At 40.6% G+C, this 144,179-nt stretch overlaps 4 protein-coding genes across 5 annotated transcripts in view; 1 reads left to right on the top strand and 3 right to left on the bottom strand.

Moving 5' to 3' along the window:
* The window catches only part of rbpjb (recombination signal binding protein for immunoglobulin kappa J region b), a 59,011-nt gene extending 10,912 nt beyond the window's left edge, over positions 1 to 48,099 (bottom strand). Inside the window, exons 1-6 of the mRNA XM_042341145.1 lie at positions 48,022 to 48,099; positions 22,155 to 22,193; positions 20,399 to 20,494; positions 13,676 to 13,841; positions 2,825 to 2,999; positions 1,686 to 1,823 (exon numbers count right to left, since the gene is read on the bottom strand). Coding sequence (XP_042197079.1) covers positions 1,686 to 1,823; positions 2,825 to 2,999; positions 13,676 to 13,841; positions 20,399 to 20,494; positions 22,155 to 22,193; positions 48,022 to 48,041 — 634 coding nt within the window. The 5' untranslated portion in view covers positions 48,042 to 48,099. The remainder of the gene's footprint in view (positions 1 to 1,685; positions 1,824 to 2,824; positions 3,000 to 13,675; positions 13,842 to 20,398; positions 20,495 to 22,154; positions 22,194 to 48,021) is intronic.
* A 24,016-nt stretch (positions 48,100 to 72,115) lies between these two features.
* smim20 (small integral membrane protein 20) lies at positions 72,116 to 76,605 on the bottom strand. Its single transcript, XM_007889066.2, has 3 exons — positions 76,476 to 76,605; positions 73,243 to 73,299; positions 72,116 to 72,475 (listed from the first exon to the last, which is right to left on the bottom strand). Exons 1-3 carry the CDS (start codon positions 76,582 to 76,584, stop codon positions 72,438 to 72,440), a joined length of 204 nt encoding a protein of 67 aa, XP_007887257.1. The 5' UTR covers positions 76,585 to 76,605; the 3' UTR covers positions 72,116 to 72,437.
* A 2,911-nt stretch (positions 76,606 to 79,516) lies between these two features.
* Positions 79,517 to 118,642, top strand: LOC103175834 (protein sel-1 homolog 3). Its single transcript, XM_007889065.2, has 24 exons — positions 79,517 to 79,829; positions 83,064 to 83,625; positions 87,344 to 87,470; positions 87,920 to 88,041; positions 88,336 to 88,451; positions 91,583 to 91,641; positions 93,209 to 93,341; positions 94,429 to 94,564; positions 95,808 to 95,966; positions 99,149 to 99,360; positions 100,702 to 100,881; positions 101,870 to 101,989; positions 103,292 to 103,432; positions 106,071 to 106,133; positions 106,742 to 106,918; positions 108,198 to 108,325; positions 108,479 to 108,562; positions 110,453 to 110,543; positions 110,645 to 110,729; positions 110,827 to 110,936; positions 111,032 to 111,159; positions 112,564 to 112,666; positions 113,255 to 113,327; positions 116,158 to 118,642. Exons 1-24 carry the CDS (start codon positions 79,743 to 79,745, stop codon positions 116,310 to 116,312), a joined length of 3,351 nt encoding a protein of 1,116 aa, XP_007887256.2. The 5' UTR covers positions 79,517 to 79,742; the 3' UTR covers positions 116,313 to 118,642.
* A 3,939-nt stretch (positions 118,643 to 122,581) lies between these two features.
* slc34a2b (solute carrier family 34 member 2b) lies at positions 122,582 to 137,833 on the bottom strand. Of its 2 annotated transcripts, none has more exons than XM_042341127.1 (13): positions 137,779 to 137,833; positions 137,212 to 137,284; positions 136,757 to 136,885; positions 136,516 to 136,644; positions 136,137 to 136,280; positions 135,747 to 135,858; positions 134,072 to 134,267; positions 129,801 to 129,896; positions 129,056 to 129,176; positions 127,856 to 128,023; positions 127,136 to 127,252; positions 126,904 to 127,028; positions 122,582 to 125,474 (listed from the first exon to the last, which is right to left on the bottom strand). In XM_042341127.1, the coding sequence occupies exons 2-13, from the start codon at positions 137,279 to 137,281 to the stop codon at positions 124,923 to 124,925; spliced, it is 1,959 nt and encodes a 652-aa protein (XP_042197061.1). In that variant the 5' UTR covers positions 137,282 to 137,284; positions 137,779 to 137,833; the 3' UTR covers positions 122,582 to 124,922. The 2 variants fall into 2 exon arrangements, with proteins under 2 accessions (XP_042197061.1, XP_042197065.1); XM_042341131.1 differs by lacking the exon at positions 137,779 to 137,833 and adding an exon at positions 137,426 to 137,518.
* Positions 137,834 to 144,179: the final 6,346 nt, after the last annotated feature.

Below are 144,179 nucleotides of genomic sequence, written 5' to 3'. Positions count from 1 at the left end.
TAAGATTAAATTCAAGAAAAGATTCTGAATTTTGCAAACTTTTCGCTCGGTATTTGGCTAAAAGTAAAAAGTGTGTATATAATGTAATGCTGTAGATTCTTTACAGAGTAGCTGAACATTAAGACTTTGAATGGATGTGAAAAACTGAATTCCCATCTACATTTCAAATTAGGCCAATCTTATGCTAGTGACAGTTTACATGATGTGTGAACAGACCAAAACTGGTACAAATGAATCTTAACCATACCTAAATCTTAGATATTTACAGCACAAAATATAGGTATCTGGCCCATCCCATCTTTTTTAAAGACCAATCCTGTAGTTTTATCCGAACATATTTGCTTTGAAAAATAAGCATCAATGTATTTAAGAGATGCATATATGAGGGAGAAGGAAATAGAGGGCTGTAGGTTAGCGGAATAGGAGGGGTAAGGGCTTGTGTGTAGTATAAACACTGGCACAGACTACTTAGGACGAATAGCCGTTTTTGGCTATCTTCCTCTATGTAAATGCTTCATTTAACACGTCTTGCTCAAAATGAAATTTAACCAATCTCAAAATGATCAGAACCAGATTGAGAATGACCTTATGGTTAACCCTTTCAGCAGGTTTTAAATGAGATTGATTCTGCTTCATAAATGGTGAGTACGAGATGAATTATAATTTTGTACTCCAATGCTAGAGGAACTTCTCATTCTACAAGCATCAATCTTCAGCATTCAGGACAGATTCTACTTTACAAATGATCATCTAGCTCTCTGATATTTGTTTCATTGTCAAAATGACTAACCAAAACAAGATTGTTTTTTTTCCTATATCCACAGGCACAATAATGAGTATCAAAAAAAACAATTGCAACACACGTTGCAATACTGATCCTTGCTCAGACCTGGGAAAAATTCTACTCAGCTACAAATACTTTATTCAGTTGCACATTCTTGCAGCCTGCTGAAAGATCCCAAAACCCTATCCCAGCAAATAATAGCAAACTGTTTAGTTGAATTTTTCCACACAAGAGGCAGAATATCAAATCAAAAACTGTAACTAAAAGAATGATCCACAGTCAGGAGGTTCTGTTTGGAAAAGCTTGGCCTCCGTTAATGAAACAAAGGTTTTGTATTGATTACAGAACATTGAGGCACAGCTGCACATGATCTTAAATTCATAACCACAAATATGTTTTATTTAAAAACCTATTAATTTATTTGTTCAGTATAAATGTGGATTAAGCTCGTTTGGCACTGCTCCAGTAGTAATATTGCAAACGATTAACACCATTACAAGAGATAAACCTGCACATATATAGGTTTTGAAGAACACTTGGATGGTAGAGGTTTTATTTCTCCTCATTTGTGGATCTCAGTGAATTCCAAAAATTCCAAATTCCAAAAATGAGCATAGATACCTGTGATCATCCTATATTATGCAATAATAAATGAAAATTTTAAAGTATGAAACAAATTTAGCTAGTTTAATCAGAGCACTTCTTTTAGCATTTGTTTAAAATCAACCAGTTTTATACCAAAGACTTCAGATATTTTCAAGGAAATATCTTTAAAAATGTGTTTATATGAATTGTTTTTTCCCAAAAAACTACACTTCATATAAACACAAAGTATAAACCAGAAATGGCCGGTGAAGAGATCTTTGCGGTGCATACAAAAATGTTCCTTGCAGATACTAACATAGATGGATGTAAAACGCTCCCCACTGTTGTGAACTGGCATGGAAGTTCCCTCCTTCTACATGTAAATACCGTGTGCTGACAGTCTGTGAACGAAGTCGGTTAAATAATGCCACCTTTGTTCCTGATGCAATACACACTAAAACAAAAAAAAATCATTAGTAAATATTATTAATAAACAAATCAAGCTAAATTAAAAACAAATGACAAATCTATTTTACAACCAAATTACTTTTTTGAAGAAGCAGAAACCGGTTCTACAATTATACAGTACTTTGGTGTGTGGATAAGCTATTGAGGAAGTTGGCGTGAAGAGAACAGAAGCATACTGCTCTCTTTCTAGTCCAAATGCCAAAATTACCATGCGACTCAGAAAATATTTTGTGTAACAGTTCATTCAATCTCTTCCTCTTTATTTTCTTTACATTTGCTGCCTTTCCTTTTCATTTGCACTTGATTGCTTAATCTCCTTTATTATTTCTACATTTTTTAAGCACTCTTATAACAGGCTCTATATCTTTGTCTCCCATTTTTTTAGCACACTTTCCTAGTACATTTAAACACAAAATCCAAGGAAACAATTAACATTCCTGGGTTTCTACCTATGGAACTCTATAAGCAGCCACTGTGAGATGCTCAAAAGTAGAACTGAAAGCATGCCCTGTTCGTCTGTTATATTGCACTTAATGCACCAGAATTAATTTTATTGACAAAGTAACTGAGGTTTGCCAAAGTAACCTTCGTATTGTTCCATTGTGAACCACAAGCATGGTGTTCGTGATTGCCCAACATGGTGAATTTACACGAACCTAACAACCTTAAAGGTGAAATTTCAAACTATGACAGTAAAACAATTATATCTATTTACTCCGTATATAACTTCTTGGTCTGCAAAGTTAATTATCTACAGCCAAACAAAAATGTTAATTATTCACCATTGTAATTTTGTAACCCTTGGAAGTGACAAAAAAAATTTTTTTCCAGAAAATAGCCGACAGAATATAAATTAAATTCAAGCTGCTACAAACTTCAGTGTGAAAAGTTATGTACACAATAAGGTATACTTCTAAAGCTTGAAAGTGAAACTTTTTTATTTGATGGAATATTTCAGATTGGGCAGCAAAATATGTATATACTTACAGTCAGCATTTTTCAAGGACTGTTTCTTTTTAGAAGGTTTGGAGATTACTTTGATCCGTTTGCTGTAAAAGACACCAATGTCGTCGCTATTACCATAAAACATTTTTACTGATAACATGAAGTGCTTTCTCTTGTCGGAGTCAGATATGTACAATGTTTTGGCTGTGCAATAGTTCTGTGGAAATAAAAAAAGGACAAAAAAAGACTTTGTACAATAAAGAAGAGAAAAATGGACAACATTGCTGATATGAACAACATGATAAAATGAGGCTTTATGGAACTGGTTCAATTGCAATTTAAGCAATTTTATGAACATAATTACACCTTTTTTAGAAAAGCGGCCAGTAATGTTTTGGGGAGCCTGCCCTTTAAGAGCTCATTACATCAAACAACTTTCCCTTCCAACACACCAAACTATCCCATTGCTGTCTTGTGCCAGCTTTCTTTCTTCCTGTCAAGGCTAAATTGTAAGGGTTTGTGAACAAGGATATTTTGTTAAATTTAGTATTAATCTATACTTCTTTGACGATTCAAATATTAAACTGTGTAACCAGCTGATGATTATGAAGTCCTTTTAGAGTCATTATTGTACTATACTTTTGTGCTTTTATTTTAACTAAATAATTCAGGAATAAAGGTCATTTTGCTTATCCAAATTAGGGTTAAGAAGAATTTGATTGTCATAGCATTTTGTTTTTGAAAAATTAAAATTGTGATAAGCAATGGAGAAATATTTCCCAACTCATTCTCTTTCGCACACAAGACAATCTCTCCAAAATCCTCAAGTTAAACAGAGAGGATCTGACAAGGAATTACAGCAAAAGCCAAAGAATAATTCTGCTAAATGTCATATTGTTATCTGGAAGCAACAATGGAAACCAGTCACACATCAATTCTTTCTGACATGTCGACGCAATGCCCTGTCCGAACAGGACAGAGTCGATTGTGTTTCATAATCCCAACTACATAATAACTGAGTGGGATCCGTACATCCACATACAATTTGTTTCAAATGTGTTAGCACACAACAGCACAAATAAGTTATTTCCTGTATCCTAGATAACTCTAATACTCTCTCTGGTAGCAAATTAAAACATGATCTGAGCCCTGTACAATTCATGGCAACTGTCAGCTTTGAGTAACCCAGAACAATACTTTTACAATGCATCAAGACAGTAGAATGTAGATTTAGATTTGCAAAAGGCAATTTCAGGATAGATACCAAAACATTGTTATTTACTCGGGAGGGCTGAGACTGGATTCATTTAAAAAGTAGTTTGATGCTGTGATGGGAGAAGAGTAGGGTGGGTATTCTGGAGGGATGAAATTAAATGTGTCGAAGAGCCTTCTTCATCCAAACCCCAATCTTATGATCTTGAGAACAGAATTTAAGGATTTTTCATCAGGGATCAGTCCGAGAACTAGCCCAAGAAGCAATCAGGACAATCTAGGTTACATATTCCTTTGGAAGCCTGGTGGGGGGTAGATTGAAATAAAGTGGGAATCCAAGGAAGAATTCTTCAGAGGCTAGAGACCCAGCATCAGGCACAACAAATTCATATATTTTCTGTTGTACTATTGATAAATGCTTCTGCAAATAGTCCATTTTGGAATTGAAGCCCATTAACCCACAGGAATTGGTTTACTTAATCTCTGGATTTTTTTTGGGTGAGCTGGATGTCTGACACATGCGGAAACCCATCACCATGCTTAAGAATATCCAAACCAAGCTGAGATTTCCATGCATCCCACCTACACATGGAAATCCCAGAGATAGATAGACTGTTGGAACGGAATGCGCACTCTCTCCCTGGAGGGACACAGCCTGCTTACCTAACTCCAGAAACTATTAGGCGCAGATTGGTAAGTGCCAAGGCTTGGGAACCCCAGAGTGTACGTTGGGGTACTGCTGGAGTCTAACCAGCTAAAACCGCATTGCTTGCCATTGATATTGATACTTTCCTGCTGCTTGTCCAGTTAAGACTACCCTACCCGTTAGGGCTTTGGCTTGCAGGGTTTAACAGGAACTGAATGGGATGACTCCCTGCCCCCAGTGACTCGTCTGCCTTTCCCGTTCCTGCCGATGAGCCAGTGTTGTCATCAGCAGTGCCCTGGAAAACTGCAGACTCGTCTGGCTCAGGAACCGGACAACTGAGACCACCACAGAGGGTGGGCTTGATTCCGACATTCCATTTCCAGGCAAGTCATTGGAGCCAGTTCAGCTCCAAAGAGCTGCCACTTAACTCCCCCTACCCCCCCCACCACCTGGAGGATAGTCACTAGTTGATCGTTCGCCATCCGACAAGTATAGGTTTGAGCCGTCACTTGTGGATGGTAGGTACAAGGAACTTCCTGGTGGGCAACACATCTCAGCATGAAATGGGTGATAGTATTGCCATCAACTTTCAGTCCGCAGCTTGGGCACATGTCCCTCCACATTGAGCAATGGAGGTGCGGAAGCAGCAGAATTGTCAGTGATCTTCCCTCACAATAGACCAAATGTTAAATTATTTTTCTTGGTGGCTGCTAAACCAGGACTCACCGGGAGTCACAAATTATTTTTGGTAAATGTATTTTCTCTTCCCTTTCATATGAAAAAAGACTTAACCTAGAATTAATAGCAAAGAGCCTGATTTTTTTAAGTTTAGACAGATAATAGACATGTATTTAATCTTTATAATTTATTTACATTTTTTAAGCAAACTTTTATTAGTAAATTAAATTAGTAAATTAGCTGAATTCTGGGTCATAAAGTTATCATGGACATCACTTCCTGCTTATTGTGCATGCGTGCAGGCTGCACATCTAAAATCAGTTTTTACTTTTTGCACAGGTTTAATTTACAGATTAAAATCAAAAACTGGAAAGGCTAACACCAAAATAATTATGCAAATTTGTTTTAGTAAACAAATATAGATAATTTCTTCCATTATAGAACTTGACGTTAAGAACCTTCTTCAAATGATGTAATTATTCCAAGTAGCTTCTTCTGTTGAACCCCGAACCCGAGCCAGAAAGTTCTGTTTTTAATATAATTGGGTCCACTCATCATAAAGCCCTCACATATTATAAAACAAACCGTTTTAGTCAATCATTTAACATTAAATGATGTTGACACTATTTATAAATCTGTTTTTCGCTAAATTTCAATTCCCTTTAAACCTCATTTTCTTGAAAAAGTGAACAAACAGATATCCTTTTTCCATTTTGTTAGTTCTAAAAGTATTCCAATGCAAAGAACAAAGGTTAAGATTCAAAATAAGGCTCACAAAAACTGCTGGTTCGTGATAAGGATTTTCCCCATATTAGAGGACAGGAAGTAGAATTTTACCAAATGACTCATATGAAGATAACTTTACTAACAAACTAACAAAGTAGAAAGAGATTGAAACCTCCCTGGGCAGAGACAAGCCTACCACCACTGAAAGACACTCAATGGAAAACCTGGAGATTGAGCAGCTTGTACCAAGTTAGAAAATATCAAAAATTTAATTTTTTCTTTTTGCCACTCCACAAGAACAAAATGGAAGTCATATTTTATGACAGGTGCAGTCTTCAAATTACCAGGATAATAGTGAAAAAGTGCATTTTCAGAATTTTTTCAGTTTTCTTAGACCTTACGTTGTTGGAAATAAAATTGGTAGAAATTGTATTTGATTTCCTGCACTTCGGTTACTGGCTGTGCGGGCTTCAAGCAAAACAAATCAGAACTATGGTTGAACCAATAAAAACGCAATGAAGTTTTTGTCTCACGCTCTAAGCTTAATTTGAAACAAGACAGTCAGGGAAAGTGAAATACACCCAGAAAAGTCACAGATTGTTTTATTTTGGTTTCATATGGCTAGGCAAGGTGCAAGGGCAATCTCCGATTCACTACAACATTCATGTCCCAAATGAAAATATCAAGAGCCACAGTGAACTAAAAAGTAAAACTAACGCTAAATGAGTCGCTGGGAATCATTGCAGTGCTACTCTTGACTTCAAATCAGTCTACAGCATTCGTTCCTAAACTGGGATCCACAGGTCGATAGCGGGAAAAGGGAAAAGCAAACGAAGCACCAGACATTAACTGGAGCACCGTTCCCAGCAGATCCAGCTTGTACTCCCTGTGGAGCAATCCCAGCTCCCCCTCACACACCAATCACTGCACTGCTCCCTTTGGACCAATCGTAGCCCTTGCTCCCGATCATGGCTCCGCCCTCACTGACCAATCACAGCCCCGCAGGTCAGGGAGCTGTCCGTTATTGGCTGGAATCTGAACGCTCAGGTCAGACAGTGCTAATGTGGGGAGGGAGGCTCTCCCTGACACTGGTCAGACAGTGCTAATGTGGGGAGGGAGGCTCTCCCTGACACTGGTCAGACAGTGCTAATGTGGGGAGGGAGGCTCTCCCTGACACTGGTCAGACAGTGCTAATGTGGGGAGGGAGGCTCTCCCTGACACTGGTCAGACAGTGCTAATGTGGGGAGGGAGGCTCTCCCTGACACTGGTCAGACAGTGCTAATGTGGGGAGGGAGGCTCTCCCTGACACTGGTCAGACAGTGCTAATGTGGGGAGGGAGGCTCTCCCTGACACTGGTCAGACAGTGCTAATGTGGGGAGGGAGGCTCTCCCTGACACTGGTCAGACAGTGCTAATGTGGGGAGGGAGGCTCTCCCTGACACTGGTCAGACAGGGCTAATGTGGGGAGGGAGGCTCTCCCTGACACTGGTCAGACAGCATGAGGGAGAACTCCAAAACACATGAGCAACTGAGTAGCATTGGCAAAGCATTTGGATCAGATTGTTTACATTCATTATCGAGACAGAATATTTTAGATACTTCTGCACAGATTTTAAATATAGAAGCTTCAACTTTCAACGATGTAAAGAGTAGTAATATCTCCCCAGTAGAATCCCCTTTATCGTTCTCCCTCATAGACAAATAATTCAAGAAAGTCACACCTGCTATGTCATTAATAATTTAATATGCAAATATTTAAATATTCTGCAATTGACAAAACATTTGTTTTCTATAGCAATTTTTAGACTTAATAATGAATTATGTGTCGTACTTTGTTGCCATTCTGCATTTCGATGTTTTAATAACTGGAATTATGTTTGCCAAAAGGCATATGGATATATGGATTTCTGTCCCAGGTTAAGAAGGTGAAGTTGCTTTGTAGGAAATTGAACTTCAAGGTTTTTATATCTCAGCTCATGGTGGATACTTTCAACATATGATCTTATTTAAATGTATTTTTTTTACTTAAAAAAGCTCAGCAAGTCAGATATTATAATCCTCTTAGAACTGACATTCAGTGTTTCCATATCTTAATAATAATAATCCTTGCATTTGATATAGCGCTTTTCACGTCTTCTAGACGTCCCAAAGCGCTTCACAGAATATACTGTAAAGTGAATTGACTGAATATTTGTGGGCGAACGCGGCAGCCAATTGTGCACAGCAATGTCCCACAAACAGTCATGGAGTGAAAATGACCAATTTATTACTGTTTTTTTTGGAGGGATTTTTATTAGGCGTGTGGAGTAAGGAAACTTGCCTAAGGTTTCGCCTCATCCTCACCTACAAGGCCATCCACGGCCTTGCTCCCTCCTACCTCTCTGACCTACTATCCCCCTATCTACCTGCCCGTACCCTCCGTTCCTCTGGCTCCGGTCTGCTCCACGTCCCCCACCCCAACCGCCCTACCATCGGTGGTCGGGCCTTCAGCCTCTCAGTCCCTAGGCTCTGGAACTTTATCCCCCAGTGCCTTCGCCGCCTCCTCCCTTTCCTCCTTCAAGGCCGGTCTCAAGACCTTTCTCTTTGACTGTGCCTTCAGCTCCCCTCTCGACTCTCTATCCCCTCCTCGCCCCCTCCCTTCCCGCCCCTCACCCTGACCATTTCCCCCCTGCTCGGGTCCTGACCCAACTGTACAGCGCCTTGGGACGTCCTCCCGACGTGAAAGGCGCTCTATAAATGGAATCTTGTTGTTGTTGTTGCCTGGAATTGAACTCAGGTCTCTCACTTGCAAAGCGAGTGCTCTAACCACTGAGCTACAGGACTCCATCTTCAATGATACCTGCACACTATAGACCTTAGGAAATCCCACTAACAGGACTTCACTTCTCGTTGTTCTGCTTTCTTTGCAAAATGGGTAAAGAATATTGTTATGGTCATGAGTAATAAGTGGAAAATAGGTTACATGCCCACCCTTTTCTGTGCATTCATACCAGATTTAAAACTCATTCACGTATTACTTTTTATCTATAATAGAGCTCAATCTTTCTACTCCAAGTTCACTTCTTGCTTCTGACTCTTCCCAAAGCTTCTTATCTCTTCTCTCAAAAGCATTCCTGCCAATGTAATCCCCCCCTTACAGCAGAGAAGTAAAGTATGTATATTATATACAGGTATTCAGAACTCAAAAAAGGCTAAAATATCTGCCTCTCAATAGCATTCCCTGAATTGCTGTTACTGTGAATGCAGGATGGAGCTCTACGATTTCATGTTTCTTGGAGGAGTATTATAGCAAATGCCTGAGGCAGTGCTGGCACCTACAAATACCAGGCTCCATTCTGAAAATATATCACCATAACACTCCTATTCACAATTAATAGAGCCAAACGTCAGGCCACTCCAAATGTATTAATTTGGAAGTATTTTTAAGATTCAATGTCTATTAAACTGCAACCAAAGGCTTCTTTAGAACAAAATCACAGCTTCACAAATGTTTGTTGTTGTTCAAATTATTTGACACAGTTCTCTGATTACACAAGTCACTTTTCAGACACAATAATGAACTTTTTAAAATATTTTGTAAAAGTCTGAAGGATCTATTAAGATTTCAAGTGTCCCATTTTGAGTTTGAATCCTCATCTCCACGAATAATCCTAACCTCAACAGATAAATAAATGATTATTGTCATCTCAGAGACAAAAACACTTGACAATATAAATAAATCCCTTTCCTTATGATCTTATGAAATGCTCCCCGCACACAATCGTGGTTTTGAGGTCAGTCTCGGGTCTTCGTAGGCGGAATCACGATCCCAAGACCATTGTAATGAACATGCTATAACAACAAATTGCATTTACGTAGCGCCTTTCATGTCGGGAGGGGATCCCAAGGCTCTGGACAATTGTGGATTTGTACCAGAGCTGGGAGTTGGATTCAGGAAACTTGGGGGCCAAGGAGGGTGGGAGATGGAGTGGGGAGGGAAGATGAATGTAGAGGCAGTCAAAGAGGAAAATCTTGAAACAGATCTTGAAGTGGTAAGACGAAGGAACTCCACGATGGAGTTGCAGACAGTTGGGGCAGAAAAACTGAAGGCCCAACCACTGAATGTGAGCAGGCACGTGGGAGGAGTGAAGCAGGTTGGTGCCTGCTGAGCAAAGGAAGCGGACCGTTTGGTAAGGTTTTTGAAGGTCACAGAGGGAGGGTGGGGCAAGATCATGGAGGAATTTAAAAGTGAGGAGGATTTTGAACTCAATCCTTTGCGGGATGGGGAGCCAGTACAGCCAGGATGGGGGTGATCGGCTGATGGAGCCTAGTGCAGGAAAGAATTCGCAAAGCTCTGGATAATCTGCAGTTTGTGGAGGAAAGCGTTGATAGGCTCAGAGAGCAGAGTTAGGGTAGTCAAGCCTGAACGTGATAAAAGCATGAATATAGGTCGAGACAGCCCGAGGGGAGAGGTAGTGTGGATGTGGGCAATGTTGTGGAGGTGGTGGAAGGCTGAACAGGTCAGAGCACAGGATTTCAAGCGTAGTCGAGAGTCAAACAAGGCACTGAGGTTCCACACTGGCTCCATGAGGTGGAGTGTGTATTGATATAGATTGATGTTGTCAGAGCCTGAAGCATTAAGGCGCTGACAGGAGCAGGAGAAAGCTCTCATCCAGGACTTGATTCTGACAGGCAATCGGTCAGATCAACAGTGGACCTGGAATCAAGGGTGGAGGCGGAGAGACAGAGTTGGAAGTCATAATCAAACAAAAAAAAACTCCAAGATTAGACAAAATGATTAGGTGGAGAGGTAGAGGGTAAGCAGGGAGAGAACCTTGTATGAGGAAACTGAACTTTCAAAGATTGAGGAAGAACATACTGAGGCTATGTAATCTACCACTCTTCCTCATTTCTTTCAAACTCCATCACAAATGCGTGCAACAGAAAAGAGTAAAACAGAAATTAATGGAGATTTATGAATTGCTGCACTTGCTTTTCAAGCAAAATGAATGCGCATGGCAAAACAAAGTACTTTCCAGTTTACTGTTTTACAGAGAATCTAAAGAAGAAACCTGAATAATATTGGCAAAGCAGCCAATGCTGAGTAGATTAATTGATCTTGATGGGTCCTGATTTGCATGGGAGTTACACGCCACTACCCAGTTTAGTTTGTTTATTTTAGAAATTGTTAAATCAATCAGCTGCCTAGATTAAAGTGCCTTCAGCCTATGGTTTAATAAATTTAGTATCTTATGTGCATCAACTAAGCAATTTTTGTAAACAGAAAAATTGTGAGGTGGAGGATATACCTTTAGCACCTTAATTTATTATGACTAGTGAAACAATCCTTGCAAAAGAAATTGGAAACTGCAAACTGCCGCACCCCCATTCTGGAATAAAAGATCTAGCAATATTGTGTACAAAGCAATAGACATTTGAAACAAGACTTAGGGCTACTAAAGTAGGTCTCATTGTGCCTAAAATTATTGGCCAGGACACCAACAGAAACTTCTCAGCTAACTTCTCTTTTCAAATCATTTTATGGGTTTCTTCGGGCAGGAGGATAGAGAAGGGTCACGAGAAATGACTAGTTTGTGATTATGAAATGTCAAGCAGATTCATAATAGCTTCTTTTCTGCAATGTTAGCTCCACAATCCCAAACATTTTCATCCATGTTCCCCAGATAAATCCTTACCACTTTACAAAGGAAGTCTTGGTCCTGAGGTTTCTGATAGTGGAGAAGGCCGCAATTGCTTTTTGAGCAAGATTTCTACTACTTGACCACAACAAAGATTTGCATTTATATATAGCCTGTCACATAGTGTCACGTCTCAGACCACACAGCCAAATGTGCCTCACAAACTTCTTTCTGAAGTTCTAATAATAATAATAATCCTTGCACTTGATATAGCGCTTTTCACGTCGGGAGGATGTCCCAAAGCGCTTCACAGAACACACTGTAAAGTGAATTGACTGTATATTTGTGGGCGAACGCGGCAGCCAATTGTGCACAGCAATGTCCACAAACAGTCGTAGATTGAAAATGAACAATTTATTATTGTTTTATTTTGGAGGGATTATTATTAGGCGTGTGGAGTAAGGAAACTCGCCCAAGGTTTCGCCCTCTGCCTGGAATTGAACTCAGGTCTCTCGCTTGCAAAGCGAGCGCTCTAACCACTGACCTACAGGATTTAGCACCTCATCGCATCTTCAAGACATCTCAAGACTCTTCATAAAATACACGATAAAGTGAATTGACTAAATATTTTGTAGGCGAAAGTATTAATTGGTCCAACTATTCTTTCCCTGACAGAGGTATACCAGATTTACCAACCAGTGAATGAGTTGACTGACATGAAAAGATGGGTGAAGATTGAAATGATAAAATGCTCCAGGTCACACAATGATTTGTGTTGCTATGTCTGGGTTTGAAAGGTGGGGGTAGGAAACTACTGTCCATGGAGATTAAGAAGCCAGGTTTGAATAGTCAAAATATGGAACAAAAAATTTTCTGGACTTATTGCTTGAATTACCTTTGAAGTTCTCTATCTGTGCAGAATGTTCCCCCTGGTGATAAAAGAGTGGGTGCAGTGAAACCCATGATATTGTCTTATGTTAATTTAGAAGAAAATTGGGCTTAAGGGTCAAATAGCCATTTGGACAAAACTTTTTTCTAAAAGGTTTGAAACTTATTGTAGAGATATCTTACTTCCTGTTAACCCTTCCTTCCTGTGGAGAAAGATAGAGGTGTGAATCAACTCACAGAAAGTTATAAAAAAAAATCTGGTGTCGAAAACAAATCTGCTGCAAACAGGGTAAAAACAGCAAGACTCCAACGAAGCTACACACACGAACCAAAATAGGGGAAGGTTATCTGAATACTTAACAGTAGGAATTGGGTACAAGGAAGTGTCCCTACTTCTATGGCAAGATTGACAGAATGTTGAAGGATCTTAAAATCAATTTGAATTAAGTGCTCCCCAATCTGCATTTCAAATAAACATTCTCTTCTCAAATGCTGTTCTTTTATTTTGAGCATCCTATTCTTCACAATTTCTGCACATATATGCATCAAGCAACTGTTTTGATTTTTCTTTCTTCCTCAGTTATTTTGCCAAACAAATCTGATTTTAGACTCTTTAAAACTGCAAGTTTTTTTTATGTTTATAAGCCTGGCTTTTAGTATTATTTAAAACAAAACAGAACAGTACACAATCTTAAACATTAATCAATGAACACAAAATGTATTTAAAATAATAATAAAAATAATAATGCTATTTAATGTACAGAATTAAACTTCTTAATTATGATTATATTGTTAAGCATCCCAAAATCTGGGATGGGTTTAGGTTAAGACCTCAAAGATCTTATGATCTGCTGAAATGCAGATTAATCCACTCACCCAAGATTATATTTGCACTGTAGAAGGGTTAAGTTCTGATACTTTACATTTCACCTGCTTCAAGTTTATTATCAGTTCTAAAGTAAAAAATACCTTGAAAAACATTACCATAATTCTAAACTTCATCCAGATGTAAAAAGTTTTCAGTATGCTCATCATGAAGGAGTATCTCTAAACATTTCTAAAACCAATCATAATCAGAATCCAGCCACACCCCATTTCAGATAATAATAGCACACTGCCCCCCTACCTTTCCTTCCAAGTTAAGCTGTTGCATTTCTTGATCACTATTTCCAATCCCAATAAATGCACATGGCTGTGATTCTTGTTCATTGCAACCATCTCGTTCCATTTGATCTTTCTTTTTCTTCCATCCACTGCCCATTAGGTACACACATGGAGGAGGGCAGAAAAACCTATAACACAAGAGTGCTTTTCAGAACTTTTAATTCACCAACATGGAGCATCAGTCTTAAACCAAGTATCCTATTGTTTATCAGATCATCTCATTGTTTGACTGAGTTATTCATTTAGGTTCTGTCTCCCTTATGATTCCAACAAACATTGTTATTTTAAAATAATGTGATATCTTTCTCACTGTTATCCTGTTTTATATGCTCTTTATTCAAATTTACCTCAAATTCAAGTTAATTCCCAACTTAATTTAATGTTGCTTATGGTGCAGATTAGCTACTACATACAATTTTCACATGAGCACAATTAGACAAGCTAGTGCTCTTTCATCATGAAATACATCTTAAGAGAGGACTTCATATAAAATTTTAATGAGATTGAAATGGTAAACCTAGAACAAAAGTTTAGGATGCATCAAAACAGTAGAACCAGAGGACATAAGTTTAAAGTTGCTAAGGAAAATTTCAGGACAGAAACCAAGAGGTTTTTCTTTACCCAGAGGGTAATTAACGACTGGAACAGGTTGACAAGAAGGGTGGTTGAGGCCAGGACATTGGACTCATTTTTAAAAAAAAGCTCCATGGCGCGATGGGAAGAGGGTGAAATATGTATTCTGGAAGGATGAGGAAAAAAAGGGCCTTCTTCATTCGGACCAAAAGGCATTTCTTCATCCAAACTAATCTTATGACTTCTATTCCATTATAAGTTGCAAAGCATTCTGAGGCACTTACATTGCACCATTTATATGCAAGTTATTATTTACTCCTGCAATTAGAAACAAAATCCCACATTATATTAATATTAAAACTATTTACGTTATAAGGAAGTAATACTAAACCTGTACAGATTATTATTGGTTGGCCCCCAGTTGTATCTAGTTTTGGACATCCCTTTTAGAAGAATGTCAAGGCTAAGGTGAGGATACAGAGAAGATATCCGTGAATATCAAAGTCAAGAGGCTTTAGTGCTAAGGAGAGGCTAGAGCAACGTTTCACAAGAATACAGAAGATTTAGTGGAGAATTACCAAGGAACGAACATCCTGCCATTCACTCCAAAAATGTGGTGACATTTCTTTTTACCAAACATTATAATTTTATCAGGCTACTTGCCTTGAGATTTCCCCCATTTTAGTAACATACAATTTCCATATTAATGACAAAATTCTCCCTGCAACCGCAAGAATATTAATTATTCTAATTCTATTACAAGTTATTGAGACTTAAACAGTATCTGCTTAATCAATACAAAATAGCAATATAAAGGTTATAGGGCATGGGAATAGATAGGCATATTATCGCCACTGGAATCCTGGACTGTATCATTTTAACTTGAAAGATTTATTTATATCCACCCACATAATAAGGTTTATATTAATATTCCAAAGCTTCTCATTTTACTGGTCTGTGGTCAGAAAACAAAGGATGCCAAGGCAAGCTGTTGCTGGTTTCAGATTCTGATCAAATTACACTCGATTCTTAGAACTTAAAACTAGGTTTGTGGTCACAATTTCCTCTAAAGTGAAGTGCAAGACATCACTAAGGTTCCACTTCCATGCACTGAACATGCTTTTGATACAGAGAAGAACTAGATACGTGTGTAATGTACAAATAAGAAACTGACTGGTGTTATATGCAATTATCTTTATCTTCACATTGCTTCACCAAACTTAAATGTCTTAGCGTTTTGATCATAATAATCCTGGCATTCGGTACAGCGCCTTTCACATAAGAACCACATCCCAAAGCATTTCACAGGATATAATGTGAAGTGGAATGACAGTGTATTTGAGACAAACACAGCAACCAATCTGCATGCAACAATGTCCGACAAACAGTGATAACATAAAAGCTATTAACAGACAAGCAAATACTGCAATGATGGATCCTTCCTCGTTCAATAACTAATGAAAACAAATTCTAGCTTTCCATTGCAGTAAGGCATCAATTAGCAATTTATTTGTATAAATACTTTTTTTATTTTTTATAATACATTTACATTTTTAAAAAAATATATTTTTTATTAGTCAGCAAGTTAGATTTTATTTAAAAGCATAGGACTTGTGCATCGTAATAAGAGTCTACAGTGGTAAAAAATATATAATTGTGCACCTATGGTTAGTTCTTCACTGACACTTAATAATCCACACTGCGCTTATAGGATATGAAGCATGTAAGAAAGGTAGAATTATCACTCAGATTCTGGAGTTTTTTTATTTGTACCTGCATTCAGCAATTGCAGTCTCAATTGGCAATCATTGTATGCAATCCGCACATGGTTGTGTGCAAAACAATGAGTTGATTAAGTGCATGTACAATCGACCTGCATGTGAATATGCAGTCTGCGCCAAACACTAAACAGCTTTCAATCACTCCAAACCTTAAAATGATTCCTTGAAAATTTGTATTACCTATAGTATTTCATGGACTGCAATATAGTATACTGGTTGGTAATACAGGTTCTTACTTTGATTAGAAAGTGTAATGGATACATCTTTTCCTCTTCAGTAAACATTGGCAGAATGGGGTATTTAGTATAAGCGCATATAAAGGAAGATGTCACGTTCATAAACACAATTATTCCCCAATAAACCATTTTAAATGAATGCATCAATTTATCGCCTTCTTGCCTTAGAGGACAAAAGTTGAAATTATTGTGGAGTTGCATCACCCTACCATTAGGGCTTGACTTGCAGGGTTAACGGGAGCTCAGTGGGAAGAGTGCCCGCCCTCAGTGACTGGTCTGCCCTTCCAAGTCCTGCTGATGAGCTGGTCTGGCTGACTGTTTGTCAGCAGTGCCCTGGAATACTGTGGCCCTGCCCAGACTACTGAGACAGCTGCAGAGGGTGGACTCGATTCTGACGTTCCATTGCTAAACAAGTCTCGGAGTCAGTTCAGTTAGCCCAAGGTAGTTGATAATTGATGATTTGACATCCAACAAGTGTCAAGATGGATGGCAGGTACCAGCAACTCCCTGCGAGCTTGCCCTGCGGGCAACATAGCTTAGTACGAAATGTGTAAGAGCATTACCACCGTCTTCCTGCCCACAGCTCGGACACACATCCCTTCCCATTGAGCAATAGTTCCACCAGTTGGAAGGGCAGAGTTTAAGCAGCAGCTGCTTATCTCTGCAAACCAATCAAGGTGGACAACTGCCTTCAGCACGGTGGGACCTTTAGAGGATACTTGTGACGTGCCAACCAGCTTGATGTTCTTGAGATCCAAGTCCAATTCCGCATGCCGCATCAGCTGTCTAATCCAGATCCTTACGCGAGGGTCTTTAACAAACAGACAAGTCCACTGTGAAGCTGACTCTGCCTCCAGGTGCTCAGCGACAGGTCAGGCTGGAGCCTTCCCTCCTGCAGCCACTTCCTGTGTTTGCTACAAATCCACTTCACGGTTTGATCCTGGATTTTGCAAATGGGCCGGAGGAAGTCTTTCCGCTGCATCCCCAAGAAATCATATAAATGAAGGAGGACTGTTTGTACACAGGTCTTAAATGCCGCAAACTTGTCCTATTTTGGGATCTTGATATCCTTGAAGAGACGAGCATGACCAGAGTGCTCTTCACCCCTTATCTGTGCAGTCTTTGAACTGTGCAGGCAAAAGTTGGGTGTTCACCACAACCTCCAGGTACTTTTAAGAATCAACACTTAGTGCTCCTCATCACGGCAGAGATGAAATCTACTTACAGCAAATACAGCTGGAAGGAGTAAAGATTGAACTGCAATAATAAATAGTTTCCCCGAACAAATTCCCCAAATTAATTTAGTTTCCAAAGTGACTCAGTCTTATCAGCTTTTAAATACAGGAAGTATGTGAGCACTTTATGCTTCTTGCACAAATTCACAGTTTGTATGTAATTAATATATCGTGGTTTTCATCGGGACTATTACTGTCCTATTTCACTAGCAATTTCACTCTAAGAAATGAATACCTGCATGATTGCTTTCTGTAAACATATATTTGGGTAATCTACTTGCCTTAAAATTATAGTTTTGGACAAGGGGTAGCAAGATAACTGGATTCTCCAAGGGAAGGAGTTGACTCAGGGTTCATGTCACTAATACTGCATTAAGGATGTGAAAGTAGACAGTTAATTGATACAGTAACCTATTTAGAATGCCATAGTGGAAGAAAATAACAGCTCAGCTATATATAGTTTCTGTATTAATTTTCCTTTGTCTTTACAGTCTGTATTTAAAAAACAAAAAAACCCATAGCCCCTGTCACATATCTCAACCACTTCAAAGAAAACTGCATTGCAGTAATTGTTGAAGAGCAGGCTTAAAGATGAAAACTGAATCATTTAGTCCAGCTCAGCATTAGCACTCTCGCCTCCGCATTGCATCATCAGAAGACGGTGGGCTCCATCCCCTAGTTGGGATTTGAAGTCAAGTCAAGTCTGAGCTGACACTCTAATGCAATGCAATGCAGTGCTGGGGAGTTTCTCCCTGTGTCCTGGCCAAAAATCCCCCAAATAAAATGAGTCATTCATGTCAGAGCTGTTTGTGGGACATTGCTGTGCGCAAACTGGCTGTTGTGTTCGCCTACTCCCACTGTTTGGGATGTCCTCCAGGCATGAAAGGTGCTGTATCAAATGCAAGGATTATTATCAACCAATAATTTAAATCACTTGTTTTTATTCACCATAAAGTTGGTTACAAAACACTCCTTGCTCAAATTATTTTGTGTAATTTAAAATTATTATTGTCTTACTATAAGTTGAAGAAAAAACATTCTTTATTTCATCTACTACAGTGGATTTAACTAGATTTCAACTTGATTGTTCTACATTAATTGCAATCTGACATTACATCAATCAGCATGGATTTGTGAAGGGCAGCCGTGTTTGACTAATTTAACAGAGTTTTATGAGGTAGTAACTAAAAGTGTAGACAAATGCAAAGTTGATTATTTGGATTTCCAGATGTTTGATAAGGCGCCGAAGACTAGTAGGGAAACACAGGATGCATGGAAGAGGCGGAAATATAGTGGTTCGGATAAAAAGATTGTTGAAGGATAGGAAGCAACAACAACAAGATTGCATTTATAGAGCGCCTTTCACGTCGGGAGGACGTCCCAAGGCATCTCCTTTCATCGGGTTGGGTCGGGACCCGAGCAGGGGGGAAATGGTCAGGGTGAGGGGAGGGAGGGAGCGAGGAGGGGGTAGAGAGTCGAGAGGGGAGCTGAGAGTAGGGCTAAAAGAATGTTTTCCCGGTTGATGGAAAGTAAGTAGTGGCATGCTGCACGGGGCTGTACTGCGGCTCTTTTTCCATATATATTACTGGCCTCAACTTAGATATTAGGGAGTACGGTATCAAATTTGTGGAAGATACCAAGCTAGATATCATGTTCAATTTAAAAAAAGTAATTTGATCGCTTGATCATCACAACCAACAATAACAATAACTTGCAGTTATATAGCACCCTTCATAAAGGGTAACATCTCCATCTTCCAGGCCTATACAATCTGACATCCTTTTTGTACGTCCTACTTTGAACATGGGAGGAAATACTGGTATTGAACTTCTTAAGGGAAATATACTCTGCATTAGGAATGAAATCATTTTGTTTTCCTTCTAATAACTGTTCTGTTCTCAATGTCTTTTTCTCACTCAGGAATAAAATTCAGGCATATCTTCAATAAGCTTTTGAATAATCTGAACCAATCTGAAACGGAATAAAACAAAACAACCTCTCCTGGCTGAGATGGACTTGGTAAATTGCTCTATGAAGCATTTAACTTCAATGCAATTTTGCATGCAATCTGCAAGATAGTTGGAATAAGAGGTTAGGATTCTGCCCCAAAGCCACCCACAAGTTATGCTCAATGGAAAGAATGTCAACACTCGATCTTACAAGGATCATTACAAGCTCTGGCCACTATTCTACAAAACTCAAAACTTGGTAGTTAAAATTTAGTATCACAGAGAAACAACAGTCTTAAAGCACTAATTTTGCTGCAGGTTAAAAGTTTGTCGTGCTGATGTCTGGGAAAGGTTTGGTTCCATTATCACCACTGGTACCTTTTTCTTGTAGCTTGGATTTTTTATGAATGTTTTTCCAAAGCCACTATAATTAATGCAGATTTGAACCCCGCGGAAGAATATTTTGGCAGATACATCTCCTTACTCGGGTTTCCTGACTCATTTCCTTCCTGCCTGTCTGACCTCATGCTTGTTGTGCATAATCTGACAGGGAGCAGCAGTTTTACCAAATCTGGACTTGAAACAGTTAGCATTCAGCTTCATTTTTTTTTTTTGGGGGGGGGCAGAGAGAGAGAGGAGAAAGGAGAAAAACTAATGATGACCTTTTGTTACAAGAAGCACCTTACCACAATCAATGCAGATTTTTTAATCAAGATCTCAACTTTTTTTTAATACTTCCATCTGAAAGTACTTCACACAATAAGCTACTTTACCACTGAACATTATTAAATAGGCAAATGCAGAAACAATATCCCAAACAGCTAAAAGTTAAATGACCAAATTTAACTATTGTAGCAAATCTAAATATTATGAGCAATAAAGCAGCTCAAACTGTAGCTTAAGAAACTTACCTTTTTTCATTTCCATAGGATTTTTGTGCTACCTTGGCATGTAGAATTAGTACAGTTTGATCACCACGCTCCTTAAGGTAATTTCGCATTGCTTCTCTGCATGATAAAAAGGGGGGAAAAAGCATCAGAACCTTGCAAGACATGAATGGACCCCAGTTATAACACTGTTTGAGATACATTTATAATGAGGTGCGTAAACAGGTTTGACTGCAGCTAACTCACTCTGCACGCACTGGCCAGGTCCTGGAATTCATAATAATAATCCTTCCACTTGATATAGCACCTTATCACGTCTTTGAGACGTCTTAAAGTGATTCACAGAATATACTGTAAAGTGAATTGATTGCACATTTTGTTGGTGCGTGGCATCCAATTGTGCACAGCAATGTTCCAGCAGTGTTCCACAAACAGCCGTGGATTAAGTGGATTAATTTTTTTTGAAGAAATTATTACCTTCGGAAAAGTGATCCGCCAATCAACTAACGACCAGGTTCTTACTTACTGCTAGATAAACCGAAACATGTGGAACAAAGAAACTTGTCCAGCGTTTCGCTCTGCCGGGATTCAAATGCAGGTCTCTCGCTTGCAAGAGGTTATTTAGAGTGTGAGTGCTCTAACCACTGAGCTACAGGACTTCACTTAAAGAAAAATGGACAATGGGTTTCCAAATCATCAGGTCCCTGCCAACAACAATTTGTTTGCTGTATATGCGCAACGCTGGAAGAGACTTTGTGGCGATATAATGACTATAATGTCGCCTTTTTAAAAAAAAAAGCTAAAATAGCTAACTTTCGGATCAATAGGTCACTTCACACATGTGCAGCAAAGCAGGAAGTGATGTTAATGGAGACCTAGTGACCCGGAAGGTAGCTATTTTAGAATGAAAAGCCAGCCAACATGGGAAGCGAGAGAGCTTGCTTTGTGCACACAAAGTGAATAGGGTCCACAGTCTAACTGCTTTATGAGTGAATATACACTATTGTAAAGTTGGTTATAATTGGCTGCACTGTAGTATGTTTGCATGAGCGACATTGTCACCAAGGTTTCAACAACTTACAAACCTGAGTGTGTGAATCACTTGTCACACTATGAAAATTCTGAATACAACTGTTCTACTTTTTTTTAAAATGACACAGTTTTTTCAAAATAAAATCTACCCTCAACAGATCATTGGTCAATATATCATTCTACAGGATATGAAAGAAAAAAATTAAACCAGTGCAGCTGGTCTGTCAGTTTACTTGAATAAATTGATTCATTTGGGTCCATTGATAAGCTTTGAAACACTCTGAAGTGGAATCATGAACATATTTTTAAGGCCCAAATCCATTCAAAAAGTATGAAGACGGTCCACTTTGTACAGATATGCAGATACTTTATGGAGTGCATCAAATATGGACATAAGATAACTTGCTAAATATAGTGTTAAATACCCACTCTGGACTTTTCACACAGCATGCACTGTTGCAGAAAATGTGGATAATTGGCCCATCTGTTAAGTTGATCAGAGCGCCACGTTTAGTCTCGAGTATAGAGTCCCTGCTGCTAAACAACTCAAAGTCATCCTAATAGCCACTTCCAGTGTTTTTACATGCCAACAGCTGCTCAATATTCTGAAGCAACAAGATAGTCTTTGAGTGAATCATAATTAGCGCCATAAATCTTAAGACTAGTCCCAGCTGAATTGAACAGTGTGGCTTATTTCATACACATCTATGAAGTAGAAAGCATCAGATGGTAGATAAATGAATCTTACCTGGTAAGGCGTTTGGGTTGAGGTTGCTCCCCAAACTTCCTGCAAAGCAAAGCAAAGAAACTTGAGTTCTGAATTTCAATTACTAACGTTTCAAATTTTGCCTTTCCCCTTTTTTTCCCCAAATTATGAACAGTACTTTTGGTTGTCGGCCTGGCTCAATTGGTAGCATTCTCACCTGTGAGTCAGCAGGTTGTGGGTTCAAGCCCCATTTCGGGACTCATAGAGTCTAAACTGACACTCCAACACAGCGTTGGGGGAGCGCTGCTTTGTTGGAGGTGCCACCCTTTGGATGATACGTTAAACTGAGGCACCATCTGCCTGATCTGTTGGAAAATACCATGGCACTATTCAAAAATAGAAGGGAGTTTCTCTTGGTGTCCTGACCAACAATCCCCCCAAATAAAAAAATGGTCATTCACTTCTTGGCTGTTTGTGGGCCACTGTTGTGCATAAAATTGACTGACGTGTTTGCCTACAAAATGCATCACTGCCATTTACAGTAAGTCCTGTGAAGTGTTTTCAGACATCATCCTAACGTGAAAGACGCTGTCACAAATATGTTTTACATTGCACGCACCTTGGAGACCAACCAAACCAAAACACCTAATTTTCTGTCAGTTTGCATCTCTCTTCATTTGTCAAAAGTAAAAGCTGTCCATTCTCAGCAAGTACTAAAATAAACCGCATCGCCAAGTCAAATCACTGTATTAGGAGGCTAAAATGAGCAACAAACTAGTTTTACTGCAGTTTAGTTTTGTATCCATGGGTTCCAAATCTATTTTCCACCCCCCCTATTCTTGTTCCTTTGTCAGAGGTGAAACCAGAGTGGATGGATCAGGGCTGAAGGCAGGTCCTGGTGATCGTCACCACCATTAAAGTTGCAACACTTTTTAATAATAAGGCAATTTAGTACTTCCTCTAAGATGTCTATTTCTCTTTCAGACCTTTTTAAGAGGGGACTTTCTTTGCCCTTTTGTTGAATCTCATGCATTACTTTGAATGTTTGCTGATAGTTAGTTTCAGAACTTTTTAGTGAATTACAATTGGGAATCCTGCATCCCAGATTAATATTCTAAGGTAAAATTAACTACTCTGTGATACTTAATACTGAAAAGTCCAGCCACAGGATAAATTAAACCACATAATCACAAGTAATTAACATTGGATCCTTACTGATGAGATCACTTCAATGAAGGTGGTGGATTTAGCAAGACAACAATTTGCATCTCTGAAGCATAAATGTAAGTGTTGTGAATCATTTGATCTCGGGACAAAATAGATCCCTTAAAGCTTTCTTGGAAGTCATTTTACTTGTATTAAAGAGTCACATAAGATTTGAGCAAAAACTTAGTTGTTTATGTCCATTACTTTCCTCGGCCTCAGGAGAGAGCAGATAGAATTAAGTAGAATAAATTATACTCCTTGTTCTAAATTGTTAGTTACACTGCTGGAAGTTGCACTACATGGATTCCAGCAATAGAATTCACCCTCCTCAATCTTTGTCTACTGTCTACTTCAATCCAGTACAGTAAACCGCTCTTATGAAGTGCCTTCCACATAAAAATACTCAAAAGAACTTAATTTGCATTTGTTTTGTAAAATTATGCACAGATTGACATTTTATTTGGATACCAGGCAGGATCGAGGAGGAGCCCAGAATGGGTGCAAACGTGTTAGCTCTTGTGGGAATGTCTCAAGACAGCGAAGAGCAATATCGGAGCTGCAGTTTGGTGATAGTTAGTCCAGCTGTTGCTACGTTGAAAGTGAAAAGACAGGCAGCAACACAAGCCTGAACTCAGACTGCAGGATTAAACCCAACACACAAAATAAACTAAAGAAGCATGACACAGGGTTATTGGGAACCATCCAGTCAAGGAGCTAGAAGTCAAACAGATCCCTTGTGATATCAACTGAATGCCTTGATTTAAGTATTGCCTTTTCTAATCCACTACTATTTCAACTGGTGTGATCAATTCCAGTTAGTGAATAGTACCAGCAAATGTACCAAAATATTTAAGATCCTCAGTGTACTTATCTTTAGGAACAGTACTTTGTAACTTGAATTGCTGTCATTCATAAGGCTGCAAAATAAGTCAGAGGCTGCATAAAAATCTCCTGTCCCAATGTTCCAACAGTATTTACACCAAATCTAATAGAAACCCAGTAGCAGAGAAAGAGATGAAGATTCCTAAAACTGAACATTCACAACTACAGTCTTACTTTTTGACGTGATCCAAACCTACAACAACAAATTACATATGTATAGTGCCTTTCACAACTGGAGGACGTCCCATGGCGCTGGTCAGTTAGGGATCCGCATTCAAGCTGGTGGCTGGGATCAGGAGGGGTGGAGGGCGGGGAGGGTAGGGGTAGGAGGGTGACCGAAGGCACGGTCAAAGGAGTGTCTTGAGATGAGTCTTGAAGAAGTCAAGAGAGGGGGCAAGGAGCAGGGACTGTGGGATGGAGTTCCAGAGGGTGGGGGCAGAGAGGCTGAAGGCCCGCCCGCTAATGGTGGACAGGCAAGGCGGGGGACGTGAAGCAGGCTGGAGCAGAGGGAACTGGTAGCTCAGAAGTAGGGAGCCTCTGAGCTGCCTTGCTCCTCCCTACCTCTGGTAGCTCAGAGGTAGGGAGGAGCAAGGCAGCGTAGGGCTTTGAAGGGAGGACCAGGATCTTGAATGTATCCTCTGAGTAATGGGGAGGCAGTGGAGCTGGGCGAGGATGGGAGTCATTGAGTCGCGGAGCCTGGTGCAGGAGAGGACATGGGCTGCAGAGTGATATACATTCCCTAAAGACCACCAGCAGTGTGGATCAATATGAAACACCTTTCACACTGTACTAATTTTTCTTTTCCTCCTCTCGCCACTGCAAGAAAAACAAAAGAAGCCACTAATTTGTCCTTTTCCTGTCCAATGAGAAAGGCAATGGGAGGGAATAAACTTCAGTTAACCTCAGATGCCGCTAAAGACGGACAAAAGGGCTGGCCCCGAGGTGTCCAGCTTATGCGGCTTCCACTGTATTCAATGAGTTCAAGGCAGTATCTACACCGTAGGAGGAATAGAATTCCTGGGGATGAACAATCACAATTAAAGTGAAAGTTGCATCGAAATTAACAGCAGCGAAAACATGCAAAAATACATATTTTAGAAAAAGTCAAATGAATACAGAAAAAACTAAAATATATCAGATAAACACTTAACGCAATCACGAGTATGCAAATAAATACTCAAGAAAATTAAATGGCACCTAGAAAAGCATTTTCTAAAATAAATGAATAGTTCAAATATAATGGAAATAAATAAAACACACACCTTGGACAAAAAAGGAAAAGGGAAAAGAACTCTGGAGGATAAAGGAATTTCCTAGTACATATTAAAGGGGATATTAAAAGAGCAAAAGTGACCCTAGAGATGAGTAAATTCCAGTTAAAGATGCCAAAGATAGGAAACAATTTCTTCAATATCATACTAGTAAAAGAGCAGTTAGGGAAAGTTGGAACTCTGAATGTAAAGTGAGTGAAGTTAAAGATAAATATTATATATTAATATTTTATAGAAGTATTTACAAAGGATATTTGGTTGCCATCAAATTTCAGCAATACACCCATCATTGTATAATAGTTTGAAGTTAGTTAACATGGGGGCAGGGGGGGGAACATAGTTTACCATATTACCATATTTCATATAATATTTCGTATTACCACTTTACCTGCAGAGATCAGCCCCTTGTGCAGGTAACCAGTTATGAAGAGTTGACAAGTTTGCTAATGCTGCATCTATTTGAAACACTCTGAAAGGTGGATCACCCACTCACTTAAGGATGGTGATGGGATTCTCGAGTGTCAAAAAAAGGACCAAGCTTGGAACAGTAGCTGTCCAGTAAGCTACACAGTAATAACAACCAATATGAATTTAGAAGAGGAAGATCATGCCAAATAAACATCTTGACATTTTGACAATACCTGCATTGTATTATTATTATTGTTGTAGCGAGTTGTAGTATACAACACCACTCCTCAGGAATTCATCGACATTCACAAAGCTTTTGACAAGCTGGACACAAATACTTCTATCCAAACTAAGCCACAAGAATTCAGTGCAGAATTGCAAAAGAATACGAAACCAGGCAAACAATAGGAAACAGAAAGTAGTTAATGGAGGTGCGCTGCATTTCTGGAAATTCTTATTTCTTACGTAACAAAAGTGTGAAATTCCTTGAATCCAGAAAACATATTGAAAGGCTACAAGATACAGTAGGAATTATTAGAGATCTTCATTAATTTAATTTCAGCATCAGCTTAACACAGGCTCGTGTAACATTGGTCACTTAAGAACAGTAACCTGCTGCGTGAGTGACACTGCTTCATCAGTCTCATGTATTAGAGGTTTGAAATACTGTACCTCTGATTATCTGTAAAGCTCTACTTCTTACAATTTGCCAGAAAATAATGGAACTGGCACTTAAAAGGTGCCCTCAAACAACTAGGAGCTTTGTTTTAGAAAGTACGAGCAATTGTTACATGGATAGTTGCTATAATGTTGATGTGCAGCCACTATTTGTGGGAGAATACAAAATTCAAGAAAAGTGTTTTTTAGTGGAGATAACAAGCCAAATTGTAGATATGAAGGCATCATTTTTTTCATTTAAGGATGGTTTATTGTTTTAAGGGCATCCACAGTAATTTATGGTTTAATGATTGCTATGTTTCTTGTTTCAGTACTTAGAAAACCATTGGTCTATGTTGCAATCTCTGGTATATAAGAATTATGGTAGCATGGTTCAAGTCTACACCAATATAAAGCAAAACTAAAAAGAAACTCCAAATATTACAGTATTTGGTACTGATATCACACTGGTGCAGTATCACACTGGTAGAGGCAGAGAGTGCAAGTACAACTTCAGTGGGAGTCTCAGAAGGGAGTGATGCTAAATGCGACAAAAACTGAAAGAAACTTCAGAAGACAGGACTATGAGAGAGATGGCAGACCAAATTTTATACAGAAAAGTGAGAGGTTATACATTTTGGAAGGAAAAAGCAACACAATTATTTGCAAAATAGCAAAATTTTAGATCTAAATTGAGCAGACAGAAGAACAGGGAGGGGATTAAATACATATTACAGTATTTTATTTGTCAATTTGGTTTCACAAAAAAGGATTTAAAGAGGCACAATTCCTTGCCAAAGTCCTGGAACACATTATTTCAAGGTCAACTTTGGTCACACCTCTCCCTCCACTCCCTCCTCGAGCCCCTGCAGTCTGGTTTTCGCGCTGCCCACAGCACAGAGACAGCGCTTGTCAAAGTCTCAAACGACATTCTCTCTATCTGTGACCAGAGGCTCCCTCTACCTCCTCGTCCTCCTGGATCTCTCTGCCGCGTTCAACACAGTCAACCAGGCCATCCTCCTCCACCGCCTCTCCTCCCTCATCTACCTTAGTGGGACCGCACTCGCATGGTTCGAGTCCTACTTAACCAACCGCCTCCATTTCATCTCAGCAAATGGTTTCTCTTCCGCCCCCGCCCGGTCACCCCCAGGGTACCCCAGGCCTCCATCCTTGTCCTCTTCTTTTCCTTATCTATATGCTCCCTCTGGGTGATGTCATCCGCAGACACGGGGTAAACTTCCACATATATGCAGATGTCACACAAATCTACTTTGCCTCTTCCAGTACCAAATCCAGGTCCAACAATGTTCTCTCAGCTTGTCTGTCAGACAACAAGGCCTGGATGAGTGTAAACGTCCTGCAGCTGAATATGGTCAAGACAGAAGCCATACTCCTTGGCTCCCATCAACATCTTCATTCCTGCAGATCTAAACTCTTCAACCTCCCTGGGCTCTCCCTCAGACTCACCGAACCAGTGCACAATCTAGGCATCCAGTTCGTCCCCCAACTGTACTTCCTTCCCCACATCCGGTCCCTGACCAGGTCCACCTCCGCCACATTGCTTACCTGCGACCGTACCTTACCCCAAATGCAGCCTAAACCCTCATGCGCAATTGGCTGCCGCGTTTTGCCCACAAATATACAGTCGATTCACTTTGTAGTATATTCTGCGAAGCGCTTTGCGACTTCTGGAAGACGTGAAAAGTTCTATATCAAATGCAAGGATTATTATTAATATTATTTACTGCAGGGTGAAAATTAGTTTACATTACTTCTATAAAGTGTCTGTGAAAATGTTTTGTAGCAACATTCCGAAGTTTGAATTTTAATCGGATCGTGACAGACACGATGATAGCCTCCCTTCTTACAGTTTAGTTATCCCTGACCGACACAATGATAATAATAATCCTTCCATGTGATATAGTGGTTTATCACGTTTGTCACCTCCTGCCTGAATTACTCGAACACACTCCTCGCTGGTCTCCCCAGCTCCACCATTCACACGATATCCAGCTCATTCAAACCTCTGCCACCCTCATACTGACCCAGACCAGACGCTGACCCACATCTCACCAGCTCTGGCCAGGCGTCACTGGCTCCCCATCACTGAATAACTTCCAAGACCCTCACACCCGTGTTCAAATCCATTCACTCCCTGGCACCTCCCTACCTCTCCGACTTCCTCACTCCCCAAACCACTACCCAGCACCTCCGCTCGACTGGCACCAGCCTCCTGCTCATCCCTCGCACCCACTGCCCCACCATCAGAGGTCGCGCTTTCAGCCGCTACGCCTCAAAACTCTGGAACATTCTCCCTCAATCCCTCTGCCTTGCCCCCTCCTCTCCCCTCGTTCAAATCCCGCCTGACATCTTTTCTCTTCGACCGTTAAGCACCACTGTTAAGCGTTCTGAGATGCCTCCCTGCGTGTAGGGCACTATATAAGTGCACGTTGTTGTTGTTCTAAATAACAACTGCACTTCAGAGTTCTTTACTGGAAGTGCTGTAACTCAGTAGTTAGAGCATTCGCCTCACAAGTGAGAGACCTGGGTTTGATTCCCGGCAGGGCGAAACCTTGGCCAAGTTTCCTTACTCCACACGCCTGATAATAATACCTCAAGAAAAAAAATTAATTGGTCACTTCAATCCACGACTGTTTGTGCGCAATTGGCTGCCGCGTTTCGCCCACAAATATAGTCGATTCACTTTACAGTACATTCTGTGAAGCGCTTTGAGACGTCTAGAAGACGTAAAAAACACTATATAAAATGCAAGGATTATTATTATTATTATTTACTGCAGGGTGAAAATTAGTTTACATTACTTCTATGAAGTATCTGTGAAAATGTCTTATAGCAACATTCTGAAGTTTGAATTTTAATCTGATCCATATGGAGTGTATGATAGCCTCTCTTCTTACAGTCTAGTCATGCCTGACAGACACAATGATAATAATAATGCTTCCATTTGAATAGTGGTTTATCACATCTTCGAGACGTCTCAAAGCCCTTCACAGAATATACTGCATAGTAAAAAGACTTTATATTTTGTTGGTGAAATGCAGCAACCAATTGTGCATAGCAGTGTCCCACAAACAATTGTGGATTGAGTGACCAAATAATTATTATTATTATTTTTGGAGGGATTATTATTCGCAGAAAAGTCATCTGTTAACTGACTAACCACCAAGTTCTTACTTAATGCTAGGTAAACAGAGGCATGTGGAATCCAGAAACTTGTCTAAGGTTTTGCCCTGCCCAGGAATCGAGCCAGATTCCTCGCGCTTGGAAGGTGAGCATAGTAACCAATAAGTCTCCAAGGAGTACACTTGTTTGTCAGTTCTCTTTCCACTTTGGTACCTAAAAAATGTCAAGAGACTGGCCTTTCTAGGTATTGCCTCGCTGAAAAGTCATCATTTAAAGATTACTTAGAATCATTAAAATCCTTTCCAAACTTTCTCGCACCTGCAATACGGACAGTCAGAAGGAACAGAAAGATGGGGTGAGGTGACTTTAAAAAATAAGGTATACAAAACAATGTATAGATAATAAAAAATAAATTATAGGAAGAAAAACAGTTAAATACATTTAAAGTTAAATACATTTGAACTCAAATTTCAGTGTTCTAATTCACTTGTACTTTAGTATTTATTTTAGTTTAGGTATTAATCTAGTAGTAATGCTCACATCTGAATAACTATTATCATATGAATTCATTTTAGTGTTGCAGCCTACAAGCTAAATGGCCTAAGACTAGTCAGCTGAAAGACAGATTTCATTGGACATACCAGCAGTGTAAAGGGTTAAAATACAATGTATTTAATACAGTATAAGTAGCCTTGCATCAGTTCAAATTGTGAGTTCTGCTCCTGAAAGGTGAAATCAAAGCCAGTTTTGTTTGACAGATCAATGCTTTTTTGTCCTCTTGAGGGGTTTTCAGGAATCGATGGTAGCTGCAGTATTAATCTAGCTTATCTCAGTCAATTATGAGGTACTGTACTGTTAAACTGAAGCTTTAAATATTATGAAAGAGAGGGTCAAGTGATTCGCTTGTTAAAATTTAAAAATCCTCAGTTTGACGTGAGTTCGCTGTTAGCTCTCTGCTGGCACTAGTTAGTGGTTAGCTCTTTGCTAAGAGAAAGATGTAGTGAAGAGTATAAATCTGGTGCCCTGATCCAAATCGCTTCCAACAGTATAAAAGGGCATTCGACCTATTGAACAAAACTGCCTTTGAATCCACCTACTATTTCCACTAAAAAAAGAACCTACCAAAACATAACACAATGCAATGCAAATTATACCTCTGAAAAACTACAAAGCTGCATCTCCAGCAAGAAACGTCTTACTCAATGCTCATTCTTCCCAATCCATTAAAAAAAGTGATTATAAAAGTTAATGCAAGATGCAATATGTATGTGCAAGTACACTACACAATGTTTCAGAAATATGTTAAAACTTGAATTCTATTCTTTACACAGTATTTTGCTTGCATTCTAATAAATATCAATAACATGGTAATATAATAATTTGTTTTTAGTGCTCATCACCATAATCTGCTTTACTTTTAGACCGCATTAAATAACTTGCTGCTTGGTCTCCAATTCAGCATAAGAACTGAATTTCAACAGTAAATTATCCATTCCAATTGACTGCTGAATAGTTATCAGCTAAAACTCCTACAAAGATCAAACAATAATATTTAAAACTATAAATAATCTCAAAAAGGATGACAGTATCGGGTCAAATATATGAAATTACAATTTAATTGAGGAAGTGGGAATCCTTACTTGAACTAACACAATCATGTGTTGCAGCTTTGTCCATATTAATGCTAGTAATCCCTGCATTTGATATAGCGCCTTTCACATCGGAAGGACAACTAAAGTAGAAAGGAAGCACTCTACCATTACAATTAGTGGAGTGCTCATCAAAAAATAACTCTAATTCAGTACTCTACACTGTGCCAATTAATTCTCTCCTCACATGTAATGTATTTGAAAATCTAAAATACCTGACTCAACGTGCACAGCTGTAATAGCTCAACTTCTGCTGTATTTCCATACTGAATGTAAATCAGGAGACATTACAGCACCCAGTGGCATAGATATCACACAAAAAGGTGGAACTTCAGAGCAGAAAACTGTAGTTTGGGAAAGTTGTGGTAGTGGGGAGAGGAGAAAAAAAAGTAATGAAGCAACTTATTGAATGTCCAACAAAATGATCAGTGAATAAGTAGGCCACATGAAGAATCACACAAATGATTCTTAAACATTTAAGCATCCATTTGCAATCTATAAGACGACAACAACAAATTAAGATTTGTATAGCGCCTTTCATGTCAGGAGAACATCCCAAAACACTGGACAGTCAGGGATCCGCACCCGAGCTGGTGGTTGGGATCAGGAGGGGTGAAGGGCGGGGGTAGGAGGGTGACCAAAGGGCATGGTCGAAGAGGAGGGTCTTAAGATGGGTCTTGAAGGAGGCAAGAGAGGGGGCGAGGTGGAGGGACTGTGAGATGGAGTTCCATAGGATGGGGCAGAGAGGCTGAAGGCCTGTCCACCAACGGTGGAGTGGGCAAGGCGGGGGCCGTGAAGCAGGCCAGAGCCCACTGAGAGGAGGGAGCGGACAGGTTGATAGGGGGTTAGGCGCAATACAATCAGATTTTCCCCTTCCACCACCCCATCAAGTTACTAACCACTCTGCATCATCTCCCAGGATTGTAGTCGAGATGATTTAGCAGCATAAAAACTGCAATAGGCCTCCCCTAGATGGCAACCAGTACTGTTATGACAGACTTCTCTTTGCTCTGGGTTCAGTGCAAATGTAGCAGAGCTCTCGTTATATGTGCATCTAAGATGCTCATCCTCAATGCAAGTTGCTGTTTAACATTGAATAGTGTTATTATTGAAGTAAAAAGACCTTGTCTTTAATGATTTTAAAGCCACTCCACCGGCTTACTCAGAAACATTAGGGTCCCTTTGTGTCAGTTGCAATCACAGTCTAATTACGATATAGCTGACGCAACAACAACTTGCATTTATATTGTCCCCTTCACACAAAGAGCATCTCAGAGTGCTCAATGTGGTTTAGAGCTGCGCTAGAAATAGAAGGCAGGATAACCGAAGGCATTGTCAAAAAGGAGAGCATTTAATTTGAAGTCATTGTAATTTGAAGTCATTGTGATTTGAAGTCATTGTGATTCGAAGACAGGCAAAGAGAGGAAAAGACGGAGGGATAGACGCAAACCTAATCGGGTAAGAGGCTCACGTATATGGACTCACACCACTTGTCTAAATACAGCTCCTGAGGGTGAAAATGGGTTACATTGAAGGATCTGTTAATCCATGTGAAAAACAAACTACATTGTAAGAAATTATGAAGCACAACTCCAATAAAAAGAATGTTAGTGTTATTATTCTTGTGTTAAATATTCAACATTTTAGCTCATTGTCTAGATGAGATTAACGATTTGTGCTCCATATTTAGCACTGATATCCAAATGACCATTGAGTGGCACAATAAATATTTTGGAACCCCTTAGTACAGAAAAAACCTCCTCATCTCAGAGAATAAAGGAGAATGGAGTTAACCAAAATATTTTCATGCATTTCTTTGTGGCTGGTAAAAGTGTCATTTTTTTTCACAAATTGCAGTTAACCTTGTGAACATAATAATCTTTGCATTTGATTTTTTTTGATACAGGGTCTTATCACCTCTTCGAGATGTCTCAAAGCGCTTCATAGATTATACTGTAAAATGAATTGACTTTTGTTGGCGAAACGCAGCAGTCAATTGCACACAGCAGTGTCCCACATACAGTCATAGATTGAGTAGCCAAATTATAATTCATACTTTTTTTAAGGGATTATTACTCCCAGAAAAGCGATCCACCAATCGACTAACAACCAGGTTCCTATTTACTGATAGGTAAACGGAGGTGTGTGGAGTAAGGAAACTTGCCTATGGTTTCGTCCCACCTGGGAATCAAACCTGGATCTTCTTGTTTGTAAGACAAGTGCTCTAACCATTAAGCTATAGGACTCCACTAAAACCGCTTTGCAATTTGTTGAGGGTAAATGAGACAACACTGCTGACTCCAGAAAGTCCAAGACAAAGTTTCCTTGGGAGCATTTCCCACCCATTAGGGAACGTATGGCAGACCAAAAGGAAGATCCAAACCACAACAGTGAGATGTGTTTTTCTGTTCATCTGTGGCTAATGCCTTATATGTAAACAAAGGGATTTCTGTAGCATGAGACCTTGAGGCAATATTACATAACTGCTGCATAAAATAACAAATTAAAAACATAAATAAAAGGATCAATAATAATATTCTGTTCCTTTAAATTAGTTGCCACCATCCTTTGGTCAAGAGTCTGGGTGACCCGTTCCTGGCCTCGTCTCTAATAATGTAACCGGCCACAAAGAAGTGACTTTCAACTTCCTGTACCAAAGGAAAAGGATCTTCTTTGGGACATGACAAGCATTTACCCAGATCTTACCACATTCATCGCACCACTGAGCCACCCAAGGAGTTTCAAATCCTGTATAAATACCACATTAAAAAGCTTTTATGAACAAGTCAGCAATTGGAAGCCTAACATCTTGCTTTAACATAACATTGGCCAGAAGCAGCTTACTATTGCCTTAAGAATTCAAAAACTGCATTTTGTAATAGAAATATAGCCAGACAGATGCCAAACACAAAGAAACATGGAAGAAAGTACTACAATCTAGTTTGGATTGAATTAGAATTAGGTTTAATTTGGCATCTGTCTGGCTATATTTCTATTACAATTAGGTTTAATTCTAGGATACACAACGAAAACATTGTTTTACATTAAATAAGACCAGGAATGTGATGCATAGCTAATGGCAGTGTTTTGTCAGTAAATAGCCTTGACTATTTTATTTTCACAATTTGAATATAATAATCCTTGCATTTGATACAGCACCTTATCATGTCATTGAAATGTCCGAAAACACATCAAAAGGGTTTTACTGTGACATGTAGTATCTGTGTATTCTGTAGGCAAACACAACAGCCAAATTTGCACACAACAATGTTCCGCAAACATCCATGAGGTTAATGACCAAATGTATCTGGGGGAATTGTCGGCCACCACCCCGAGAGAAACTCCCTTCTCTTTTAGAATAATACCATAGGATCGTTAACATTTATCTGAACAGGTAGACAGACAGGACCTCAATTTAAAATCTCATCCAAAGGCAATGCAGCACACACCCAGTACTGCACTGGAACATCAGCCTGGACTGATTTCAAAGTCTCGACATGGACCTTGAAACCCACAGCCTTCTGACTAAGAAGTGAATGCTACCAGCTGACATCCTTGTGGTGAATCAGTTAAAAATGGAAATAAAATGCGAGGATATACAGTGAGCTCCAGATAACTTGTCACTCCAAGGGAAAGGGGCTGAGCAACAAGTTATCTAGCGGGTGATGAGTTTGGCATGGGTCCTCTTGGGCCACAAGGTGGTGTTGCAGCCGGTAAGGGTGTCGGCGGAGATTAGGTGCGCAAACTCAGATGCATTGCAGACACCTCATCTGCAGGCAGACCAGAAGCCTCGCAACAGGATAGGGCAGGAGGCCATGCTGCAGTCCTCTAATAGACCGGCTATGCAGGATGAACAATTTTACATTGTAAGTACTCACAAGAATTTCTAATTCGATTGGCTACGTGTTCAGCAGAGTGACAAGTAAAGCAAGGTCCCTTATTAATATTTTGCTTGGGAAGGGTTCAGGATATTGATGGCATGGCAAGTTAAGTGGTAGTGACAATTAAGCCAGGGTTGAGTTATGCAGAGTTTACTGATAGAGTAGTAGCAGTTAAAATAGAGTCCAAGTCTTTGAAGGTTATGCTGGCAATTTACAAATTATTGGCCAGACACCACTTGGGGGTAATATGTCGGCTCAGTTCATAGGACTCACGCCAAAAGTTGAAGGTTCAACTCAGGATTTTTATTTAATAGCTGCTCATGAGGCTTGTTACATGCAAATTAGTTACATTCACCTACAAACACGGTCACCCAACCTGATAGAATTACATGTAAAGCCCTTGAAGACATTTCAGTATTTTAGGTCCTACAGTGGAGTCCCAGTATTTGGAATCAGATTTCATCAAAAAAGGACCAATTACCATCAGTATTAATAAGCTCCTTATTATAATAATCTTTGCATTTGATATAATGCGTACCATGTCATCCAGACCGCTGAAAGCGCTTCACAGGATATACTGATGTAACCTGGTTTATATTCCTTCCTCTTCCAAATTCTCCCCCCCCACACCCAAATCAAATTAATTCACTACAGTAAAACTCACACAAGTCACATCAACAACAACAAATTACATTTGTATAGCACCTTTCACGTCAGGAGGACCATAACATTTAAAATGACTTCCACGAACTATGAGTTACGGGCAAACCTGCACAAGTCATATAAAATCTGAATCAATCAATAATCTATCCTGCGCGTGTCCACTTCGATGCTTACTTCAATGCAGTCGGCAAGTACACATGCGGTGATGAGTCAGAACTTCATTTCGGGATTACGAATTACATGATTTCACAAAATAAGGCTAGCGCAAAGAAATCTAAGTGGTTACTTTTCCCCAAACTACATAAGGCAAAAAAGAGTTCATCTATACTGCAAACATCTAGTTAAACAGTCACTAAGCTTTTCAGAATATCCTATCAAGTGCTTTGAGACATTCTTCCAACGATTATAATAATAATCCTTGCATTAGATAAAGCGTCTTATCACGTCTTCTAGATATCTCAAAGGAATCACAGAATATACTCCAAAGTAATTGATTGTATATTTGTATATCAATTTGTGTGTCAAATCTTGCTCAGTTGGTAAAAAAAAATCCTTACATTTGGTGTAGCGTCTTTCACGTCAAAAGGATATTGCAAAGGTGCTACAGAGGATGTACTGCATATTTTAGGGAAACTGAGCAGCCAATTTGCAAAAAACAATGTCCCACTATAGAAATTAAGTGAATGACAAATTTTATTTGGGAGATTATTGACCAGGAGATCAGGAAAAACTTCCTTCTCTTTTCGAATCGTGCCATGGGATCTTTACTGATTTTTTTTATATGACCCAAAGATTAAGTACTGAAAACATTTCTTCCTACAAAAGAATGAAACCTAATTCTATCCACACTAGATTATAGGACTTTCCTCCATGTTTCTTTATTTCTGCCTCATTTTGTCCTTCTGACCCACTATTACATATTGTGGTCACAGGCATCTCAGTTACAATTCAGAGTTTTAAGCACTCCGACACGCTACTCCACATGAAGGGCGCTATACTAAATGCAGGTTGTTGTTTTTGGTGGTGGTGGTATTGATCACAACATTAGGCATCCTTCATCATTTGCCTTATACCTGTACCTAATTTTCACCATTTAATGTGCAATGCAATGCTGGGGGAGCTGTCTGAGGTGCCATCCTTCAAATGAGACATTAAATCAAAATTCTTTCCGCCAGTTCAGTTGAATGTTAAAAGATCCCATGGCTCTATTTAAAAAGAAAATGGAGTTGTCGGTGTCCTAGCCAACAATCCTCCAGATAAAACTGGTTACTTACTTCATGTTTGCTTGTAGAACATCACAACAACAACAACATTACATTTATAGAGCGCCTTTCACATCGGGAGGATGTCCCAAGGTGCTGGACAGTCAGGGGTCAGGACCCAAGCAATGGAGGAGGGGTGGGGTAGGGGTGAGGGAAGGCAGAGAGGTGGGAGGGCGACTGAATGCACGATCAAAGAGGGTCTTGAGATTGGCCTTGAAGGAGGCAAGGGAGGAAGCGAGGGGAAGGGACTGTGGGATGGAGTTCCAGAGTGTGGGGGCAGAGAGGCTGAAAGCCCGGTCACCGATGGTAGGGCAGATCAGACCGGAGACATGGAGCAGGCCGGAGCCCACTGAAGGTTGAGGTGGGAGGAGAGGCGGTGGAGGAGGATTGAGTGGTCCACAGTATCAAAGGCAACAACAACAACAACAAGATTCCATTTATAGAGCGCCTTTCACGTCAGGAGGACGTCCCAAGGCGCTGCACAGTTGGGTCATGAGGCAGCGGAGAGGTCGAGGAGGACGAGGAGGCAGAGGGAGCCCTGGTCACACATGGTCAGGATGTCATTTGTGACCTTGACCAGAACAGTTTCCGTGCTGTGGGCAGCATGGAATCCCGATTGGAGGGGCTCATGGAGAGAGAGGGAGGAGAGGAAAGAGCGAAGCTGGGAGGTGACGGCTCTCTCAAGGACCTTAGACAGAAAAGGGAGGTGGGAGATGGGCCGGTAGCTGGATAGCTGTGATGGGTCAAGGGAAGGTTTCTTCAAAGTGGAGGTGATAGTGGCTGTTTTGAAGGGGGTAGGAACAGTGCCAGATGACAGGGAGAGGTTGATGATGTCGGTGAGTAGTGGGGCAAGGAGGTGGAGCTGGGATTTAAGGAGAGGGGTTGGGGATGGGGTCCAGGGAGCAGGTGGTGGACTTCATGGAGGATATGGTGGTGATGACAGAGGAGGGGTGACAGGTTCAAAGGTGTGTAAGGAGGGATGGGTAGTGGGGGGGTTGGTAGGGAAGGGGTGGAAGTTGGGAGGGCAGTGGCAGCTGCGCAGATTCCCTCGATTTTGGACTCAAGAAAGTCCAGCATTTCCTCGCAGTGGGAGTCACATACTTCACGGTATGCAAATTGGCTTCCACATTAGCCTTCAAAAATACTGTCACTACACTTTACAATTAATCCCGTGAAGCACTTTGTGACGTCCTCCTGATGTGAACGTCGTTAATCAAATGAAAGGATTATTGTTATTTGAAGACAGACTTCTTTTGAAGGATTTGGGCTTCTCCAGTAGAATATGCTCAATTGACATCAGGGATTTGGTTCCATCTGGAGCAGGTCTGTGTGTTGCCACAGAGTATTTCATTGTCAGAGTACATACTCTTGGCACATATACAATAATCGCAAACGAGTTCCAGGAGAATATCAGAAGAATTCACTTATTTCAGTTTTCAAAAAGATCTGGCTTTTTACAATAGCTTTTATTTGATAGATAAAAGTTCTTTCCCCAAAAACTAATACGGTGTAGACAAGTGCTTTGCATTGACAGTAATTTGTAGAGCATCTCTCTCCAGAACTAATGCAGGCTTTTCGCCAAAACTCCTACAACAGTATGTGGTTAGTCTTTATCATACATATCATAAGGATAGAGAGGCAATTAGACAGTTTTCAACAATGAACAACAGCAAAGAGAATGGGAAATAATACGCGTACACATAAACTTGAATCAATGCTAGCTGTTCTTCAGCACCACTACCCAGCACCTGACTAAAGAAGGACATTACCAGAGGCTATGGAGAAGATGGCAGCTTGACCAGAAAATTATACATGATGGCAGAAGCTAAAAGGAGATTGCAAATTTACAACTCTTCCTTCTTCAATAACTCTTTTCTTCACAATATCATGAATACACACTATCTACAGCAAAATTAAATTGCTTAGCTATTTATTAGCTATTTATCAAGAGTAATCTATTATAAAGCACTTCTTCAGATAACCTCATAAGCATTTAAAATTCAAATCTCGATCCTACCCATTGTAAAATCTTTAATCTCGTATTGCAACATTTTATCTATTGATAAATACCAATGAAGAAGACTTGCAGTATTTTCTAAATACGTATTAGTGGTTAGGATATTCAATCAGTGCCTTCCAAATTAGTTCTTTTCATCATTAGAAAATGTTAAAATTAAAATTGTGCTAATTCACTGTGACACCATAATCTGGCATTATTAGAGATTACTGTAGCATTAAATACTAATACTAAGAATCTTTACATTTGACCTTTCACCTTTCACCTTTCACGTCAGGAGAACGTCTCAAAACGCAAAGAACTTACTATAAAGTGTAATAACTGTATTTTGCAGCTGAACATAACAGACAATTTGGTACAGCAATGTCCCACAAACAGCCATGAAGTGTATGACAATTTTTTTGGGGGGACTGGGAGAAACTACCTTCTCTTTTCGAATAGTGCCATTGAATCTTAACATCCACCTAATCAGGCAGTCAGGACCTCGATTTAACATCTCATCAAAAGGTTAGCACCAGTATTGCATTGGATGTCAGCCTGGACTATATGAGCTCCAAGTCTCGATTTGGGCTTGAACCCAGAATGGTCTGACTCAGACACAAGTGCTGAGCCAGGCTAACAGACAGATCTCAAGTAAGGAATTTATCTGATGTTTCAAACTCTGATTACCATGATCGGAATGAATTGCACATTCTTCACTTTTATTTCATTTATGTTTATATTTCATATAATGGATACCAAAGTACATTTTTAAATATAACAGAATATTGTAAATGTGAAAACCATGACAAGTTGGAAGATTGTCAAAACTGGAAGAATGGCAAACAGAACTACAATAGCATTAAAATACAGTTGAAAATCTATTTTGTTTTAATGATGTAAACAAGTTTCAATGAACTTTAAAAAAGGCTTCCAGCTTTACGAAATTTAAATAATCTAGTTGTACTTTTTTTTACTGTTTGTTGTAACAGGTCAAATTGCAGTTTCATCTTCCAGTTGCTATATTATCCTTTATTTCCTTATTGCAGAGATCTAGTACATTTGATCACCTCTGATCTTATACTGGAGCTCTGCATCATTCTAACTGCAAAAGCCCCATAAATTGCTAACACAAGTTACAGCTTAGGGCATCTGACAAGGACAGTTACTTTTCCCCTACAAGCAAATATTAACTTCAAGCATTACAGCAACTTGAAGCAGGATTTATATTTCCCACAACACAAGTTGTATTAGCCAGGTGCTGAGAAGTTTGAAATAGTTGCAAGTTAGTACTAAACACCTCTAACCAATACCAATGACTGTTTTTGTTTATCATTAAAGAGCAGAAAGTATGACCAGCTCTTTACCAACATTAAAAATGATCATCACAAGTTCTTCAGTTGTCTATTCAACTGCTAAAGAATTTTTAAGTGGCCATGTTTGAACAGACATATGTGAGAACTGACTCCAGGAGACGTACCCGTCAGAGACAGGGAGGTTTGTATTACTCCAAGGCAATCTTGAAGGTATAGGTACATTCTTAACAACGCCCAAAGCCCTGGCGGTTACGATGATCAAACCTCAATAAGTATTGTGCTGAACATTTATCAAAATCGCTTGTGAAATTAATCATAGCTGTCATTGATGAGTAATGCTATTTACTGAGAAAATGCATTATTTATGTAACAGATAGAATTAAACGCAATAACTTCCTAAACAAATGTTTACGGGTTAGACTGTTGCACAGAATCAACATAATGGGCTCAAGATGATGTGTAACTGACAACAAAAATATAAGAATATTTATCAATCTCATCTCTATTTGTAGTTATTCTTCCTATTCTTTGTAATAATCTATGCAAATGTGAACTTTGTGGGGGCAGTTTATTGCATTTCTGGCAAGTAGATTTGCTGCATCAGAAAACAGTTTAATGAGTAAGAATTTGATTAATTAATGAGTACGCAATTACTACGCAAGTTCCCTTGTCGGCCACCCCAACTCCTCCCTCCATCGGCTGCAGATCATCCAGAACTGTGCCTCCCATGTCCTCTCCTGCATCAGGTTCCACCACCCTATCACCCCCATCCTCACCCAACACCACTGGCTTCCCATCAACTTCCTAACCCCCTACCATCCTGCTCGTTCCCTCCACTCAGCGGGCTCCGACTTCATATCCGCCGCCTCGTCTGCCCCACCATTGGCGGGTGAGCCTTCTGCCACTCTGTTCCCACCCTCTGGAACTCCATCCCGCAGTCTCCCCACCTCACCCACTCCCTCGTCTCCTTCAAGACCCATCTCAAGACCCTCCTCTTCGATTGTGCCTTCGGTCACCCTCCTTCCCGTCACTGCCCTCCACCCTCCCCGATACCGACCCCCAGCTGGGTCCAAACATTAATTATCCAGCACCTTGGGAGGCGTGAAAGGCGCTATACAAATGTGCTTTCCTTAGTTCTTAAGACAGTGATAGACAACAAGCTCCCAGAAAACAACCACGTTCTTTAACCATATACAGTACAATTCTGAAATTGATTCAACAAATTACAAATTAACATCCTTCATATGTATTATGACACGTGTAACAAATGAAGGGCAACACTGTTAAAAACAGAGGAAAATTGTCAATGGTTATAAATTCTATGTTGTAACAAAAATATAACTAACACAGAATTCACCACTTGGGTGGAACACATTTGGAATATTCATATATCTGCTTTGAAAACTGCGATGAAACTACAGATTGATATGCGGTAAAGCACAATCTGTTCATTATCCTGAATTCCAAATCTATTAGACCCACTGTATTCAAACTGTAAAACCCAATGCACCAGGAGACAAGAAATCAGTTGGAGATCAGACAGACTCCAGACTCTGTGTGAAACATAAAGGCAAATGTTAAGACGGGGGAAAAGAACACCACTTCAGTCTTCTTTCACAACAGAATTGTTTTTGTGGGGAGACAGGTGCTTGGAACAAGAAGTTGTCTTTTAAGCAGCAATATAGATGCAGCTGCTTCACCCCCTCGCTCCTGTCTGGCCCCCTCTCCTCTGACTTTAAAGCTTCCCTTAAGACCTATTTTTGACTTTCGATCATCTTTCCCCTCCCCACTCCAAATTAGCTGTGCGAAGCGCTTTTGAGACAATCTCTGGATATGAAAGACACAACACAATTACAAATTGTTATTGTTGTAGCAGCAGAAATTAATTAAGTTGATAAGGTTTTGAAACAAATAAAACAGTAAAATTCTTAAAACTCAAGGCACTATAGACGATAGTTACAGGGAAAGGTTTTCAGCTTTGAGCCTATTATTTCACATCCACAAGTTCAAATGTTATCTGGATTAGCACAAAGTGAAGGAGATGTATTTTCCAACAGCAATCATCCTTGCATTTGATATAGCGCTTTTCACGTCTTCTAGATGTCTCAAAGTGCTTCACAGAACAGACTGTAAAGTGAATTTACAGTTAGAGAAGGCTGAATCACCCTTGACTGCCTCTCTCACCTCATGTTTATTACAGATGAAGGACTGCGTGAGAACAGATTGTTCATTAGCCCTTCCCATCAGTGAATAGTAAAATATGTGCCATCCTGTCTCCAATTTAAATGAGCTATTTCTCCGAAAAAAACTAAACAGTAAGATTTACGTTGGCACGCTTGTAAACTTTTAAACCTGCAACCACCCCGGCAGTATTGTGCTTCTTTTACTGCTCTCTGAGCCCATCGGGATGTTTAAAATAAACAAATATACAAATAAACAAATATATAACAACATTACTGTGTGTATCTGCCGAAGCATTTGTTAGAAATTCTAGAGATCGAGGGCACCCATTAGTCTGAATAGTCTATACCACCACAGTCTGAATATTCTTATGTCACACTCATCTTCCTTACCTGACAAGTTTCTCCCAGTACAAATTCATAATTTCTGATTAATCCACAGAACCACAAAACTCTAGAATTTGAATTCAGCTACTCCAATGAAGAGAAACTTCTTCCTCTGATGCACTTGTTCTAACTAATGCCTACAGCTCCTTCTGGAGTATCGCCACATGTATGGAGGTCATAACAAAGAAATGCGGAACAGATACTGAAGCCTCATCAACATTTGAAACAGCATTTACATGTCCACAAAACTGAAATTCAAAAAACAATATAAAATTGCACTAATTACCATGTATTATAGAATTAATTTTACATATGATTGTCAATTCAGACACTTGAGTTACTTGCAAATTTACAGTTCTTTCACACCACAACCAGTTCAATGACTGTCATCTAACATTGGTGTAACATTTTCACACAATACTTATCACACCCTGGATTAAAATACTCGATACCCCGAACACTGGGTAATCAGAAATGAAAAAAATTGTATTGTTACTGTTCAATCCTACAAATACATAACTTCATACAACCATAAAAACAATGTATATGAAGTTGTACCATATGAATGTTGCATTGAATATTACAACTTATGGAAAGAGTAAAACATCAACTGGAGCAGTCCAAACTATCATTAGTTTAGAGTTTAGTTGCTTGAGAGAGGACTCAAATCTGAATCACAAATTGGGATTGTTATGAGATGTACCATAGAGAGAGATTAGCTTTAAGAGTGAAAGCAAGCATATCCTTATAACACAATTGGAAACAAGTGGATTTAGTTACTTAAGATTCAAATGCACATAGGAAAAATATTCTAAAGGCAGAACATGTTCCTAGCAGCACAAAAGTATCATCTTATCCAAAATTTTAAATCCATAGTAGTGATTACAGAATATAATAAAGTACATTATTCACTTTATCCTGGAGTGTGCACAGATAATTCAGTCTGTATACTAATGATTAGTAAATACTGATGCATCTCATAGTGCGTGTTCAGCTGCAATCACAGTACTTATTTGAGCTTTGCAATCAAGTGTCATTGATGAGATTCATTCGCCCATAAAATATGCAGTCATTATACTTCACAGTATATCCTATGAAACACTTTTACAGACATCCCCAGATGCGAAAGGAGCTACATCAAATGGAAGGATTAATTATGGTCATGATCAACATGTACTTTGCAAGTTTTTTCATCTCCTTTGAACCAGTTCAGTCCCAGGGAAACTCCTCTTTTACGCTTAACTTTGTTCACCCTTCCCACATGCAAGGCATTTTTGGATAATTTTTTTTAACTTTACACGCCTTTGCTGATATGAGCCACTACAAAATTTCCCATTTTAGTCACACAGTTGAGAAGGCTACACACAGCACTGAACAGAACTTTTGCCTCAGCAATTTAATCATCTCAAAAATAATTTGATCTCATAACTTTCCAGGTCCATTCTAGGTTTGATCTATAACTAACTGAGCTACCAAGGCTGCCTATTCAACCTTGACAAGTTTATCAGATCTTAAGTGTCAGTTATATAAAAATGACAAACTGCAAAAAAAAGTTTTGGCATGATATAACATCTGTACTATGATGCCTACATTACATCCACTGCACACTTCAATACATCAAGTTTATGAATCTTCATTTCTTCAAAGTCAATAACTTAAAAACATCTGATAGTGTTGGCCAACAACAGGAGTGACATTATTAATCAAAATAAGTTTATGCAATATTTCATACACGATTGAAAAAAAACAAAGTATCCAATTCATAAACTCTGCAGATTATGAAAATTGCAAAATATTCCACAACATTATTTTACTTTATCGGGAGGGCAACAAAAAGCCAGGAGAGCAGAAACAGTTGTGCAGCAATTCCCTACTGATACCCTGATGGAGACAAGCATGCTTGTTTTCCTACAGGCAGTAGGTTGATGCGTTTGGTTTGGGTAATGAGTAGCCAGATGTGCCTTTCCTCCAAAAGGGGCCCCGTTTTGCTGTGTTGCTTAAAGCAGTGCCGACCGGGGCCGTAAAGCAAAACAGGAAAAAGTGATAGTTTTGGAAGGAGAGTGAGGGGGCGGAGGAGAGGGGGGCGGGGAGTGGGGGCGGGACGGGGTGGGGGGGCGGAGAGCGCGGGGGGCGGAGAGCGCGGGGGCGGTGGGGGGAGAGCGAGGGGAGCGGTGGGGGTGAGAGTGAGGGGAGCGGTGGGGGGGAGAGTGAGGGGAGCGGTTGGGGGAGAGCGAGGGGAGCGGTTGGGGGGAGAGTGAGGGGAGCGGTGTGGGGGAGTGAGGGGAGCGGTGGGGGGGAGAGCGAGGGGAGCGGTGGGCGTGAGAGTGAGGGAGCGGTGGGGGGGAGCGAGGGAGCGGTGGGGGGAGAGCGAGGGGAGCGGTTGGGGGGGGAGAGGAGGGGAGCGGTGGGGGAGAGCGAGGGGAGCGGTGGGGGAGTGAGGGGAGCGGTGGGGGGAGAGCGAGGGGAGCGGGGGGGGAGAGTGAGGGGAGCGGTGTGGGGGGGTGGGGGTGAGAGTGAGGGAGCGGTGTGGGGGAGCGAGGGGAGCGGTGGGGGGAGAGTGAGGGGGCGGTGGGGGCGTGGGTGAGAGTGAGGGAGCGGTGTGGGGAGCGGTGGGGGTGAGAGTGAGGGAGCGGTGGGGGTGAGAGTGAGGGGAGGGTGGGGGGAGCGAGGGAGCGGTGGGGGGAGAGCGAGGGAGCGGTGGGCGGGAGAGTGAGGGGAGCGGTGTGGGGGAGCGAGGGGAGCAGGCCGGACTGGGCAGAGAGAGGGGAACAGGGGGTGGCAGGCAGAGTGAGGGGAGCAGGGAGGGTGGGCACAGCGAAGGGGTGAATAAAGGGAGGGGAGCGGGGAGGCGGACATCGGGAGGGAAGTGATGGGGAGGCAGAGAGGGGAGCAGGGGGGAGGGGGGAGAGCGGGGGGGGGGGGGAGGGAGGAGCCGTGGGGGTGTGGGGGGAGAGGGAGAGAGCCGGGGTGAGAGACCCGGGGGGACGGGGGGAGCGGCGGGGGTGGGGGAAGAGAGAGCTGGGGGAGAGAGCCAGGGGGAGGGGCGGGGAAGAGACCTGTGGGGGGCGGGCGGGGGTGAGACCGGGGGTAGGGGGTGAGACGGGGGTAGGGGGAGAGACCTGGGGCGGGCGGTGGTGAGACCCGGAGTGGAGAGTGGGGAGAGACGGGGGGGGGGGGAGACCTGGGGACGGGCGGGGAGAGACTCGGGGGGCGGCGGTGGTGATACCCGGGTGGGGAGAGACCCGGGTGGCGGGATGGGGGTGCGGGAATGGGTGGGGGTGAGCAGGAGTGGGGGGGTGTGAGAGTGGGGGCGGGGGAGTGGGGGGAGCTGGAGTGTGGTGGAGGGGGGAGTGAGGGAGAGAGTAAGTGGTGGAGTGGGAGTGGGAGAGTGGGGGTGAGGGTGGGCGAGAGTGGGAAGGGGGGAGTGAGTGTGGGGGGAGTGTGGGAGTGAGTGTGAGTGAATGTGGGGGAGTGTGGGAGTGAGTGTAAGTGGGGAGTGTGGGGAGTGTGGGAGTGAGTGTAAGTGGGGAGTGTGGGGAGTGTGGGAGTGAGTGTGTGGGGGAGTGTGGGGAGAGTGGGGAGTGTGGGAGTGAGTGTAAGTGAGTGGGGGAGTGTGGGAGTGAGTGTGGGGGAGTGGGGGGGGGGAGTGTGAGAGTGAGTGTAAGTGGGGAGTGTGGGGAGTGTGGGAGTGAGTGTGAGTGAGTGGGGGAGTGTGGGAGTGAGTGTAAGTGAGTGGGGGAGTGTGGGAGTGAGTGTGAGAGTGAGTGTGAGTGGGGGAGTGTGGGGAGTGTGGGAGTGGGGGGGAGTGGGGAGTGTGGGAGTGAGTGTAAGTGAGTGTGGGAGTGAGTGTGGGGAGTGGGGGAGTGTGGGAGTGAGTGGGAGTGGGGAGTGGGGGAGTGTGGGAGTGAGTGTGAGTGAGTGTGGGGGGAGTGTGTGAGTGAGTGTGTGGGGAGTGTGTGAGTGAGTGTGAGTGAGTGTGGGGGAGTGTGTGAGTGAGTGTGAGTGGGGGAGTGTGGGGTGTGGGAGTGGGGGGGGAGTGGGGAGTGTGGGAGTGAGTGTAAGTGAGTGTGGGAGTGAGTGTAAGTGGGGAGTGTGGGGAGTGTGGGAGTGAGTGGGAGTGAGTGTGGGGGGGAGTGTGGGAGTGAGTGTGAGTGAGTGTGGGGGAGTGTGTGAGTGAGTGTGAGGAGTGTGTGGGGAGTGTGTGAGTGTGAGTGAGTGTGGGGGGAGTGTGTGAGTGAGTGTGTGGGGGGAGTGTGTGAGTGAGTGTGAGTGAGTGTGGGGGGAGTGTGTGAGTGAGTGTGAGTGAGTGTGGGGGGAGTGTGTGAGTGAGTGTGGGGGGAGTGTGTGAGTGAGTGTGGGGGAGTGTGTGAGTGAGTGTGAGTGAGTGTGGGGGGAGTGTGTGAGTGAGTGTGAGGAGTGTGTGAGTGAGTGTGAGTGAGTGTGGGGGGAGTGTGTGAGTGTGTGTGGGGAGTGTGAGGTTGGGAGAGTGGTGAGGGTTGGGGTGAGGGTTGAGGGTTGGGGGTGAGGGGGGGAGTGAGTGTAAGTGGGGAGTGGGGGAGTGTGGGAGTGAGTGTAAGTGAGTGGGGGAGTGTGGGGAGAGTGGGGAGTGTGTGAGTGAGTGTGAGTGAGTGTGAGGTTGGGAGAGTGGTGAGGGTTGGGGTGAGGGTTAGGGTTGGGGGGTGGGGGTGAGGGGGGGAGTCGCGGGGCTGTCCCGGGGCCGCACTGGGATCGCCGCTCAGGGCAGTTGGGGGGCAGCGCGAGTCACTCTCTCGCTCTCACTCTCTCTCTCACACACACACACACACAGACAAACAAAAGAAGCTGCCGCCCGGCCCCGGCCCCGGGCCGCGGGCCCCCCTGGGCGGGCGGGGGGGGGGACAGGCTGCCTGTGTGCGGGGCCGGGCCCGGGCCGGCCCGGGGTGGGGAGGGAGGCCCGGGGTGGGGGGGAGCGGGGGCGGGGGCGCGGGGCGGCCCGGGCGCTGGTGTCCCACACGCTCAGACACTCACCCTGTCACAACAGGCGCCATCTTCCGCCAACTCTCGCTCAAACTCCAGGCCTCGCGAGAGGGAGGGTGGGAACCGCGCTCTGCCCCTCCCTCCCCCCCCCAACCCGCCCAACCCGCCCAACACCCCCCTCTCAACCCGCCCAACCCGCCCAACACCCCCCCCCCTCTCTCAACCCGCCCAACCGCCCAACACCCCCCCAACCCGCCCAACATCCCCTCTCTCAACACCCCCCAACCCGCCCAACCCGCCCAACACCCCCCTCTCAACACCCCCCCCAACCCGCCCAACACACCCCCCTCTCAACCCGCCCAACCCGCTCAACCGCCAACCCGCTCAACCGCACTGCACCTGACCGCCAGCCCCTATAGCCAGCCACGCGAGACTACACTCTGACTCGACCCCACCACCAGCAACAGCACTTACCACGGGAACCCACAGGGAGAGAGACAGGGAGACAGGGAGAGAGAGAGAGAGAGTAGAGAGAGACAGAGAGAGACAGAGAGAGAAAACAGAGACAGAGAGAGAAACAAACAGAGAGAGGAAAAACATCAGTGAAATCACACACAGAGAGAGAGAAACCCAGAGAGAGTGAAACAAGAGGGAAAACACTCACTCACTCACACACTCACTCACACACAGAGAGAGGACCGGAGACTGAGAATGGAGAGAACAGCGGAGAGTGAGAACCAGAGAGAGAGAGAGAGAGACAGAGAACTGGAGAGCGTGAGAGAGAAATCCAGAGCGAGAGATAGAGAGATAGAGAGAAAACCACAGGAAGAAGTGCGAGAAAGAGAAAAAAGAAGAAATGATAATAAATAACAATAATACTTCCATTTGATATTGGGCCTTTCACACGTCGAGACGTCTCAAAAGAGCTTTACGGGATATACTGGATATAAGTGGATTGACTTGTGTTTTGTGAGCGAAATGCGGCACATCTCACAAAAACAGTCATGGAGTGAGTGAACAATTTTATATGGGGGAATTGTTGGCCAGGACTCCGGGAGAATTCCCCCGTCTCTTTTCGAATAGTGCCATGGGATCTTTGCCAACCACCTGCACAGTCAGATGGGATCTTGTTTTAACGTCTCATCCAAAGACGACGCGTCCAACAATGGAACACACGCCAACACTATCTAATAATAATTATAATAGTAATAATCCCTCAAAAAAATAACTGGATTGAGTGACACTGCTGCGCGCAAATGGCTGCTGCATTTTGCCCACAAATATAGTGTCAATTCACTTTACAGTATATTCTGTGAAGCGCTTTAAGATGTGTCGAAGACGTGAAAAGCACTGTATCAAATGCAAGGATTATTATATTATTACTATTATCTTAGACTATGAGTTCAAGTCCTGACATGGGGCTTGATCCCACAACCTTCTGACTTAAAGCAGGAGTGCAACAACTGAGCAAGGCTGACACACACAGAGTGAGAACCAGAGAGGAAGGGAAAAAGAATAGAAGGTGAAAGAGAAAAAAGAAAACTATATAAAAATAGAGAGGGAGAACCAGAGAGAGACTGAGAACCATAGAAATTGAGAATTGAGTGAGAGATAGATAGGGTGAGAACCAAAGAGTTAAAACCCTAGAGAGAGAACCAGAAAGAGATTACTATAAAGGAGAGTGAAAGAAAAGCAGAGATGGAGAGTGAGAATCAGAGAGAGAATAGATTGTTATAAAAAAAACAGAGAGAGAGAGAGAGAGAGACAACCAGAGAGAGAGAAACATGGAGAGGAAGAAATACTGAGAACCAGAGATAGAATACATGAGAGCATGAGGAACAGAAAGAGAATTGAGAAAGAGAGTGAGAAGATGATCAAGAGAAATGTGAGAAAAGAGAATCGAGACAGTGAGAACAGAGAGAGAATAGAAGGAGAACCATAGAAAGAGAGAGGGAGAATAGATTAAGAGAGAAAGAATAGGGGAGAACAAGTGAGTGCAAATAGACGGAGAGGGAATAAGAACTATAGAGAGAACATGAAGACTAGATGCAGAAAAGAGAGAATGAGAATAGAGAGCAAGAGAAAGTGTAGAGAGAGCATGAAAACCATAAAGCGAGTGAGAATAGAGACAATAAAGAGATAGAAATAATAGAGAGAGAAGAGAATAGAAAGAGACAGGAAGAATAGAAGCACAATACAATACAAAATAGAGAGAGCCAACAGAAAGATAAATGCAATTGAGAGTGAGAGAATAGAGAAAGAATACTGAGAGAATAGAGAGACAGTAGGGAGAGTGAGGGACTGGAGAAAAACAATAGTAGAGAGAATGACAATAACAGAATAACAACAACAAATTATATTTATGTAGCGCCTTTCACTTGGAAGGATGTACCAAGGCACTGGACGATCAAGGATTTGCACCCTAGCTGGCGGTTGGATTGAGAAGAGGTGGGGCTGGGGGCGGGGAAGATGATCGACGGCATGGTCAAACAGGAAGGTCTTGGGAGTTGGGCAATTAGGCAGAAAACCTGACTTCAATGATGGGGTGGGCTGGACAGGGATGTGAAGCAGGCCTGTACATACCAAGCGGAGGGAGCAGGTGGATTGATAGGGTTTAAAAGGATCACAGAGGTAGGCTGGTGGAGGGATTTAAAAGTGAGTATGAGGATCTTGAACTCAATCTTCTAGATCAGGGTGTTCCAACATTTTGGGTGTCGAGGGCCAGAGGTCACATTTGAGAAATGTCTGCCGACTGCATAAGTAACATTTTTGTTTTTCCCTTCCAGAAACATAAAGGAATCATACAGAAATCCTATGTTTTAAATTGTGTGACTATTACTTAATAATGATCAGCTCAAATGGAAAAATATGAATCAATTTTTGTTAATGTATCAAGGTCAAAACACAAGATATCAACTAAGCAGGTGGAGGCCCCTACAGAGAATACTAAACAAAAACAGATTAATCCATAATTGAGACTTAACTCTGAATTTCTTCAACACAATATGGCTTGCTAGCAAACAACGCCTTGCAGTTTTCCATTATTTTCGCTAAACAAATAATCCATTTCCCACTAACCCTGAAATTTTCTATTTTCCAGATCTACCTTGTGTTTCCTACTGAGACTCAAGGTTGTGTAGATTTAGAATTGCAAAATACTCCTGCTGCTGCTCACTGCGTCTCACCAGGTTACACAAAGCTTGAGGCAGTGCAAAATGTGACAGGGAGGGGTGGGGATGGATAACTCCCACCACACCCCCACCCTTCCTGTCATTGTCTCTGCAGTGCTTCATAGAGATCTACCAGAAGAGAGACACAGCCAGGAGGTAAAACAGTGAAGTCAGAAATTATTTGCAACCTGGACAAAATCATACTCCGTGCCGGTTGTATCCCGCGGGCCACCTGTTGGACCACGCTAGTCTAGCGGATGAGAAAACGGTGGAAACTGGGCGAGGATAGGGTTAATAGGCTTGTGGAGCCTGGTGCATGAGAGGACATGAGCTGCAGATTTCTGGATGGTCTGCAGCTTGTGGAGGGAAGAGTTGGAAAGTTTGATGAGTAGAGAGTTGGCATAGTCTAGCCTGTGCATGATGAATGCATGAATAAGCGTCTCTACGTCCAAGAGGAGGTAGTGCAGGTAAATGCAGGCAATGTTGAGGTGGAGAAAAGCTGAATGGTTCAGAGTAAGGATGCAGGATTTATAGGACAGTTTAGAGTCGAACAAGATATCGAGGTTCCATGCTGGTTCCATGAAGTGGCGTGTGCATCCATGGAGATTGATGCTGTCAGTACCTGTGGTGAGAAGGTGCTGACTGGAATCAAGCAGAAGAGCCAATGTCTTGTTGACGTTCAACTGGATGAAGAAATAAAGAGAGAGAGAGAGAGAGAGAGAGGATACAGAGAGACACAATAGCGAGAGAGAGAGAGAAAAATAGAATAGAGTGAGAGAATAAATTGAGAGAATCGAGGTATGGAGGGTGCAAGGGTATTAATGGATCTAATTACTTTTCACTTTTAATTAGACAACAATGCACTATAATCTTTCCAAAATCCTATCTGTTTGATGTCCTTTTGTATGCAGGAGAAAGCGACAAATATGTAATATTTGCACGTGCAAGTTAAATCTAGCTGTTTATAATTGTCTTTGTAGATCCTCCTTGTGATGTAAGCAGGGTCTCGTCTCCTTGGAGCTGAACTGGTTCTAAAGTGACATGTTTGGCAAAGGAATGTCAGAATCAGTTCGATCTTCTGCAATGTCTCAGAAGCCTGGTGTCTGAGCCAGATGGGTCCCCAGGACTCCAAGGCACTGCTAATAACAGCCTAGCCACCTCAGCTCATCTGCAAGACTTGGAAGGACAGATTGAACATCGGGGCCAAGAATTCTTCCCACTCAGCTCCTGTTAACCCTGCAAACCAAAGCCCTAATAGGTAGGATAGTCCAAGATGGGCAAGGAGCAGGAAACATGCCAGACAGTATTTCAATGGCAAACTGAGTGGTTTTAGCTGGTTAACCCGATATAAAGCACACTCTGGAGTTAACCTAAAGCACGCAAAAGCATTCTCTGAAATTCCCAAACCTTCAGTTAAGTCCAGATACCACATTTTAACAAAAATTAAGTAACACCCATCTTCAGAATGGAAGGTAATGAGAAGGGAGCAGAGCTATCAGGTTGCTAAATTAAAAGTATTTAAAGTAACAAAAAAGTGAAATAGAGAAAAAATATTAGTTAGGAATAAAGTAAAAAGTACAAAACTTTCCCGGAGAAGAAGCAATAATAGAAGGAAAAAAGATATGTAAAATTATTTTGCAACTTTTATTAATGTTTATATAGAGTATTTGAGCATTTTTTGTTTTTCTATTAATATTACATTAAGGAAGCCACTCCAGCAATTGAGCAGTAGATTTTGCTTTAGTATCACAGCATTTGAGCTTAAAAAAAAGTAACTCACAGTAACTCAGAACGGTTGTGATCAGATTCCAGAGCGGGGAATGACAGGAATTCCTTATTAAGAAATCATGTTATAAAATAAGGCAAATTAGATTTAATTGTTTGAAACAAAATCTGTAAAGGTCAATGCCTGGAGTCCACTTAGTTCCATGCATATACGTACCACTGCAATGCCGCTGAAAACAACAACATTTTTTATTCTGGAAGACATCTCAAAGGACTCCACACAACTGGCTGCAAAAATCATGTTTAATGTTAAAACATCCATCTGTTGCTCTGTTTGACAATATGATTGTGCGCAGGAATACGAGACATGTTTACAAAAAGGAGTTTCTGGCTTGCATAGACCTAAATCTATTCCAAAATAGTTTGTGGACTAACCCATTAAACAAAGTGGCCATCTCACCACTGATATTTGTTCACAATCCTGAAACAGAAATGTTGCAAAATATCCTGCGCATGCTTACATTGACTGAGAATAGAACTGCCAGAAAATAACAAAGATGAAATTTGCCCAGGATTGGATCCTATATCACAAATGTTAAAAATGATTACATATTTTTGAATATTACTGAACATTTGAATGCTCATTTTTCAAATAATTCAATGCTATTACTGTGAACAAGTTAACAATATAATCTACAGCCTGAATACAATCCATATTAATAAACACAGATTGGTTATACTAACTTCCCTTTCTATGTATTATTAATCTGCTTCATTTGCATTAACATTGTATTTTTTATATTTATTTGAATAGTTTAAGGTTGCAGTTTAATTATCAAATCCGCCCTCATGCTTGAATACCTGGTCCAATCCAATAATTGAGGAAGAGGATTTCAGTATAGAGTGGATGGAAACTTTCAGAACCAGCTAGCCCATGTATGCAAGAGTTTCCATTTATCGACAGGAAGTCTAAATAACAACTAAAAATGAAGTTGAAAGCACTCTTACAACTGACCTTGAGAACTATGTCCATAATAATGAGCAAATATGTCCAAATAAGTAACTGGATTCAATGATAATCTCTGTACATCAAAACAAAATTTGACTTCAGTATGAATTTACATGATATCAACACGTCTGCTGTAATTTAAGAAACATTGTGAACAATGAATAATCCTATCAGAGATGCCAGTCATGCTGACTGGTAGCACTCTTGGCTCTGAGTCAAAAGATTGTGGATTCAATCCCCACATCGGGACTAATACAGGTCTGGGGTGTTTTGCATTGTCAGAGGTGACATTCTCAGATGAGGCATAACACCAAGGTCCTGCCTGTTCAGGTTGACATAAAAGATACCATAGCGCTACTCAAAAAGAGAAGGGAGTTTCTCACAGCGATCTGACCAATAATCCCCAGTTAAAAATCTGTTTGTGGAACATTGCTGTGTGCAAATTGGCTGCGGGTTCACCTACAAAGTTGTCACTACATTTTACAGTAAATCGTATGAAGCGCTTTTGAGATTTCCTCCTGAAGTGAAAGGTGCTATATCAAATACAACTATTATTATTATAATTATGACTATTAGACTGACAAGTGTCAACTTTTTAACATATAGGAATTGACACTTAAAATTCTATAATACTTGAATTTAATCTAGGCAATTTTTTGCCCAGATAAAGAGACTAAGTAATTTATGTTATCTGACACATCAACGCTCAAGTTGAAATGTTGAAGGTAACAATGATAATCCTGACATTTTGTTTTGTGCTTTTCACATCGGGAGGATATCTCAAACTAAACTGCTTCATAGGATACACAGCAATGTCCCACAAACAGATATGAAGTGGATGACTAATTTTATTGGGAGGCTGTGGATTGTTGGCCAGAATACAGAGGGAAACTCCCTTCTCATTTTGAATAGTGCCTTGGGATTCTTTGCATCCAACTGAACAGGTAAATAAGGCCTCTTTTTTCATATTTTAATTTCTGGCTTGTTTGGTAATATGACTAATAATTTGTTAGTGTGGCACAAAACCAGCAATGGAAGAATTAGTTTAGAGCAACTATTAGTCCTTCAAAGGCATCACAAGCTATAGCATGGGCGACAAGCACATAATGCTGATGGTGTGTTGGAGGTGCCTTTTTGCATGAGTGGTCAAATGGTTCAGGTTTGAGTTAAAGATCCCATCCATGGCACTATTTTCAACAAGAGTAGAGAGTTCTCCCAGTGTGCCGATTAATATTTCTCCCAAATTCATCAAAAAAAATAGTGAGGGAAATGTTTGAAGACAGTTTGACAAGATAAGATTTCATACCAAAAGTAAGTTCAATTAGATTATTCCCTAATTCCCTATGAAGCACTCTGAGATGTCGTCCGGCGTGGAAGGCGCTATATAAATTCAAGTTGTTGTTGTTGTAATAATCAATAATTCCTGCATTTCATATAAGTTTATCACATCATCAAATGTCTCAAAGAGTTTCACAGAATTTACTGACAAGTGCATTGACGCTACCCCACGTGAGGGGCTCTATATAAATCCAAGTTGTTGTTATTGACTGTGTATCTGTAGGCGAAGATGGCAGTCAATTGAACACTGCAATGTCCCACAAACAGTCTTGAAGTACAAAAATGTAACTTTTTTTGGATAGCACTGTATTTTCAGATTGATGTGCCTTACACAATATTACCTACTTTTGTTAATTCAATTGAAGATTTAGGCATTGTACAATTATAGGTATTGTATTACCTACCAAGTCTTACATTTGTACTCCAGAACATGGGCGATTAAAACTTCCAGATTAATTTCTAGCTACTTTAAATCCTGCAATATATTACTGTGGTTAGAATAAATCATGAATGTCAGTCAAAGAAGATGCGTCAGAAATATTCCCTATCTGATTTCAGTAGAAAAACAGTCAGTTTTTCACTGGACTTTCATCTGTGCAGTTAACAACCTAGCAGTTACACAGTTTTTCCTCTCAAGGCATATCATTGGCATATAGAGATCAGTGTAGTCACAAATCCAGTACACAGTTGAAGAGTTGAACAGTTTGAGCTGTTGATTCGATGGATTTGCAAATATACAGCTGTTGGAATAGAACATTTTAGGGACTCTGCATTCTGGTTCAAACAATGTGACATGGCACATGTTGTTAGTTCTGGATCACTGGAGTCCCTGCACCACCATCTGTTGAGGTCAGAGCATGTGTTGGGGTTGGCGTCACTCTCCAGACACTCAATTCTCTCTATGTGGACCAGCACTGATTTATAAATTGATATAAATAGGGGAATTTTACTCAGTACAAAATTGTCAAATCTAGATGACATTTAAAATTTTGCAGGCTGCCTTTTAATAACTTGCTGGAAGCTAGCAATGTACATTATAGTACATTATTAAAAAGAAACTTAAGTAAGATCAGTCAAAAGAAAATTATGCCTTTACATAAAACAAAATCCAAGTCATTTAGTTGTGCTTTTATAAGATGTTTGCAAAAATGCAACTAAATAGTTTCACATGTTCCTCTGGACCACAACTGGCAAAGATGTGTCTCAGTAGCTTTTACAAAACAAACATTTGGAGATACTCCTGCAATGATTTGTCACTCACTGAAATATGTTGATGGAAAACATTTATTCTTAGAATACATTGAATCCCATTTCATTTGACAGATATGTTCCATCTTTGTGAAGTGTTTTGTCAAGCAGTTAAGCTTAGACTGTCCTTTGGGTAAAGAAATATAGTTTGTAACAGCCACAAGGCCATTTATTCATGACACCACTGATATTCAAGCAGCACCTTATGTATTTTTAGATTAATGCATGAATAAATAATCATGTACTTTGTAATGCTATAATGTATGATTGAATTTTTAATATGAGAATAATAATAATCCTTGTATTTGATAAAACTAATATAACCCTTGCCTTTGATGTAGCGTCTTATCATGCCATTGAGATGTCTCAAAGCCCTTTACACTGTGATGTGTATTTTGTGGGTGAACATCCATGCTGAAACTAATAAAAACAAAATTAAATGGCTTTAAACAGGATTTCAAAATAACTTGAGGCAAATGAGTTCAACAAAAGTAGAAAATCAAATAAATCCCACGCTTTGCTTTTAAAATTAACACTTCAATGCACTGAAAATGAGCATATTATGGAAACCACAATTGTGTTGATCAAACGTGAGATATTGTTAGTGAATCATAACAAAGTGAAGAATAAGCAACGTAACTGCACATGTTCTGCTTGTACTGCAATCTGTTTGAGTCTGAAGTGGACAGATGGATGCACAAAGGGGAAAAGAAGAAAGAGAGTTAAATAAAACAGTGAGACAGAGGACCACAACCAAACAAACAAAAGAGAAGGGATGGACAGTGAAAGAGGTCAAGGTCATTAAAAATGAAATGTCACATGATCAAAAACATTTTTAATTGAAATTGGTATATTTCTCTTGTTAATAAAAACACTAAAATGAGTTTAGTAGTTATGCCACTAACCTGCATTCCACACAACAAATATACACCATATTTCTCTGTATTTGGTCAATAAGCTCTTTGTTGACTTCTCCACCGACACTTCCGATAAGTTCTTACTCACCCCAAATCCTACAGCTCATATTCTCTCCCTGAACATGCTCTGATACCCACTATCCCCATTCTTGCAAGATGCCACTCGTTCCCAATTCCCCATTGTTCAAATTCAAGATTCTTGTCCTCGCTTTCAAATCTTTTCATGAACTTGCCTTTTTCCATAACTTTGTAATATTCCCCAGCCCAATTGTCATATCTGTGCCTTACATTTTTACAGCTCTTCTGCTTGTTCCTTGCCATCTTGGATTTCTGCTTATTCTGAATCAGTTTTGAGCTCCAAGACTAGTCTTTCTGAATATATTGAGGGAATGCTGGCCCAACCCAATCTCAGTTTGTCCAATGTCCCATTTATAAGCTTTTCTACATTTGTAAATGGCAGTGAAGGCCTTCCTAAAATCTTTGGGGCCAACTATTATTCAGACATTGGGGAAGGGAGATTTTGAAACAGATTTTAACCCAGTTCCTGAAATAAGGAACAAAATACATTTTAAGTGTACTGCAAAAACGGAACACAAAATAAACTTGGCATGGTACTGCTTGCCAGTAGAACAAAAGTGAAGAATGCCAAAATATGTTTGCTTACATTGCTAAAAGACACCACTATCTCTCTTACAGAGGTAAGTCCAGTGCAACTTTGTTGCAATGTGTGCATTCCCACTCTCTGTCATCAAAAGAACGTTTGTCAATTGCTTGACTTGGTCATTTTAATTATCTGCCCTGACATTTTTTGTTGTCTCGGTGCCAACAGTATAATGCTGACGTTGCCAATCCAATCTTGAATGTGTCCATATAAATGAGATGACCTGCATAAGGTCATCTATGATCTGTTTTACTTTACACCAGCCACAGTATGTATAACCACAGCCAATGCAAACTGAGTTCTGTTTATATTTGAAACTTAGGTGGCCTCTTGTATTGCCATTGTATTTTCAACTGACTGACAAATTGACAGTAAAGCCAGCTCTACAGAAAAGCTATCAGCAGTGCTCCATACACATACTTATGCATGGATGCACAGCTCTGTCACCCCCCCCCCCCCCTCCAATGTGATGTGAATGGTTAATAAATACAACTGTGAATTTCCCAATGTTACCACTTCCCTTAAATTGATGATAAGTTAAAACTATTCACATGTAACATAGGTCAGCAAACAAGCTGCAGACAGTGTTGTGCAATGACTTTAAACTAAAAATGGCATCCTCAGTAAAAAGGAAAATCCTGTGTGGTTGCATCCATTAAAACCCACATACTTTATTTCATACTCACAAAATATATTTTCCTTCAAGCTGAACTTGTCTAGTACTTAACTCCCAGTAATGCAGCAGCATGACAATAGAGGCTGTTTGGTCTCGTCAACATTGAGAGCCTCTCCATGGATCACTTTAATGAAATGGCTTCACTGAATGGAACAGCCATTTTCCATACACAGAATTGTTCTTTACATTTTGAATGTGCATTTAACTTTATTTTAATAAATTTAATGGAAATTCCAGTTACTCGCCTCACAATAAAATATTTTATGGACTCTGGTTTGCTTATTGCAGATTTGATTTAATGGGGCGAAAAATGTGATGTTCCATAACACATTCAATGTGATAATTATCCCATTGTTTCACTCACAAAATATGCAGTCAGTTATTACTTTACATTATATTCTGTGAAGCGCTTTGAGACGTCTTAAAGACGCGATAAGGCTTTATCAAATGCGAGGATTATTATTGAATCTGTTATCAAACTTCGGGGTAAAATTTGAAGTAGAGCATTCCTTAAATAAAAACAGCAACAATTTTACATTTGTATGGGACCTTTCACTTCGGGAGACATAGAAGTCTCAAAGCAATTTACCAAGCCAACTGAGAGCTTCAATTGGGGGGAGGAACGCTGTGAAAGGTGCTGGAGTGGGGGAGAGAGATAGTAAAAAGTTGAAAGAAAAGTCTTAAGGCTTTAAAGTTGGGAAGGGAGAGAGCAAGAAAGACAGACTCTGGGATAGAATCTCGGAGAGCAAACAGCTGAAAAACTCGCCAACTGATGGTGGGACAGGCGATATGAATTAAGCTGGTGTTCACTAAATGGAACAGAATATACCCTGAATGGACCCTAACACCCCCATCCTCACCCGACTCCACTGCCTTCCTATCACACAGAGGATACAGTTCAAGATCCTGGTCCTCAATTTCAAAGCCCTCCATAATCTTGCTTCCCTCTACCTCTGCAACCTGCTAACCCCCTACCAACATGCCCGTCCCTCTGCTCAGCAGGCTCCAGCCAGCTTCACGTCCCCTGCCTCGCCTGCCCCACCATTGGTAGTCAGGCCTTCAGCCATTCTGCTCCCACCCTCTGGAACTCTATCCCGCAGTCCCTCTACCTCGCCCCTTCCCTTGCCTCCTCCAAGACCCATCTCAAGACCCTCTTCTTCAACCATGCCTTCGGTCACCCTCCTTCCCCCCCTGCCCTCCACCCTCCTCGATCCCGATACGAAGCCAGCACAAACAGTCTTCCTCTGTACTACAAATTTCTTGATTCCAAACAACGGATTCCACTGAGACAATTCTACTATTTTTCTTAATTTGAAGACAATATTTTCTCAAGTACCTTATAATGTGAATAGAGGGCATTAAGATCCATGTGTAACCTTTTATCAACAGGATAGAAATCAGATTAGACTTTTTTTAAGACTTGAATATTGCTGGCCTGTATAGTATTTGATTAAAATGTTTTAAAACGTGTTTTTCAGGGTGTTGCAAGAAGTCAGCACATTATTCTTTTACCGTTGCGATCATGGTTCAAATAAATTGGATAAGTCTCCTCTCTTTACTTCCTGTAAGTATTTTTAATGTTATCAATTTTCATAGCTTCAAAGCAGCTCAATGTAAGTGTAAATGAACTGCACAGTACCACCTACACTTTGGCACAAAATTGTCATTGAGTGTAAAATGGGGGTACAGCTTTTGCAACCAGAAGTCATTTTGCTGATAGAAACTAAAGTTTTGTGAATGCAATTATGTGATTCCCAGGAACAGAAGGTCCATGAAGGTGGAGGCGGAATCCATTGTGTCTTTCAAGAGGGAACTAGACAGGTAGAGTATATAATAATAATAATAATAATAATAATAATAATAATAATAATCCTTGCATTTGATATAGCGCTTTTCACATCTTCTCGACGTCTCAAAGCGCTTCACTGAATAGACTGTAAGGTGAATTGATTGTATATTTGTGGGCGAAATGCGGCAGCCAATTGCACACAGCAGTGTCCCACAAACAGTCATGGATTAAAATAACCAATTTATTATTGTTTTTTTTTCTTGAGGGATTATTATCAGGCGTGTGGAATAAGGAAACTTGCCCAAGGTTTCTTGTGCAAGAGGGGCTTGAAAGGGTATGGGGTAAGGCAGGGCAGTGGGATTAAATTGATCTGCTTTCTCTGTGAGTCAGTGTGGACTCAATGATCCAAATGGCCTCCTTCTCCGCTGTAGATTTCTATCCTTTATGAGTGTCAGCCAAGACTATAAGTTCAAAGTCCCGTCCCCATGAACCTACAATCTCCTGATTCAGAGATGAGTACTATCCACTGAACAGGCTGGCACCTGGTGCAGCAGCGCCCAGTTTGCGAATACCCCACGCTCAACCTCAATTTCAAGAGGCCTTCAGAACTGTGGGTGCTTGAAATGAAAAATGTCACCACAACAACTTGCATTTATTTAACGCCCTTCACACGGGGTAACATCCCAGTGTACTTATAGGCGGTGCTCCTCTTAAATTGAGGTTAAGGCATATTGTTGAAATAGAATAGAAGGAAATTTACTCTGCCTCGCTCAGTCCTGGAAGTGGAAATACTGTTCTATTTATTAGCACTTTTCCGTCACTTTAAAGATTACAATAGTTTACCAAGAAATGTATCTTTAATAAAAGAGTCTATAATGTTAGCTTGAGGGGAAATAATTTGTGTTTCATCAAAATATGTGGGTGTTAATGTACGTGACCACAGTTTTCACTTGTGCTGTCGTCTTGATTCAGATTTATTGCACAGCACTGTCTGCAGCTTGACCTATGCAACATGTGTATGGTTTCAATGTATCATTATTTGGTGGGAGTGTAGAAGTACAATTCCACCTACTTGTTTCTGACAGAGAATGGGTGAGAGTCATATGAAATAAACCACAGGAAATTCAGTCATCATTGACATCTAAAGCTCTCTAATAGTGACTCGGGATGGTGATATGAGAAAACATGGAAAGTACCCATTGAAGAAAACCTAAAGCAGAACAACAGCAATAAGGTAGGTAAAAGGAACAAGAACTTCACAAAATGTACTTTACAAAAATACAGTGAATCGAACCAATCACTAACTGTAAAATATACACAAAGAATAATAATTACCAGAGTGAGTGAAAAGATAATAATTCAGAGGGAAAACAAATCTAATAAACGTGGAGCCGGAGGCAGAACAAAAAATCAATAAAAGAGACGGAAGAAGAAAATGTTCAAACAATAGAATACCTGGGTAGAGAATAGGTGAACGGTTTGAATTTTTACCATGTTTTCAATTGTTTACTTTAGCTCTTTATGGTTAATATTACAGTAATAATAATAATAGTAATAATACTATTCTGATGCTGTTTTCAATGATGAAGTCAAAGAAACTGGGTACACTACATTGGATTTCCATCTTGTGGATCATCACCTTTGATTGTTGGCTAGTGGGATAAATAATAATAATAATCCTTGCATTTGATATAGGGCTTTTCACGTCTTCTAGACGTCTCAAAGCGCTTCACAGAATATACTGTAAAGTGAATTGAGTGTATATTTGTGAGCGAAATGTGGCAGTGAATTGTACACAGTAGTGTCCCACAAACAGTCGTGGATTGAAGTGACCAATTTATTATTGTTTTTTTTTCTTGAGGGATTATTATCAGGCGTGTGGAGTAAGGAAACTTACCCAAGGTTTTGCCGTGCTGAGAATCGAACCCAGGTCTCTCGCTTGAGAGGTGAGTGCTCTAACCACTGAGCTACAGGACTCCACTAAAGACCTTTTGAGTTTCTTATTTACTGAAGAGCCAGGTTTCTGTGAACTAGCAGTCGAAGGCCATGATCTGCCAGCTGGTAGTTCAATGTCTCAGACCCGATTTCTCAGAGTTCATCACTCAACAGTCAGGGAGGAGCAAGTTCCCTTTCTTGCTCAGCTGATGTGATTAGTGTCTATGTAGGGTAGTGTCTTGGAGCGATTTACAAGGATTGGGGTTGGATGCCAAGTAATGGAGAATGGAGAAGAGGGGAGGAGGAGACGGCCATACCTGCATTTGAAGAGGTAGGTTTTGAAGTAGGACTTAAATTCAGAAAGAGAGGGGGCAAGATGGAGGGGTAGAGGTGTGGGAGTGCCAGACATCAAGTGCATAGGAACTGAAAGCTCAGCCATCTTTGGTAGCATGGAGAAGGCTGGAGTGGAAAAGTAGATTTGATTGTCATCCACCTACGTTCAGTGTACAGTTAGTCAATGATATTGCCAAGAAGGAACATGTAAAAGACTGGGTTTACCGTCTTCCTGTCACAGCACCTAGCTATTTTTTAAATGTCCAATGACCGGGCAGGGATTTTTCCACTTGGCTCATGTTACCCCGAAAGTCAAAAGTTGCAATGGTTGGAATGTCCTTGCTGGATGCTGGCCAAACATTGCTCTCAATGGCATGCTATGCCGTTTTAGTTGATTATATTCTCACAGTACCTCAGTGCAAACTCTCAGGGCTCCAAACCTAGTATCTTGCTGTGCCCTCTTGTTCTGTTGTGTTGATGCATTCAAGAATATTGTTCTGGGTTCATTTTCTTAATTTCTAAGCCTGTTTAAATTTGTATTTACCTCTACATCTATCTGCCCCATCATTGGGGGCTCTCATCCTACATACCCCCATTCTCTGGAACTTCATCCTGGAGTGCCCCTTCCCTCACCTCTTTCAAGTTCCACTCTCACTGGCCAACAACTAGCAGTGGAAACATTGGCTAATCCACCATGAATTTGGAGGGATTATTATTAGGCGTGTGCACCAGTGTCCGAATTGCTGCCTGCCCCAGTTGAGATCAGATACATCATTTATAGAGATCACAATTATTTACATAAGAGCATAAGGATTTACGAGACGAAAATCCAGTTCATCTTCCATCATCCTTGCAGTCACATGCACATGTCATACCCTAAAGCATATACTGTATCCCAAGATATTATTTCCTAAAAGAAATCTATCTCATTTGCTTTTGAAAGAATCAACACTTTCTGTTTCCACGGGGTGCCTGGGAACCTTTCCGTACATTTACTACTGGCTCATTTGTGATTTACTTATTGTTGTTTACTGTTACCCTATGTAACTAATTCTTGAAAACCAACATGACTCTCCATTGCCACTCTTTTCTTAATCTGTCAGTCAAATGAGAATATGTTGTTAATAGTTCATAAAGCAAAGAGGTCTCCATGTATTTTGTTTTAACTCTGGTTTATTGAAATTAAAAAATGGAGGAACTGGTTTAAAATATATTGAATTTATATTTTCATTGAACATTGTTTGAGGCATAAAATAAATGTTTGAAATCAGGCATCTTAATTTTATTTGAAGGATTGTTGGCCAGGACACCAGGAGAAACTCCATTCTCTGTTCGAATAGTGTCATGGGATCTATAACATCCACCTGTACAGGCAAACGGGGAGTCCTGTAGCTCAGTGGTTAGAGCACTCGCTTTGCAAGCGAGACACTTGGGTTCAATTCCAGACAGGGCGAAACCTTGGGCAAGTTTCCTTACTCCACACGCCTAATAATAATCCCTCCAAAACCCAAAACAATAATAAATTGGTCATTTTCAATCTACGACTGTTTGTGGGACATTGCTGTGCGCAATTGGCTGCCGCGTTCGCCCACAGATATACAGTCAATTCACTTTACAGTGTATTCTGTGAAGCGCTTTGGGACGTCCTCCCGACGTGAAAAGCGCTATATCAAATGCAAGGATTATTATTATTATTATTATTATTATTATTATTATTATTATTATTATTATTATTATTATTATTATTATTATTATTATTATTATTATTATCTCATCCAAAGGCGCCACCTCCTACAATACAGCCACCCCCAGCATTGCACTGGTGTGTCGGCTTAGACTATGTGAGTTTCAAGTCCTGACGTGAAGCTTGAACCAACAAACCTTGTGACTCAGAAGCAAGACTGTTACCAACTGAGTCAGGCTGATGCATACAGGTGTTGGCATGAGGAAGGCCAGTAGCAGAAGTTATGTTAAAGGCATTATTTTTTTCACAGAAATCCCACAATATCCGTTCTAAAAAAATATCTAAATGCGGAATTTATTGTGGCGCAGACTCGATGGACAAGATGAGTTACGTGTGTTCCTATTTTAAATTGTTGACAGTAGTAAAAAAATATTTTTTCTACCGTAATTTATTTAATCTGCTTAAAAAGCAGGCACAAATGTTTAATAGTGTATCATAGTAATCACTATTATATTTGTATGTAATGTGTACATGAGTAATATTTATTAAGGCAGATACACAAACAGACATGGTTTATTTTGTAGAGGAAAATCAGACTTATGACCAAATGCTTTAATGTACTTGAGTAATTTATTTTAGTAAATTACTGTAATTTTCCAGTGATTCACTGCAAGAGAATGAGGGCGTTAAAGCTCAATCTGATACCAGTTAGGGTTTATCCAAATTGATCTGTAAGAGAACTCCCCAAATAAATTATGCTTAGTTTACTTAATACAAAATCTAACATGAAAAATTAAATATACTACTAACAGTGCACAAGCAATAACAATGCAACTCATTTTATATAAATATTGAAACACTTTCCTTTACCAGATAAGAATCATTTGCCAATTATTCTAAATATTATAATAATAATTGCATTTGATATAGTGATTCATCATGTCATTAAGATGTCTCAAAGCACTTCACAGGATATACTATAAAGTGTATTGACTGTGTATTTTGTGAGTGAAACAGGGGAGCCAGTTGTGCACAGCAGTGTCCCATAAAATGCCATGGAGTGAATGAACAACTTTATTTGCAGATTTGTTTGCCAGGACACTGGGAGAAACATATCCCTTCTCTTGAACATCTATCTGAACAACCAGAAGGGACCTCGATTTAACATTTCATCTGAAGGACAGCACTTCTGACAATGCAACAACCCCTGCACTGCATTGGAGACGATGTGATTCCAAGTCCCGATGTGGGGCTTGAACCCACAACCTTCTGACTCAGAGGTGAGAGAGCTACCACTGAGACAGGCTAATAATATGCATTTCCTTCTCCTTTGGATGCAAAGTTAGTCTCAGTTCCTGCACTTAATTCTACAGTACCATGACTTACTCAGTAGATTCCGATTTTAACTTGATTTTCATTCTCTCTTCCTTAATTATTGACCTTAAAGTTACTGTAGCATTGTCACTCATGCAGGAGCCGTTTAAAGGGAAACTTCTTACCCAATTAAAATTCACTAAACAACGTTATACCCTCATAGTGCTTGTTTATAATTAAAGAATTATCAAATGTTGTTCAAGTAGTAAAAAAGCACAATGGGGGAGATTTTAATTCTGTCCAGACATAAACAAACAGCTTTCCTCGCTGCCAAGGAGTAGTAGTAGTTCCTTATGGATTGGAAAAAGTGATTTTCTATTAAACTATGGACTTTTGCTTCACATTAGGAATGTAAGTGATCTGTTTCCAATTATTTTCCAGAATCTTATGCAGGTTTACAGACATTTAAACTCAATTTACATTATGAACACACACAATATTGCTAGGAATAATTGTTAGCACCTTTCAGCCACTACCTACTTTTTCCATAACCCAACAATAACCCTCACCTTCTGATGACCTTCACCTCCTAAAATGTAATATTAATTTGGCAATCTCACTCCGAGAAGCCTCAAGGAGTATTGGAAATGTTGCATGAATGCAGTAGAATGTCTGAGCTTGGGTCTGAGATGCATTGTTGGATAAAGTAGAGGACCTTTTCTCTTTGTCTTACTGTGTTAGAACTAACCCAACCTGAAGTGATTAATCCTTACAATGATGTTCGAAATCGGAAAGAATTGCATTTCTATAGTATTAACATCCCTTATCTGAATGAACACAAAAAAATCTGTTTTCAAATAAGAAAGACAGAAATAATTTTATGTTCTTACAGTTCTTCGCTGATGTTAAGGTAACATACAAATGCTTTAAAATGTAAAAAAAACTCTGCAATTCATAAAGCCTAGACAAAAACATTCATATATTTACCTTCTCACTGGAACAGAGAAAATTCAGAAAAAATCCAACAGAGATTTTCCAAATTGTTAAAAGCTTTAGAATGAATTAAGATTATTCCTGCGGATTGGTAAAAGGCAAATGGGATGTGGGATGCATATACTTTGGACTGTCTTTGGAAGAGTTAAGGGGAATGTTAGAAGATTTAATTTCAGAGATTTTTGCAAAATTTGAGACAGAGACATTTTGACATGATAGGCTTTACATCAAATGAACAGATTATGATATTTTGGCACAAGTGAATATTGAGTCTGAGACCATAACAGGATTTAAAAGGGAATTGGATAAACACTTAAAGAAGAATATAAAAGTGTACATGGACAGATCAGAGAATGGGACTGGAGCAGATAGATTCAGTGGAGGAGCGAGCATAAGTTTGATGAGCCAAATGACCTCCAGTGCATTAATTTATGTGATTCTAAGTGTCTTATGATAATAAATAATAATAATAATTTATGTATTGAAAGGGCAATACACATTAAAGTATTATGCACTTATAGTGACAACAACATACAATAAAAATATTATTTGGACCAATCATGCAAAATAATACTATTAATGATTTTTGTGAGATTTCAATCCGGTCACTTTGTAAATGCATTTAAATGTTGCATATTTTGGTTAGTGAATAGAAAATATGAAATAAATATTACATCCAAAATATTTTTTAATAATCACGAATGGAAGTTTAAAAAAAATGTTTGGGATTGCGCACTAGAGGGCAGTAAAAGTACTTATATTTAGAAACTAAACTGGGATAAAAGCTAGATTTTCTGGTTCAGGTAAATCACAAGCATGATGGCGATTTAGTTGAATGGTAATAAATATATCATTACTACTGATACCTAATCTTAAGCAGCAAGAAGCACTGTCCAATCAGATAAGATTCAGTACCATTCCTATGGACTTGTTTGACTTGATGCTGCACCTTTGTGTGTAGAGGAACCACCTGGTGCAGCACTAAACCATACACACCAGAAGGTAGCAGGATGGGTCATCAAGAAGCGACGCATGGGAGTGTCCATGAACACACAATACTTTGATTGCTCACAGTTTCAATCTTAATGTCTTTCAGCAATACTTGGTATGTCAGCCTGCTCAGGTAGTAGCACTCTCTGAATCAGAAAGTTGTGGGTTTAAGCCCTGTGTAGGGACTTGAAACTCATATAGTCTATTCTGACACTCCCATGCGTCGCTTCTTGATGACCCATCCTGTACCTTCTGGTGTGTATGGTTTAGAGCTGCACTAGGTGGTTCCTCTACACACAAAGGTGCAGCATCAAGTCAAACAGAGCAGAAAGTGGAAGGATTGATTCCCCAGTGTGTGGTTACCTGTGTACTCAACAGAAATGTCCTCAATCCTGTAAGCCAAAGCCATAATGAAAAGAATGGTTCTCGTGCTGCACAGTTTAACCTTTTGTATTATTACAGCGAAAATAATATGCTTTGACAGCGCTCTGGGACACTACTTGGTGCAAGGGGCGCTGTATAAATACTTCTTGTTGTTGACAGTACAAGAAAAAAATACTCTGAGGATATGGAAGGGCCTCAAATATTATTGCATGAACACCACGCCATAGAAACAGGGAACATCAGCATCAAAATAAATGTTTGTAATCTGACCTTAACAATACATTTGTGCAGGTTAACCACATCCTATCACCTTCTTGTAATTTATTCTCACGTGAAACAGATAAACTTGTTGCCTGAAACCTAACCAGGCTCAATTTAGATCAATTTGCATTGAGAAACTGTTTTGAAGTTAATCCTTATTTGAGATATTAAGAACTGAACCCAAATACTATTTTATTAGCTGAAAACAGGAAGCTCTTACATAGTAACACTTTCAAGCTAGAGTAGACCATTTGACCATGTTGTCTACCTCACTAATATCCTAAAAAACTAAAATCTCTATAATTTCTAGGAACTTGCTTGGTTCCTTTTTGAAACCTTTTAGTTCCTTGTTCCACCACCTTTGCTGATCTTTTGTTTACACATGTCTAACACCCTCTTAGAAAAAAAATTCCTCTTGCATTTCCTATTCACTTTCATTGTCCTTATTTGGAAGTTGTGTTTAAATGTTATACAGAATGGAAAAGTTTACCCACATCCATATTTCCCAAATCTTTTCTAATTTAAAACAACTCTTTTCAAGACCTTTCTCAGTCTGTTTTTTTAAAAAAGTGTCTACAAATTAAAATTTTAAATTAATCTAATTGCTTATCTTCTAATAACTGAATTTTTCTGTGATAGGGAGGTCAGGACTCCAGACTGGGTCTCACCAAAGCTCGATACACAGATTGACTTGTACATCAGCCCTTACATTAGCCTTTAATCACCTGAGACGCCATCCGGTGTGAAGGGTGCTATATAAATGCAAGTTGTTGTTGTTGTGGCTGTATTGCTTTTACTTTAACAACCTAAGACCTAACTCTCCGGTTCTCACACCTCAAGTACATTTCCATTCAGCGCATGTTGACGGAACACTGCTTACCAGTTGTCTCCCATCAGTTACTTCCAAGTGCATCTCTGCTCATTGCTTTCCACTAAATAGTCATTGTGTAGTACAGCTGAATACATTGCTATCTAATCTCAGTGCCTGAACCCTAAACAGTGTTTACGGTATTTATTTCCAGCTTATCCTCCTTTTATGTCTGCTTTATGTTTCATGACTTTAAGGATGATTCTACTGCTGCAATTTACCCTTTTCTGTTATCATAGAGAAAATCGCTTTGGCAACACTCTGGGACACTACCCTGCATGAGGGCCACTATGTAAATGCAAGTTGTTGTTGTTGCTGACAGTACAAGAAAAAAATACTTTGAGGGTGTAGAAAGTCCTCAACTATTACTTACTGCATGAACACCATAGAAATGGAGATCCTCAGCATCAAAATAAATGTTTATAATTCGATGTATTTTGCACTTCCGCTTGCAAAACTTTAAAGAATTGTGGAGTTTCTCCCCATTATCCTGGTTTCGATTCCTTCCTCATCCAAACTCGACCCAAATTAAAATTGGCTACTTTTAAATGCTATGCTCTCAGCCTCAATAGTCAGTTGTGACAAAGTTTGAATGCATCTGTATCAGAAAGTTTCTTTAAATATCCTCTTCAAGTCTACCAGGAACAATTCTAGATCTTGAGATGAACCTGAAGGAAATGAGGGAAGACTGAGGATTAATCCATAAAAACCTCCATTAAATCTTGGGCCATATCCAGAGCGATAGAATATAAAAGTGAAAGGTAATTCTGAATTTGTGTAAAAACTTTATTTGAATTACATTTGGAGTCATCACAAAGATATACAGTAGCAGCGATGGAACGAGTATAATGTATGTTTACTAGCTGGTTATGAGGATAGACTGGATAGATTAGGTCTTTTTTCACTAGGAAAGAGATATTTAGGGGGGGAAACCTAATAGAGATGTTTAAAATTATAAAAGGGTTCAATAAGTTTAGCATAAATCAGAGTAGAAGGGTATTGGAGGGAATAAGGAGTGGATGGAGACTCAAATGGAGTATAAACTCCGGTACAGACTATTTGGGCAGAATGGCGTGTTTTCATGCTGTAAATATTGCATTTTATATGTTTTACTGAGAAAATAAACAAATGCAATCTGGTAACTGTGTTAAGATTACATATTTATTATTCAACAAATAGGCTCACAAAATATATCAATTAAGAAATACATATCAATAATCCTAGCATTTGGTATTGCACTTTTAACGTCAGGAGAATGTCCCCAAGAGCTTTGCAGGATTTATAATAATAATCGTTGCATTTGATATAGCGCTTTATCACATCTTCGAGATGCCTCAAAGCACTTCAGAATATACTGTAAAGTGTAGTGACTGTTTATTTTGTGGGCGAAAGATAGGAGCCAATTACACTTAGCAATGTCCCATAAATAGTCATTGATTGAGTGACCGAATTATTATTTGCTTTTTATTATTTTTTTGAAGTGATTATTACCCTGGGTAAGCGATCGACTAACAATTGGGTTCCTACTTAATGCTAGGTCAATAAAGATATGTGGAGTAAGGAAACTTGCCTAACATTTCGCCCTGCCCAGGAAGCGAACCAAAGTCCTTTTGCTTGCAAGGGCTCTTACCAAACTCTACAGGACTCTGCAATTCTGAAGTGACAGGTTATTTTATAGATGAACACAGCAGCCCATTTTTGCATACAGGAGAGAGGATACATTGTCCCATGAAGTGAATGCCCAAATTTACCTGGGGGGAATTGTTGGGCACGATATCAGGAGAAACTCCCTTCTCTTTTTGATTGGTGCCATGAGATGTTTAATGTTCACCTGAGCAGGCAGACAGGTCTCAGTTTAACAGGTAATCCAAAGGCACTTCCGACAATGTAAAGCATCCCAGCATTAAATTGGAGTGTAAGCTATGAATATGAACCCAGAACCTTCTGATTCATAGGCGAGAATGCAAACAACTAAGTCAGGCTGACATGTTGGAATAGAGTACAAAATGACCAGTATAAATTCATATTATTTCAGTTTTTCTGTCTGTGTCCAACCTGAGACACATTTCTGTAAGTGATATATAGGAAAGTCCATATTGTGTTCATCGTTATCATCCTTGTATTTGATAAAGTGCTTTATCACATGAAAATGACTCCAAGCACTTAAAAGTGTGCTGACTGTGAATGTGTAGGCAAATGCTAGCAAAGCAATGTTCCACTGTCAGGTATTGAAACGCCCTCCAGTTGCATTGAGTGTCATTTAACACATCATGCAAATTTTAATTTGTAATTTTACCTTAACTGAATGGAATATTAAGATCAACTTAAGGTCAAGCTCTCTGAGATGCCGTCAGGCGTGAAGGGCACTATATAATGCAAGTTGTTGCTGTTGTTGTTATACATTGATTTTCAATGCATTGTTATTTTCAATTTCTAAAAATATGTTGGTTTGAAACTTTAAAAAGCACATTACAAGATAATGGGGTGAGACTTTTACATATCGATCATGTCTTTCCAATTCATTTCATATTAAATGAAGCCTTTGTTTGTGTGCCTCCAGTACTGGAATATTTGAATCTTTCCAAACCCTTAGTCTTGTCCTAGCATTTGTCATATTAAGTTTCTACTTATTCAACAAGATAAGGGATGATTACTTTACCATATGTTCTAGAAATAATTATTTTTTCATATATTACATTTTGAGATAAAAAAATTTAACATAAAAAATATGATTTCACATTTGCAGTGTTGTACAATGCTGTACAACCAAAAACACAAAACAAATTGGTGGCCTTACTGGTATTGGATAACCACACACTACTGAAATAGAATTCATTCCATGACAGAATATTTGATTTCAAACTTTAATGTTTTCCATTCACTTTTACTCACATAGAAACAATTTTTATTTATCTGCTACAAGTCATAATGAAAGACGTTATTTAACAGTTATCACAGGGCATTAAAATTAACAGCAAAATACACTGTAGAACGAAATTTTCTGAACATACTATTGCTTCTGTTTTTAGACGCTATAAAGTACTTATTTTGCAGCCAACAGCAATTTTCTCTGCCTCCGCATAAGATGATCTCAGATGATTTGGTACAGGAACACAGCAAATATACCAGCTCTGAACCATTTCTTCGTTATAAAGAAAAGCTGATAGTGACTCTACTTCTTAATAAACGGGTCAGACCAGACTTTCATTCCTTGAAATGAAACAGAGAAGTGCATCAAGATGTTGAAAATCACATTTGTATTGTTTCATGCTACACCCACACATATTGTGGTTCATTGTGATAAAGATGATTTCAGCAAAGCATCTACATTTAGTCTGTCCTGTTTGCTTTTCCTCCCTGATCCACCTCAATGGGCTGCACTTTCTTGACTCAAGTCCGACGACCCAACACCATCATTTGTCTCTGCAAATGGTTTCTGCGCCCGCCTCTGCAAACCACTAGTTACATTGTGCTAGGCTGATTCCCACTCTCAGCACTTTGTCCCTCAGCCATCTTTCTATCCACTCGATCATTTCATCTTTAATATCCTGACTTTTAAATTTTTGATATTATTTTAAGAAATGCCAGATACAAAACATCCACTACATTTCTCTCATCTATGCGCTAAGTAAAAAAACACAATTTTTTGTGACAGTCAAATGATCTGTCCTTCAAAATTCTCTACCGACTGCTCCCGATTAATTTATTCTTCTCAAGGTGCTTACCAGATTTTTCCTTATCATCAACTGCGGTATTTTCCTACCACTGATGTGAGACGTACTGGACTAGAATTCTCAATTTAATTAATTGCAATTAAGCTTATTTATGAAACATAAACACTGGAAGAATGTCTAGAACTCCTTCCCCTCTTGTGCAATCTATGTTGCACACATTTCTGAAATGTAACTTTATAAAACGCAAAAATGTTTGGCCAGAAACATTTTATAATTGACAACTAATACTTTAATCATTTGTACCTCCAGGTTGGATTTCTTCTTGATTTATTCCAGTTCGATTCACCTTCTGTTGCTGCTCTGCATTTAAAAAAAAGTATAAAATGATGTATATAATTTATTTTGTATTCTTTCCAAAAGTGTACTCGAAAAATAAAATCCATATATGTAGAACTTTCAAATGACATGCAAAGGTATAAGTAGTTTAACATTAGCACTGAAATGAAAACAAAGATCAGATCATATATCTGGGCAAGATTTCCGACAAATTCATCTCTAATGCCATATATTCTTAAATTGAAATGAATTTATAATATATTTCTAAGAACTATATAAATAATCTATTTACAATACAATAAAACTCACATAAGTCTGATCTGTATATATCGTACAATGGCTAAATCGTCCACCTGCCCATGTCCCATTGAATTTCCTATAACTTGTGCAAGTTTCACATAGCTCATACGTTGCATAAGTCATATTAAATGTATGGTTTCAACTGATTCGGCTTATGTGAGGTTTCTGTATCTTACAAAAGTTCACCATGTCACAAACACATTTACTAAAGGAATGCTGCTGCTGTTAATGGAGTTTATAGGGTTAACGCTTTTCATTTGCTGCCGCTAGCTCTCAGATCATTTTTGCAAATACTGCAAATACTTAGTGAACTCCTGATAATGACCCCGGCTTAACTTGTCACTAACATTCAAGTCATCATGCTGTCAATATTCCAGATGCATTTATGTATCTATATACATGCCTAACTCGCCACTCCAGATAACTTGTCACTGAGCCCCTTTCCCTCTGGAGTGATGAGTTATCAGGAATTTACTGTATTACAACATCCAGCTACATAAATTAAATAAAACCCTCTTATATTAACATTTCAACAATGCATGCATTTTCAGCTAGCAGTAGTTGCCAGGCTGACTTGAATGGCTGACAACCTTTCTGAACCAGTTGATGTGCAGATGCTTCATGCACCAACAACTGCAATAGAAATGCAGCAGCACTGAAATTCCCATGGGAGAAATAACATTCCAGATTTTAAACCATGAAATATGTACCTTACTTGTATAAAAAACAATATTTTACATATGAGAATATTAAATATTCACACAATCAAAAGCACTTTATAGCATATTCTGTGAATTGCTTTGAGACCTCCCGACAACGTGATAAGGCGTTATATCAAATGCAAGGGTTATTATTATTATATTATTGTCTGTAAATCAGTTACGGAATACATTAGTCCCTATTGAGTATTAGATGTTTTTACTGAATATATTGCATATATGAAACATACTACCACAATATTTACAACATTCTAACATTATTGAGACTTTTAAATTATTTATATGTTTTATTGTTTATTTTAAAGAAACTGAAGTTTTTTTTGGGAAATATTTAATAGTCCAACTTGTGCAGGCCAATAAAATAAACTTAAGATGTAAATATCACTTTATTGTCATGACAATGGGTACAGGTGGCCGTTACTTAAACTTTGTAGTCATGGTTCAAATTAGCAATATAACATCAATAAATAGGATTATATCCCTCTCCTCACTTTCCCTCCCCATTCCAATTCACCTTCTGTATTCTGAAAAGGTGAGTAGTTTATGATACAATTGATACCAATTAGCTACCAATGAGAGTCACTAATTTATTGTGTAAAGTGCTTTTCGGGCACATCAAGGTTTCAAATCCAACTCCAGATTTTACACACACAGTAAGTTGCTGTCTGAAGCATCTATTTTCAAAGGAGTCCTCATTTATCGTGTTGTTCCTCATACTCATCTCTCTTAACAATGGTAATGATCTAATTGCTCTACTCTGCACAACAACAATTTGCGTTTCTATCATGCTCTCCACGTGGAAGATTTCAGTAGATTTGGCAAACCGTTTGCCTTGTTTATTGCTGCCTCGCACTGTATGAATATGCGTAGTGACAAGTCCACTGGATATTTTTCAACACCCCTGTTCTATCACATCCATGCTATAAACATTCCTCCTATTGTTAACTTGCTAGATGCAGCATTTTGCATTCATCATACTGAACATCAAATTCAGAAGAGTATTTAAAGCTCTCTCTAATGATTAACATCTCACTAATCCTATTTTACAATAATCAGCTGCAAGCAGCCTGATAGATGTGTAGATGGAATGGATTGAAATTCTCTTATGTGCAGAAAAATTTAGATTTTTCCAGATGTAATGTGCCCCTGGAATAAAACATGTGCAAGTGGTATTGGTACCATATCTTGATTTGTGCTAATGCTGCACCAAAGCCAACAACCTTAGTGCATTTATTGTTGTGCAAAAGCCATTGCTGAGGCTGTTGGGAGTCAAGGATACAATAACAGTTTTAAAATGATGGCACTTGAGGCCATCTCAAATGTTTTCACAGAACCTACTGAGGGTCTGAGATGGGAGGGGGGGGGGGGGAAGGTCGACACTGGTCACCTCCATGATTGTGACCTATTAATACCTGACCTGACCAATCTGTCCCTCCCCTCGGTGGGCACTGACCTGCCCCACCATCAGCAATCGAGCCTTTCCGCCCCCATTCTCTGGAACTCAGTCCTGGAAACGCTTCACCTCACTCGTTCCCCCTCTCGCCTCCTACAAGGCCCACCTCAAGACCTTCCCCTTTGACAGTGTCTTCAGTCATCCTCCCACCCTCTGGATGCCAACCCCCAGCCCTGGTGCAAACTCTTCACTGTCCGACACCTCGGGACATTCTCCCGATACGAAGGCGCTGTAACAATGCATTGGTACTGGTTTCTTACCAACGTCACTGCTTGGTCAGTTAGGGAGGTCACTGGTTAGTTTGTCAGTTAGTTAGTGAGGTCACCAGTGAGTGAGTTAAGGAGACCACCAGGTAGGGAGGTCATCAGCGGGTGAGAGTGAGGTCATCAGCGGGTGAGAGTGAGGTCATCAGCGGGTGAGAGTGAGGTCATCAGCGGGTGAGAGTGAGGTCATCAGCGGGTGAGAGTGAGGTCATCAGCGGGTGAGAGTGAGGTCATCAGTGGGTGAGGTCAGCAGTGGGTGATGTCATCAGTGGGTGAGTGAGGTCATCAGTGGGTGAGTGAGGTCATCAGTGGGTGAGGTCAGCAGTGGGTGAGTGAGGTCATCAGTGGGTGAGGTCATCAGTGGGTGAATGAGGTCATCAGTGGGTGAGGTCAGCAGTGGGTGAGGGTGACGTCAGCAGTTGTCGGTGTCCCAGGCCCCGGCGGTCGCTGTATTCCCTCACTTACTGTACTGCTCGATGTGCATCAGCGGGTGGATGTAAACGGGGTAAAGCGCCGCCGTGACGGCCGCCAGGAAGCCCCCGAACAGCAGCAGCCCACCCCCAACCCGCGACATCGCGGCGCCGGAACCGGAAACCGGGCAAGCGGGAGGAGCGGCGCAGGCGCAGCGGCGGCTGTGACAGCGGAGCGGCCGCCATCTTTGATGCTGGCAGGTAGGCACGGGTCACGTGATTGACCCTCAGCCTGAAGGTCCTCACACAAGACCTGGACAAGTCACCCAACCACATGGTGTAAACCTTACCACTTTGTAACAAGAGCTTGGGGTCAGGGACAACAACTGGAAAACGCCACTGCTGCCCACATTACACTCTCAGGAGTACTTGCTCTGGTTGTAAACATTTGGGAAGGGACTTGCCTTAAAGTTTGGTGATTTCTCTCTGAAGTTATTCAGTGGATTCAGTGTAATTTTCAAACAAATTCAATTCAAAATCAAGAAAATTGCCGCAAATGATGCGGCTCGCTTTGTGTTGAACTGACAGTCAGTCTCCTACAGCAGGTTCTTCACACAAATGTTCTACAAGAACAAGGAGGGGTGCTAACACTGACAGGTTATCTCGAGGGTTGAATCCAGGCCATACCAATGTGATGAAATTCTATTCTGAGTTTGATTCCTAGCACTCCATTTATTTATTTGTAAAGTCTTAACCCAATTTCTAACTGACACAGCCTCCGAGCACAAAACTGCTAAATTTGGCAATTCCGAGAGGACAAAGAACAATTGGACTTGAATGTCCGCCATTTCAGGTGATGTTAAAGATCTTAATTGAGACGTGAAAGGAACCATAGAAATTTATGGCATAGAAGACCAATCGGCCCATCATGCCTGTGTCGGCTCCTTTAGAGCAATCCTTTCAGTCCCATTTTCCTGTCCTCTCCCCTATAGCTGAATCTTTCAAATTCAACGTCCTACTGACGTGAAAGGTGCTATACAAATGTAATCTTCTTGTTTAAAAATATTTATCTTGAAGGCCAAAACGGATTCTGCTTCAACCACTTCTCCTGGCAGGGCATTCCATAACCTAACTGATTTGTGTATCGAAAAAATTGTAACCTCATTTGCACTTGAACTAACTAATTTGAATTAATTTTCTCTAGTCACCGACACTGATCAGAAGTTTTTCTTGGTGACCTAGTTAACAATGCCCCAGGTTAAAAAGGGTCATTCACTTTGTTGTTACGTGCAGTTTGGCTGTTAAGTTCACCTACAAAAATGCATGGTCAGTATGCTTTATAGAAAACTCTATTTCAGAGATTTGACAAGATAAGACAACTTCAGATGCAAGGATTATATTATTAAAGTGCTGAATTGGTACAATAGGGGATGCTCTTCCAAGGCAGAGAAGACAGATTTTATTCTGCATCTAACCATGCTGTAACTGACCTGGTCAAACTTGATCCTGACATTTGGTGCCCCAATAGGAAACCATTCCATTTCCCAGCATAACATTCCTTACTGTGTGGAACACAAAAATCACCTCAAATAAACTATAACTACTGGAATAATTAGACAAATTTTTAATTTGTTTAATGACCTAATGTTTCATTAGAACTATTTAATTTGGGAAAAAATTAAAATGAAGCTCAGCACTACAACAGACTGAACTCTACATATACATGCCATCTATGCATGGAAATTTCCCAATGTATGGAATGGAATGCACACCCTCCCTGGAGGGACACACTTTGCTTATCTAATTCCACAGAGTCCTGGGCACAAGTTGGCAAAACCCAAGGCTCACAGACCCCAGAAAGTAGATTGAGGGTTCTGATGAGGTTACGGGTGGGGTACTATACAGCTAAAACTGCACAGGTCATTAAACAAATTGTGAGTATTATCTGGCAATCTGCCTGCTAGCACCATGCTACCCTTTAGGACTTTGTCTTGTAGGGTTAACAAATGCCAAAGGGGAAAAAATCCTGCCTCCAGTGAATGGTTTGCTTCTCCAAGTCCTGAAGAGGAGCTAGGCTAGATCATTGCCTGCAGTCCTGTCTGGCTCAGTATCCAATTCAATTCTTCCAATTGTGTCACCTTGCAGGCAACTCAGTCGCAATGTGACTCCATTTACCACTCCATTACCCCAACTCCAATAACAATACCATTTCATCATATTAAAAAAAGTAGTCAATCAATCCACGACAGATTGTGGGACTCTGCTGTGCGCAATATACACTGTACAAACGTAATTAGTTGTTCTGGTTTACAATACATTCCGTGAAGCACTTTGAGACGTCTCAACAACATGATTAAGGCACTGTATCAAATGCAAAGATTGTTACTGGTAATACCATGCCATTGAAGCATTATGAAAAAAATCAGTGACAGCATACGAAAGTGATGAATTCATATAATTCTTATGCTGTAAGAGAATCTGCAGCTGTTGACATGCACTGTGTAACCAGCCAGTCGGGGTTTGGGGGAAAGAACACATATTTGGCTGATTCAGACAGGGAGAGAAAGCTGGAATTTGCAGCTGGAATTACCTACCCCCTCTGTCTTTGAATTGACTGCCACCTGCCTACAGCACCACAGTAGGTACACTATACCTTTGCCACCAGGGGAACGATTGATCTTAGAAAATATCCCCCCCCCTCCCCCACACACACACACACACCAAAACAAAAAGGGTTGATCGGTGGTTGTAACTGGAAATGAAGAGACCCTTTACACAATGTTTGCATTGTGCGGCTGTTGTTTATGTTGAGGTCCCCCCCCCATCCTGGAGAAGGGGACACCGGGTCCAGGATAAGGACGTGGTTCGAAGCTGGATCTTCCTGGGTTGCTCTGGGGGCAGCTGTCTCCATCCCCATTGGCCATGTGGATCCCGGAAGCATCTGCTGTTGTTCCACGTCTACCTGCCCTTCCCAATCCCACCTTCTCCACAAACACTGCACACACACAGCACACACACACTGCAAACACTGCACACACACAGCAAACACTGCACACACACTGCACTGCAAACACTGCACACACACACCCTGCAGGAGCCTCAGCATCTCCCTGGGAGACCTGGTGCTGGATCAGAGGTCCAGGCTGGGGCTTCACCCAGAGCCGATCAGGTCGAGCCCAGCCCTGAATATTCACTGGTTGACTTTCAATACCCTGAGCTGCCCCATCGAATCCCAAAGCCCAAATGTTGCTGTCGGCACTGGGCGGGGATTGATCGCTTAAAGGTACAATCCAATGGAAGATGCCCATCCCTGAGGGCTGGGATGCTGTGCACATCACCTGTGCTGCCCACCTGCCTGAAGATGGAGAGCGTTGGGCGGCTGCTCAGGCTGGTGTGCCTGTTCGTGCTGGTAAGTGATGTCGACTTGCAGAGGACGTGGCTTTAGAGGTGTCCAACTTAAATTCAACTTTTGCCTTTTTCTCACTCTCTCTCTCTCTCTCTCTCTCTCCTTTTATCACAGCGTTGTCACTTTTCTTTCAGTTTTCCAGCCCTCCAGTTTGGAGGATGGGAAGGGAGGATGTGGGGTGGGAGGGGAGATGTAGATAATAATAATAATAATCCTTGCATTTGATATAGCGCTTTTCACGTCGGGAGGACGTCCCAAAGCGCTTCACAGAACACACTGTAAAGTGAATTGACTGTATATTTGTGGGTGAACGCGGCAGCCAATTGCGCACAGCAATGTCCCACAAACAGTCGTAGATTGAAAATGACCAATTTATTATTGTAATATTATTATAGATGTTGCTTGACTGGTTCTCACAGGACTTTCCTTTTTTTTTTGGAAGTTGAATTCGAAATGGACTTGGTGCAGGGAAACAGAAATTTTGGAAGGCATTATCACCTCATTTAATCTGCAACCACTACTTTCCAGATGGTGGCTGACAAAATACAGAGAGAGTCGTGAGAGTGAGAGTCACCTTTACAAACTTATGTCAGTGAAGGGCACTGCATATTCAAAATGAAGCTAAGGGGTGTGTGCATCCTACAGATAGGATTGAATTTGCCAAGGGGGAAGTTGAAAGAAACATAGCTATTTGTTACATGATAGCTCACCACATCCAAATGTGAGCCAGCAATAAACAAGACAAACAGGATGCTTGTTGCATTGCCAAATCAGTTGTTCAGATCTTCACAAGTCACGCTCAAACTGTACATTGTTCCGATTATTATGAGCACTGCTAAGCATTTTGGTTGCTGTGTCCTAAGCCGCAACCTGGGCAATAGAGGTGATGCAGAGAAGAGGAATCAGGATGATCCCTGGGGTTAGAATGATGAGGGAGATTCGTGTAATTTATGCATCTTCAGTAGCAAAAGAAAACTTTTTGGGGCGGGGAAACAGGACCTCATAGAGAGAGAATAAATTGTTTAATGGAGTGATATAAGATGTTCAAACCTGAAATATTGCTTTCAGGTGCCCAACAGCAATGGGAATGGATTGCCAGGTAGACGAGTTGAGGTCGGGACAAGAATGCTTTTAAGAAATGGCTTGATGCTATAATGGGAAGATTGTAGCTTTGGTATTCTGGAGGAGGAGGAGGATCCAAAACTATTTATTTTATTTACTCTTATTTACTATTCACTGTTTAGAGGAAGAGTTCGCAAACCTCCACCCAGATCTGGATTAGTGATTTATCTTCAGTTATTTAAAGTTTGGATCTTTTTAAAAAAACATGTTTTGTCAGTTTGAAATTCAGTTCTACTGCCATTTTTGCCCTCAACTCCAGGACCACTGCTGTCCTGACAGACTGCCTGTTGGACATCAAGTCCTGGATGAGGGCAAATTTCTTACAGTTGAATGTGAACAACTGAGGCCCTCCTGATTGGCTCACGCCAGCGCCTCAGCACCTCAGGCTCTGGCAGCATCAGCCTCCATGGTTGCACACTACAACTCACCAGCCAGTCAGGAACCTAGGTGTCTTGTTCGACCCTCAACTGTTTTTTCTTCCCCACATCCAAGCCATGACCCGCTCTGCCTTCCCTCATCTCTGTAACATCGTCCCACTCCGCCACTACCTCTCCCCTCAGGCCACTGAAACTCTTGTTCATGCCTTCATCGCCTCCCGGCTTGACTATGCAAACTCCCTGCTTGTCGGCCTTCCCAACTCCTCCCTCCACAGGCTGCAGATAATCTAGAACTCTGCAGCCCGTGTCCTCTCCTGCACCAAACTCTGTGACCCCATTTCCCTCATTCTCGCCCAACTCCATTGGCTCCCTATCCTTCAGAGGATCCAGTTCAAGATCCTGGTCCTCACCTACAAAGCCCTCCATGGCCTCGCCCCACCCTACCTCTGCGACCTCCTAATCCCCTACCGATCCGCTGCTCCCTCCGCTCAGCCGGCTCCGGCCTGCTTCACGTCTCCCGACCCACCCACCCCACCATTAGCGGGAGAGCCTTCAGCCACTCTGCCCCCAACCTCTGTAGCTCCATCCCCCAATCACTCCGCCTCGCCCCCTCCTTAGCCTCCTTCAAGTCCTGCCTCAAAACCCTCCTCTTTGACCATGCCATCGGTCACCCCCCTTCCCCTCCCTTCTCCCTCCCTGACCCCAGCTCGGGTCTGGAATGCTGTACACTGTTCAGCACCTTGGGACGTCCTCCCGACATGAAAGGCGCTATACAAATGTAATCTTGTTGTTGTTTTGTGTTGTTATCAGGATGTAAATATATTTAGATCCTGCAAAACCAAATGATTATAATTATTTTCTCAAAACCAATACCCATCGCATGTCAGGAGATGTAGGACTACATTCATATTTTATTTCTACATTTCCTTGGCCCTCTGCTAAGAAAATCCTTTGCCTCTCATTTGCGTTTCTCTGAGGTAACCTAGTTTAATCCCAGTGTGGAGTAAGACTGTCCACTCCATGACACAGCTAATTGTTGTACCATGTGGGCTTTATTTATTTTTTAATCTTATAATGATTTACAGACCTCTAATCGTTTGTATTAAAAAAAATCAGTAATTCATAGTATCTTACATCTGGGGCATTTGGAAGGCTTGGAGTTTGGCTTAGCAGGGAGAATGGCTTCGGATTCATTAACAACCACATTCGAAGGTGGATTCTATCCACATGGAAATCCTGACTTGTGATCTACATAGTGCTGATGATGTACCAACTGAGAAGGGGGAGGAAAAGTAGAATGCTCAGCTGAGGCTCCAATTCAACATGTCTACTAGCTGACGCTGAGCAGTGGTAGTGGAAACCCTCAGAAATGTCTCTGAGAATTTACAGTACACAAGTAGATACTGTGGAAAAGACAATGTGGAGATGAGTGTACCAGTGAACAACAACAACTTGCACTTATATGGCGCTCTTCACTCAGGGTAGTGTCCCAGAGCACTAAAACCTCAGATTTGTTTGTCAAATTGAAGTACCTCCAGCAGCACCTGCAGGACTGTCATTTGTCTGCTTTAAGCATTTCCTCGTGTGATTTTTACGTGAAAAGCGCTATATCAAATGCAAGGATTATTATTATTATCATCTCACCAACAAATATGTGGTTATGTTGAAACAAATTTAAAATCATTTCTCGTTTACTGAATGTAATAGTCATTTGTTTATATTATATTTTTCAATGCAGGTTCCAGCACCTTTATATGGTGCAAATACATCCCAGACTACATCTGTTTTACAACGTGGAGCTGAAAACTATAAAGATTCCATTCAATTCATTAATGCAACAAACAAGGCAGTTGCTCACTATACACTTTCAATTGAATACATGTGCTCTGAGCCCAGTACTGTTGGTGTTGAGGTTGTCGTTTCATCCGATGTCAAAATTGGGGTTCCAGTTTACAAAAGAAGATGGAAATGTGAGAAATATCTTCACACTTTGAGAAATCGAATTTTGCAGATAAAGTTTCCAAGCATTATGTTATACAGAGCTGATTATTTTACCAAACAATCTATTGTCGTAAACAGTGTAATATTGAGAGGTTGGATTGCACCCACAAATATTGGGGCAAATAATACCAGCGATGCAGTTACTTATGAACAAGCTGTGACCAGGACCTACAAATTACTGGAGGCACTCAATCCCTTTGAAAGGCCATACAAAAATCACAAGCAATCTCTTCGGTGGGACACAGAGAAGATACAGGAGATAAAAGAAAAGCGAATCCCCCAGTGTTTGCGTGAGAGTGGTATGTACACTTTATTAAGCTTACTAAACTGGAATAATTATATGAATATATACATATCTTAAGTCTATCCCTAAATATGTGATTGAATCTAAATCATTTATAAAATGTAGGAAACCTCTTACTCTTATGATTGTATGTTTATTGTGGATATATATTCAGGAATCATGTGCATCTGTTTTGGCATTCAGGTTTTACAAAATAAAAAAATGCCAAGAGACATGGATTCTGTCATTTTTATTCAGTGTATCATTGCAAATAATTACGGAATGGAAAAGAAAAATTGTAGCTGGAAACCAGTCTTTTACACAGCATTCATGAAATTGCTTGGGAATTTTCCATTGAAACTATTCCAAGCTATAAACTAAGTTCAAAACACAATGGGATTAATGGGATTTGTAAGAAGTTTCAGCAATGATCATTGCTGATCAAGTGAGTGGATGGTGTGTTGTCTCTCATCTGTCACCTTGCCTCAAGTGGCAGCCAGTTTGCAGACAGCAGTGTTCCACAAACAGCCATGAAGTGAATGACCAATTTTTGTGGGTGATGTTGGGCAGGACTCTCTTCTCTTTTTTGAATAGTGCCATTGATTTTTAACTCCACCTGAACAGATAGATGGGACCTCAGTTTAATGCTTTAACTGAAGGACAGCACTACCAGCAATGCAGCAGTTGTCCAGCATTGTATTGGAGTGTCAGCCTAGGTTGCAATGTGGAGATGAAACCCATAACCTTCTGACTCAGGATTGAGAGTCTGCTTCCATGGGTACGCTCCAGTACTTTAAATGATTTTTGTCATGTTTGAGCCTAAGAAGTGAGTGCTGGCTGGTTATTCTTCTGTGGAGAGTAGCACAGCCAAGCTGGTCTTGTACTCATCTACATCTATACAAATGTATTTTCCAAGTCACTGGGTGACAGTCAGGAACCTTTGTTGATTCCTTTCCCATCCCTTGTAGGCCAAGGGTAAACAGGCAAATTGTAGTACACCCATCACATCTGATACTGAAGGTGATATTGTCTAACTCAGCATGAAGTGGAGATCTATTAAGGTTCTGTATGGCTTTGATTCACTTTAAGCTGTGAATTTACCAATTAAATAGTCAAGGGCCTTAATCTGTGTCTCTAAAGTCTGATAGGAAAGTTAACCTAGACAGTGCACAACCTCGTGACCCAGAGTTGATAGTGTGGCAAGTGAGGCAAGCTAACACACACCAGAGTCAGCTCTGTGGCCCATATGGTCATGCTCCAGTGTAATGTCTTGTTGTTAACATGGTCTTAACATTTGAAACTTTTCCTCTATTTTAGTAGGTCTGCTCTTAAATATTGAGTTACCTAAATAGAGCAAATGTACTGGAGTCCGTAACAACTGTTCCACCCATGCCAATGACTACTTACTGTCTCTTAAGAGACCGATTATGAGTCAGGTGCTTCTTTTATTTTCTGTTTGTTTTTCCCACATCTCCACAAAGAATTAGCTATCGTAACAAAGCCAATCTGATGGATAATATAGTGCAGTAGAGCCTACAAAGACTTATTTAACATCTTGATATTTCCAATTTCCATCATTCAGTGTAATAAGCAAATAGTAAATAATACTGATACTCCTTGTATTTGATATAGCGCCTTTCCTGCTGGGAGCACATTTCAAAGTGCTTCACTGAATTTTGCTGTAAAGTGACTTAGTATTTTGTAAGTGAGTAAGTATTAACCAGTAATAATACTTACCCACAATGTTACTCTCATTTTTTTAAATAATAAAAAGAAATTAAAATAGCAAAATACATTGATTATGGTCATGTCTCATTTGGGCACAATTTAGTACATGCTCATTTTATAATCTAGTTCCTTATTCTCTTTGCGTTGTCGTAGTAACTTGTTTACAAAGCACCTCGGGCTGATATTCCGTTTTTTTTCATTTTTCATTATAATTGGTGTGAGCCTGGCTCACCTTCAATGTAAAACATTGTGGGTTCAAGCCCCACATCGGGACTTTGAGCTCATAGGCGAGGCTGATATTCCAAAGGGCTGGGGGATTGCTACATTGTGTGAGGTGCTGTCATTCAGATAAGACTTTAAACTGAGGTCCGATTAGTGTGCAAGTGGCGGGTGAAATATTCTTGGGGGAGCGGCTGAGTGGTCAATCCTCTTTAAGACAGGTGCAGCTTCCGTGCCAGCTTCAAAGATGGTCGCCTCCTCTCCCTCCTCCTCATCAAAGACTTTAAAGATCCCATGACGCTATTGGAATAAAAAAGCCCAGTATCCTGACCAATAACCCCTCCAGATAAGAAAAAATGGTCTATTCACTTCATGGTTGTTTGTGAGTCATTGATGCATACAAATTGGCTGCTGCATTCGCCTACAAATGCGGTCACTACACTTTACAGAAAATTCTGTGAGAATCTTTGAGATCTTTGATGTATTAAATCACTGTGTCAAATACAAAGTTTATTAATTGTTCTCCAGTTACAACATGTTCTCAAATGTTTGTGATTTTTGAGGTGGAAATGGCATGTACAATACAATGCATGTAGTGAGTGAGGCTCATTGCAAGGCTTCTGGATAGCCCTGACACCTACATTAGTTTTAATGGCTGATGCATGTGTCTGTTGTGGTTGCCTATTTTTTGATTGTGTTGCTCCAGCTTCAGGAGTTGCTACAGTTGAGTGATAGGCAACCTGTGTGGGAGCTGCTGCTGGTGTGCCAGCCAGCCAGTGGCACTAGATCAGGAATAGAGATCAGATGTGGAGATTTTATCTGGATTCAGCTTTAGTAAGTACATGTTCTTCTCAGATTTGGGACGTGCTCCAAAGTTTTATTGCAAATTCTGCTTCCAAAAGTTATATTGAAGCAATTACCATTTAGTATCAGTTAGACAATGTGTTCTAAAGTATAGTAATTTATACTAAATCCAACTTCAGGTCAACTTGTTGTTTGGCCAAAACATTTATTTTAAGAGGGCTTTATTGTAAAGTGTGCAACTCAGGCGTCAGGTTCTACACACAGTTGTCCTTCCTATCCCACACCGAGTCCCCGACCAGGACCGCTTTCCTCCATCTCCACCGCATTCTCCGACTGCACCTTACTCCAAATGTAGACAAAACACTCGTTCATGCATCTGTCACCTCCCACCTTGACAGCTTAAATGCCCTCCTCGCCGCTCTCCCCAGCTTGACTATCCAGAAAATCCAATTGATCCAGAACTCCACCACCCGCATACTTGCCCTCACTAAACTCTGTACCCCATCACTCTAGTTCTAGCCAGCCTCTACTGGCTCCCTATCACTGAACAGATCGATTTCACACTGCTGTTCAAATCCCTTCATGCCGTGGCACCTCTGACCTGCTTACTCCCCAACCCACTACCTGCTGCCTCTGCTTGACTGGCTCTGACTTCCTGCTTGCCCTTCATACCCTACGTTCCACCATTGGTGGCCAAGTTTTCAACCACTATGTCCCAAAACTCTGGAACACTCTCCCTCAATCCCTCCGCCTTGCCCCCTCCTTGCCCATCTTCAGGTCGTGCCTGAAGAGCTTCCTTTTCGACCGTGCTTACGGTCACCTCTCTTTGGCTCGGAGATAATGTTCCGCCACTATCAAGCACTCTGGGACGCTACCCTGCATGAGGGATGCTATATAAATGCAACTTGCTGTTGTTGTTGTAACAAATTATGGAATTGAAATATCTTTACATTGGGAATATTAAAAATGTTTATTTTTCCTAGATGTTGTTCAATTGCTACGTGGCCCGTTTGCATCAACTGGTAGAAATTTTGGAGTAGTAAAAAAACTGAGCAAATTTGACAACATGGAACTGGAAATTATCAGGAAACATTCTGCCAATAATCCAAGGTACAATGGAAAAATCCCAAATGATATGTTCTTAGATATTCCCTACCAGCAGGTGGTATTTAATTTTTAATTCTGATATTTGTTTTACCTACATAACGAACTAACAAATTTCAACGTCCATCTTTATTTATTAATACACTCAAATAATCCATTATCTGATCTGATCAAAGTTTTCATAAAATTGAAAGATTGCATTGCAGTGTTCGCAAAGTGTTTTGAAGAGTAGTCACATATACCAAGAAAGCAAAAATGTTCAGGACGACAGGCAACACACATGATAAAGCAAGTAATTAGATACAGTGTGGACATTTATTTCCTTGTTTTTTATTGTTCATTAATTGGATAAGTGTTACTGTTTTACACTTTAGTCCCAACGGTGCCTAAATCAGTTGTGTTTCTACTCCTTGTATATTATAGGTAAGGTTAATTTATTCTGATATGTCTGATAGGTTTACTATTTCAATGTGGATTTACGTACTTCGTGGGTGTAAGCAGGATCTGTGCGGAATCATCCATTACATCAATGCAAATCGGACCTATGGAACACCTTTGCTGTTTCTAACCCAAGATGGTAAGCAGTGCTTTTATGAGTGTTCAAATTTGCCGGTAGCTTTGAAACATTGCTAGGAAAAAATATTCCCCCAACCCATTGGAACTCCTTTCCCAAAGTAGATCATGTTGTGGCAGATTTCTCATGTGTTGGGTGCCCAAATCCAGGTACTGCCAGGTATTACTCGGAACTCTGAATAATTATTTGGGAATCCTGATAGGAATACCATATGTTACACTCCATTTTCACCAATGTCGTTTTTAACTTAGCTAAGCTGTAATAAGTAAGACTAATCTTTTGGTGATTTCCTTTTAGGTAATATACACTTTCAGATGAAGCTGTCCTCAGGGAAACATAATGCGGGAAAATCAAAATTCAAGCTGCCATTTAGGCATTGGTGTCGCTTGGATCTTTCCTTGCGAGGCAGAAAGGTAAGTTACACATTCAAAAACACTGCAACGAATGCACCGCAAAATACGCAGTTAAATAATCCTTGCATTTGATACAACACCTTTCCCATTGGGAGGACATTTAAAACACTTCAAAGAATTTACTGTAAAGTGTAGTGACTGTATTTTGTAGGCAAATATGGCAGCCAATTCGGTACAGCAATGATTCACAAATGGCCATGAAATTAATGACTATTTTATCAGGGGATTTGTTGGCCAGGTTACCAAGAGAAAACTTCCCTCTCCGCTCAAGTAGTATTCCAAAGTCTTTAACGTCCACCTGAATAAGCAGACAGGGCCTTGGTTAATGTTGCAGCCAACGGACAGACTCAGAAAGATGTAACTCTTAACAAAATTGTTGTGTTTAAAATGAGCCGACCTGCACCCCCCCCGCCCGACCTGACACCCCCACCAACCTGCCGCCCCCCCCGATCTGCCCCCACCCCGATCTGTCCCCCCCCCCCCCGACCTGCCCCAACCTGCCTCTGCAACCTGCCCCTCCTGCCGTTCTGACCTCCTCTCCACCTGCCGCCCCGGACTGCCACCTGGCCTTAGTTTTCTTAAGTTTAATTTTAGTTTTTCCCTGTTCAACTTATTGGAAACATTGTTGTTAACTTTGTTAAAATCAGACAGAGAAAAAGAATGGATTATGAAAGCAGTGGTTGTGCCTGTTAGTAAACCAGGAAACATCTTCTGTTTCATGCAGTTGTACAGCCTTTGTCAATCTCGAGTCATCATTGGCTGAGAAACCAGTTTTGAAAACTAGTTTTCAGCCTTTGAACATAGGTTTGCGAAAAATGTTGCTCCAGCAACTACAGTATACTGGATAAATGGCGGTAGGAAGAAGAAAATAAACAAGAGCTTTCAAATTGAAAAAGTTAGCAAAAAAATGTTTCAAGGAAAGGAGATTGGGTTATGAAAAACACTGACCCTGCTGGTTGGAAAAATAGTTGTCAGGACTATAAAGCTTGGGCCATGAAGTGCAAATCCTGCAGGAATCCCATGTAATTATTAACAATAATAATATAATAAGTTATGCAGACTCATGGGAACTTGGCTCTGATGAGGTCTCTGGTCAGAGTTGAATTGCTGTGTGTCGGTGTAATACACACAGGGTACACTGCAGAGGTCACATTACATGTCCGAGATAGTCTGTCTTCATTCCCGCTGTCACTTTTATGAACGCATTTCCAGTACAGATTTCTTACCAAACATACGTTCGTGTTTGCCACATGACTTCAATTGCACCAAATTAATTCTGTGGTAGGAGTGTATAAAATTCCTTGGACAAATGGTACATCACACCTCTTAAGTGTATTCCATCAGTAGTTTTAACAGTTGGTATAAAATAACAAAAAAAGTGCCTTGAGAAAAAGCAGTTCTCCAGAGAGTTATTAGATGTTAAAGATATGGACAGTGTTTGCTTTGGTGTATATGGGAAAAAAAACATTATAAAAGAAAAGAGTGTAAAAGCCATTGGGCATAACAATTGGCATGAAAAAAAACAATAAGTATAAGCACGTGTTCCAGAATCACAGGAGATATTGGATTTCACTTAAGGAACCTCATTCTAGGCCATTGCAAGAGATGGAGTTACAGAAATCTTGAATTTGAAATGATATTCTGAATTATTACATCCATTTGTTCTGTCATTACTTCTATTTTATAGAGAATATTCAACCTGTATGTACAGCAGAACCCTGTTTGGATGGATGTTAAAGTTTCCATGACAATATTCAAAAGAAGAAGGAACTTTTTTAAAAGGTCCAGGCTAAAAGTCTTAAATTAGTCATTCACTTCACTGTTTGCGGGAACTGGCTGTGTACAAACTGGCTGCGATGTTTGCCTACAAATATACAGTAACTACTTGACTGCAATTACCTGTGAAAATCTTTGAGATGTTTGACGTTCTCGCCACTTTATCAAATGCAACTATTATTATTGTTATGTTATTTATTATTATATTATGGGAGGGAGGTGATTTGAGTCTGGTTATAGTGTGTAGGTAAAGTGCAGCCAAGCCGAAAATTAGAAAACTGGGAATAATAATAATCCTTGTATTTGAAATAGAGCTTTTCACATCTTCTAGACATCTCAAAGCACTTCATAGAATACACTGTAAAGTAAATTGACTGTATATTTGTGGGCGAAACACGACAGACAATTATGCACATCAGTGTCCCACAAACAGTCGTGGATTGAGTGACCAAATTATATTTGTTCTTTTTGAAGGATTATTATCCCCAGAAAAGCGATCTGCCAATTGACTAACAACCGGGTTCCTACTTGCTGCTAGGTAAACAGTGGCTAGTGGAGTAAAGAAACTTACCCAACATTTCGCCCTGCCGGGAATCGAACTAAGGTCTCTCGTTTGCGAGGCGAGTGCTCTAAACACTGAGCTCCAGGACTCCAGGACAGAGCTACAGGAATAGTTGGAGTTAGAAATAAAAGTGTGACTTCTAACCAGAAGGTTCATCTTAATGGAATGAGAATCCTTGTAATAATCATATAATGTACGATGGAGTAAATTGTTTATCATCACTTCACATCACTTAGGGTTCACATCGCTCCTGTTAAAATAATACTAACACAAATAAAATCAAGCTTATCTGGTATTGAAAGCCTTTGTGGTCAAAGGTCACACAACAAGGGAAGAGAGTTTCTCCTGGTATCCTGGTCAGCAATCCTCCAGATAAAATTAGCCATTGACTTCATGGCTGTCTATGGGACATTGGAATTGGCTGTCTTGTTTGGCTACAAAATACACAGTCACTACCCAGTACAATAAATCCTGTAAAACACTTGAAAGCCACTATATCAAATGCAAGGATTATTATTATAAAGCCTCTTTTTAAGATCCTGGTTGATTTTATGTATGATTTTTATAGGCATTTACTGCACTAAGTTTCCCCTGCTCTGCCAAGAATTGTATATGATGAGCTGATTCTGCGAAAAAATTTGGGCAAATGATATGGTGATTTAAAGCCTATATGCACTGTTAATAAACCTAACTTGGAAATAAAAAGCAGAACTTCAGAAACAGCATTGATGAATATTTCTGTGAACTGTTTCTGAATAACTAAGTGTGTTTTGCACATTTGCTCTTTTTCTAGATGACTTTGTCAATCAACTATGGAGAAAAGTTTGAACACCGTGAAGATGCATATTATGAGTAAGTGGAAGAAAAATGTGTTTCAAAATTTTAAATTTAAAGTAAAATGCAATTGTTGTTGATATAACCTTGTGAGTTATAGCTGTAGTCCTGTACCTCAGTGGTTAGAGCACTCACCTCGCAAGGAAGAGACCTGGGTTTGATTCCTGGCAGGGCGAAACGTTTGGCATGTTTTCTTACTCCACACGCCTCTGGTTATCTAGCAGTAAGTAGAAACCCGGTTGTTAATCGATTGGCGGATTGCTTTTCCGGGGACATTAATTCCTTAATTCCCAAAAATAATAATTTGGTCACTTAATCCACGACTGTTTGTGGGACACAACTGTGTGCAATTGGCTGTTGCATTTCACACACAAAATATACAGTCAATTCACTTTACAGTATATTCTGTAAAGCTCAAAGCCCTCTAAGGCTAATTCCTGCTCTTTCTAACGTTTTATATTAGGGTCAAGTTGGAAAATTTCAAGCCATTTGCATGAAACTACGCTTGGGAAGTGACAACTCCCATTCTGACCAGGATTAATGATATCATTGTTACCAACATGAGTCAAGGTGACCATTTTGAAACATCCCCAAATCCATTCCACTCACCCCACTCCGTCCCCACTGTTAAAGTCCCCATCAAGACTGTGTAAAGTGCTTTGAGATGTCCTCGTGACATGAAAACCATATATAATTTTAAATTGTATTGTATTGTTCGCCCACAAATATACAGTCAATTCACTTTACAGTGTGTTCTGTGAAGCGCTTTGGGACGTCCTCCTGACGTGAAAAGCGCTATATCAAATGCAAGGATTATTATTATTATTATAATGTTGTAAAATCCTCTTTACAGGGTTAATCTGTTGAGGAGTGTAGAATCTACACTCTTTCCGGCCCATTATTCATTTTCTACCAGTTTGGCCCAAAGTCTCAGGCCTCGGCCATTTGATTGGTACTCAGCATTTTGTTCTCAGTAACCACTACATTTTTGGCACCAAATCACTTTGAAAAGCACCTTCCAAACTGATTATCACTATGAAGATAGACACAGAATTTTCATTGGCGTAAAACAGATTGAAAAGAGGCAGGTTTTTAAAACACTTTCAGGACTGAGTCATATGGATACAGCTGTTATTTAGCATGTGAATCAAGGACACAGAACTGGAGTACCTGGATAGAAAATCAACAGTTCTCAAACAAGATGTAAGATGAGAAAGAATATGTTTTCCCCCAAAAGAGTAGTGAATACTCTATGTGGAATAAAATAAAGCAGTAAATGCCATCTTTCTTAACACTTTTTAAAAATAAACTAGGGTGTTCTTTGAAACAAACTATTGTTTTTGCAGTGTGCAAATTGGCTGCTGCGTTCGCCTTCAAATACAGTAAGTCCTGTGAAGCAGTTTGGGACGTGCTCCCAATATGAAAGACGCTATACCAAATGGAAGGATTATTATTATTTATTAGTATTAGTATTATTGTTGAAGAGGAATATCAAAGGGGAGTAGACCAAGAGCAACATTCTGTGGTTTTATGCAATGGATAACTATATGATAGTTACCGTCTACACAATGCTTATCTTTTTCAGTTATCCTGAGCCAGTTTATTACAATGATACATCCGGATACTTTGTACTTGCCGGCAGTAGTCATGTTCGTAGCTTTGAAGGATTCTTTGGTCCAGTGAAATATTATCGGATCCGAGCATTGGACAGTAAAATGGTATGTTTGAGACTCCATACACATTAATGCTCCCATTAATAGCTGGCACTTTTGGTACGGATGATATGAGATTTGGCTGTGATGCCATCCACCCTTGAATAGCAAGCTGACTCTCATTCCTTGGGAAGAACAGCTACTCATGGGAGGTCCAGGAGGGTAGTGGTACTCTGTGGTGCCCTAGTATGAGTCAGCACTTCAGAGGTCCAAAATTTCACCTAATCTTTGGCCGTAGGATCATTTTGTTTTAAAATATAATGTAAGATTGTGTACAAATTACTGTTACATCGGTTACAAGCTGGGACACCTAGGAAGTAGTTCTGAATGAACTTGTATAAATAGATCACCAGGGATAATCATGGAGGTAGTAGTGAGGTGATGGGAATTAGATACATGTGTGCTGGAATATTTATTTGTTCACACTAAAAATTGTCCAACATCCGGAGAGTCAGGTACAGTGCTCGGTGACATCACCTCCTGTGGATTGTGCGCACTATGTGCAGAAAGTTAGTAGATGTCACTTGTTGTCTATGCATGCACGTAATGAGCAGAAAGAAATGATAACACAATTTTCTGTGTGCTCAAAGGAAGTGATGTCAACAGTGCCTCTTGCGCATGTCGCTGAACGAACAAGAAGTAATGTCATTGCAACCTGAGGACCCAACAGGGGCTATTGTTTGTGCTTTGTTTATAAAGTGACCTCAGAGATATTGACCCAAACAAACACATTCTAACTCGGTTGCCCTGTGGTTTAATACCTTGCTTTGGAGTTTTGTTTATGGATTTCTGCCATTTAACTGAATTTAAACAAAGAATGCAGGAGTATTTAGGAAGGAGGTTGAGTGTGCAGATTTAGAAAACTAATGGGATTATCTCATCAGCATATTGAGGGCATGTTCTGGTCAGTTGAATACTCTATTTGAATGAACTGTAACATTTTTCCTTGATATCGACATTCTTTATCCTGTCAAATTAATAATGCTGCTGCATGGAGGAAAGGATGGGAATTATCTCTTATTAGTTTAACATTTTATTCTCATGCATGTGGCTATTATCTGTGATTTTAACTAGTAATTTCTCATATTTGCAGATTTCAAATCCTCTTGAATTGAATGCTGACTTTTATCAACAAATCGAACAATACTATGAAAAATGTCAAGACATCAACAAGATCATAAGGCAGTATTTCCAGGCCCTTGGGTTAACCGAGAAAATGAGCCGAATGAGTAAGTAACTGTAGTTTATACAAAAACAAGCTGTGCATAGAACACCCTTCATGTGATGGAGGAAGTAGGAAATATCCAAATCAAGTACAAGAGGCTCATCTTACAGCTGAATACTGACTGAAAACCGAGACACCGTTCTGGGTGGGACACAAAGAGATTTTAAATAACAAAATAAAAAGCCAGTGATTTATACTTCTGTGATAGAGCCCATGTACATGTATTCACATGAGCCACTATTTAGTAGACAGCTTAGAATGTGAGGGAGTAAATGTTCACTATGCCCAATTCTTCCTCCATTACATAGTCTAGTTTTTGGGAGAACTCTTTGCTTTCAGGCAATAACTGTGGAGTAAACCTATGTCCTATTGTGCCTGTGGGGGGCTTTATATTGTGCTGGTAAAGATGTGGTGAAGGGGGAAGTTGCTTTGAATGGTTGTTTATGGACTTTCTCAAGATCTTTCTGGTACTTTTGGTTTATAAGTAGTGAAATCAGACAAACTACGTAATGCTGTGTGGCCTGACCCTTGTGGAAAAACTAGATTGTTTAACGATATCTGTCTCCTCCAGGTTTCCAGATCCACTCACAGAGAGCATTCCTGGAAGTTTTCCATTCAGAATGAAATGTACATACAATGTTAATACTGACTGTATGATTAATGGAGTCAACTTAGTGGTAAATTTGAATGAGCCAGAGGCAGACTCCACACTCCTGTTCCCCTCCATGTCATTATTAATAGAAAATAGCATGATCTGAGAAATCATCATTGTATTCGGTAATAATAACAGATGTCTACTTACTAAACAAAAAACGCAGCATTCTGTTAACTGGTAATCAAACGCCATAATAATAATCCTTGCATTTGATATAGCGGCTTATCATGTCTTTGAAACTTTGAGATGTGTCCAAATCAGTGTTATGTACACAGGGTTCCTCCTGCTGAAATATAGTTTGCTCTATGAGTCTCAAAGCGCTTCACAGAATATACTATAAAGTAAATTGACTGTATATTTTGTGGGCCATGATACAAGAGTTGGAAGTTAAATGCCATTGTGTTTGTTGGACATTACTATTGAGAATATCTGAAATCCAGAACATCAAAACTTGTACAAGTACAATTCTGGAGGAATATCATACCCAAAAGACTGTTTTAGGTTCCTATTTTCAGCTTTTTTGACTTTTTTTAATATTCTTTTAACCATTAAGATTTTCCGAATTGTGTCTTTTTCCCACATTTTTATACAGATAGAAGTGAGAACTATTATTCACAGTTGATCACAAAATATGGAAAGATGGACCATAAGGAAGAAAAATGCCCTGTACATCTCTGGAATGAAAGTGCCCAAACCAAATACAAGTCCCTATTCGATCTGCTTGAGACAATGGCATCAGAGACATTTTATGGTAAGTGTAAAACAATGACGTGGGTTGAAAAAACTCTCCTAGTAAGATTTCCTGGCATCTGATTACCTGAACAAGCAACAACAACAAAAACAACTTGCATTGATACAGCCCCCTTCACATTGGAATAATGTCTCAGTGCTACAAAGTCACGGCATCAGATGCCAAGCAAGGGAGAAGGAGGTGGAGGAGATAACCATAGGTGTGTTCGATGATTCAAAAATTTCAAAGTTTTCAAGTAGTGAATCACCAGTGTATCACTCTGAGATTGCCTCCGAGCCAAAGGTATGCAAATTAGTGTTATGTACAAAGGGTTCCCTGCTGCTGAAAACCTAGTTTGCTCCATGAGGCACTTTATGTAGCAGCCAGGCACTAATGAGTTTTGCCACTGTTGGGTTCAAAGGTACGGCTAGGAGTGGACTTAACCTTCCTATTGAAGCTTAGGACAAAGGATGTGGCCAGAAAAGACCAGCTTATTTTGTTAGCCCGGAATTATATGAGGAACCCATGAACAGAGGAACCAATGTTGCCAATGTCACCAAGCCAGTCAGGAACCTAGGTGTCTTGCTCGACCCTCAATTATCTGTTCTTCCCCACATCCAAGCCATGATCTGCTCTGCCTTCCCTCACCTCCGTAACATCACCCGACTCTGCCACTACCTCACCCCTCAGGCCGCTGAAACACTTGTTCGTGCCTTCATCACCTCCAGGCTCGACTATTCAAACTCCCTGCTTGTCAGCCTTCCCAACTCCTCCCTCCACAGGCTGCAGATAATCCAGAACTCTGCAGCCCGTGTCCTCTCCCGCACCAAACTCTGTGACCCCATCTCCCCCATTCTCGCCCGACTGCATTGGAGTCCTTCAGAGGATCCAGTTCAAAATCCTGGTCCTCACCTACAAAGCCCTCAATGGTCTCGCCCAACTCTATCTCTGTGACCTCCTAACTCGCCCGCTCCCTCCGCTCAGCCGGCTCCGGCCTGCTCCATGTCCCCCGAACCACCTGCCTCACCATTAGTGGGAGAGCCTTCAGCCACTCTGCCCCCAACCTCTGGAACTCCATCCCCCAATCACTCCGCCTCGCCCCCTCCTTAGCCTCCTTCAAGTTCCACCTCAAAACCCTCCTCTTCGACCGTGCCATTGGTCAGCCACTTCCCCTCCCCTCTCCCCGCTGACCCCAGTGCTGGTTCTGAAATGCTGTACACTGTCCAGCACCTTGGGACATCCTCCCGACCTGAAAGGTGCTATACAAATGTAACCTTGTTGTATCTTATTTTAAAGCTTGTTTACTTAATGGGGCAGGAAAATTGCATTAGTTCAACAACATAGTTACTACAAAGTTACAATAAACATGTTTTACTGTTATGCTCACGTACAGCAATGTTACTGTTGTTACTATATTAAAATCAATATCAAAGTCAATAAATTTACAAGCAGTTGGTGAGCATCTCTTGCTTGGGTTTGTTCAAAGGTACATCCAGTCGTACAACCAGTAGCAGAATTAAGGACTGTGTTGAGCCTGGAAGGTATTGGCCAGGAGTAGCGCAAATGCTCTCTTGAGCTGACAATAGTGGCCGTCGAAAGAAAGAACCAAAGTTGAATCTATCAGTTGTGTTGGAGCTGTTTTCTCAAAGCATTGCAGTTCTTCTGTTCTTCTCTTTTGCTTTTTCTTTACTGATGTTGCCAGAATTGCTGGTACCTTAACATAGTCGAGGTCGAGTGCGAGTGGCTTGAGTTGGGAAATTTCGGATAGAAGTTCTGCCTTGCTGGAGGAGAGAAAAACTTAATACTCTCTCACTAACTCAAACCGAACACTCAGATGACCAATTCTGACTGAACAATGTATAGCTTCTTTTATAATTGTCTTTTTTAAAAACCTCAGGATAATCTGTGGAAATCTTCACGTCCTCACCCACCTGAGGGCTGTTTTCAGGCTGGTTTAAACAAGCTGGGACTGTACTTGAGTACAGTGCCCATGAGCTGACTTGAATTAAAACAGTGTAGTAATGTCATATTATAAGCTAACAAGAGAGCTGCCGCTGTGAACCAATTTAACACATTAACACTTATATAACATTTTATCTAAAGTTTTGCCAACTACCCGGTAACATAAGTCATGCTTAAAAATCAACTCTACAATTTAGCAAACTCTGATCAGTACAGTCTACACATTATTCCAATACCGACTAACAATTGCATAAGCATTTGTAACTGAACTAAAATAATAATTTAAGCAATGTTATTTTTGTTTCCAACACCACTTTCCTCTGAAGCACTTTAACAAGCCATTGTTCCTAAAAACAATTGAAATGGGCACCTATTTTTGCTTTGTAGCTCTCACTGTCGTTTCACTTTCCTTTATTTTCTGTCTTCCTCTCTGGAAAGAATCTCGCTGAGCCACATGCCATTGACGATTCCATCCTTCCATCCTTAACTCTACTCCGGCTATAAAGTATTTATACAATTGTAACCTTACTTCTTGCTTTAAATCACATCAGATATTCATTCACCGTTTGTATTTTTTTCACAAACAGAAGTCATAATCTACAACCATTAGTTAGGTTGCATCCTACACACCATTGGTTGTGTCGCATCCTGCTTTGGTTTATGTAGCATTTTACAGTTTTTCCTTATTTTGTACTTTTCTGAGAACTACATGTATCACCTGATAAGCCATATTCCTTGATAAGGTGATGCTGGCTCTGGTCTGCTCCACGTCCCCCGCCCCAACCGCCCTACCATCGGTGGTCGGGCCTTCAGCCTCTCAGCCCCGAGGCTCTGGAACTCCATCCCCCAGTGCCTTCGCCGCTTCCTCCCTTTCCTCCTTCAAGGCCGGTCTCAAAACCTTTCTCTTTGACCGAGCCTTCAGCTCCCCTCTCGACTCTCTTCCCCCTCCTCGCTCCCTCCCTTCCCTCCCCTCACCCTGACCATTTCCCCCCTCCTCGCTCCCTCCCTTCCCTCCCCTCACCCTGACCATTTCCCCCCTGCTCGGGTCATGACCCAACTGTGCAGCGCCTTGGGACGTCCTCCTGACGTGAAAGGCGCTTTATAAATGGAATCTTGTTGTTGTTGTTGTTGTTGCACATATCGTTGTGTGAATATTTGTTGCGAACACAAGTAATTTGGGAGTCAAATGTTTAATTTATTTACAGTCTGCAGCATTCTTGAAATATTTATTATTTTTTTAGGCTTGACCTCATCACTGTATCCAGTTATTAAAGTTGGTGAGATACTTTTCCACAAGGCATTAGATACTTTAACTCGTCCAGGAGGCCTTCAGCAGATCAGCCACTTGATTCCTTCCTTTGTGGAAGCTAGTTGTTGCGGCTATTACAGAGCAGCTTACTTCCTGGGAATTCTTTTTGAAGCTGGACTTGGTGTTGACATACAACCCTTACAGGTAACTTGTTCATCAAAATGAGGCTGATTGTTTCATCTTGCTTTGCCTCGTTTAAGTAAAAACTCGGTAAGTATCAGCCTGGCTCAGTTATAATAATAATAATAATCCTTGCATTTGATATAGCGCTTTTCACGTCGGGAGGACGTCCCAAAGTGAATTGACTGTATATTTGTGGGCGAACGCGGCAGCCAATTGCGCACAGCAATGTCCCACAAACAGTCGTAGATTGAAAATGACCAATTTATTATTGTTTTTGGTTTTGGAGGGATTATTATTAGGCTCTGTGTGGAGTAAGGAAACTTGCCTAAGGTTTCGCTCTGCCTGGAATTGAACTCAGGTCTCTCACTTGCAAAGCGAGTGCTCTAACCACTGAGCTACAGGACTCCACTACTACCACAGTGCTACCACAGTTGGTAGCACTCAGGCCTCTGAGAGAGAACGTTGGGGGTTCAAGCCCCATATTGTGACTTTGAAGTCGTATTGTCCAGCCTGATGCTTCAATACAGCTCTGGGGGGTGCTGTATTGTTGGAGGTGCCGGCCTTCAAATGAGACGTTAAACTGAGGTCATGGCTCCCTGTCCAGGTGGGCCTTAAAAGTACCTTGGCTGTAGTCAAAATTAGAAGGGAGTTTCTCCCGGTGTTTAGCCAACAGCCAATAATAATAATTCTTACATTTGATATAGGGCCTTTCTTGTCAGGAAAACATCTCAAAGTCCTTCACAGGATTTGCTGTAAAATGTTGTGATTGTATTTTGCAAATGAACATGGCATTTAATTTGAAAAAATAAAATGTTGGCCACAAAACAACCTTTGCCAGTGTTCAGGGATATGATCATCAGTGAATTCTGCACTTTCAGTTTCACAAATTAAAAATGTCTAAATTCAAAAACTTGCAAAACTTGATCACTCAATCCACGACTGTTTGTGGGACATGGCTGTGCACAATTGGCTGCTAAGTTTTGCCTACAAAATGCACAGTCGCTACATTTTCCAGTATATTCTGTGAAGCGCTTTGAGACATCTCACCAATGTGATAAGGTGCTAAATCAAATGCAAGGATTATTATTTCTTATTCTTATTGAATTCCACATTGTCACCTAGCTCAGAAATGGAAGGTGCATGTCCCCAATCAGTAAGCCAGTCACTAACTAGCAAGATTTTAGCCCAAAACACTTCAACTTAGAAACGTGCCTTGATAAACTGATTAACCTTATTCCACATAGCACGCCAACCGAGCCAGAGATTGTGTTGGGTGGGGAGGTGCATCCATTACATTATGATTCCAGTTCCCCAATTGTTCATTTTCTTTAATAAAATGCATTCTTATTTGTTCTTTAACAGAGCTTGTTGTACAGTATGGTTGCTGCACAAGGGAATGATAGACTTGCCTTAATGCACCTTGGATACAAGCATTACCAAGGTATAGATGGTTACTTTCTGGACTACGATATGTCATTCGGTTATTACATAAGCGTCGCAAAAATGACTGTTCAGGATCGGCAGGCACTTGAAGGAGAACAGGTAGGAACAAACAGATTACTATGAGCTTAATATGAGCTGCATTACAAGTCATCTGTCTAATTTTGAACTGCTGGAAATTCTTGCTGGACAGGACTCATTATGCACCTTGTGTGAATGCATGTATACAGTGTGAAATACAAGTGCTCTTAATTACAGTGTTAGTTACACTAACTCCATAACTGAGCCCTTTGATAAAGCGCTGGGTCACTAATAGTACAAGTCTCCTGTGGATGTGTGCTAACCAGAGGCATGGCACACTTGGCTGCTGCACTTGGGTGCACTTTCTGCACCCTCCACAGGAAGCCCCACTGGTATCACTTCCAACAGCATCGCTTCCTGTGGATAGTGGCCATGCGCAGCATAACCTTGGCAACCCTTCCTTCGTATAGCAAACATGTGTGAAAAGCGCAAGAAGTTACATCAGAGATGACCTGACAACCTGGATTATGTCAACCATTTTTTCGCACTTTGCTTAGAGAGTGGCCGCTAAGACATTGGGCTCCAACAAGGTTTCCCTGTATGCAAATTAAAGCCAATGAAAAAGATTACAGGTGATTCTGAAAGCCTTCATTGAAAGTTAATTACCTATTTAAAGGCGCCTATAAATTTATTTATACATGATGCATAACAGATCCTTTTTCAGAGTCGAGGGTTTCTAAAAACTGTGATCCTGCAGCAATGATGTGCCAACACTGATGGGGTAATTGTGTTATGTTGCATTGGTGGTGTGCAAACCATGTGTCAAAATGGTTTGTCAAAATGTGTCAAAATAAAATATAAACATTGATCATTTCTGTAGCACGATCAGTATATATTCAGAACAAAATATAATTGACAGCTATTAATTTAGCACGAAAATCTATATTGTAACTAGAAATACAGTAATAATAATTCTTGTGTCAAGATGCTCTTTGTTTATGCCTGTCTAAAAGCCTTACAATAATTTACTTAATTCTATTGAATATGAAAATGTTCTTTTGTTTCCTAGGCTCTGGTAGAACCTGTAAGACTAATGGATAATTTGGTTTTGGAGATCCAAACAAAAGAAAACCATGACTTATTTTTGTGGCTCAGGTATCAGGCAAACCATGGCAATTTGTTTGCTCAGGTATGTAATGTGTATCATGCAGTACTTAATAATAATAATCCTTCCATTTGATAAAGCGCCTTATCACATCTTCGAGACGTCTCAAAGCGCTTCACAGAATATAATGTAAATTTAATTGACTGTATATTTTGTGGGCAAACCGTGGCAGCCAATTGCGCACAGCAGCGTCCCACAAACAGTCGTGGATTGAAGCTGGACTTTGTCTGTCTAAAATAATCTGGATTGTGTGAGATCACAACATTTATTTCCTGCCATTACTTTAAAATGTCAAACCCCATCATTCACCACTGCATGTATTAAGCCACTATTGGAGTCAAAAGAGCAGTGTGGGCTTGTTGTACCACATGTTGAATTGCTCAGTATGGGGGTCAGCTCACCAGATTGGGACAATGAGGTTGACAGTGCAGTACAGTGCTGTGGGAGCTCTGCATTCTTGGGAGGTGCCGGCTTTGGATGAAACGGTAAACTGGAGCCCCTCCTGCCTGTTTGCCTGGACCTTAAAGATCCCATGTACTATTTGAAAAGAGAATAGAATTTGTCCTTCTACCTCAGCCAGCTTCCCAGTTAAAACTTTTCATTCACTACATGGATGTTTGCAGGGAAGAGCTCGTGCAAATTGCGTGCCACATTCTCCTAGAAATAGACTTAAATCCAAAAACAGCCGGACTGATGGGGGGGGGGGGGGGGAGAGGGGGGGGGGGGGGGATCTAATCCGGTGAGCTGGAATTTTCTGGCTAAGTGTAATTACAATGTCGTTACTGGTACTTACTGCCATTTTTTGAAAATGTTTGAATCCCGTGAGCAGAAGGTAGTGAATCAGCTATCTCCAAACAATCTGAATTAAAGTAATATCCCTAGCCACAGGGAAAGCCAGCAAGCACAGTGAGCCTGCTCATGGTGTTGACATGAGCTGGGAGAGTTAGGAGTCTAACCGCTTCGGCACAAGGAAAAGTTTTAAAACATTTTTGGGTTTCCGGCCAGGTTTGGCTAGGCTTCAATTCCAGATACCTGGAGTCTGGTAAGCCAGGAGTTTGCTGTAAACAGTAACTGCACTATACAGTAAAATCCTGGGAAGTGCTTTGAGACATCTTCCCAACATGAGAGGCATTATATCAAATGCAAGGATTATTATTATAAAGATTACTTTTAACAGCAAATGCCAACCCATTATAAACAGCATCAAAGCACCGTGGAATTCAGCTAATGATCCTAATTGTGCTTTGCAGTAACAGTTCACTTTGCTTTGTGTTTGCCACTTTCAATTCTAGACGCCTAACAAAATTCTTATAATTTATTTTGCAGAAAAAACTTGCTCAAATGCTTTACTGGGGACAACAGGGTGTTATGCGTGACATTAAAGCAGCGGCAGAATGGTATTCTAAAAGTGCGTTGGAGACTGGAGACCCTTTATCAATGTATGAGTATGCACTTATTTTATTTAAGGTAGGGTACCGTCTTTCTAAGTTAAATCCAATTTGTTTTATTTTTCGGCTTTATTCTTTACCTCTATTTCAAGTATTTGTTCCACTGGAGGCAGTCACATCACATGGTTATGTCCTACTGATGGGCAACCAGAGACAAGTTCGCAAGTGTTGTAAGGTTATATTGTAAGGGAGGAACAATGTAATGATGTCATGTAATGATTTACTTTGAACATTAGGAAAGTGCTTTGACTATAATCAGCACCTTCTCATATGATTGTATGGGAGGAATCTGGAATAGGAGTGGCAGCCCCATCCTAAAGTTGAACACAAGCTTGTTGCACCACTAAATGACAGTCTTTTTATATTAAAGTTTTTTTTCTTATATAAAATACAAGTAACAATGATTTTTTGGCTTTTAAAGTCACAAAGAACAAGAGGAAAGTATAATGAAAATAAATACAAAATAAAGAAAAAGCACAAGATTAAACTGAACAGAAATACTGTATGACGGATCTTTTCTTTTATGTATAAAGAAGAAAAGACGATTATAAGGAATATCATTGTTAGTTTAAAACATGTAAACTGCTTTTTTAAGAAGGTTTCAGTAATGATATTTTGCCTATTAAATACACATTCGCTACACTTTACAGTATATTCTATTAAGTGCTTTGAGACTCCTCCTGACTTGAAAGGCACATAATCATATGTTAGGATTATTGTTATATTTGGAATGTGTACCAGAGTAGGGTAGATAATAACTTCTATAAACTTATCTGTTGTACCATTTTTGCATTTATAACATTTAGAGCAACAATAACATTGCATTTTCACATCCAAATTGTTGCACTAACACTTTAAGGTTTATTCCGGTTTCTAAACGTAATAATAAAACATGCAAAATGATCTTCATTCGTTTTCAAACAAGACAAAACGTGTGTGTTACGGCTTGAAAACACAACAAAAGTCAATGTAATATGTTTTTGAATTTTATTTACTGGACAATAAGACCTCTAGGAATGAGGCACTGTTTATTATTGGAAACTGGTACATTTCCTGCACTCAACTTTTTGGGAAGGGCCAGGCTGGTGTCTGACACATGCAGAAACCCATCACCATGCTTAAGGGTATCCAAACCAAACTGCAAATTCCATGTATCCCACCTACACATGGGGGGGCTGCACTGCCACCTAGTGGCTGTTAGCACTAGCATAATTTAACACGACACCTACCTGCAAACATTGCTTTCCTTGATTTTAACCTCTTCCATCATTGTGAGGAGGTTAGCTGCTTGTGTGGTTACGTAAGTTAATAACTGTGTTTGTGTTGCATGTTGTATCAGATTGTCTTTTCCGTAGTTGTTCAAGATCGTTTGTGCTAGCGTTATAGTAAGGGGCTGTTCACACATTTATCGACTTAGGCTAGAATTGGTCTGTTTGCAGAGATGAATACTGTGTACTTATCTATTTAGTTACCTAGGAAGTGCAAGAATGCTATTTCCAATGTTCTTAAAACAACTGTGGCAAATGAGACCTACAAAACTAGTGATGGGCTTATCCTTGAAGTTCCCTTGCGGCCAGGTTTGATGTTGTGAATCTATTAAATTACAGCCTTTCATTGCCACCTTATAGCATAAACACTTAAATAATAATAATAATAATCCTTGCATTTGATATAGCGCTTTTCACGTCGGGAGGACGTCCCAAAGCACTTCACAGAACACACTGTAAAGTGAATTGACTGTATATTTGTGGGCGAACGCGGCAGCCAATTGAGCACAGCAATGTCCCACAAACAGTCATGGATTGAAAATGACCAATTTATTATTGTTTTGGGTTTTGGAGGGATTATTATTAGGCTCTGTGTGGAGTAAGGAAACTTGCTCAAGGTTTCGCCCTGCCGGGAATTGAACTCAGGTCTCTTGCCTTGCAAACTGAGTGCTCGAACCACTGAGCTGCAGGAATCCACCTGCAATCAATACCCTGTAAAATGCCATCTGAAAGTTTGTTCGCAGGGTTCAAATCAGCCTCCTTGGTCAACGGGAATCCAAGATTGTTTCTTATTAGGAGTCGTGTAGCTCAGTGGTTAGAGCACTTGCCTCACAAGTGAGAGACCTGGGTTAAATTACTAGCAGGGCGAAATTTGGGCAACTTTCCTTACTCCGAACGCCTGATAATAGTCCCTCAAGCAAAGATCAAAAAACAATAATAATTTGGCCAGTCAATCCACGACTGTTTGTGGGACACTGCTGTGCACAATTTGGCTGCCGTGTTTCACCCACAAATATACAATCAATTCACTTTACAGTATATTCTGTGAAAAGCTTTGAGACGTCTAGAAGACGTGAAAAGCGCTATATCAAATGCAAGGATTATTATTATTAAGTACTACATGATACACATTACAAACCTGGGCAAACAAATTGCCACAGTTTGCCTGATACCTGAGCCACAAAAATAAGTTGGTCCGTTTTGGGTGCTGCTACACTCAGAAGGTGGAGGATAAGTATTTCAATCTTAGCATATTTTAATCTTATTCCTCATTTAAGGAATGGAATGTATTTAGGAATACTATAACTATGACCCTTTTGTGTATTTCTATGAATGACATTAAATGTATAAAACCAAATTAAATCCGGGTTCTTTAAATCTCTTTTTTAGGGCCGAGGAGTGGAAAAAAATACCAAATTAGCCTTAAAACTACTGAAAAAAGCAGCATCCAAGGTAGGAATATTTATGCAATATTGTATGTCAGTAGCTTTTCTATTTAAGTCTGTGAATCTTAGGTTTCGAAAGCAGAACCGTGAGATATTTGGGATTGGATATTTGTTTCCTTTTGCAGTCAGTGAACAAGTTCAAAACACTGTTCCCAACAATGTAGCCTCCCAAAACCAGCTCTGACACACCACAACAACTTGCATTTTTATAGCACCCTTCACGCGAGGTAATGTCTCAGAACACTTAACACTGACAGAGCTTGATGCCCAGCTGGAGAGAGAGGTCGTAGGCAAGGTCAAAGAGGAACATCTTCAGATGTAAAGACAGGCAAAGGAGGGAACAAGGTAGAGGGTTTGAGGCAGAGAGTTCCAGAGTTTTGAAGTGAAGTATCACATCATGTACTGCAATTTACAAAGAATTACGGCACGCTCACAGACCGCTTGGTCTAACCAATCCATGCTGGTGTTTTTATTCTCCACGAAGTTTATACTGCAATTTTGGTCTAATTATCTGAAGGGGGAAGGTCTATGTTCAAATCCCATTGGGCGAGTGTCGTAATCTGAGAATATTGTTCTCAGAGGAACAAGTGTTCATTTAATTTGTTATTGAAACAGGGATCACATGAAGCAATTAATGGTTTGGGATGGTACTATGAAACGTTTGAGAAGGATTATGTGAGAGCTGTATCGTATTGGGAAGAAGCAATGAAAATGGGAAATCTGGATGCTTTGCACAATCTTGGCGTAGTGTATGGAGCTGGATTGTACCCAGGAATGCCTGAAAAAAATGAGGTAAATCTCTTTAAGATATTTGAAGGCTAGTGTCTTGCCTGCCATTACGAAAAGAAAGTGTATGTCAAGCCCCACATCGGCTCATGGTCTAAGCCAACACTCCAGTACAATTCTGGAGGAGAGTTGCAAGGTCAGAGATGCTATCCTTCATTGAACCAAGGTCTTGTTTACCTATTCAGGAAGACATTAAAGATCTCTTATGACTATTCAAGAAGGGAGGGAAGTTTTATCATTGTGCTAACAAGCTTCCAAGTAAATAATAACTGGGGCAGGTTACCAGGAAGGTTCGTTGAGGCCAGGATACTGAATTTGTTTAAAAAAAAACTACTACATAGAACTACTAAAACATAGAAACATAGACACAGGAGTAGGCCATTCAGCCCCTTAAGCCTGTTCCGCCATTCTATAAGATCAAGGCTGATCTGTACCTCAAGTTCAATTACCTGCCATAACCCCGTATCTCTTGATACGTGTACCTAACAAATATCTATCCACCCCAGTCTTGAAAATGTGAATGGATCCAGCATCCACAACCTTTTGGAGGAGAGAGTTCCAGATTTCCGCTACCCTCTGGGTGAAAACCTGCCTCCTAATTTCACTCCTAAATGGTCTGGCTCTAATTTTAAGATTATGAATGGTTTTGGATTCACCCACCAGAGGAAATCTACCCTATCAAATCCCTTTATTATTTTGAAAACCTCAATTTGTTGTGATAAGCGTACAATAGGGTAAATCAGTTGGCCATTTAGCCCATTGACCCTTACTGTACCCCATCAACTCAATTACTCTCACAGCTACAATTGTTAATTTGCTTTAGAAACAAGATCACATAGCGATTAATGTTTTTGTCTGTATAAAAACTGGATTTATTCATATAAAAATCTATCTGCTATTCCCTAACTCACATTGCCTGATTAATGAAGATCTCCCTGAATGCTTTAAATCCCTTAGTCACATCACTTGGCCACAAAGCTTGGCAAATCTTACTATATCGCAGCTGAGCTCCCAGCATTTATTAAACATCCGTACAGCACAAGATCTATAACTGAACTCTACAAATCTAAACCTCCTTAACCGCAAATCATGAATCAAAAAGTTATCTGCATATATTCGACAAATGAACTAGGTTGCGTTACCAGCTATAACACAATTTCTTGCCTTTCACTAAATTGCTCCTGCTTTGCAGTTAGGATTTGTAATCTTATGACCTGGATTGTTACTGCACATGAATCTTGTTCCTTGAGATATATTGTTTTGTTTTATGCCCTTTTATTTCTAGATTGAAGCATTTCATTATTACTATGAAGCTGGATTTTATGGACACATTGAAAGTGCAATTCATTGCTCATCTTACTGGAGTACAGGAAGTTTGCAATCCATTCCATACAACCCCAGACAAGCGGTTCTGTAAGATATAACAATTCTGATTTTATGCAGAACATGTAGTTTTAGTTACAAACTGCTAAATTGATAACAGATTATATGTGTGTGTATATTATATATATATATGTTTTAATTTATATACTGATATTAACAGATATTTTTGTCTTTCATATACAGTTGGGCCAAATATGTTGCTGAACAAAATGGTTTTTTGGGTTATGCCATGAGAAAAGCTATTAATGCCTACATTCAAAAATCCTGGTAAGGTTAAAGTCTATGATTCTTTTGTCCCAAGACTCTGATTTTTTTTTAAAAAATAAAGTAAATGGTAACCACACAGTTTACTGATATGAAGTACTGGTAAACAATGGTATTTGTCCGACTGGAACTGCCCGACCCAATAGGACTTTTGAGTTGAGCATTTGAGGACACATTTACACCTTCCAAGATTCATTGATGAGCCAGTCAGTCTGGTCAATAATCAAAAAGTTATTGATTGATGGTAGATTATAGTCACAACACTTCACTGTAAATTCCTGTGAAGTACTTTGAGTTATCCTCCAACTTCCTTCAAGACCCATCTCAAGACCCTCCTCTTTGACCGTGCTTTCGATCACCCTGTTTTCCCCCAGCTTGGGTCCGAAACTCTGACTGTCCAGTGCCGTGGAACTTCCTCCCAATGTGAAAGGCGCTATACAAATGTAATTTGGTTGTTGTTGAAAGGTGCTGTATCAAATGAAAGGATTATATTCCCTTGGATTACTGTGGATTTACCTGGTTTTGCAAAATGACTACTTTGTTTCCTATTCTCATTTTCTGTCTGTTTATCTCTGTTTACCCAACTCTACCTCTCTGCCTCCACCCTTGATTCCAGGACTACTGCTGTCCTCACAGACTGCCTGTCGGACATCAAGTCCTGCAGGAGAGCTAACTTCCTGCAGTTGAATGTCAACAAGACTGAGGCCCTCCTGCTTGACTCCTGTCAGCGCCTCCACACCTTGGGCCCTGACAGCATCTCCCTCCATGGATGCACTCTACACCTCACAGAGCCAATATGGAACCTCGGCGTCCTGTTTGACCCTCAACTGTCCTTTATATCTCACATCTGTGCTATGACCCACTCCACCCTTCCCCACCTCCGCAACATTGCACGGCTCCGCCACTGTCTCACGTTGCAGGCTGCCGAGACCCTCATACATGCATTATGCAAACTCGCTGCTTGTCGGCCTCCCCAACTCCTCCCTACACAGGCTATAGATCATCCAGAACTCTGCAGCCCATGTCCTCTCCCGCACCAAACTCCGTGACCCTATCACCCCCATCCTCACGTGACTCCACTGGCTTCCCATCACACAGAGGATACAGTTCAAGATCTTAGTCCTCACTTACAAAGCCCTCCATGGCCTTGCTCCCCTCTACCTCTGCGACCTCCTAACCCCCTACCAACCTGCCTGCACCCTCCGCACAGTGGGCCCCGGCCTGCTTTATGTTCCCCACCTCGCCCGCCCCACCATTAGTGGGCAAGCCTTCAGCCATTCTGCCCCTACCCTCTGGAACTCCAACCCGCAGTCCCTCTGCTTCGCCCCTCCCTTGCCTCCTTCAAGACCCATCTCATGACCTTCTTCTTCGACCATGCTTTTGGTCACTCTCCTTCCCCCCTTTGCCCCCACCCTCCCTGATCCTGACCCCCAGCTCGGGTCCGAAACACTGATTGTTCAGCACCTTGGGATGTCCTCCCGATGTGAAAGGCCCTTTTCAAATGTAATTTTGTTGTTATTTGCTTGTCTGTCTTTCCCTTCACACTTTCTGAGTCTGTGATTCCCTCTACCCCCACCCCCTCTTTCTCTCTGTCTCTTGTGCCATCTCGCTATCTTTCTCTCTGACAAGAAAGTTTCAGATGAGGAAAACTATTCAGCTCATTTGACCTTACCCTTCCAGAATATCCATCGTTCCATACCCTTCCCACACTTTCTCTTGATCTACTATTTTTTCTGACTCTGAGTTTTACATACATGTGTATTTGTCCTTCCAGCTGTTAAATAATGTTCACTAAATATATTCAAATGTTAGTACCATTTAGTACAAATACAATTATGCTGAAGTTTATTGTTGGACAATATTTTTCAAAAACTGTACTTGTGTCTACCTCAGGAATGAAGCATTGTTGTATTTCCTCATGACTGCAGAGACTGGAATTGAATCATCGCAAACTAACATTGCGTACTTCTGCGAAGAAAACCCAGTAAGTAGCAGCACTCAGCACTAGTATTTGAACAGGTCATGTTGAATATTCCAGGTGCTTTTTATTCCACATTAAAATCAAATCTATTTTTTTTCAAACAGGAACTCACAAGCAGCCATATCGCTGTTGATTGCGCATGGAAGTATTATAATTTATCCGCCTTCCAGGAGAATCCATACCCCTATGGTACGTGCATTATTCAAGACCGACGTGAAATCCTTAATTCCAGCAGGTCATGATTTACTGCACACTAAACCATTTGTTGATTATCCGTATGTTTCAGCCTTGGTAAAAATGGGCGATTATTACTATTATGGTCACAAACAACAGACGAAGGATATGACTCAATCAGTTAAGATGTACAGCCGTGCCGCTTTACAGAATTACTCGCAAGTGAGTATCACATACATTCTGACTTAGAAATAATTTGCAACCTCGTATGTGTCATTGAGTTTTACAAATAACTTCTCCCATTTGTCTTTCACCAGGCATATTTTAACTTGGGAACACTCGTAGAGGAGGGTATCCAATTACCTCCGGAAATTTTAGAGCTACTTGATTTTGACATAGAAAATCAGTCAAATAGCGTTTCAGTCCTGTTGCAGCTGTATGAGAGGTAGGTGCCGTCATTCTAATTTTAGTTATGGTCCAATTTGTGGTCGTTCTTAAGAACCCTCTTGGAATTTCCATCAACCCGAAGGAATTCTGTTCCAGAAAAAGATGGTGCAGGAATGCTGATTCTCAGGGATTAGAGTGACGTTTCTTCAGTTTTGGAGGTTTCATTTAAATTCCTGATCATTTGAAACAATTGGGAAATACAATAAATTAGACCCTATCGATAAAATAGTTATAGAATCATTTTTAAAATATAGTAATATTACTTGCACATACATGGTGGTCTCACTTGAGCATCTTAGTCAGCTCATACCAATTCACAATTATATCACGTTATAATAGTCCTTACATTTGGTATAGCACATTCATGTCAGAAAGAGGTTTTAAAGTGTTTCACAGGACATACTGTGAAGTGCAGTAATGGTGTGCTTTGTGGGCAAATACAGTAGCCAATTCGGACACAATAAAGCCTGCCTGGGACACTTGGGGAAGCTCCCTACATTAGTACATTATCAAACAAGTGAAAGAAATGACTGTCTGGGCTTTGTCAAACAAGTGAGATTTTGGGTTTAGAAAACGTTTAAATAATAAATAATCCTTGCCTTTGATACAGCATCTTTTACATCAGTAGGATATTTCAAAGTATTTACTGTAATGTGTAGTGACTGTGTATTTTGTCAGGATTACTAGCTGACATTATTTTTATGTGCATTACCTTCTAGTTTTACACCCAACACATGCAAGTGACAGTAAGGGTAACCCAGGTAACTCAGCTCGAAGACTAGAAACCTCTTGAGTTTGAATCTTAAGTGAGTGTTCAAATGTTCGTAAGAGATCTTTAACGTCTTCTTGAACAGACAGACAAGATCTCAGTTTAACATCTCAACAGATGGATAGTGTCTTTGATTGACCATAACCCTCAAGGTTGCTACCTTGAGTACCATGTCTAACTATATTGGGGGAGGGGACGTTTGCAGAGGCAAAGGGTCTTTCTGAGGAAGCATATCAGCTTCTCCACAGGAGTTTGAATCTTTTAACCTTCTGAGTATTATTACACTGGGAAGCCTCCAGTACTTTGATCAATTGGCCATTATCCTTGTGGTGAGTCTTGATCACGAGTGTGGCAGGCTATTCACCCACAAGGTGAGCTCAATGCTATCCTCACTTGACATCCACACACATCAGACCTTGCCAGCCTACATGGATCAATAAGTCAATGAATAAACTGGCTAAGCCTTGGGAGAGCTACATTGCAGGGATTGTTTGCAAATTCCTCTGTGACCAGTAACTGAAAGGCAGCCAATTTTGTACTGAATTTGAAAGATGTGAACAGCACAACAATTTTTGCATTCCAGCGTGAAGTGGTTAATATATGTAATAACCAGTTTTCTCTCCATAATCCTAGGTGCATAAATGTTAACATTGAAGAAGCCCTTGTCCCGTGCTCTTTAGCTCTGCTTCGTCTTCATCTGAAATCAATATGGACGGGTTTTTCTTGTGCTGCTTTGGTATGTAAACCACTGTATAAGAGTCAGTGATCGATACTGCCATCATTAGTACAGTTCAACACTGAAAATATATTCCAATCATGCCCCACAGTTTCACAAATCATTTTGAAGAGTACCATTTTTGTAACATTTTTGCCAAACATTGGCGAGGGAGAGAAAGAGTATCATTTTGTGTATGATAATCCAGATTGTCACAATTCATCTCATCGTGTCAGGCTTCTGTTGCCAAAGACTTTCTCACTGTCCCTGTGCTATGCCCTTTAATATCCTTGATCTCTACTATATAATATGAAATGTTGCACACTTGTAACCTTGCATCCAACAAAGTGATGAACGTAGCTTTGTTACTGATGAGCTCTGAGGTTTGGAATTAGTCACTGTGTTTGAGTCTAGTTTAGTCAGCTGAGTTTTGTTTTAAGTAAAGTCGCATGTAGCCAGCCCAACTTTTTAGTTTCCAAATGATCATAAAACGTATTTCTGCATGTTCATATCTATAGTGGATGTATTTCAGTGCATCAAAATAGATTTTGTAACTTACTGAACTGTTTCTCAATCCTCGAGTCCTTAAGTGGTGTTTTTTTCCCCCAGTTTTTCACTACAGGCTCAGTGGTCTTATCAACCCTGCTACTGTTCGCAGTAAAACACTTCTGGGTTTCTACAGGTAATTATTACATTCATTCTTGAGTGTGTTCTGAACTGTTAACTATTAAAACGTATGAAATGCGTGACAGCCAAATAGTTTGAAGACAATACTGAAAATTAATTTGTTGAATCGGTCTGTACAGAGCTCACAGAGCAAAACACTGGGGACAGGGAATCTTCCCACTCAGCTCCTATTAACCCTGTGAGCCAAAGCCCTAATGGGTGGTCCTTGGCAGGCAAGCAACGGGAAACTTGCCAGGCAGTGCTTTCATTGGCAAGCTATATGATTTTAGTTGGTTAGATTCCATCAGTACCCCAATGCACACTCTGGTGTCTCCAAGCCTTGGCTCTTGCCAACCTGCACCTAATACTCTTTAGAATTAGGTAAACAGGGTGTATCCCTCAAGCGAGGGAGTGCACATTCCTTTCCAATAAATATCTCTGGAATTTCCATATGTAGGTGGGATACATGGAACTCTTTAACAACAACAACAACAACAAGATTCCATTTATAGAGCGCTTTTCACGTCGGGAGGACGTCCCAAGGCGCTGTACAGTTGGGTCAGGACCCGAGCAGGGGGAAATGGTCAGGGTGAGGGTAGAAGGGAGGGAGCGAGGAGGGGGGAAATGGTCAGGGTGAGGGGAGGGAAGGGAGGGAGCGAGGAGGGGGTAGAGGGTCGAGAGGGGAGCTGAAGGCACGTTCAAAGAGAAAGGTCTTGAGACCGGCCTTGAAGGAGGAAAGGGAGGAGGCGGCGAAGGCACTGGGGGATAGAGTTCCAGAGCCTCGGGGCTGAGAGGCTGAAGGCCCGACCACCGATGGTAGGGCGATTGGGACGGGGGATGTGGAGCAGACCGGAGCCAGAGGAACGGAGGGTACGGGCAGGTAGGTAGGGGGATAGTAGGTCGGAGAGGTAGGAGGGAGCAAGGCCGTGAATGGCCTTGTAGGTGAGGATGAGGATCTTGAATTCGATCCTCTGGGGGATGGGGAGCCAGTGGAGGCGAGCGAGGGTGGGAGTGATGTGGCCGCGAAGCCTGGTGCGGGACAGTACACGAGCTGCAGAGTTCTGAATGACCTGCAGCTTGTGGAGGGAGGTGCCGGGAAGGCCGGCGAGGAGAGAGTTCCCATAGTCCAGCCTTGAGGTGATAAAGGCGTGGACCAGAGTTTGAGCAGCGTGAGGGGTGAGGTAATGCTGTAGTCTGGCGATATTCTGGAGGTGATGGAAGGCGGTGCCAGTTGTGGTGCGGATGTGAGGGAGAAAGGACAGCTCAGGGTCGAACAAAACGCCGAGGTGCCTGACTGGCTTTGAGAGGTGGAGAGTGCAGCCTTGGATGCTGATGCTGTCAGCCCTGAGGTGCGGAGGCGCTGACGTGAGCCAATCAGGAGGGCCTCAGTTTTACGCACGTTGAGCTGAAGAAAGTTGTCTCTCGTCCAGGACTCGATGTCGGACAGGCAGCTGTCAGGACATCGGTGGTCGTGGAGTTGAGGGTAGAGGAGGAAAGGTAGAGTTGTGTGTCATCCGCATACATGTGGAAGTTAACTCCATGTCTGCGGATGATGTCACCAAAGGGGGAGCATATAGAGGGTGAAGAGGAGTGGACGAAGGACAGAGCCCTGAGGGACACCGCACGAGACAGTGCGGGGACTGGAGGAAAAGCCGTTCGTGGAAACAAAGTGAAGACGGTGGGAGAGGTACAACCTAAACCACTCAAGGACAGGGCCTTGAAGGCCTTAAGTTTGGTTTGGCTTTTCTCAGCATGGTGATGAGCTTTTGCATGTGTCAGACACCCGGCTAACCCCAAAAAAAAGCAAGTGGCTGTGACTACTACAATGGATAGAGTGACAGTGAGATTCCTGGTATATTTATTTCCTCAATCAATGGATACGTGATTTTAATAATTGTTCATTCTTTTACCTGATTTTTTAATAAGAAAAACAGGAATGCTTCACTTTGATTAGTCAGAACTCTGGTGGGATTACTTTTTTGAGTGGAGCTCCTTATTAAGAAATTCTGTGAGAAAAATACCCTTAATTTATTCAGAGTTATGGAGAAAAAACAGGGAACTAGGTACAGAGCAAATCACTGCAGTGTTGGAACTAGCACAAGCATAGATTTGATGGACTCAACGGCCTCTTTTTGTGCTGTATCTCTATGTTTCACCCCAAAGTTTTCCCACTCAGTTATCATGTTTCCTTTCCCACTGCAGATGTTGAGGAAACTCTGAAGCTTGGCACAACAGGTGCTGGATGGTGCTACTGAAGTCTCGGTTGATGAGCATAAGTTCATATATCCTGAGCTTGCTCTCCAGCCTGACTTATATGCAGAGAGTTGAGCAGCTGCTGCTGAAGCTCCACACCTCAAACTGGTGGAACTATCGCTCAGTGGTGAGGGATGTTTGTCCGAGCTATAGGCTACTGGATGGTGGCAATGCTCTCAAATATTTTGTGCTGAATTGTACTGGTCGCCAATAAGCTTGCAGGGAGTTGCTGGTAACTGCTATTCACCTAGTGAGGGCTCAAACTTGCACTTGTCAGATGTCAAATGACCAACTAGGGTCTTTTCTCGGCGGTGGGTGGGGAGGGTGGGGTGGGGAGGTAAGTAGGGTTTACGACTGCTGGCTTCACAGTAACTTTCTTGGACACAGAATGTCAGAATTGAGTTGACCCTCTGTGATGGTCTCAGTAGTTGCTGAGCCAGGCGGGTCTGCAGGACACAGGAGCAGAATTCTTCCCACTCTTGTTTTCTGTAACTTGTCTGCTATTTTCAAAACCTCTCTTTTTTAATGTGTAAATCTTATCTATTAAACTTAACCTATTTTAAACAAACTGTTTGGTTTCTCTCTGGTTTCAGCAATCATCCCCTCTACAAATGTAAATGAACAGTATCCAGTCATGAATTCATCTAATGGAATGACTGAATCTGATGCCTCCAATCTAGAAGAAGCATCATTATCTTCCACTGCAGCAGAAGATGTGGAACTGAGTGAGACAGGAATTGTTGAGTAACATTATCATATATAGACTGATCCACCAATAATTTTTAAAAAAATACAATTGAATAAGACATTCTTTGGGGTTTTCTATTCATGAATGTTCTACTCATCAGTGATAGTACACATGTGTCAATGGACCTAACCATTAAAAGTTATGAGCACAAGGGGAAAATATTTAATATATTTGAATGCCATTGAAGCAATGTCTCAGTCATGTGAAATTTTTAGTTTTGATGCAATGAAACTATCATTGTGTGACAGTAAAAAAGTAAATAAAAGGATACCAAGGGTCTTTAAAAAGGTAATCTCTAATGTGTAAATCTTCAACATTTTAATCATATTTGCCTCAAACCATGATTATTGTTTAGTTCCAAATTAAAATGTGAATATGGATTGTTCACAAAATATAAACAGTTTGGAGTATTTTATGATTGATTCTCATTCTGAAAATAGTTGTGGGTACAGAAGCCAGAGTGGAACTATTCTGTTCTGTGTGATCCAATTACTTGGTTGTGCAAAGCATTATTCTCCTCTGTTTGGTACATTTGTTCATGTTATAAGTGCAATACAGTATTAAAAGTAAAAACAGCATAATGGGACAGGTGTAACATCAAATTTCAGAATTTAAAAATTCAGGTTTTGTAGTTTATGCCAATGTAGAGACACATTCCTAACATTTAAGGAACACAAGAGAATAATCTGTCTCTCACACCATTAAGTTTACAGAACAGAATAACTCCCAATGTGGCCAGGCTTTAATCCTGTTAGTTTTAAAAACATGCTCTCACATCAACCAATATTCACAGTGATTGATTTTATCAATTGAGCTTTAATAATGTTATTTCAGGGTGAAAAGCTGAGAGCTACATTTGAGAGGTATTTCAACTCAATTTTACAGCAGAGAATACAATACAAAATTACATTTTATGTCAGGAGGACATTGAATTTAATTCTTGAAAGTCATATTTCTGGCATTAGCATTCTGAGACTGCCATGGATCAGAGCTGTGGTCTCACACGATCACAGGAGCGGGTCAGATGAAGAAAAGCCTTTGGCCTATCTGATCTCATCCTTCCACAATACCCACCTTGCCATCCTATTACAGCATCAAGCTGTTAAACAAATTAAACAAATCCAGGCTCCTCCATCAACCTTACAGATAACTTGTTCCAATTGTTAATTACCCTCTGGATACAGAAATGCTTTCTGGTGTCTGGTCTCATATTGCCCTTTGCTACTCTGATCCTGGATAGGTTAGCATGACACATATGGTGTGTCCTACACCCATGTGTATTGTAAACATTGGTGCAATATGGTTAGTCTGCCACCAGATGTCACTAATGTACTAAGCAAATAATTATATATTTGATCTTCACAAATCCTTTCAGACTTCTTGGCCCAGATGATTATTTATGTACAACATTTTCTTCTAGGCTCAGAATAAGTTCAGAATTGGAGTCCTGATGCCCTTATGTCCTCATAGTCTTAACCTTAAGACAATTGCCCAATAATTTAATGTTGTGAAGATTTTTGGAAAATTCTTTTGAGAACTTTGGAAAAGCTGGCTTTTAAATTTCACAGGAAATTTTTGTGTTGAAACCAAAATATGGGACTTTGAATGGAATCTCTGTTTCAGAGTTTTAATTGTGAACATGGTGTTTTCATACTATTCCTTTCAGATTGTGTTGAATGGATGTAATTTACAGTTACGGACAGAAAGGTAATAGATCTAAGGAAAATACAGTCATGGAAATGTTAAACATGTGTAGCTAGGAGGCTAGTAAACAGTCCGGGCTATATTTTAGGATAAATGTTCAAATGAACTATTGCTTTGCTTCCTGCTTTCTTCGGCGCTACATTGGATTGAAATTTTCTTTTCCTGGTTTAATGAGTTTAACTCTGATCTCAATAAACTCCAAGATGAAGTTGGTCACAAATGCTGACATTTAATAAGCGATTACAGTAATTATGAATCCATTCAATAATGAATCCATTCCTGATATCTACTAAATATTTCCTGATTAAAGATGAACAGATTTCTCTTTTCCCTGATTAGTATATGCTTTTGAAAATCCTTGAATGCATTTAAAATAAATCTGTAAAATTAGAGTAATTTGTTATTGGCAGTCATCCAATTATTAAAAAAAAGGTTATTGTAATTACAAACCAGCAGACGCTACATTAGAGCATTTTGCACGGATGAACAGAACAAAGACCATTTAAATTAAACATGTTTATATGGAGGAGAATTGCTTCTTTTGTTCTTCAGATCTTTTGGAATGTTACACTCGAGCCAAAAAAATTATTGTAATTTTATTACACTTTGGTTGATGCTAGTCTGCATGAAGGGCACTATATATTTTTGTGCGCGGGGATCAGCCGGGTATCTGACACGTGCGGAAACCCGTCACTATGCTTAAGAGTATCCAAACCAAGCTTATATTTCCATGCATCCCACCTACACCTATGTGAAGTCCTGTGGAGTAGTGGTTAGAGCACTTGCCTCGCAAGCGAGAGGACCTGGATTTGATTCCCACAGCACGAAATGTTGGGCAAGTTTCCTTACTCCACACGCCTCTGTTTATCTAGCAGGAAATAGGAACCTGGTTGTTAGTTGATTGGCGGATTGCTTTTCCAGGGGTAATAATCCCTTCAAAATAAACTTTACAACAACAACAACAACAAGATTCCATTTATTGAGCGCCTTTCACGTCGGGAGGACGTCCCAAGGCGCTGAAACTTTAAAAATAAAATAATAATAATTTGGTCACTCAATCCACGACTGTTTGTGGGCCACTGCTGTGCACAATTGGCTGCCGCGTTTTGCCCACAGAATATACAGTCAATATACAATATATTCTGTGAAACACATTGAGATGTCTTGAAGACTTGATAAGGTGCTATATCAAATGCAAAGATTGTTATTATTAAATACACGTAGAAATCCCGGAGATGGATTGTTGGAATGGAATGCACACTCTCTCCCTGGAGGGACACATCTTGTTTACATAATTCCGGAAAGTATTAGACACAGGTTGGGAAGAGCCAAGGCTTGGGGACCCCAGAGTGTGCATTGGGGTACTACTGGAGTCTAACCAACTAAAACCACATAGCTTGCCATTGATATCGCTGTCCGGCAAAGAAATGAGTTAACGTTTCAGATCGATGACCTTTTGTCAGAAAAAACATTAACTCATTTTCCTCTCTCCATGGAATCTGCCTGATCTGCTGTGTGTTCCCAGCGACTTCTGTGTTTATATCAAATTTCCAGGATCTGCAGTACTTTGCCTTTTATGGAATCCTCAAATTGGTTTAGATACTCCTAAGCAGGGTGATGGATTTCCACGTATGTCCCAGACATCTGGATGACCACAATAAATTCTTCAGTTGCACAAGATTTGCAATGCTTCCAATTCAGAATACCCTTTCATTTTGATAGACATTTATAGAATCCCTTGAGTTTGTTCTCCATTTTCCCAATAATATCTTTGGTTTAAAAAGATTTTCCTCAATATTCAACACTGTTTTCCAATTATATTGTTCCTATAGTCTTCAATTATTCTGACTAACAATAAATTATATTATTATAATAATAATAAATTATAATAAATTACTATAATAAATAACAAAATTATAAGCTGTTATTCCAGTGATGTCCTTTCCATCTCTTATCATTAAGGATTGCATAAGTGCGACGTGTCTAGCTCAGTGCTAAACTACCAAGTTAAAATATGTTAATGTATTATTGGAATATGTAGCAAACCAAATCATGGATTTATTTAGACTAATCCTTGGTGAGAAGTCATCATTGTGTTCTTTTAGCCTAAGAAACCTCTACTATCCTGCATTAAGGTTTCTTTTTGCATGATGCAGATAAATGAGTCCCAAGATCACATTCCCTGCAGAGGGCCCATATAAGGAGATCCTTTTTACTGTGCAATATTCTTCTCCAAAATGTTGTTGATGAGCTACATTTGAAACATTCAACTCTGTCCCTCAATGTGGCTATAAAATTAAATAGTAGGATTAATGAGACTAAATTATCTGATACCTTTTACATGTGTATAGGAACATTTCTACTTAGAAACATAGGTGGATCACTAATCTTATTTTGCCATACAAAGTAGGACAAAGGTCAACGTTTAACCATTTTTACCTTACTTTCCCCTTATCTAATTGGCATGTGTGTCAATTCAAGAGTGCTGAACGTTCGAAATAATGTCTATTTTTATAGCACCTTATCATGTTGAAATATCTCAAAGCATTTTACAGCTAATCCCTTTCAAATTAATAACATTTTGCGATCATATACACCCAGCAAAGTCCAATGATCAGACGTGCAATCATGTCAGATTAATCCACAGGATTGTTAATCTAGGTGCTCGGGGGTAATTCAGTTGTGTCATTCGGTTGAACCTAACGATGTGTACTTCTCCTCCATTCTTTTTTTCATTTATTGCCTTTGATGTTTTGCAAACTCACACAATGAGGTTAGGTCACAGGAATATCACTGAAAGTCACCAAGCATTCACATGGTTGGCACAAACTAACTCTCTCTTCCAAGGGAACCGCCTGAGAAGAAAACATCAGCTGGGCTTTGCTCACCACAACACTGGATAATCTGCTTGATGTGCTTCAGCTATGAGGAATTGCACTTCTGTTTGGTGAATGGGTCTCAAGTTCAGATCTCTGAAGACATGCTCAAGTTTTACAGTGCTGTGATTAGGTTGCACCTAGAATATTGCATACAGTTCTGGTCACCATGAGAGGGCTGTCTAGACTCTAGAGGTGGTACAGAGTAAAACAATGAGGATGATCCTCAGTATTCAAGGAATCAACCAAGAGCAATGATTAGATAAGTTAGGGTTCTTCTGGCTGGAAAAGAGACATCTCAAGAGGGAACAATATGAAGGAATATAAGATTTTAAATGGGATTGAAAATGTAAATTCAGAACAATACTTTCAGAAATACTAGGGCAACAGAACAAGAACACAGGTTCAGGATAGCAGAGGACAGTTTTAGGATAGAGACCAGGAAGTATTTCTTTACCCAGAGGATAATTAACAGTTGAAACGGGTTACCAGGAAATGTACTCAAGGCTAGGTAGACCTGCTTTCTCTGATAATGTGTGACCAAAGGAGGAAACAAATGGGAGAGTTGGGGGAGAGAGGAAGCTTTTTTGTGATGAGTCTGGAAGATACCCCAAATAAGGCAGTTGTACAAGTGTTTGTTATATTAGTCGGCAATTTACTTCAATGTATTTGTTTTAAAAGCATCTTCATCAGTAACTGAGAGAAGATGGTGGTGAGGAGTGGGTGGGGGATTAATACTAGAGTTTGGGAAAGAGCTTCATCATTCTATTGTGGATTTGTGAAGTAAACCTGGTGCTTAAAGGCATGCTGTGACATTAATAGGAGGAAATTACAGGAGTTTTGTGCTGTAATTACTGCAGATTTGTTGTGCAATAATTCAATTCACAACAGGAAAATTGTACAAGCAGTTTACGGACTCCAAGGATTTGTCATGCTCAGTTCAACCAGGGGAAAGGAGCTGGATTTAGCATGACAGAGATGAATTACTACCACCCTCGGTTATTTAGGCATCAAACTGCATGATTTCTTTGGATGTTACTTCATGTGGAAAACCAAAACCAAAAATGCAGAGGATGTGTACAGGATAACTGAATGCATGAGAGATAATAAATAAATAAATCTTTGCATTTGGTATAGTGCCTTATCACATCACCAAGACATCTTAATGGCTCTTCCCAGGGTGTTACTGTGAAGTGTAGTAAGCGTGTATTTGTAGGCGAACTCAACAGCGAATGTGCACATGGTAATGTCCTGCAAACAGCAATTAAATGAATAACCAGGTTTATTTGAGAGGAAGTGGGAATTGGCAACATTTGGGGAAAACATTGTAGTCAAACAGGAACAAGACCATGCGATTCTGGATATCAAGCCTGTTCTATTAAATGATGGTAGATCTTTTAATGGGATTTCCATCTTTTCTCCATATCCCCGAATACCTAACTCTCAAGTATTTACCTGTCGCTCTGCCTTTTAAAAATTCCAATCAACTCTGAAACAATGGGCTTCTGGAGCAATGCATTCCACATCTCGTAAACCTTCGTGTGAAGAAATGTTTTATGATCTCATTTCTAACCAGCTTAGTTCTGATTGTAAGAACTTTGGAAACTGGAGGGTTTTAATTTTGATGTTTACAAATTGTTCACTAAATCTGAAAATAACTTTGAATATCTTATGCATGTTAACAGTTAAAGTATGTATGATTTGAATATTGCAAGTAAGTAAAAAACATTTTTTGTAATATATGAAATGTATATTTTAATATCACCACAGTCTTTAGAAGTCATTGAAAATTTAGAAAACAATAGAAAAACAACTTTCACAAAATATAGACCAAAGTTCATAATTCGAATTAATATGGCTCTGCATATTTAGGCAATTACTCATTCAATACATACATTATAAATTCTGCTAAAAAAGTATATTAACATGTCAAAGATGAAATTTCAGTGAATTATATTCCAGTCTCTTACATTTTAATCCCTTTCATAGTAAATCTAATTTCTTTTTTTACAACAACAACAAATTACACTTGTGTAGCGCCCTTCGCATCGGAAAGACATCTCAGGGCACTGATGTATTTTAGTGGATTTAGAACCACAGAAATTTACAGCATAGAAGAAGGCCTTTTGGCACATGGTGTCACTGCTGCTACTCTAAAAGAGCAATCCATTTGGTCCCATTTACCCTGTAATCTGGAAAAGACTCGAGGGGCTGAATTGTCTCCCTCTATTCTTGTTTTCCTATGTTTCCTGTATTCCTCATACCTCCTTCAAATTCCTCATATCCCTTTTTAGATATCTATCTATTTATTTCTTTCCCATTTTAAGCTTTGCTTCTATGGAGCATGGAATAGAATGGGTCACAGACACAGGGTGTCATTATTATCCTTTCTATGACCATCCTGCAAAAGTAGAAATAGTGAGGAGCGGGGACCGTGCCCTGGGATAGTGCTTGTGCATAGCCTCCAGCAATCTGGCTGCGAATTGCTGAACCTCTACCTATGGCGGCAGCACAAAAGTTCTATGTTCCATGTGGCAGCACGTGAAGGGCTCTTTGATAACATGTACAGGTAACTGAAAATTGCAGTAAGCACTCACAAAATGCCACCACATGGAACCTCTTCGTTAACCCCCCCTCCAAAAAAAAAATTGGATTTAAACTTGCAAGCCTCTGAGTTAGGGAATCTAATTCTCTACCAATAAAGCTGAAAGAACTGATATCGTTAGATGTTATCATTGTGTCTCTATACAATATCAACTTAAAATGACATTATAAATGCATGTTCAACTCAATACTTGTACTGCACTGTCAGAATACTCACTTCCAATGGTTCAAATACTGGTTGACATTGTGATAGAATAGTTTCAGCCATTCAAACACTCCTGCTACAATTCACAGGATGATTGTCACATATCATCATACCAACTAAAATTCTGAGATCTTTGTGACCTGACAGCAGAATATGAGTGAGGCGCATGTCACAAGACATTTGTTAGCCAATTGCAGTTATCATGATAGCACCATTCTAACAGAACCGACATACATATAAATATTGTTGAAACTTGACCTCAGGTAGAAATAATGCACAGAATCCATGGTACATGAGCATCTTACTCAAGAATTTATAACCAATGTGTCTTACACAGAGGGGTGCTGAGCTGGTCAGCACTACACTAGGAATTTTTCACCCTCAAGAATCATGACGTCGCTTTTTCCAATCAGTCCCAAAGGTTGTGAAGCACCCCTTTGTTGGGAAGTATTGTATTTTTCCCTAGTGCACCCATTTTACGCTTTAATGTTGTTCTGTCCCACAGTTCAATTCCGTATCATTAAGAGGTAATTGTGCACAATGAATTATAATTTGGAATTTAATCTTATTGTTACCTCACTATGAATTGACGTCTGAATACCCATAAAACACAAATAAACTAGGAAACAACAGAAAAACTGACTTGTGACAACTATCAGAGTAATTTTCAAATAGGACATCTATGATTAAGATTCACATAGTTGAGCAAATTAAAACAATTTATGTGTTTCAACTAGTACTTATTGTACAATGTAAAATCTGCTGTTTCGTTGGAATCCTACAGGCCTACCTCGCTAAATATTTCAAGTCACAAGGTTAGGTTAGTGCAAACTAACCATGGTAATCCAATTACATATTTGTTTTTGGAACATTTTTCATTGTTGATCAATATTAAATCTTCCAATCTTAATATATCCTAATGTGCCAGTATTAATGTGCTATTGATAGCAGTAATATTTTGGTTCATGTATACACATGTTTTGTTAAGATAAAAGATCATGATATTTGGGTTGGTAGATCAGTGAAAGGGCAGAAGGATAAGTGACTAATACAGAGAACAACAATCCAAAACAATATAAATTGGTGAAGGAATCACTTTTACATAGATTTTTGCCAATCCATTGAGAGTATCAGAAGTGATAGGTGCTGATAACGGTTAATCCCATAAAACAATTGTTCTATTTTGCAAAGTATACTTTAGGTGTTTGCTTAGTTCCGTTTCTACATTTTTGTTGTGTGATCATGTGTTTCATTTTCTATAACTGCAGATGCCTTCACATCATTCTGTTTAGCATCTAAGAATACTGGATTCTCATGAACCTCAAAAGATTTGATTCCTTTTTCCTTTTTGTTCATCTTGTTAGAGCACTTTTTCTTGCAGCAACAGCAAAAAATGTCTGTAAAACGTTGCATTACTCGGTCCCAGGGTTCCAACGAACGCAGCCAAATGGGAAGAAACTTCCAGGTTCGCAAAAACTTTGGCAAAAATCTTGGGCATTTTGATTGCATAATGTTGACGATAATTACAATGATTATTAGCAATATGACAGGAATGCCCACTCCAACCAGAACTTGCCAACCAGCAACTGATAACCCAAACACCAGCAGTGGAAGCAAAAAAAAGCAAATAATAAGGTAGATAACTGCAAACCATCTGTAATTGGCAGTGTAGGTTCCCAATCCTTTAGCAAGACGGATTGGTATACGTGTGAATGGTATCGGGTACCAAATGAGAATTCCAGAGATATTGAAAAAGAAATGGCACAGAGCAATCTACAAAATAAAAAAAAATTATATCAATTATATCAATAGCATACAACCACAACAAGATTTCATTTATACAGAGCTTCTTATAATAATAATAATAATCGTTGCATTCTAACATTATAATAATAATAATAATCCTCTCAAAATGCTTCACAGAATACGCTGTAATGTGAATTGACAATCACATTATGGACGAAATTTATGGACAAAATGCGGCAGCCAATTGCGCGCAGCAGTGTCCCACAAACACGCGTGGATCGAGTGACCAAATTATTATTTTTTATATTTTTTTTGAAGGGATTATTACTCCTGGAAAAGCAACCTGCCAATTGACTAACAACCAGGTTCCTACTTACCACTAGGTAAACAGAGTGTGGAGTAAGGAAACTTGCCTCAGGTTTCGTCCTGCCAGGGATTCAAACCCAGGTCCTCTCACTTGCTCTAACCAATATGCCACAGAATTCCAACGTGGGATTGATTTTTAAATATGATTTTTATAGTGATTTTAAAATTATAATTTTGATTTTATTTTATAATATTTTTTTTTGTGTGGCACAATTAGCAATATGTTTAGGTTAATACCTACAGTAGCACAGGTTAGTTCAGCACCATTCTTGGGGTCAGATATTGGCCAGTGTACTATACTATTCAACCTCCCCTTCTTTCTCTCTTGTTCTATATTACAAACGTTGATCTTTATTTGGTTATTTCACAGTTGGCTTACATAGACACTGCATGAAAATACAATCGCACTCAAACTCTGATAGTCCCAATAGCCAACCAACCCACCAATTCCTAATTATCCTCTTGTGAAGCATGGTTATTTAAGTGAAGTGCTGGAGCAAACTGTAAGACCATTTCACATCTTGAGCCAGAGGAGAAGTAAGATAACAAGATCACAAAATTAATTTGGTCCATTCTCATCTCATATTTCCACAAGACACACCATCCTACCATCACGGCATCAAGTCATTTAAGAGGAGAACAAAAGTATCTTCCACTTTAAATTGGTAGTAATAGTATATTGGTCCTAACTGAATAATACTTTGCAATAGGAAGACAATAGAATATACAGCACAGAAACAGATCATTCTATGGTTTATGCCGGTGTTTATGCTCCACATGAGCCTCCTCCTGCCCTTCCTCAACTAAGCTTTCTAGCATAACCTTCTAAGTTGCCCTACAAGTATTATATTGCATTATATTATGCATTATAATCCTTGCATTTGATATAGCCCCTTATCACATCATGTCTCAAAGTGCTTCACAGAATATATTGTAAAGTGGTTTGACTGTGTATTTTGTGGGGAAAAATATGAAAACTACATATTTGCACAAAAGTGCATTTGTCCTCAAATACATATAATTTAACCTGAGAGATATGTAAGAAATAAGACACACGACATTTAACCATTGGACCTATTTCATTGCTAACCTGCAGAGAGTTGGCTAATGTTTCTCCTGGACTGGCGAGAGCTGCTAATATTGCAGTGGTGGTAGTACCGAGGTTGGAACCCAATGTAAGAGGATAGAATCGCTCAATACTTATAACACCAAGGCCTGTCAGAAAAATTATAATGTAAATTTAATGTGTTAGTAAAATAATATTTACCATGCATAACATTTACCATACCGTGTACTAAAGAACTACATTCCTTAAAACTTACCCACTAGTGGAGTAAGGGCTGAGGTAAAAATGGAACTGCTTTGCACAATGAAAGTCATCCCAGCACCAATCAGTATGGCCAAATATCCTATTAACCACCCAAATGGGTATTTCAGATCTGCAAAAGAATGATTTAAAAGTAAAGTCAGCTTCTTTTAGTTGTTCAAAATCTGCCAGGTCCACATTTCTAAAAGACAGTTAAATGACAAGTATATCACAAAATAACATTATGCATCATAGTAAACAGACTGAATCCTAACAGATTGCACAGCGCGTACATATTCCTACAGCAAGGTTTTTGAATTGGAAACAGCAACATCCAGTCCCATTCTCCTGCTCATGCCCCCATTTCTCCAAACAGTACCTCTTGACTCTGTTGGTAGCTCTAGATAGTAGCTCTAGAGCCTGTTCCAAGTTAACCGCCTGAAATTAAAGTAGAGGCTTCCTTTGTTCTAGTAATAATTCTTGGTGAAATGATGTATAAGGAAACAGCCCAAAAAGAATTATGGTTAGCATCCCTTAATGCCTTATCATGTCCTTGAGAAGTCTCAAAGCGCTTCACAGAATATACTGTAAAGTGAATTGACTATATTTTGTGGGCGAAACGCGGCAGCCAAGTGCGCACAGCAGTGTCCCACAAACAGTCGTGGATTGAAGTGACCAATTTTTTTTGAAGGAATTATTTTCACACTCATGACATAAAATTTGTATTTCCACTCACCGGTGTTGATAAATTTTTTGATAACTGTGGCAACTTGACCTTTCAACATAGAGCTAAGAAGCTTGACAATAAGTATCAAACAAGTGCACAAGATAAGCAAGGATCCTGCAAGGAGAATGAGGCCAATGCCTAAATCGGATATGTTTGCATATGTGAATGCATGAGTACCTAAAAAAAGGAAAGGAAACAGAAAACAAAATCATCTTACAACTATGCAGCATTCTCATGCTCCAAATATGGCAAAGCAGCTAAGATAATATATGGTAACACCATTAAACTTTAACACTGCAGTTTTAATATTTCATAACATAATTGGTAAACACCATGTCATTCTTACACAGTATTGCACCTTGTTTTTAAATGTACTTTTTAAAAAAAATACAGTGAAGATGAATTAAATGTTAAAAAATAAATGACAATTATAAAATTACAATTTTAATTTTTGGGGCCTATTATATTTTAATCCATAAATATTAGCAATATTTTAATTATATCCATATATACAGGGTAACTAAAAAGTCATGATATCTACCCTATTATCTAAAAAAAATCATAATATATTTTAAGACATATTTGACATTGTAATGGTATCACGACTGTTTGATTCACCCTGTGTGTAAAAGAGCCATTTTACTCCTACTCTTCTCAAGACACTAACCTATGCAAAATGTATATCTGTCACTGGCATTCTTTTGTATCTCTTGAGAAAAGACATTCTTTATTTGTGACCTAAGATAGTCATTATCAAGGTATTTGACATTATCCTCATTTACTTCCCTGTGTCAAGCCTACAAAATCACCAGATCATATGAACTTTCCCTCCTGCACATTACTCCCATCTCAGACAATCTCCATTGACTTCCTGTTGCTCATCATATCAACATCTTCCTCCTGACACTCAAACACCTTAGTGGTTTTGCCCCACCCAATATCTGTAATCTCAGCCAAGACGATTCATTTGTCATGCCATCCATTCCATCATTGATGTCCTCATTCTCTGAAAATCTTTCCCAAAATGTTTTGCCGAGCCTTCTCTTTCTTCCTTATTTAAAAATCTCTTTCTTTGACCATGTCTTCAGCTAGTATTCTCAAAACCAATCCCCAACCCTCCTTACTCGGTGATCTACATCATCTTTGTAAAGCACTGTAAGACATTATCCTGCATGAAAGTTGCTAAGTACCAGTTATGCATAAACTTACATTTTTCAAGATTCAATGTCTCTGTTATATTTTTCAGAGTCCAAGTGGTATTGCCATCACTCCAGCACCATTCAAGTGATGTGCAATTGGCTTCACTGGGCACAGTCACATTACTCTCTGTCTGTAAGATAAAACATATACTGCATCACATGAAGTCAGTGACTTTCTTGTCTATTCTTTTCCATCTGTTACTTTACTCTGTTTCTCTGTTTCCCCATCCTGCTCGTGGATTTTGAGTATTTCCTGGTGCCATATTGAAACCAATGTTCCTTACTCTACATGTGTACAGGACATGTCACTAAAGCTATTCAACTGGACTAGATGAGCAAGCTTCAAGGTCATTACGATAACAACTTGTACTTAATATAGCGCCATTCAAGAAGTAAAAGGGTCAAAACACTTCATAATGATGAAGTGCTGTGACCAAACAGATGAGGAAAGGAAAGGGACTGAGCGTGTTAACTAAGGGATTAATTCAAGAGATTAAAAAATAATTAATCTAAATATTATAAGAGAATTTTAAAAGCAGGGAGAGAAAGTGCAAGGCATAAACAAAATCTGGCAAGAGCTCCATAAAATAATAATATAGTCCCTGAAGCAACGATGGGTAGACGGAGTGAGAAGAAGTTGTAGAGCAGAGTCAGAAGAGCAGAAATTATGGGAAGAGCATGAAGGAGATGGAGAACAATGCAGATATAGGATGGGGAACAAACAATCATCTATATCTTAGGATAAGTTAACTTACCACGATTGTCTCAGTCTTACACCAAATTTTAACAAGACTTTTGTTTACAGCAGCTGGGTCTCCTGTTGCTATGTCACTTATGACACTTTTGTCCAGCTGAAATGAAATACACTGGTTACCACTTCAATCTTACAATCCAAATAGAAGCACTGTACTTTTTTCATTGAGTTTGAAATACAGCATTCACAACTAGACATCTCTGTGATGACTGGGACTTCTGTGATGGGACTGCATTATAATTAGGAAGTTTATCCCCATATCTCAAGATGATCTTCTTCCAGCCTCTGTTGACAAAAGCATCAAAGACAACAGGATAAGATACTGTGCCTCCCTTTGCCTATGATGTGCTGGCCTTCGTGCTTTTTCAGTCAAAATTGGATCTAATTTACAGTATCACAAAGCAGATCCACCACATTCATTTAAACTTCTCGTTTGCGAGTATCAGATTGTGAAATTCAAGAGTAGAGAATTGCAAATCTGAAATCAACAAAGTCTGAAAAAAAATGGAATTAAGTTAAAAGATTAGCCATGATTTATTAAATCTCAGGGCAGGCTCGAGGGGCTGAATTGCCTACTCCTGCTCCTACATCTTATGGTCTTATTTGTAAAGCGCCTTTCACGTCAGGAGGGCGTCCCAAGGCGCTGGACAGTCAGTATTTCGGACCTGAGCTGGGGGTCGGGTTTGGGGAGGGTGGAGGGCAGGAGGGGAATCAGGGAGATCAAAAGCATGGTTGAAGAGGAGTGTCTTGAGATGGGTCTTGAAGGAGGCAAGGGAGGGACGAAGTGGAGGGAGAATGGGATGGAGTTCCAGAGGGTAGGGGCAGAGTGGCAGAAGGCCAGCCCGCCAATGGTGGAGCGGGCGAGTGTGGGATGTGAAGCAGGCCAGAGCCACTGAGCAGAGGGAGCGAGCAGGATGGTAGGGGGTTAGGAGGTCGAAGAGGTAGAGGGGAGCAAGGCCATGGAGGGCTTTGAAGGTGAGGACCAGGAGCTTGAACTGCATCCTCTGTGTAATGGGAACCCAGTGGAGTCGGGCAAGGATGTGGGTGATAGGGTCATGGAGACTGGTGCAGGAGAGGACACGGGCTGCAGAGTTCTGGATGTAACAAATGCATGTATGAGGGTTTCAGTGGCCTATGGTGTGAGACAGTGGCGGAGCCGGGCGATGTTGCGGAGGTGGGGGATGGCAGAGCAGGTTGTGGCATGGATATGGGGTAGAAAGGATAGTTGAGGGTCAAACAAGATGCCAAGGTTCCGGACTGGCTTAGTAAGGTGGAGTGGATGGTGATGCTGTCAGCACCTGAGGTGAGGAGGTGCTGACGGAAGCCAATCAGGAGACCCTTGGTCTTGTTGATGTTCAAATGAAGAAAGTTAGCTCTCATTCAGGACAGCAGTGGTTCTGGAGTCAAGAGTGGAGGCAGAGAGGTACAGTTGGGTGTCATCCACATACATGTGGAAATTGACCCCATGTCTGCAGATGATGTCACCAAGTGGGAGCATATAGATGATGAAGAGGAGGGGACCAAGGACAGAGTCCTGAGGAATGCCACATGAGACGGTACGAGGGTGAGAGGAGAAACCGTTTGTGGAGATGAAGTGGAGGCAGTATGAGAGGTACGATCTGAACCATTCAAGGACAGAACCGTGAAGGTTGAGGTGAGAGGAGAGGCGGTGGATGAGGATAGAGTCGTCAATGGTATTGAAGGCAACATAGAGGTCAAGGAGAATGAGGAGGTAGAGGGAGCCCTGGTCGCAGATGGATAAAATGTCATTTGTCACTTTGACCAGGGCTGTTTCTTTGCTGTGGACAGCACAGAAACCCGATTGGAGGGGTTTTGAAGGGAATGGTGGGAGAGGAAGGAGCGAACCTGGAAAGCACGATTCATTCCAGGACCTTGAAGAGGAAAGGGAAGTTGGAGATGGGGCGGTAGTTTGAGAGCAGGAATTATTAGTATCACATATTGGATATGTGATATATATGACAAATTGTACCGGTTGCAGCTATGCTTCCAACCAAAGCATTCAATATGGAATGTAGATTTCAGTGATATTACTCAAAAACAGCAGTCGCCCCAATACTGACCCCTGGGGAACACCACTGCCCACTTCCCTCTAGTTAGAAAAAACATCATTACCCCCTGCTTTCTGTCTCCCAGCCAGTTCTGTATCCATGCTGTCACTATCCCTTTAATACGGTGGACTTTTATTTTGCTTACAAGTCTCTTAGAGTGGCACTCTATAAAATGCCTTTTGAAAATCCATATAAGCTATATCAATTGCACTAACTTCATCCACCCTCTCCATTACTTCATCAAAAAATTCTATCAGGTTTGTTAGACATGATTTGCCTTTAACAAATCCATGTTGACTGTCCTTTATTAACCCATATTTTTCTAAGTGAAAATTTATTTTGTCACGGATTATAGTCTCTAGAGGTTTTCTCACTACTGACGTTAGGCTGACTGGCCTGTATTCCTGAGTTTATCCTTCTGCCCCTTTTTGTACAGTGGAGTAACATTTGCAACCTTCCAGTCCTCTGGCACCATCCAAGGAGGATTGAAAGATTGTGGCCAGGGTCTTCGTTATTTCCACCCTTACTTCCCTCAGTAACTGGGATGCATCCCATCTGGACCAGGTGACTTATCTATCTTGAGCGCTGACAACCTTTTTAGTACATATTCATACATAAACATACTGATCCAGAAAGTTATCCTGCACACATTATCACGACTCTATTGGTTTTGCATCTTTCGGAAATCTGTTTACAGATTTGCTCGTCTATCTCCTTCCCACGTTTGGTGATCTATAGTATACACCTAACAGAGTAACAGCTCTTTTTTTTGCTCCTTAACTCTAACCAAATAGATTCTGTTTTTGGACCCTCCAGCACATCGTCCCTTTCCAGGGCCATAACTGTGACTTTAATTAATATTGCCAGCCCGCCCTCCTTTTCTTCCTTCCCTATCCTGAATACATTGTAGCCAGGAATATTCAGCTCCCATTCCTGCCCTTGTTTGAGCCAGGTCTCCGTTAGCATCATAACATTTCAATATTGGGCTCTCGCAAGTCTTCTCCTTTATATAGGACTCAAATAAAGGCACCCACTTTCAACTAGTCAGGAGATTTTTTAATTCCCATCACCTGGCCTATGATTCATTGCTAATTGACTTGTTTACCTGCTTACATATAAGGTTGCCTCTACCTCAAAATAGATTTCCCACTTCTCTGTTGAATGAAAGAGTTCTCTCTTGCTCTCTGATCTCTCTCTTGCTCTCTGATCTCTCTCTTGCTCTCTGATCTCTCTCTTGCTGAAGAATTGCCACTCTCACCAAACTCCTTAACAGAATTCCCACTCTGTTCCACTTCACTCAGTTCCCTCCTCACACTGCTGGGCTCTCTGCTCTCTGTGCCAACCTAGATTGTGGAATTCAAATTCCCAAAAGGGGACTTGAACCTAACAACCTTCTGTCTCAGCCAAAATGACACCTAATCACAATTGTTGACAATGTTTTGGATCCCATCCAGCACAATAAATGGGCTGTATCCTCAGTAACCTCAGAGCAATTCGGAGCCAGTTCCATTTCAACTATTTGTAAAATATCGTACAACATAAATTGATCTCATTAATTTACAACAGTATAAAATGCCACCACATAAGTTTCATTTGACTCATCTTCTCTTGTGAAAAGGCATAATAACCTAATCCAGTGCTGTGAAACGCCTTTGACTTCAAACCAATTAATACACCTCTGGTCTATGCTTTTTTGAACTAGAGTCTAGATAATTGCCCACCTAGAACACTTTGCCGGTGTGAAGCACTTGGAAATATTTTGCGCTTGTCTATTTTGGAGGTACAGCCATGTCTTTGAACCTATGAATCAAAGGTCCAATGGAATAAAACCCTGGAGTACTGTGGACCAACCTGGCTCAGGAACCAGATTACAGAGATTGCCCCAGAGGGTGACTCGATTACAACATTCCATTACTAAGCATGTCACCTTGAAGCCACAGCTCCAAGGAGACCACAATTACCTCCACCCCAAGGAACATAATCACTAATTCGTCATTTGACATCTGATAAGGCGAATAATGATGTTACTTAATTGCTTCACAGTAGCTTTTCCTGGTTAATGATACAGTGAAAGTTGTGACAACACGCAAAACTTACCCCTGAAGCAAAATCTAGTACTGCAAAAGAGATCTTTAATGATCTCTTATCAAGTATGCAATTACTTTGGTAGTGAATGTTTAATAATGTACACAATTTTGCTTACCTCTATAATAAGCTTTGTAAGGGGTTCGGTTATGACCTTTAGAAGAGCTGGGGCATCCTCACCACTTTCAAGTGCAAAGCTTTCCACAATTATGTTCGTAAGATGGAAGAGGTAATGAGAGGCTGCTTCAATTGGTAATAGGATAAGCACAGAGAGGAAGTTAAAGAAATCATGCACAGTCGCACCTGCAAATGCCCTAGGAAGGAAATAAACACCATTATCTACATTCATAATTCTAATTATATATGACTAGCTGTACCCGCTGCAGCTACGCTTGCAACCAAATAATCCAATATGGAATGTAGATTTCAGTGATACCACTCACAAACTATTTAACATGTCATAAACACTGTGTGGACACCTTAAGCAAAACTGCCAACATGTGTGATGTGCTTGTTTAGGTCATAGCTCATCAATGATAGTAGATCCCCCCCAAAACAGTATACCCATGACACACCCCCTCGCAAGACCTTTCCGATGAGGTATAAATCATGTCTTTACGTCAGTCGGTTATTACGTATTGGCGGACAGACATACAGACATTTTGTCTTTATTAGTATAGATAATATGGTTAAAAATCTCACTTCTTTCAGTACTCCTTGAGGGTGAGGGGTCTTCCTAAAGTTGAACTGTCTCAGAGGAGATATGTCAGTCAAAGGCAGGCAGGACTAAAGTAATTCAAGGAATGGTGGCAGTGGGTTTAATTTAGGATTTAAATTTTAAAAATCCTTCAGAATTTCTAAATTTAAATCCTACTTGCTTGGGTACAGCACCTTGGGACATCCTTATGACATGAAAGGAGTTACATAAATATAAAATTGTTGGCACTGTTATTGATTATGATTTATCTTGATGTGTGGGAAACAGAACACTGTTTCCAATGTTGATTCCAACTGCCAGTGACTGGATGGTGGCTTTTACTGAACAAATATCTCAAGAGTTGTCAGCCAGTAGGTGGAAGTCAAATGTGCAACCCAGCTTCCCGGATGTGTGTGTGTGTGTGCGTGTGAGTCAGGAAGGTGGGGGAGAATGTCATACACATCAGGATAATTCATTTTTATTTCTAATTTTAGACCCCAAGTTACAGTCTATTGATGATTGTTGACCATCCTATTGATAAAATCTTGGAGGTACAGTATAGCCAATATAGTACAGTAAACCTGTGAATCAGAGTTCTAACGGAAAAAGCCCTGGAGGACTATGGACTCATCTAGCTCAGAAGCCAGATTACAGAGGGCTGATTCGATTACTAAGCATGTCACCTCACCTGACCTCACTTATCTCCTCCCCAAGGAGGATAGTCACTAGTTGATCATTTGACATCTGACAAGCACAGGTTTGAGCTCTCATTTGGTGAGGGCAGGTACCAGGAACTCCCTGTGAGCTTCCAACTGAGTAATATCCATCTATAAAACTGTTAATACCATCTGCACCTGCATTCACCCCTCACACCCACTATCACCACTAAAAAAGCTAGTTTGCCCAAACATAATTTTGTTGAAGATTGGTTTCATTTAACCAAAGAACAGTAGCCTGTCAAACAGGTAGTAGCCTGTCAAACCTCTGGGCTCCTTCCAACAAATGTACTTAGTCTGTTCCCAACTGTTATTGCAGATGTTAAGTGTATGTAGAAGCCAGAACTGAACAAAGATCTGGGTCTTTATTTTTTATTTACCTTCTGAATTCATTCCTATCTCCCGCCTGCATCAGTGCTACAATGGTGTTGGTGACAGAGGTCCCGATATTTGTTCCCATTATCACAGGAATGGCCATCTTTACATCTAATACTGAACATAAACAACAGAAGATGTTAAAAAAAAGTTAGGAGAGCAATAAACACCATAATCGTCCCCCCTGTCACCCCCTTAAAAAATGTACAAAAGAAGGTTGAAGGTTTGCCTTATTTTGATCACTAATCACTGTTTTATTCTGATCATTTTGCTCACAAAATACACAGTCTATCCACTTTTAGTTTAGCTTGTGAAGCACTTTGACATATCTCGATGACATGAAAGGCACTATATCAAATGCAAGGATTAGTAGTATTAGCACTGCTGTTACTTACACCCAGATGACACCATACTGACAATGATAGAAGATGAGGTGCTGGAGCTTTGGACCAGAACTGTAACCAGGATTCCGATCACCAGCCCAGCCACCGGGTTTCCTAGCACCTCACTCTCTTTAAAGATATCCCCAGCGGCTTTTCCTGCAGAACAGAGAGCACAGTTTGCTTGATTTCCACCATCTAAGGCAATCTCCCACATACCTGCTTCCCCCAAATCACATTAAATTTTGTGCAGTTTGAGTAAAATCTACAACTGTTGCTGTACGCAATTGGCTGCCGTGTTTCACCCACAAAATACACAGGCAATCCTCTTTACAATGTATTCTGTGAAGCACTTTGAGATGCAAATATTATTATTCAAAGCCAAATGCCTTACCTCCGACAAGCTGGAACGCCGAGCTCAGGATGTCCAGAGAGCAAACGAACAAGTAGAGAAATCCCAGAAGTAATAATATTTTCGCAGTATTCTTCACCACAGTGAGGACCTTTGCTTTATTATCCATTTCTGTCATCAGTGAGTTAAGAAGAGTAGGTCAGACCCAGTTGCCTCTCCCTTTGCCATTCTAACGAGACGGATGTAAGGTGTACGATTTGGTGGAAGCTCAGCAAATAAATACCTGACCACTTGATGCCCGTGTTCTCGAGAGTGGGGAGATTCCAAGGATCATCTGCTGTCTCTTCCATGAGGTCCATGGTGGAACAAACAGCGAGCATACCTGGGTCATCAGCAGAGCTCTCACTGCTCCCTAAGAGATTAAAAGTCAGTCATTCCATTTGTTTGACTTGTTCGCAAACACTCAATTTAACAGTTAAATCCCAATCATCAAATGCACAATCAATCCACTTTCCAGTATATCCTGTGATGCCCTTTGAGACGTCTCAACAATGAGACAAGGGGCTGCGTTAAATGCAAGGATTATTTTTATTAGTTTTACTTATTCCCTGTCAAATAAAAAGAAAATCGAGACGAGGGCAAACATGTTATGAGAGACACCAGGCAAAGCAGAGATAACAGATCAGCCAGTGAAATAACGAGAGATCAGCCAGTGATCCACTGGTGCATTTGACTGACCTTCTTCCCCTGGGCACTTGTCCCCAGCCCCACTGGTCTCTGCAACATCACATGTAGCTCGTGGTGGCATAACCTGCAAAAAAATGAATAATGCTGTTTTTTAAAAAAAAAATCAGAAAGTAAACCTGTTATTTTACACACAAGAACACTGCCAATTCCTATCAGCTTCAGATTGCAGATTGGATATTTCTATCCTGGAGCACTGGTAACCTACATTGCTCCAGGCTTTGGGTGGTAGGTCGGATCGTTCATCAGTTCTGCATTGTAACGGCTGAAATGTACTTAAGAAATTGCATTTGAATGCTATTTAAATTGCAGGAGCGACCTCCCACCTCCCCCCCTCCCTCCCTCCTTCCCTTTGCGGGCAAACAGCAGCTACAACGGACGAAGTTCAATTTCTGAGCTGAATTTCTGGAACAAGTCGAGAAAAAGTGCAAGGAGACGTTTTCAAGGTATGCATTTAAAAATCTAAATTGTTGCTCGCTCTCCGGCAAAGATCTAACATGATTTCCAACAAGAGATTGACTGTTGATTTGCTCCCCCTGCAAGTCTTCTACTGCACTTAACTGGTTCTTTGCTGCTGCAAAGTGGAAGAAGAAGGAGCAAAAGGAACAGATGCAATGGGTCTATGTGTGGATGCACTTTCTGTTCCCAGCATCATTTATATACAAGACACTGAGCAAAGTCTCCTCTGATTTCTCTTAACAGCATATGACGAAGTATCACATGTTACACAACGAAGCCTGATGAATATCTGATAAATAAATGACCTTAACGATCCCTGGTACAGTCCAGGTGTAACTGTTAAAGAACACTGGATAAAAAGGCAATCCCTGGAATGATCAGGAGATATTTTCCATTAAAAAAAAACTCTTCACGACACACTCTGAAATAGAACCAATTGAGGAAATCTGTGTGTTTCTAAAAAAGAATAATTAGAATTTCAATTGCATTGGAAAGTGCCCTTCCTGGATGATATTTACCACATGATCCAATTGTAAAGTTGTGACAAGTGGATTATTTCGTTTCAAGTGGAATGCATTCTCTGAATTATTGGTAGATACATTTCTTTTTAGAAACCAGTGATTTATATCTTGAGAAGAATGGTATAGCTATTTCAAAAGCTTTAATAATAATAATAATAATCCTTGCATTTGATATAGCGCTTTTCACGTCTTCTAGACGTCTCAAAGCGCTCCACAGAATATACTGTAAAGTGAATTGACCGTATATTTGTGGGAGAAACACGGCAGCCAATTGCGCACAGCAGTGTCCCACAAACAGTCGTGGATTGAAAATGACCAATTTTTATTATTGTTTTTTGTTTTGGCAGGATTATTATTAGGCGTAAGTAATTAATAAGGAAACTTGCCCAAGGTTTCGCCCTGCCTGGAATTCAACCCAGGTGTCTTGCTTTCAAGGCGAGTGCTCTAACCACTGAGTTATAGGACTCCAATCCTCCAATCCTAAGGATCTAATCCAATCAAGAAGAGGTGTTATTAAATAAGAACCTTTACCCGATCAAGGTTTCTCAAACCTTATTTGTAATTGGAAATTAGAATAATATCTAAATGGGTGGATTTTTACAGGTAATGACACATTTGGGCGGAGTCCTTTTATTCAGTGGGCGGCAGGAATGTGCCTCAACCTCCAAATAGGAGTGCTATGTTCTCAAAATGATCTTATCTGTTTGCTCACTGAAGTATCAAATGTATTGACTTATTGTCAGCTTTCACGTTGTTAGGTTAACTTCACCTTGTGCTCCTCCACTGCATTCTGCTGCTCTGAAAAATACCCAGCTCTGAAGTTTGAGCACTATTGAAGAACTATAATACATTTCAATAAGCATCTGCAAAAGGTAATCTAGGACTTTAAAGCCGCAGATTGGTCAAGTTTTGTGCATCGTTTTGTTTTTTGATTGTAACAGGAAAGAACTTAACTATAAAAAAAACTTTATAAAATAGATGTTTCCATTCTTCACCGATAATAAATCATTGAACTGTCATTTCTCTCTTGCTGGTAAATTGGGAATAGGCTCCCCATCCCCCCCACCCCCCACCCCCACCACCAATCTCCAGACCAATCTCCAGTGTATAAATAAAGGAAATAGCTTTTCCAACTCAGCATATGTAATAGTAGTTTTTTAAAATTAAAGATGAATCCGAGATGGAGAAATTTGAGATCCTTTCTCTCTCATCCTTTTGATCAATCAATGAATCGACAACCAGTAAAATAATAGATTTAAGTAAAAACAGTTGCAACTTTGGGGCTCACAATGTGAAAAAATTAGACACATATGCTAGCATTCATTTGTATGTGGCAACCTTTAGGCTCAGTTTGACCTTGAATTGAGTTTCAAACTGCACATTTGGTCACCAAGAATGTCTTCTTAAAGTTTTTCCTTTTGACCATGGTTTTGTCACTACCTTCCTCACCCAACCCCCCACACACTCATTTTCCTCAGCTCTTGCCACCCCCAGATTGAACACCCAGTCATCTCTGTGAAGCCCTTTGAGACATCCTCTTGATGGGTACTATAAGATGCTATATAAATGTACAGTTGTTTTTGGACCATCTGGATCATTGCTCACTGAGGTAGGGTTGGGACGAAAATGACCAAAGGCATGTCAAAGATGAAGCTCTTCAGATGGAGCTTGAAGGAGGAGAGGGAGGGGATGAGGTGAAGGGACTCCAGGATGGAGTTCCAGAGAGTGAGGGCAGAAAGCCCAACTGCTGATGGTGGGGCAGGCAGGGTGGGGGGTGTGAAACAGACAAGCGGAGGGAGCTGGTGGCTTGGTTAGGTTTAAGAATTTCACAGAGGTAGGGTGTGGAAAGATTGTGGAGGGATTTAAAAATGAGGGTGGGGTTCTTGAATTCGGGTCCTGACCCAACTGTACAGCGCCTTGGGACGTCCTCCCGACGTGAAAGGCGCTCTATAAATGGAATCTTGTTGTTGTTGTTGTTGTTGTTGAATTCAATGCTCTCAGCAATAAGCGCATATTCCATTCAATACATGAGAATTTCCACATGTAGGTGAGATGCATGGAACTGTTAGTTAAACTCATGGTGATGGTGATGGGCTTCTTCTGGTGTCAGACACCTGACTGACCAAAAAAGAATTGCTTCAAAAATGATTTACAGTGAACGTAAATTCCACATTTGCACCGCCCGCTGCATAAAGAAGGTCTTCTGAAATTTCCTTTTAAATCTGCTGTTTGCTGTCTTATATTTATGCTTATATATCTTATACTAATAAAGACAAAATGTCTTGTGTCTGGCTGCCAAGAACACAATAACCGATTGATGTGGCGACATGGTCTATACCTCATCGGAAAGGTCTTGCATGGGAGAGTGTCATGGGCATATTTTTTGGGGGGGATAAATCATGTCTCTATGTCAATTGGTTACTGCGTTATTGCCAGACACACAGACACACACAAACACAGACATTTCATCTTTATTAGTATACTAGCTATACCATTGCAGCTATGCTTGCAACCAAAGGATCCAACAGGGAAATGTACAGTGCAGTCTCTAACTTCCAGTCATTCATAATCCACTATTGTCATTTTGCTCCTGAAACAGTTTCTCCTCCTGCCTCGCACCTGCGACATATCCCAAGCCTCTTTGCTTAGCATCCTCAGGTTTCTGACACATGCGGAAACCCATCACCATGCTCAAGAGCATCCAAACCAAGCTGAGAATTCCATGTATCCCACCTTATCCATGGAAAATGCAGACATAGATTGTTGGAATGGTATGCACAGTCTCTCCCTGGAGGGACACATTCTGCTTACCCAATTTTGTAAAGTATTAGGTGCAGGTTGGCAAGTGCCAAGGTTCTCCAGTGTGTGCATTGGGGTACTGCTGGAGTCTAACCAGGTAAAGCCACATGGGTTGCCATTGATTTTGCTGTCTGGCAAGCTTTCCCACTGCTTGTCCAGTTAAGACCACCCTACCCCCTAGCGCTTTGGTTTGCAGTGTTAACAGGAGCTGAGTGGGATGACTCCCTGCCCCCGTGACATTCTGCCTTTCCAGGTCCTGCCAATGAGCCAGGCTGGCTATACAAGGTACCAGCGCCTTGGGACTCCTCCTGACACGAAAGGCGCAATACAAATGTCATTTGTTATTGTTGTTGTACTTTCATCAGCAGTACCCTGGAATACTGTGGACCTGCCTCGCTCAGGAGCCGGACTACCGAGACCATTACAGAGGGATGGCTTGATTCCAACATTCCATTGCTAGACAAGTCACCTTGGAGCCAGTTCAGTTCCAAGGAGACTCCACTTAACTCCTTCCCGAGGAGGATAGTCACTAGAGGATAGTCAGTGCCTTGGGACGTCCTCCTGACGTGAAAGGCGCTTTATAAATGGAATCTTGTTGTTGTTGTAGTTGGTTGTTCAATATCCGACAAGTGTGGGTTTGAGCCCTCACTAGGTGGCTGGAAGGTAACAGGAACTCCCTGTGAGCATCCGGGTGGACAAATCATTTCAGCATGAAATGTGTGAGAACATTGTCACCACCTTCCTGTCCGCAGCTCGGGCACACATCCCTTCCCTTGCCTCTCTGCAGGCCAATCAAGATGGATTCCAGTCCCTTTGATGTTCTTGAGATTCAAATCTAATGTCGTGTACCAGGATTATTCAACACCAGCTGCTCAAACCACGTCCTCATGTGAGGGGCTTTGGCAAATAGATGTGCCCATTGTGAAGCTGCCTCCATCTCCAGATTGCTTAGTGACAGGTGGCCCACCCTCCTTGCAACCGCATCCTGGAGCACTTAAAACGCTGGAGTATATATTCCACAACTCACTCCCCCATGCTTACCGCTTGATCCTGGACTTTGTAAATGCGTCAGAAGAAACCACTCCTCTGACCTCTTTGGCTCCCGTCAATGTCTTCTCACCTGCAGCTCCGACCTCCTTAATCTCCCTGGCCTATCTCTCAGACTCACAGAATCTACATGCAACCTAGGTGTCAGGTTCGATCCTCAGCTGTCCTTCCCATCCCACATCCACTCCTGACCAGGACCACATTCCTTCACCTCCGTCACATTGCCCCCACCTCCAAGCATACCTCACACCCTACGCAGCTGAAGTTTCTGGCTCGGAATCAAGCATCACTAATGTTGAGCACGCCAAGCACTACCCCGCATGAAGGGAACTACACAGATGCAAATTTTTGTTGCCATAAAATTACTTAGATGTTCTCCCTAAAAGAACTATGGCGCATTCCTGTGTTAGATGCTATTCCCAAACGGTGCTCCACTCCTTCCAAGTTAAATCAAATGATATTGTTGCATTGGTTACATTATGATGATTATTTTTTGGAAGTTAAATGGTAACTTTCGGGAAAAAGCAATAGAATTCTACAGGCACAGTATCCCTCTGTACCGAGATGTTAATTTGTAACTTTGGAACAAAGGCTGAACTGTAACCTAAACCTTCATGCCAACTGCACAGGGCTGTAGAAGATGAATATCAAGAGTATTTAAACAATTTACCAACATAAACATGAATCATTAACCCTCGCAAGACGGATTCAGTTACTTGAAGTGAAATAGGCAACATATTTGATCCACAATTATCATTTTGAATTGATAGCAGAGTCTATTGTGCCCAATTAAGACTCTCTCCAGGCGACAACCATCCTCTAGATTTGCTCCAAGATGAAATATTTGGCAACAGAATATCAGAATCGAGTGAATCAACTCTGTGCCGGGTTTGATAGTTCAGTTCCGGAGCCAGGCAGGTCCACAGTACTCCAGTACTCCAGGACACTGCTGATGACAGCCTGACTCATCGGTAGGACTTGGAAGTGCAAATCGGTCACTGGGGACGGGAACTCGGGGAAAAGCTGATTGAAAAATGGGAATCCTTTACTAAAAAATCCACCTTACTTGCCACTAAGGATTATTGTAATCAATTCAATAAACTGGAGTGAAAACCTTTAACAACAACAACTTGCATTTATATAGCACCCTTCAAATGGGTCAGCATATCGGAGCACTTAAAACACTGGAGTATATGTTCCACAACTTTAAATAGATTTTGGTCTGACCGTAAATCCTATACAAGGTTATGACTGAAGTATTAAAACAGTACAACAACAACCTGCATATATCTATAGAGTCCTTCATGCAGATTAGCATCTCAAAGTGCTTGACAATGGTGAAGCTTGACACTGTAAACACTGTGGAAGAGGAAGGACTTCAGGTACAATCTGAAGATGGACAGATCCCAAATCACGGAGATTGAGTTCTATATTTTCAGGACATCGTGGCTGAAGGCACAGCCATCGATGATGGGGCGGAGGGGACAAGGGACATGCAGGAAACTGCAACCAGTTGAGCAAAGTTGTCGGGTAGAGGAATGGGGTGTAATCACGTCAGAGAGGTAGGGAGATGCCCTGGCATGTGATTTGTATGTGAGTGTGGGGAGGTAATGGAGCCTGGGGGTGATGGGCAAGGGGAATTTGAAGCCAGCAGAGCCTGGCAAGGACTTGGGTGATGGGTTGTGGAGTTTGGTGAGGATATGGGCGGCAGAGTTTTGAATTACTTTGAATTTTATGAATAGTGGAGCTGGAGAGACTGCTGAGGAGGACATTGGAAAAATCAAGGCAGGAGGTGACAAATTTCAGCTGCGTTGATTGTGAAGTATGGTCCGAGGCAGGTAACGTGACGGAGATGGAGGAAATCAGTCCCGGTCAGGGACCAGATGTGGAGAAGGAAGGACAGCTGTGTTGCTCACAGCAATGTCCCACAAACAGTTGTGGATGGAGTGACCAAATTCTTCACTTATACAAGCGAGAAAATGGCAAGCCTAGCATGGGAACAAGCATCATCAAGATGTTAAATTTAAAAATAATTCTGTTTATGGGAGAAAAAAATGCATCATGGTCATCAATGATATCACAACAAAAGATGAATTTGAAGGCAGTCAATAATTATCACTGCCAATTGGAGAGACA

This window comes from Callorhinchus milii, unplaced genomic scaffold (assembly GCF_018977255.1).
Source record: "Callorhinchus milii isolate IMCB2004 unplaced genomic scaffold, IMCB_Cmil_1.0 Scaffold1, whole genome shotgun sequence".
In the NCBI taxonomy this organism is placed as follows: domain Eukaryota; kingdom Metazoa; phylum Chordata; class Chondrichthyes; order Chimaeriformes; family Callorhinchidae; genus Callorhinchus; species Callorhinchus milii.
This window is presented reverse-complemented; position numbering and strand designations above follow the sequence as displayed.

Coding starts and splice junctions, on each gene's coding strand:
- slc34a2b (XM_042341127.1), bottom strand. CDS start 137,281: ATGCCACCACGAGCTACATGTGATGTTGCAGAGACCAGTGGGGCTGGG. Junction 136,886..137,211: donor CAAGTGCCCAGGGGAAGAAG/GTCAGTCAAATG, acceptor TTAATCTCTTAG/GGAGCAGTGAGAGCTCTGCT. Junction 128,024..129,055: donor GACATTGAATCTTGAAAAAT/GTAAGTTTATGC, acceptor TCCTTTTTTTAG/GTACTCATGCATTCACATAT.
- smim20 (XM_007889066.2), bottom strand. CDS start 76,584: ATGTCGCGGGTTGGGGGTGGGCTGCTGCTGTTCGGGGGCTTCCTGGCG. Junction 73,300..76,475: donor GATGCACATCGAGCAGTACA/GTAAGTGAGGGA, acceptor TTTTAAATGCAG/AGCAGCAACAGAAGGTGAAT. Junction 72,476..73,242: donor AGAAGAAATCCAACCTGGAG/GTACAAATGATT, acceptor TTTCATTTCAAG/GAATGAAAGTCTGGTCTGAC.
- LOC103175834 (XM_007889065.2), top strand. CDS start 79,743: ATGCTGTGCACATCACCTGTGCTGCCCACCTGCCTGAAGATGGAGAGC. Junction 83,626..87,343: donor CCAGTGTTTGCGTGAGAGTG/GTATGTACACTT, acceptor TATTTTTCCTAG/ATGTTGTTCAATTGCTACGT. Junction 108,326..108,478: donor AACCCCAGACAAGCGGTTCT/GTAAGATATAAC, acceptor TTTCATATACAG/TTGGGCCAAATATGTTGCTG.